This window comes from Schistocerca americana, chromosome 3, assembly GCF_021461395.2.
Source record: "Schistocerca americana isolate TAMUIC-IGC-003095 chromosome 3, iqSchAmer2.1, whole genome shotgun sequence".
Lineage (NCBI taxonomy): Eukaryota > Metazoa > Arthropoda > Insecta > Orthoptera > Acrididae > Schistocerca > Schistocerca americana.
In genome coordinates, this window is record NC_060121.1 from 487,327,875 (window position 1) to 487,472,053 (window position 144,179).

Genomic DNA, 144,179 nt, shown 5'->3' on the forward strand with positions numbered 1-144,179 from the left:
GAGTCATGTACTTTGTCCTTACATGAGCTGCAGACTTTCATAAACTTCTGTTGCAATTCACATGTTACTCCGTAGAACGTTCAATGGTGAGATTTTACTCAATGCTGTCGGTGGATGAATGTTGCTGTTATACCTGCTGAGCCAAATTTATTCTAATTATGCTCACTACTAACTCTTTACGAAAATTGCAGGTCTGCATACCGCTTCAGCATACTCTCGATCAGGCAGCTCGTAAATCCTCTTTCACACGAGCGGTTTTCTAGTCATAACCGACTACATGCTATGAGAGTGCGTCACGTGTTTGAATGTGTATCAGCTGCTAACCAAGTCGCGAGGGGGCAGTGACGTCATCAGTCAGATGATTGTGCCGAGTGTCGCATTCTAGAATCTTGCGTATGCTGTAGACGGCGCATACGTACAAATAAGGGACAGTGACGTCATTTGCTAACATCGGAAGCTAACCTATTCTCTCCGAGCTCACACGTTAATAGCGACGGCTTTTTCGTCTTATAATTATTTGAGTTTTTCCATTGTTTCCGTGACAGATTACAAACGTTGCTTGAGGACAAAGTATTTTTTCATGCTATTGTTCTCCCACAATACGATTTATCTGAAAGCAAAAGGGTAGTTACGTTTGACAATATGCGTAAATAAGACCGTCACCAGTTAAAGGATTTTTAACTAAAATTGTTCCAACACTGAAAACGTCTGACCTATTTATGAGAAAAATTATTCTCAATGTTATTTGTCTCTTAGAAAGAAAACAAGATATAGAGGATACAGTAAAAATCTATTATTCAGGTGAATCTTGTGCATTTTATTTTACATGTTTCTAAGAATACAGTTCCATTAACTCATACATAGATATTTGAAGTGCATGAATATCTGCTATTATTTCACTTCTCATTACAGTAGAAAATTTACTGTACGAGTTTTGTCAAGAACACCCACTATCAGATTTCTTATACCGGTTAGTAATCCTTATTGTCATTGCTTGTTGCTGCATTCTGTCGCCGTATTTTTTTCGTAAAAAGTGTACTCATTCATAGCCTACCATTCACCATTCAGGAGCCACATTGCACAACAGATATCTCTCTCTCACAGTTGTTGCGTTGAAATGTGAAAGAAAACGACAGGAGACACTCCGTACAGGAACAAAACGCCATGTGCGCTGCAGTAGCCTCACTTTCCACGACTGTTCCATTGAGACAAGAACTTACAGGATGGATCATTCGACGCACCCTGTAACCTCTCCTCCTAGTACTGCTGTGCCTAATCCCTGAGCAGGAAACGCTCATCATACGTTACTTCTATACAATTTTTAAATATCCTATAAAGAGTGTTTACAATAGACATAACTAGAAACGACAATGTGTTGTTTTAATTAATACTGAATCCTCTTATAACATTCGAGAAACAGGAAATGAAATATATCTTGCGTGTATGTTTTTAGTATTGAGTTTTATTGCCACAACATTCCTACTATGCCAAATGTACACAGTAACTCTAACTTTGATTTGCTCATACGAGTCAGCTCCGTTTGGATCGTTGCAGAGCCTCACTAACTCATTAAAACATACCGAATGCAGGTTCAGGATATTCGGAAACTCCCGTTACTAAATTCTAGAACTTATAGAGGGGAGTTAGAAGATAATATTTTGCACAGGAACGTACCGTACCCAGCCGGCCGCAGTTTCCGCGCTGTTCTAGGCTCTTTAGTCTGGAACAGCGCGACCGTTAAGGTCGCAGGTTCGAATCCTGCCTCGGGCATGGGTGTGTGTAATGTCATTAGGTTAGTTAGGTTTAAGTAGTTCTAAGTTCTAGGGGACTGATGACCTCATATGTTAAGTCCCATAGTGCTCAGAGCCATTTGAACCATTTTGTACAGTACCCGTGCTACAACCATTTGAAAACATATTGTAAAGCGACCACTTTTGAAAGTGATTGATTAGACGTGACCCAGTTAATAGCGTGTTTTACAGTTCCACTCGTTAATAGCCAAAGTAGCCGTTGATGGGTTCTCTTCAACGTGACGCAGTACAACCTTTTCCAACTCAGGAGTGCGGCGTCTCCCTGGAACACGACAAGCACGCCTGCTGTCGGTGAACATACCCTTTTTCGAAGCCGTTTCGTAATTGTGGCGAAAGGTGTGTGCGATGGAGCCGCAGCCGCACGATGTTGAGAACGATCTTGATACAGGCGACGAACAGCTCTTCCGTTATCGTGAGCATCACTATTCAAAAGGATCATGTCGATATAATCTGCAAATGGGTATTCAGCCGTGTTGCTGTAACACTCACAGGCACGTGAATGGAGTTCGAACCAAGTGAGGGAGATAGGACCAACATCAAACGACATCAGACCATCTGACGTAACGACCATCCCCCCCCCCCCTCCCCAAACCCAACATTACACTTTGCATACATTGCACACATACCTCTCAAACATATTTTCAAACGGCGATAGCCACCCGCGAAAACGGTACGTTTCCGGACATTGGTTCCTATTCAAAATATTACGCACTCACTCCCCTCTACAATACCTAGAAATCTGTAACGGGAATTTCTGAACACCCTGTATACTGCTTCTGTCAAAAGCTTTTCAAAGATTTTATCGCTGAAGGAGATCGTTTTATATCGACACTGTGAGTAACAGAACACTGTATAACAAATGAACGGCGTCATGCAGAAGTAGAATGACTGCATCTTAACAATAAAAAATTCAATTTTGTACAAATCTCCTCGCTTGTCTGTCCTATGCAAGTGACCTCTCGTCCAGTATTTTCTAGTAGCGTTAATAATATATCTCCTACAATTATTTCTGCGGCTAGTCGTACTAATAATGCTACTGGATGAATAACTTTTCTAGTTATTTAAATTAATACCAATGATAGGCATTGATATAAGGATTACAATGCAAATAAGTTGTTCACTTTTATTTACAGTTACAAATAAATATTATTTGTACACAATTACAATTACAAAGTATTACAAATAAGTTGTAAGTGTTAATTAATGGTACCGTCGTAGCTATAATTCGCTCTCTCCATAACTGTTGCAACCTACATCCACTTCAGCCTGCGTACTCTATTCGAGCCTTTGTCTCCTTCTAGAGTTTTTACCACTCACACTTCCCTATACTACACATTTTAGGACGTGTTTTATCAACCGCCCCTTCTTTAAGTCTGGTTGTGATAGAATTTTTTCTCTTATTCGGTTCAGTATCTGTTCTTTACTTATTTGATTTACCCATTTAATTTTCAGCAATCTTCTGTAGCACCAACTTTCAAATTCTTCAATTCTTTTCTGGTTCAAACTGTTACCTTACAAGGCCATAGTGCACACTAATACCTTCAGAGAAAATGATAAGAAAATTTTCTTTCCATAAATTCTGTTCTTTCTCCTGCCAATCTGCATTTTATGTCTCCTCTATTTCGGCCAGCATCAGTTGCGTGGCTGCTCAAACAGCAGAGCGCGTCTACTAATTTCACTGCCCCATTTTCTAGTCTAGTTCTCTCAATATCGGCTGATTTAGTTCTACACTGAATTAGTCTTATTTCAGTACTATTGACATTCATCTTAAAACCTCTTTCAAGGCGCTATCAGTTACGTTCAACTGCTCTTCCAAGTCGTTTACGTCTCTGACAGAATTATCATTCCATCGGCAAAACTCAAAGTTCATTACTTCTTCTTTCTGAACTTCTCATCCACAGCTAGTGCTATGTGCAGAATTTATAACACCACAAAAATTAGAACGCTTTCCTGCCAACAATGCAGCACTGTTGAGGTTCCGGTTTACATCAACGTCGTTGGACTTTCCTGTTCACCTATTTTCAACAGTCGACAACGATGGTTTGACAGATGGAACAGAAGCACGAAGTAGGGAAAGATGGAATAAAACTGGTGTCATTTTCGAAGGAATCTTTACGGCACTCGCATATGTCGATCTATGGCAAGCACGATAAAGCTAAGCGAGGATGGTAGGACGGCGGTTTTAACGCCGTTCGTCCCATGTAATTTCATTGCCTCAACCACTGCATTATCCAGCACTTTTTAAAAAAATCTCGAAATGCTTCACCGATTAATTATGAGTGCTATAGAGCTGGACTTCAACCATTAGCAAGTAGGTAGGCTTTTCCATGAAGACAGCATACACTGATGAGCCAAAACATTATGATCACGGCCCACCGCGAAATTGGATGCCGTCTGGTGGCGTTGGCGGCAGGCAACGCGGTAGCAAATGTTTGCAAGCGTAGCTCACAAGGTCGGGAGATCACCCTGGGGAAGATATGGGCTGCAAACAAGGAAATCCACTGGGATAAGCTACTTTGACAAATGACAAATTATTCTTACGTAGAACCCGAGAACGACTACCCCGTAAACGGCGGAGCTGGTCGAATAAACACGTGCTAGTGTCGTGAGCATCTACGGAAAGAGGTAGGAGAACAGTGAGACAACCATTACGAAATAATGCTTGGATGTCCACAACTCGTGGCAGAATGTGGGGTTCGGAAGCATGTCTGCTCTGGAAAGTAGGATAGGCGGTGATCCAAGGCATCTCTTCCGAAAGAGCGCCATGCTGCTGCACGCACAAGTGTTTCGAAGCACACCGTTCATCGCAAATTGTTGAACATGCAACTCTTAGGTAGACCACCGCTACGTGTTCACAAGTTGACCCAACGACGTCATCAGTTACGATTGCAAAAAAAAAAAATGGTTCAAATGGCTCTGAGCACTATGGGACTTAACATCTATGGTCATCAGTCCCCTAGAACTTATAACTACTTAAACCTAACTAACCTAAGGACATCACACAACACCCAGTCATCACGAGGGAGAGAAAATCCCTGACTCCGCCGGGAATCGAACACGGGAACCCGGGCGCGGGAAGCGAGAACGCTACCGCACGACCACGAGCTGTTACGATTGCAGTTGGCACCGGAAGATCGGGATTCGACCGTCGATCAGTGCAAACATGTTGGCTCTTCGGATGAATCACATTTTAGCTACACTAGGTCGATGGTCGTCTCCACAAACGCCGTCGTCGAGGTGAACGGCGGTTAGAAGCGAGCAGTGTAATTGTCTTTGTCTCGGACCCAGAACGGTGTTACAGTGGTTTGAAGTGCATTATATGAACTCACGTTGTTGTGTCGGCCGCCAAATTTGCCTGATGTCAATCGTATCGAAACCACTTGGGTTACTATCGGGCGTCATCACCGCGTACGCAAATCAGCAGTCCGTTATTTACACGAATTACATGACCTGTAGGTAGACTTCTAATGCTACGTATCTCCACAAACCTACTAACTAACGGTCAGATCCCTGATAAGCGCGGGTCAGAGTGGCCGAGCGGTTCTAGGCGCTACTGTCTGGAACCGCGTGACCGCTGCGGTGGCAGGTTCGAGTCCTGCCTCGGGCATGAATGTGTGTGATGTCCTTAGGTTAGTTAGGTTTAAGTAGTTCTAAGTTCTAGGGGACTGATGACCTCAGAAGTTAAGTCCCATAGTGCTCAGAACCATTTGAACCATTTTGAACCTGATAAGCGGAATCAGTATTCGTTCCAAAGACGGACAAAACAGCTACTAAGCAGATTGTCATAACGTTTTGTCTCATCAGTGTATTTTACTGTCTCTGAACTTGGTTCTATGGATGAAAATAGTGTTCCAGAAAGGTGAATCAATTTCCAAGGCGCCGATGAACAGAGTACCACTATTTGATGAAAGAGATGTGAGGGACCTCCCAAGCGGTACATGCACACAGCCGCGTTGCGACGTCGCGCTGCAACTCCTCTCGTCTCGTCGGAGCGACCTGCTCCCTTTCCGACGCTTACGAAGTTTCGTTTTTGATTTCCTAGAGGGGTTCCTCAATTCCTTGCCGACATCCAGGAGTATTCGCCGAGAGTCTGTATGGCTACAGAGCACTGTTCGATGACACAGCGTAGCCTGTGCCTCTACCCACGCAGCTCTCTGACAGCCGCTTCTTACTCTCGAAATCCATCACTTCCTAATGGGAAACGGCTATTAGGGTACATTGAACTGATATATCTTAACATGACAGTAATACAGTTTTCCATATTTATTAATCTGTGACTTGGAGGTTTGTGTTAAACATTAAAATTGTTCGTTTAAATGATGCTCTGGAATCAACACTGTTATATGTTGTTTGTAAAGTGGGTGCTTCTTCTAGAATTGAGAACAACTGTGCAAGTTGAAATGACAAGTTTAATGTCACAATTTTTATCACAAAAAATACACGTTTTTACACAGTTTTCAATTTACAACATGAAAACAGCGCAATGGATAACGCATCTCGCCAACATTAAAAAGGGAAATAATCCTATACACAACACTATTAAATATTAACTCTCTGAAAGAACATTAATCCTAAGCACAATAGTATGAAACTTTAATTGGAAGTTTCTTTACAAAATTGCTCGTACACATACGTTATGGTGCTGGTCAGTACTACAAAAATCTTCCGATTCTGATTCAAAGCTCGGTACTATTTAGGATGACAATCAAATCGACGGTGGATGGTTAGTTATGTGACAAATTTGAGCGCAAGATTACCCAAGGCCGCTCGAGTTTAGAGTGGACGTAAGCTGGTGAACCAACAAAGTTTACGCCTCTGCACGCGGTGTTTACCTTAAGCTGCGACGAGCTGCCGACTGCAAGGCCGCTCTGTACCAGTGAAATTCCTACCGAACCAATCAGGCCTGCTGTACTTTTCAGCAGAAACTTTCCCCTTTGTTTCTCGTTATGCGAGTAAACGTACTCAGCCCTAGACTTAATATGTGGCGATATACACTTGCATGGCTGTAGCAGCGTGCATATTATAGTGCCCTCTAAGTTTTTGCAAGAACAATTAACTAATTGTTCGAGCTGAATGTTGTTACAGCTAATCTCTAGCTGGATTTCAGCCGCTGTGAATGCAGTGTCTACACAAATTTCTTCTCTGCGTCGTACAGAGCTATAAGCACTCTGTTCTGCACTTGATGCCAGTTCAGAGAAGAGTCCCCCTAAATTTCTGTCTTGTCCTACTCATGGGAGAACTTCCTCCCCCACTTGGGTTCATTCGTTCTTCACGTCACGGCCTTTTTCGACCAATAGAAGCATTCCTCTAATTATGTGGAAACTCTCTCTACCAATCGCAATGTCCCTTCTATCGAACTGCGTCAAAACTTCAGTATTTTTCTCCTTCCTAGTGTGTTTCCTTCAATCGGACGTTTTGTGCCCATTCTAGTCTAAAGTACATTGACCTTTCTGTGTGTTGCACTTGCTGGACACGTGATCGAAATGCATTACTAGTTCTTGTTTGTATCCCGTTAGAATTCCGAAACGCAGCTTTATAAAGCTTTTTCTCTGTTCCTTGTGCCAATGTGCTGCTACACACGGTCCTCCCTCCTGAATTACCTAGTTGGGATCGTTGACCTTCCTTCTGCCACCCCTTTAAGTGGTTTCCGTCGTAACCCCTGCAGTGCACCTTCGCTACGCCATTGTCCACCTGGCTTTTCCAACTAAAAACGACTCACGTTGACTGTTCCACCTTCCCCTCCAAGACATGCATTATATAGGAATGGTGTGTTAATTATCGTCGATTGACTGTCATCCCTTTTGGTATTACATGCTGATAGGCAAATGTTCTCATAACTGCTGAATTACGTTAGGTGTTATATTCACCTTTTCGGTGCATATAAAGCTCTCATGTAAGGTGGAAATCTGACCATTTATTCTACCACCTTACTGGTTTTGTCTGTATGATATTGCAAAAGACGAAAATTTTTCATTTGGCGCTGTATTGTTAGTCTCTGTCCGAGGCAGAAAAGTACAAGCAATGAAACTAAAACATAGTAACTCAAATATGAACAGGAAGTTGCAATCGGCCTGTGCTGCTGTTTTTTAGGTGAAGGAAACAAGCCTCCTATAAGATATTCAAACTTGGTCACTGTTTGTAATACAAAACAAGATAGAATTTATTTGGATTGACTTAAAAGATGCTGCTCTTCGGCACAAATTAGTAATTGCACAGAATTGTCTTGAAATTACTTACAGTGCATGGACAAAAATATGGAAACACCACAAGCACAACACATTACCATAGCTAATACCATGAAGGAACCCCATTGGCATATCCCGCCATCTCACACTGGATAAACACAGGTCCTGTATGGTTTTCAAGGGAATCATATACCATTATTTCTGCAAAACAAGAGCATGTTCAAGTAACGTGATGGAGGCGGATAGCGGTCGTCCAGCATTTTCTCGAATTAGATCACGAAGGCTCAGGGGAAATGCGACAGTTCAACATAGCTCACACGAACACAGTCCTGGATGATGCGAGCTGTGTAAACAGGAGTTCTGTCGTCTTGGAACACAGCATCACCACTGGGGAACAAACATTGCCCCATGGGATGGACTTGAACAGCCAGGCTGGTCACATAATCATGGTTGCCTTGAAGAGTAACCATGTGGCCCATGCAATACCACGGTATGGTCTCCCAAATCATTTATGTCTTGGAATGTAAACTTGGCCATAAGTTATAAACGGTGAGAAACGAGACTCATCCGACAAAATGCCTTGCTTCCATTGCTCCGTAGTTCACAAGAGTATCTCAACGTAGCAGCAGCTGTAGGGCCGTCGGTCTGCCTTTCTCTGTACGTTGATGACTTCTGCATTTCGAATTGCTCAACTACTGGAGTTGCTGAGAGGCGTCTACAGGGAGCCATTCACGAGGTTCAGTCATGGGCTGCAGCCCACGACTTCCGTTTTCAGCCGCGAAGTCGTGTGTCATGTACTTCTGTCGGCGTCGTACTGTTCATCCGGGACCTGAACTTTACCGTAATGACTCACAGTACTGGAGATGTATCGAGTCTTCGGACTGGTTCCTGATGCCCAGTTGACTTGGATATCTGACCTTCACCAGCTTAAATGGGAGTGCTGGCAGCACTTCAGTGCTCTCTGCTGTCTGAGCAACACCAACTGGTGTGCTGATCACGCTATGCAGCTGCAGCTCTGCGAAGCCCTTGTTCATTCCCACCTCGACTAAGGGAGTCTGGTTAACGGTTCAGCGGCGCCCTCAGCGTTGCGTCTACTCGACCCAGTGCACCACTGTCGCCTAGCAACGGGAGCTTTTAGAACGAGTCCAGCGACCAGTGTCCTGGTGGGGGCCTGAGTCCCTCCATTGCGGACGCGACGTGCGCAACTACTCGCCATTTATGTTTCACACATTCATAGTTCTCCAGAGCATCCTAATTACCGTCTCCTTTTCCCACCCAGAGCAGTTGACTTCCCGCATCGGCTGTCCAGGTCAAAAAAATGGTTCAAAGGGCTCTGAGCACTATGGGACTTAACATCTATGGTCATCAGTCCCCTAGAACTTAGAACTACTTAAACCTAACTAACCTAAGGACAGCACACAACACCCAGCCATCACGAGGCAGAGAAAATCCCCGACCCCGCCGGGAATCGAACCCGGGAAACCGGGCGTGGGAAGCGAGAACGCTACCGCACGACCACGAGATGCGGGCAAGTCCAGGTCAAGGCTCAATATTGCGGTTCACGTGCAATCCCTTCTCTCCGAACTGAAGTCCTTCCTTTTAGCACCTCTACTTGAGGCCCATTCACGTACACCTCCGTGGCGTACACCTCGGCCGAAGCTTTGTCTGGACCTTTTGCATAGCAGTAAGGATTCTGTTAACCCCGTCACTCTCCGCTGTCACTTCCTCTCGAGTCTTTACGTGTTCCCGGGCTCTAAGGTTTTTTACACGAACTGTTCGATTTTTGATGGTAAGGTTGGCTTTGCGTATGTCCACAGAGGCCACATTGAACAGAATTCCGTGCCCTCTGGCTGCATTGTATTCACTGCAGAGCTTGTTACCATAGCTCGTGCTCTTCAGTACATCCATTCCTGATGTGGTGGGTCGTTTCTTCTCTGTTCTGAGCCCCTGAGCAGCTTACAAACTATTGACCAGTGCTACCCTCGACATCTTCTGGTAGCGAATATCCGGGAGTCTATCTCTGCCCTGGAACGGTCCAGTCGTTCAGTGGTGTTTGTGTGGACCCCAGGACACGTCCAAATTCCAGGCAACGAATTTACTGACAGACTGGCCAAACGGGCTAAGCGCAAACTGCTCCTGGAGATGGGCATCTCTGAAACTGACAGGTGTTCTGTCTTACGCCGCAAAGTTTTCGGCTTCGGGAGACGGAGTGACATAATACACTCCTGGAAATGGTAAAAAGAACACATTGACACCGGTGTGTCAGACCCACCATACTTGCTCCGGACACTGCGAGAGGGCTGTACAAGCAATGATCACACGCACGGCACAGCGGACACACCAGGAACCGCGGTGTTGGCCGTCGAATGGCGCTAGCTGCGCAGCATTTGTGCACCGCCGCCGTCAGTGTCAGCCAGTTTGCCGTGGCATACGGAGCTCCATCGCAGTCTTTTACACTGGTAGATTGCCGCGACAGCGTGGACGTGAACCGTATGTGCAGTTGACGGACTTTGAGCGAGGGCGTATAGTGGGCATGCGGGAGGCCGGGTGGACGTACCGCCGAATTGCTCAACACGTGGGGCGTGAGGTCTCCACAGTACATCGATGTTGTCGCCAGTGGTCGGCGGAAGGTGCACGTGCCCGTCGACCTGGGACCGGACCGCAGCGACGCACGGATGCATGCCAAGACCGTAGGATCCTACGCAGTGCCGTAGGGGACCGCACCGCCACTTCCCAGCAAATTAGGGACACTGTTGCTCCTGGGGTATCGGCGAGGACCATTCGCAACCGTCTCCATGAAGCTGGGCTACGGTCCCGCACACCGTTAGGACGTCTTCCGCTCACGCCCCAACATCGTGCAGCCCGCCTCCAGTGGTGTCGCGACAGGCGTGAATGGAGGGACGAATGGAGACCTGTCGTCTTCAGCGATGAGAGTTGCTTCTGCCTTGGTGCCAATGATGGTCGTATGCGTGTTTGGCGCCGTGCAGGTGAGCGCCACAATCAGGACTGCATACGACCGAGGCACACAGGGCCAACACCCGGCATCATGGTGTGGGGAGCGATCTCCTACACTGGCCGTACACCACTGGTGATCGTCGAGGGGACACTGAATAGTGCACGGTACATCCAAACCGTCATCGAACCCATCGTTCTACCATTCCTAGACCGGCAAGAGAACTTGCTGTTCCAACAGGACAATGCACGTCCGCATGTATCCCGTGCCACCCAACGTGCTCTAGAAGGTGTAAGTCAACTACCCTGGCCAGCAAGATCTCCGGATCTGTCCCCCATTGAGCATGTTTGGGACTGGATGAAGCGTCGTCTCACGCGGTCTGCACGTCCAGCACGAACGCTGGTCCAACTGAGGCGCCAGGTGGAAATGGCATGGCAAGCCGTTCCACAGGACTACATCCAGCATCTCTACGATCGTCTCCATGGGAGAATAGCAGCCAGCATTGCTGCGAAAGGTGGATATACACTGTACTAGTGCCGACATTGCGCATGCTCTGTTGCCTGTGTCTATGTGCCTGTGGTTCTGCCAGTGTGATCATGTGATGTATCTGACCCCAGGAACGTGTCAATAAAGTTTCCCCTTCCCGGGACAATGAATTCACGGTGTTCTTATTTCAATTTCCAGGAGTGTAGTATACACAATAAACTGCGTTTCATTAAGAAGACAGCAAATGTGTGGAAGTCTTGCCTGCAGGCTTCTCGCAGGGAATCAGTTCTCCTTTGTCGTCTCCGCATTGGCCATACGTGGCTCACACATAGTTCCCTCCTCCATCATGAGGACCCACCCCACTGTCGCTGTGGCTTCCAAACGACAGTCGTCCACCTCTTGCTGAACTGCCCACTTTTAGCCGCTCTTCGAAGGACTTTTAACTTTCCCAGCACCCTACCTTCGGTGTTGGGTAACAGTGTCCCAACAACAGCTTTAGTTTTACGTTTTATTTGTGAGGGTGGGTTAAATCATTTGATCTGAGTTTTAGCGCATGTCCTTTGTCCCTCTGTGTCCTCCGCCCTAGGGCATTTAGGGTGCATGTTTTAATGTGTTGCAGAGTGGCTGGATTTTCCTTTCTTATTCTCATGGTCAACCAGCCATGGTCATCTGCTTTTTTGTTTTTAATCTCCCTGTTTCTTGCATCTCTCTGTGGTTTTCTTGTCCTGATTTGTCCATTGTAGTGTGTGTTGTCCTTCTGTCGTTCTTCTGGTTCGTTCTTTCTCCTGTTATTGTGCCGTAGGTCTTCTTTGTTTTCGTCTTTTCATTGGGTAATTGTTCTACTGGGAACAAGGGACCAATGACCTCGCAGTTTGGTCTCCCGGGATAAGGAGAACCCTCTACTAAGCCAACGACCTTCTAGAGGGCGGATGAGCTGGTAGAGCAAGGGCACCCTCTTGTCCTTGGAGTGAGAAATCACTCCTAAAGACGGAAGAATCACCAAGGGTGGTCAACGGCATAGGATGCTGAAGGCAACGGGAAACCACAGCATTAAAGATCCAATGGATATCCCCAGGAAAACTCATCATGGCAGGGTTCAATGTCAAATTATCCGGAGTTTCAACTCCCCCACTCGGATCTCCGGGGGGGAGAGCCCTGAACAATGCCACAAGTAAATACAAAAATTATGCAACAATAGCAACTTGGAATGTAAGATCATTATACCAACCAGGCAAAGTAAATAATGTTATACAAGAAATGAAACGCCTAAAAATTAACATTTTGGGTGTAAGTGAAACAAGATGGCCTGACTCAGGAGAAATGACCATTGACAACATGAAAGTATATTACTCGGGAAATTCTGATAGCCAGCACAGGAATGGGGTAGGAATAATTTTAGATGAGTATGCTAGTAAATCTGTCAAAAGCATTTTACCAATCTCAGATAGAGTAATCAGTCTACATTTACAAACGAAACAAACAAATATTAATTTAATCCAAATCTATGCTCCAACAGCCGACAAAGACCAAGAAGAAATAGGAAAATTTTATGAAGAATTAACACAAGCAATAGGAACCTCAAAAAGCAGAGACATTATTATCATCATGGGAGATTTTAATGCCAAAATAGGTGAAGGAAGTGAAGGTGATCTTATTGGACCTTTTGGTTTAGGAACAAGAAATGAAAGAGGAGATTTGCTGTCACAATTTTGCCAGGAAAACAATCTGTCTATTACAAACACATTTTTTAAACTCCCTAAACGAAGACTTTATACTTGGAAATCACCAAGAGACTGTAATGAAGAAGTTTGCAGAAATCAAATTGATTTCATACTTATAAACAAGAGGTACAAAAATTCTATTCATGGTGTGAAAACATATCCAGGACCTGATATATTTTCTGATCATAACCTTTTAGTAGCAAAGTTCCGTGTGAAACTGAAAGCCATACAAAAGAAACAAAAGAAGGACTATATAAATACAACTATTCTAAGAGACCCCTTGACTAAACAAAAGACTTCTGAAGAGATTAATAAGGAATTAGTTAGGATAAAGAATAATCAAACAGAAGACATTGATGGCAAATGGGAACTTATAAAAGACACATTAAATAATGCATGTAAAAACACAATGGCGACCAAACACGACAACATGAAAAAGAAGTGGATGACAGAGAAGATATTACAATTGATGGAACAAAGAAGAATACTTAAAAATAGAGATGAAAGTGACTATAAAAGATTACATGCAGAAATACGAAAAGAAACACGGCGAGCAAAAGAAGAATGGTACAAGGAACAATGCTCTGAAATTGAGAGTTATGAAACAAGACATGATAGTTTCAACTTACACAAAAAAGTTAAAGATTTAGCTGGACTTAATAAAAAGAAAAGTACAAGTTTATTGTTAGATAAAAATGACAAAATAATTCCTGATGTTAAAGGTAAACTGGACAGGTGGACAGAATATGTCAAAGAACTATTTGAAGATACAAGAAAAGATCAAAAATTTTATGATAACATGATCGGAGAACGAGGACCAAGCATATCGAAAGAAGAAATATTACATGTTATCAACAAATCAAAGACAGGAAAAGCCCCTGGACCGGATAAGATACCAAATGACATCCTGAAACTCATAGGAATAGACCATATAGATATATTTGTACAATTGTTTAATGGTATTTATAATTTGGGAATTATTCCTAGGGATTGGTTGACATCTACCTTTGTTACATTACCCAAAAAGGCTAATGCCAAAACTTGTAATGATCACCGTACAATAAGCTTAATGAGTCACACCTTAAAGATATTTCTAAAAGTTATACACCAACGAATATACAAAAAAGTAGAAGAAGATATAAGTGAAACACAATTCGGTTTTAGAAGTTCCCTCGGTACAAGAGAAGCATTGTTTGCTTTTAACATATTAGCGCAACGATGTATGGAGGTTAACCAGCCACTATATGTGTGCTTCCTGGATTATAATAAAGCATTTGACAAAGTTCGTCATGATCATCTCATAGAATTGTTAGAAAAGAAAACACTTGATAAGAAAGACATCCGCATTATATATAACCTCTACTACAATCAAACCGCAACCGTGAAGGTAGAAAATGAGTTATCGAATGATATAGAAATAAAGAGGGGTGTGAGACAAGGTTGCATTCTCTCACCCTTATTGTTTAATATGTATTCAGAAGACATAATCCAGGCAGCTCTATCAGATGAAACAGCTGGCATTAAAGTGAATGGGCTAAACATTAACAATGTTAGGTTTGCTGATGACACTGCACTACTAGCTGGAAACCTCAAAGATCTACAATTACTTCTTGACAAAGTCGCAGAAAAAAGTGAAGAATTTGGCTTGACTCTTAACGTAAGCAAGACTAAGTTCATGGTGATATCTAAAACACACCAACAAGAAAATCTTACAATCAATAGGGAAAGAGTTGATCAAGTACATAAATTTAAATATCTCGGAACAATTGTAAATGAGGTGATTGAAAGCTCAGAAGAAATTAAATCGAGAATAGGACAGGCCAGAAGTATCTTTAATAAGATGAAAAATGCATTCTGTTCGAGAGACATTTGTTTAAACACAAAAATGAGGTTGCTAAGATGCTATGTATTCTCAAAATTATTATACGGAATGGAAGCGTGGACATTGAAAAAGAAGGACATGAACAGTTTAGAAGCTTTTGAAATGTGGGCATATAGAAGAATACTTAGAATTAGTTGGGTGTCGAGGATTACTAATCAAGATGTCCTAAGAAGAATGGGAAAGGAAAAAGAATTAATTAAAACTATTAAAATAAGGAAGCTACAATATTTAGGCCATGTTATTAGGGGAGTAAATTACAAAATATTGCAAATAATACTAGAAGGGAAAATTTGTGGGAAGAGAACGAGGGGTAGAAGACGGACATCCTGGATTGACAATTTAAAAAATTGGTACAACTGTTCAACGTCAGAACTCCTTAGATCAGCCAAATCAAGACCAGAAATTGCCATGATGACAGCCAACCTTCTTAGAGGAGACGGCACATGAAGAAGAAGAAACCAACCAACCAACCAACCGCAGTACAAGTTTTATGGCTTCCACACAACGTTTTCCATTATGGGCTTTTGTGTAACGTATGAGTGGTTTCAGAATTACAGCTCGCCCTGCAATTCCCAACTGTCGTCCGCGTTGTAAGTTAGCGAGTGATGATTTTCTAGCTTCCCCGTATCCTGTATAGATCTTCACCGAACATAGAACAGTTCGACTGCGTTGGTCACCACCCGAGCACCAACAATTTGCCCACATTCTAATTGGCATTGTTCCAACGCGATGCACTCGCAACTACACAGAATAATACGTCCTGCTTATTGAGGACATGTCACAAGTTGCCGTTCGTGGCCAAACACCACAGCGCAACCTGCAGGCTTCACTAACATCTGCATTTATGTTCAAGCATGCATATCCCACAATATTTCCTCAGTTTTTGGACAAGCCCTCTATCACGGTTTTTAAGTTGGTATTCGTACAAGTAGTGTCAGATACGTAATGCAACACATTTGTTTCTCGACCAATTTCGGAAAAAGAAAATCAGAATTTTTGTGGAACACCGCAGAATATTCCCCCTTTAGAACCCAACAGTTTCATGAAGTTCCATCAGGTGACGGCACTATACAGACCCTTCGAAATCGCTTCTGTAACGGAAGTGAGTTCTAAGCAGAGAGCTGTCGTCGAGTTTCTTCTGCGAAAAACCAGAGCGTGACAGATGTTCAGAGGCCCTTGCAGAATGTCTACGGAGGCCTGGCAGTGAACAGAAGCACGGTGAGTCATTGGGCGAGGCACCTGTCATATTCGCAACGAGGTCGCGCATGCCCGTCAGATCTCACGCGTCCGACCGTCCCACACAGTTGTGACTCCTGTAATGTTGAAACGTGCGGAACATCTCTTTCGAGACGGATCACAGTCAGACATCTCGCTGCACAACTGAACGTCTCTGCTGCTAGTGCTGACACACTCGTCCACCGTTTGGGCTACTCAAATACCATAAAGAGGATCTGTTTCACCCAATGGGCAGTGATGAATGATAAGGAGGATATTGATGCAGCAAGACGTTGGCTCGGATATCGACCAGTATAGTCGGCATACAAGCTCCCACAGTAAGACGGCGTAAAGCCTTTGCATTGAACGGAGATTATGTTGAATAAAAAGGTTTTGTAGCCACAAGAGTGGGGAATAATATGGTATGGCGGAATCCTTCATCAAAAGATCTCGTATCAGACAGAATGTGTTGCATTACTTATAACGCTCCTCGTAATATAAACGGTGTGGCTACAAGACATGGGAATGGTAGTCCTGTTTCAAGATGTGCCGTCGGAATGTTGCAGATAGATGCTGCGTCAGTCGCAAGTGTAGACACGATATCAGAGCAGCGTGCTGCAGCCAAGTGTGTGTCAAACATGGCAAGACGTCGTGACTTAACCGACTTTGTTATGCTAGGACCAGTGCGCCTTGTACCGACTGACATCGCATCTTCAAAGATTTAATTCCATTCATCGTAATCGATACGGAAGGACTGCATTCGTGATTCATGATTTAAATAATAAAACACGGCGTCAGATACGTATATTTTCATGCAAAGAGTAGTCACGGGAATGTATGCTTATTATCAAGTGCAAATATTTATATTGGTATTTTTATGCGATATTTGCTTGTGCGTTGTTGTGCTTGTCTCACCTTACTAGAGATTAAGCAAGAATTCGATTTTTCTCGGTCGCCAAGTCTAGGGTGGACCTTCAGTATCGCAGAGCAATGTAAACGACTACTCTGATTGACTGCAGTTATTAGATCCATATGGCCTGCAACGCGGACATCCAGACTCGATTATCCTAGTTGACACCTTTTTTTCTATCATCCATCTGTTCACTCATGGCAGTAGTGCACTTATTGTGAACAGTACGGTTTCAATTCAAAACTGGCTCTAAGCACTATGGGACTAATGACTTCAGATGTGGTCATTAGTCCCCTAGACTTAGAACTACTTAAACCTACCTAACCTAAGGACATCCCACACATCCATGCCCGAGGCAGGATTGGAACCTGCGACCGTAGCAGCAGAGCAGTTCTTGACTGAAGCACCTAGAACCGCTCGGCCACAGCGGCCGGAACGGTTTCAATTGTTGTGGATTCATCAGAGATCTGAGGATCTTAATAAAAAGGACCACACACATGATACATCGTTCAGCTGTTGAAACATCGCTACATAAAGAGCACAAACACGGGCAGTAAACGAGCGTCAGAGAAACAGGTTGACTGCATTAGACGTGGACTTTTTGAGACGAAGTTTTGACATATCCAAGCTGGACCATGTACCATATGGTAAAGATTTCGATGAATTGATAACACGCCATAAAGACGAAATGTCGAAAATGGCGTGGACATTTAGAAAGGATGGACAATAGCCGATGGTACTGAAACCCCAGCAGTAAGAAGAAAGCTTGGGGGTCGAAATACCGGGGGCGCGATGGATGCCAGGGAACTATAAGAAGTGGCATGATCGGAGGGAATGGAATAGTGGAATAGAGAAGCGGTGCCAGCCGTAGAATACTCGCGATATGATTATGAGAATTGTGGTAATAAATCTAAAAAAAAAAAAAATACCGTATCCAATGATGCTGCGGAAATATTCATAACATTCCCAGAGTAAATCAGCCACTGACCTGAAAGATATATTCCTACTATGAAGTAAGTTCGGCAGCTGTGAAGTACTTTATCTTGATGGATACATGGTACATTTATTACCCCAAAACCGCGGCAGCAACCAAGCACCATGCTTCAGGAAGGGTTAAAAATGGTTCAAATTGCTCTGAGCACTATGCGACTTAACTTCTGAGGTCATCAGTCGCCTAGAACTTAGAACTAATTAAACCTAACTAACCTAAGGACATCACACACATCCATGCCCGAGGCAGGATTCGTACCTGCGACCGTAGTGGTCGCTCGGTTCCAGACTGTAACGGCTAGAACCGCACGGCCACTCCGGCCGGCAGGAAGGGTTATTTTACTGCACCTCGTCTGCGTTAGTATCCTAGAAAACTGCTTCAGCGGAGTTCAAAAGCCCTAATAGCGGAAAAATTTCGAAGCATGCGGCATAGTTAAACGCCTGGCCTCCTTTCAACCAATAGTAATGAGATTCATGGGAATTTTTCATCACATGGTGTATGGGAATAAATATAATGGCTTGCCTGCACTTATCATCGTCGCTTTGCCCCATTCGAAATAACAGCTACGTCCTTTGAAGCAGCGTCGAGCGTTTATTTGCGCAACGAGTTTTCGGCGCCGTCGCCTTTAACACGGCAGTAGACGGAGCAGCAAGAGGATATTGGCGAAAAGGAGCAGAGAAAAGAACCAGAAAAAAGGAGGCTAAAAAGGGCGGAAGGAGAGTAAATGGTACAGGAATGAACGAAGGGCAGCGGAGGGCAGAGTACGATCCGCTTGCCCTTTTTATTAAACATATTACGAGTGCGAGCACGCCTTGTAGAACCAAGGTTCGCTGCTAAATCGCTCCCATGTTAACACACTCGGGAGGAAAGAGAATTTATACGGCTGGTTGTACCAACTGTCTTCCATCATTAAACTGTGAATCTTTAAAGATGTACTTTGAGGTTACAACATCAATTTCTCTCTTCTTCTTATCCTCGTATTTAGCTTCTATCCTTGCTTCCATTCACGCCTTGTAAGGTATACATGTGAAGGGTTTCAGTGTTAGTGATCCAAGCCTACTTGGAAGGCAGATGCATCAGTGTGAGATAGGAAAGCCCGATTGGGAAATACCTAATTGAAAACCTGTAACAAAAAATAGAATAAATCGAATCTATCTCGTTGTGCAAATGACTATAAGAAATGCATATTTTTCTAATCCATTTATTTTGACGGAACTTGAAACTTGAACATCATAGAACATAGACGTTTGCAGGTGGATTAGAAAAAACACGACAGCGGCGTGAGGCAATTCGGGCACGACAGCGGCATGAGGCAATACGGGGAAATGTTCTTCCACCATAAAGTAGTGTGGGCAGTTGAGGAAGATAACATCTTAAAAAGCTGACCGAAAAATACTGCGAACTGGGACGCTATAATGGTACGGCAGACGCTCCCAAACAACTCTAAAAAACGGGAACAATTTTTTTTCCCCTTTTGTATTTAAGCGGTGGTGAAATCGCGCCAGAGGGAAGAAAAGGCCTTGTAATTGGTGGACAGGCGGCGACGGAGAAACACACTAAAAAGTGGATTGGAGGAAGTGTTAATATGGAGCTGGAGGGGGAATGAGGAGAGATCTTATAAAGTTTATGCTGTTGATGGAGATTGGCGACAGGGCAGGAGACTGAACAGAAGTTCGAAGAGGCGCAGGTATGCTAGGAAGAGCGTCGTCTATCAAGGCAGAGTGGACATTCGAGTGAGGAACGAGGAACAAACAGGTTGGAAGAGCTGAGAAGAACAGTAGGATTTAATTTTTAGGAATCGGCCGATGGAAGTGTAAAGAGTCAGACCGGTGGCACTGAGAAGAACAGTAAAAGTTAGGTGTTATGATTTGGTGAAGAACAGGGAGAGTATCACGCATATGGGAGATAAATTGTAGGACTGCTTATCAATCAGGCCGAGGAAGTGGAGGTCAGCAGAACACACATCCGACGGCAGTGTCGAAGAGACACCACGTTATCTACGGCTCGATGGTAAACGACGCGAGCCACGATCCATTAGTTCGCTGGAGAAGGGGAGGCACTGTAATGGTCGATTCGAGCTGCCCCAGTAGTAACATTATTTCATTCACTAGTGGTTCAGTGTACTGCAATCACTGTTTACCTACCACAGATAGTCGCGTACCTCTGAATGATCGATCGTGGCAAACCTGGCCAACTCACAACTGTTGTCTATTGCTTAAAAATGAGACGTTTTTAGTGGAATAAATTATATATACTGTGACTGACTGATTTCGTAGCTATTAAATTTTCCGTCATAGTAAAGAGTTACAACAAGAGTTAAAGACACCGCAGTCAGGATACATTGCTTGGGGCCCCTCACACTAGATCGCGTTATACAAAATCCATTGCGTAACTTTATTAATCGTCATCCGCTATACGGGTCGGATCTGTCATACCCGGCTGTGAAAACCGCTCTAAGGTGGATGTCACTCTTTTAATGGGTAGGGTCTAGCATTGTCACTTCTTTCACTCTGGCAGTGAATATTGACGTATGTTAGTTCAGTACTTAGCCATATCTGTAACTTTTCCTTTAGGAGTGGTCGGTTTCCTGACCGATTAAAGTACTCGGTAGTGAAGCCACTTTATAAAAAGGGAGACAGGGATAATGTTGACAATTATAGACCTATTTCTATGCCATCGGTGTTTGCTAAAGTTATCGAGAGGGTTGTATATACAAGGTTACTGCAGCATTTAAATTCACATAATTTGCTGTCAAATGTACAGTTTGGTTTTAGAAATGGCTTAACAACTGAAAATGCTATAGTCTCTTTTCTCTGTGAGGTTTTGGACGGATTAAATAAAAGGTTGCGAACGTTAGGTGTTTTCTTTGATTTAACGAAGACTTTTGACTGTGTTGACCACAAAATATTACTGCAGAAGTTGGAACATTATGGAGTAAGGGGAGTAGCTTACAATTAGTTCGCCTCCTACTTTAAGAACAGAAAGCAGAAGGTAATCCTCCGCAATATTGAGAGTGGTAATGATGTTCAGTCCCAATGGGGCACTGTTAAATGGGGCGTTCCCCAAGGGTCGGTGCTGGGGCCACTGCTGTTCCTTATTTATGTAAATGATATGCCTTCTAGTATTACAGGTGATTCAAAAATATTTCTGTTTGCTGATGACACCACCTTGGTAGTGAAGGATCTTGTGTGTAATATTGAAACATTATCAAATAATGTAGTTCATGATATAAGTTTGTGGCTTGTGGAAAATAATTTGATGCTAAATCACAGTAAGACTCAGTTTTTACAGTTTCTAACCCACAATTCAACAAGAACTGACATTTTAATCAGACAGAATGGGCATGTTATAAGCGAGACGGAACAGTTCAAGTTCCTAGGCGTACTGATAGATAGTAAGCTGTTGTGGAAAGCCCATGTTCAGGATCTTGTTCAGAAACTAAATGCCGCTTTATTTACCATTAGAACAGTATCTGAAATAAGTGACATTTCAACACGAAAAGTAGTATACTTCGCATATTTTCATACGCTTATGTCATATGGTATTATTTTTTGGGGTGATTCTTCTGATTCAAAAAGGGTATTTTTGGCTCAAAAACGGGCTGTTCGAGCTATGTATGGTGTAAGTTCGAAAACCTCTTGTCGACCCCTATTCAATAGTCTGGGAATTTTGACAGTGCCCTCACAGTATGTATTTTCTTTAGTGTCGTTTGTTGTTAGCAATATTAGCTTATTCCCAAGAGTTAGCAGCTTTCACTCAGTTAATACTAGGCAGAAATCAAATCTGCATGTGGAATGCACTTCCTTGACTCTTGTGCAGAAAGGAGTGCAGTATTCTGCTGCAACCATTTTCAATAAGCTACCACAAGAACTCAAAAATCTTAGCAGTAGCCCAAACACTTTTAAGTCGAAACTGAAGAGTTTCCTCATGGCTCACTCCTTCTATTCTGTCGAGGAGCTCCTGGAAGAGATAAAAAAATTAAGCAAATTCCAGTGTTACATTTTTGATTTTCTTTATTTAAACTAACGACTTGTTTCATTTTATCGCCGGCCGGTGTGGCCGTGCGGTTAAAGGCGCTTCAGTCTGGAACCGCGTGATCGCTACGGTCACACATTCGAATCCTGCCTCGGGCATGGATGTGTGTGATGTCCTTAGGTTAGTTAGGTTTAATTAGTTCTAAGTTCTAGGCGACTGATGACCTCAGAAGTTAAGTCGCATAGTGCTCAGAGCCATTTCATTTTATCTGTTTCTACAATCGTGTTATAATTTCATGTATTGACTCGTTCCATGACCATGGAGACTTCTCCTAAATGTGGTCCCACGGAACAATAAATAAATAAAAAAATAAATAAATAATAAAAAAATGCCAAATGCACCCCGATTCGGAATCAAAGTTCAACTGTAAGGCTCCCTTACTACTTGTTGGGAAAGTCAGTGGAAGAAAAGCAAAGGCACACATTGCCATCTCCATCATGACCATGCCTACTAAAGCACTGTACTCTTCAACGCAGTTTTTGAATTGATGACTGCTTTATTAACTTTTTATTTACCCTTATCTGTTTCTAGCAATGGCTCTTTCCCAATCGGTACTTAGATAAATTCAAGCTACCATCCACACCATGTGTGTATAGCAATGTGATAATCACCCGTGGTCTAGGGGTTGTTCGGTCAGAGGGCTGTTCGCTCACTGTAATAAAAAACTGAGTAAAGGAATCTACGTTCAACTTGACCAGATGTCTTGTGACGTCCATCCAGACCAAATGCAACGAACAACACCGAACACAATGCAAAAACAAGGGTAGCGTCTTTGATTCATAATTAAAACGTCTTCGGTCCCGGGTTCGATTCCCGCCGCTGCTTAAATTTTGATTAATAATCAGCATTGGCGGCCGAAGACTTCCGGCATAAGAAGTCACCCTCATTCGGCCAATGGCCTTGTCAAAGAGGGCAGAGGAGCGGACAGAGGTTCAGAGCACTCTCTTGTCCTAGGGGTGGTAAACTGCCCCTAAAGGCGGAAAAATCAGCAACGATCAACGTCATGAGGATGTACAAGGCAATGGACACCACTGCGTTAATAACACGTAACATGTATCCACAGGACCTGTGGCCTGTAGTTGAAGAAGTGTCATGATGATCTCTCGATTGGAAAAAAGATTCCGGAATAGTCCCCCATTTGGCTGTCCGGGAGGGGACTCCCAAGGGGGAGATTAACATGAGAAAATGATTGAATAATCAGCGGAAGGATAACGTTCTACGAGTCAGGGCGTGAAATGTCAGAAGTTTGAACATGGTAGGGAAACTAGAAAATCTGAAAAGGGAAATGCAATGGCTCAATCTAGATACAGTAGGCGTTAGTAAAGCGGAAAGAAGACAAGGATTTACTGTCAGATGAGTACAGGACAATACCACAGCAGCAGAAGTAGGATTCGTTATGTATAGGAACGCATGGCAGAGAATGTGTTACTGTGAACAGTTCAGTGACTGGGTTGTTCTTATCAGAATCGACAGGAAACCAATGCCGATAACGATAGTTCGGGTATACACGCCGACGTCGTAAGCTAAAGACGTAGAGCTAGTGAAAGTGTACGAGGATATTGAAAGGGTAATATAGCATGTAAAGGCGGATGAAAATTTAATAGTCATTTGGGACTGGACTGTAGTGGTAGGGGAAGGAGTAGAAGAAAAGGATACAAGAGAATTTGGGCTTGGGCCTAGAAACGAGAGAGGAGAAAAACTAATTGAGTTCTGTAACAAGTGTCAGCTAGTAATAGCGAATACCCTGTTCAGGAATCACAAAAGGAGGAGGTATACTTGGAAAAGGCTGGGTGATGCGGGAAGATTTCAATTAGATTACATCACGATCAGATAGAGATTCCGAAATCAGATACTGGATTGCAAGATGTACCCAGGAGCAGATATAGACTCAGATCACAATATAGTAGTGATGAAGAGTAGGCTGAAGTTTAAGACATTAATCAGGAAGAATCAATACGGAAAGAAGTGGGATACGGAAGTACTAAGGAATGACGAGATACGCTTGATGTTCTCTAAGGCTATAGATACAGAAATAAGAAATAGCTCAGTTGACAGTACAGTTGAAGAGGAATGGACGTCTCTAAAAAGAGCCACCACAGAAGTTGAGTAGGAAAACATAGGTACAAAGAAGGTAACTGGGAAGAAACCATGGGTAACAGAAGAAATACTTCAGATGATTGATGAAAGGAGGAAGCACAAAAATTTTCCCTGAAACTCTGGAATGCAGAAATACAAGTTGTTGAAGAATGAAATAAACAGGACGTGCAGAGAAGCTAAGACGAAAGGGCTACTTGGAAAACGTGAAGAAATCGAAAAGAAAAGACTGTCGGAAAGACTGACTTAACATATGGGAAAGTAAAAAAAGCCTTCGGTGAAATTAAGAGCAAGTGTGGATACATAAAGAGTGCATTGGGAAGTCCACTGTTAAATGCAGAGGAGAGAGCGGATAGGTGGAAAGAATAGGAGGAAGATTTGTCTCATGTGATACAAGAAGAAGCAGGAGTCGATTTAGAAGAGATAGGGGATCCAGTGTTAGAATCAGGATTCAAAAGAGCTTTTGAGGACTAAAGGTCAAATAAGACAGAAGGGATGGATAACACTCAATCAGAATTTCTAAAATCATTGGGGGAAGTGGCAACAAAACAACTATTCACGTTGGTGTGTAGAATGTACGAGTCTGGTGACAAACCATCAAACTTTAGGAAAAGCATCATCCACACAATTTCGAAGACGGCAAGAGCTGACAAGTGTGGGAATTATCGCGCAATCAGCTTAACAGCTCACGCATCCAAGTTGCTTACAAGAATGATGTACAGAAGACTGGAAAAGAAATTTGAGGACGCGCTAGACGAAGATCCTTTTGGCGTTAGGAAAGGTAAAGGCACGAGAGAGACAATTCTGAAGTTGCGGTTATTAATGGAAGCAAGACTAAAGAATACTCAAGACACGTTCATAGGATCTGTCGACCTGGAAAAAGCGTTTGACAATATAAAATGGTGCAAGACGTTCGAAATTTTGAAAAATCCAGGAGTAAGCTGTAGGAAGAGATGGGTCATATACAATACATACAACAGCCATGAGGGAATAATAAGAGTGGACGACGAAACACGAATTGCACTTACTAAAAAGGTTGTAAGACAAGGGCGTAGCCTTTCGTCCCTACTCTTCAATCTGTACATCGAGGAAGCAATGATGGAAATAAAAGAAAGGATCTGGAGTGGAAGTAAAATTCAATGTGAAAAGATATGAATGATACGATTCGCTGATCAAATTGCTATCCTGAGTGAAAGTGAAGAAGACATACATGATCTGCTGAATGGAATGAGCAGTCTAATGAGTACACAGTATGGATTCAGAGTAAATAGAAGAAAGGCGAAGGTAATGAGGATTAGTAGAAATGAGAATAGCGAGAAACTTAACATCAGGATTGATGGTCACGAAGTCAATGAAGTTAAGGAATTATGCTACCTAGGCAGTAAAATAACCAATGACGGACGGAGCAAGGAGGACATCAAAATCAGACTCGCTATGGCAAAAAAGGCATTTCTGGCCAAGAGAAGTCTACTAATATCAAATATCGGCATTAATTTGAGGGAGAAATTCCTGAGAATGTACGTCTGGAGGTCTGGAGTACAGCATTGTATGGTTGTGAAGCATTGGCTGTGGGAAAACCGGAACAGAATCAAAGCATTCTAGATGTGGTGCTACAGACAAATGTTGAAAATTAGTTGGACTGATAAGGTAAGGAATGACGATGACAGAGATTGGAATACATCCAGCAAATAATTGGGAACGTTGGTTGCAACTGCTACTCTGAGGTGAAGAGGTTAGCACAGGAGAAGAATTCGTGGCGGCCCTCATCAAACCAGCCAGAAGACTGATGCCCAAAAAAAGGAATTAGCAATGTGTAATAGTTGGTTGTCGAATTTCTAAACATTTATTTATGGATTCTATTTGTTAGTTTAACGTTGTTAGGATTTTTTGCTAAATGTTCTTGGACAAGAAGACTCATAAATAAAAAAAATTGTGTTGAGGACCTCAACAAAATTCTTATCGGAAATACATAAATGACAAGGAATTTTATATACGATACAAACGATATGTTATACACAACGTTCTAAGGAAATCACATTCATTCACTACTGCTTACTTGCAAAACATTACTGACTACATCAAAACTGTGAGGTACCTCTTTTAAATGGAAACACTATCGCCTCATACCGATCAACTGGATTTCGTGACATCGCAAAATGCACTTTGGGCTGTTGTTAATGACTATCTGCCTGTAGAGGGTACTTTTTCATTTCTTTAATTCATCCGAGGATAAGCAGCAGCTCTGGATTATTTACGTCTCACACAGCCTACGTTAGACTACAGACTGCGATAAAATATATAATCAACTCAAATTATAACCCGGAATTCTTATCCGATAGGTGCCTGCTTTTACGTGCCCTTTATTATATTAGCTTTCGTCGATTGTAGTAACTGCTTGCTCGGCAGTCTGTCATCCAGAGACGCTGTAAACGTTGATTATCCAGATGACGGTTGTGACTTTCCTATTAGTTCAGTGTAGTAGTTTTAGCATCAACAGAGTTTGCCTAAAGATAACAATTTGCATACATCGATGATATCTGACTAGCTCATAGAGCAAAATCGTGTTGACAGCTTAGACGTGGAGCTACATCCTCAAATTTTAGTGTGCGTGTTCTTATCACCCTGTATAGAGTATCATTATTAAGTGTGTCATCTACGCTCTTCGACGTAAGACAACGTACTTGAACAGTACCATTGCAGGGCTTTTCCGGCTGGCGTCACAAGATATGGGTCGTAGAAACTTTAGCATACTAACAGACAAGATACGTCGCATGAAACTGAATTTGAAAATTTTAATCTACATGTGAAGTGTCATGTATAGGTCAAATGAGTTCATGTCTGAATCCGACAACAACTTTCGTTTACAACCCTCTACTTTCTTTCGCTAGCCACTGTCATGTAAATTAGTCTTGCAAATATTAGCCTAGGACTTCTGCTATAACTTATTATTATTTGCTGTGCGTATTTGAACTAAAGTAGACTCTTTCATTTTCAGCAGGTACGGGTGACGCTGATAATGGGTGAAAGAATGTTTACTTGATGATGGCTTGATGGCTGTCCTAACCCCTTGAAATGCTGGTACCCTTCTGCGACATACTTAAACTTCTGTTTTGGTAAGTGCCCAGAGAATTTGCTTTGTCCCTAAATTGCAAATGAAGTTCATATGAACAATGAGACGAATACAACGGAATAAGATATTTTATGTGTAATTACGAATTCACTAGTTCATTTTCTTCATTGAGACCTTAGGTTCTTAGATACATGCTTATAATAGCAGTTTCAACACTGAAACAGATTTTGCTTTGAAATGTGATTGCGTTAATCTTCTAGTCGCACCAAGGACAGCAAGAAGTCTCAGCAGAAGAACATAAAATTACAGCAGCAAATAATTATCTCAGGCTATGAAGGTTTACTTTCACATTTCCTCGCTTGCGTAATTTACTTTTGTGTCGGTAACTGCAAGAAGACTACTGCTATTATTATGTGATAAAAAAGGGCTTTTTCTCGAGTAGCAGACATATCAATCGTTTAACAGGGATGGAGCAAATCTTCTCCGTGGATTTTTCATCCATGCGCTCGTAACTTGGACGTGACGGACTTCAAGGCCACCACTCCACATACAGTTTTAAAAAGGGCTATTAGAGAATTTTATCGGTATATTGCGAGAACTTGGTGGCTTCTCTGACAGTTCAAGGAAAGTGTGCATTTCTGGTCTTCCGTTATCGACCCAGATTTTGCCTACCAAGTCACATCTCGGCGTATTATGAAGAACTGTAGGCGGTCAGGAAAGCACAGGATAGCGTTAGACTTCTTAGTGGAGAAAAATTTCTTGTCTGCACGCTCTCTTAGTGCTCTGCAGGCTGCTAAACACATTTTACCAGGAAACGCGTCGTCTGGTCGGTCGAGTCTCGTTTGTTCAAAAAAATGGCTCTGAGCACTACGGGACTCAACTGCTGAGGTCATTAGTCCCCTAGAACTTAGAACTAGTTAAACCTAACTAACATAAGGACATCACAAACATCCATGCCCGAGGCAGGATTCGAACCTGCGACCGTAGCGGTCTTGCGGTTCCAGACTGCAGCGCCTTTAACCGCACGGCCACTTCGGCCGGCAGTCTCGTTTGTTGGTACACAGCTCAATAGTCTTATTTGCGGTCGCCATCATCGAGGTTAAACATTGACCGAAACTAGCTCCAAGCCGCCTACGCAAACCGCAGGTGGCATTATTATTCCATGGGGAACATTCGACTGGTCTTCCATGAGACCTTTGGTCGTAACTGAAGGCTGTAAACACTGAACATTACGGAGGAGCCCTCCCCCCCCCCCCCCCCCATATCTTCACCCTTAATGTCTTCCCCGACAGCGATTGTATCACCCAGCAGGATACTTGTCTCTGCCACGGAGCAGAAATCATACTACAGTGGTTTGAGGAACATGACAGAGAGCACAAGATGATTTCGTGGCCTTCAGATTAGCTTGAAGTGAATAGGGTAAATCACGCCTAGGACGCTACCGAACACCAGCTCCGCGCCTGCAAACCAATGACAATTAAATTACGGAAATTGCGTCACGTCTGAGTAAGTATGTGGGACCACGTACCTCGGGAAATCTACCTAGCACTTGTAGAAGGCATACTGCGCTGAACTGCTACTTATTTGAGTTTCGAGCGAGGAGCAATACGCTATTACGCAGTTTAGTTGCTCGGAAGTTAAAAATTCCTAATGATTTCCATCCAGTTCTACGAAAAATGTCAGAGATCTGTTAGTTATATTGCAGACTACATACACGGTGGCTTCTTCCTAGGGCACTGTATTTCGAACGATAGCGCAGATTGACCAGCAATTTGCAGTTACGGCAGACACGTGCGGTGATGTCAGCGGTCAAAGATTAATATCGGTAGCGATATCAATGTCGACACATTTCTTACCGGAGACTTTCAGAAAACTCGGAGCCAATGATACCCTGCTCGAATCACGTTGTGATGACTGCTGGAGAGAGAAAACTCGGACGCAACAAACGATGTGCCTCAGATTTTGTTAGGCATACGTGCTTCCTCGGTGTGATAGAGAGAATAAAAAGTGTATGTCTGTGTTGAGAGCTACTAGACCGAGCTGTGTTAAGATGCCGAACGAGTACTCGTAACTGGATCTTCTGTCGCTTGAGGTGGCACGGATGACTGTTTTATGGGAATAGAATCCAGCGTGAAAAGACACAGCATGAAGTAAGCTCCATATCAAAGAGCCAAATCTACCGGATATTAAAATAAAAATTTACAGCAAAGCAATGACGATCTTTCACGAAAATTGGATAGTCCTTAGCTCCAGATATTTGTTACTACATTATTTTAATAAAACAATAATCTAAATCACAAAGCTTCTGTTATTTGCAGTCTCTGAAAGACTTCCGAAGCTATACGAGGATGTAATTACCTTGCTGCAACGCATCAAAGCGTTAAGTTTCACTTAAGGGAGAGCCCAGAGCAAATCTCCATGCCGCATGCAAATGCTCTATGACATTGAACTCGTGATTTAAAAGCGTTTCTACTTCTACGTTTAGAATGTAGCGAGATCGTGAGCACACATAAATTTTCGAATTGGGATCCGTTTTTCTAATTTCATTACTCAGTGGCATTGCTGTACAGAGACAAGGCGTCTACTACTGTTACGATTCTCAGTTAGCGCACCGTTCTACAAATGGTTCAAATGGCTCTGAGCACTATGGGACTTAACATCTTAGGTCATCAGTCCCCCAGAACTTAGAACTAATTATACCTAACTAAACTAAGGACATTACACACATCCATGCCCGAGGCAGGATTCGAACCAGCGACCGTAGCAGTCCCGCGGTTCCAGACTGCAGCGCCAGAACCGCACGGCCACCACGGCCGGCCATCGTTCTACAGCAAGGAAATGGCAAGCGTGCGGAACGTCTGTCTAGTGCCACCTGTTGAGTAACCTACACAAATACACCATTCAGTCACATTACCATCACCACCACCTAAGTTCGACATCAACGCGCAGCAACCATTCACATATGGCAGAGGCCAACACTACCTGTGGAGATTATATAAAACACGTCGATGAGATGGGGGAGAGGGCAAGGGGGGGAGGGGGGGCGCGGTAAACGTGCAGTCGTTGTCGTAACGAGGAAACGGAGTATCCAAAACGGCACAATCATTGGCTTTAGGCCCAAGGGTAAAAGCAGTTCCGAAACGGCTAAGTCTGTAAACAATTCGTGTGCTGCCGTAGCAAAATGGCGTTATCCAACACCGGTGACGAGGCAACTGCATTGTACCCTGGCCCTAGACGAGACAGAGCTGAACGACGGCTGCGAAGATGTGTACGGGCGAATAGACGTCCAACTGCCTACCCAAATGAACTAATGGTCTACTAATAGTGTCACACAAATGACCGTTCAGCGAACGTTGCTGCGTATGGGCCTCCTCAAAAGGGGCGAGGTTCCTGCAACCATGCTGAGTGCAGTTCGTCGGTGACAAAGATCGTAATTTGCAAGTCACTACCACAACTGGGAGTCCACTGCATGGCGATAGGTAGCCTTTTCAGGCGAATCACGTTCTGCTCTCCATGTGACTGATAGTCGTTGGTGTGTACGGCATGAAGCATCTGAAAGGAAACAAAGAGGGAGTGGTATGGTCAGGGGAATATTTTCGTGTCATTACCTGGGTGGTTTCGTTATTGTGAGAGGTACAATGGGTGAATTCAAGTATGTACCTGTTCTTGGGGACCGTGTCCTCCCCTACATGTAGTTTGTTTTTCTTTCGCACGATGGCACCTACCTGCAGGTCAATAAACACTGCTCGCAGTGTATATGCGTGATTCGAAGAGCACCAGATCGATTTTACCGTACTCGCCTGGCCACCAAACACGCAACATATAAATCAAGAACCTATGAGATCACCACGATAGGATTGTTCGCAGCAAGGATCCTCAACCTAGAAACCTAGCGTCCACGGCACTACGGTCGGCAAGGCTCCATATACAGGGTGTTACAAAAAGGTACGGCCAAACTTTCAGGAAACATTCCTCACACAGAAATATAGAAAAGATTTTATGTGGACATGTGTCCGGAAACGCTTAATTTCCGTGTTAGAGCTCATTTTAGTTTCGTCAGTATGTACTGTACTTCCTCGATTCACCGCCAGTTGGCCCAATTGAAGGAAGGTAGTGTTGACTTCGGTGCTTGTGTTGACATGCGACTCATTGCTCTACGGTACTAGCATCTAGCACATCAGTACGTAGCATCAACAGGTTAGTGTTCATCACGAACGAGGTTTTGCAGTCAGTGCGATGTTTACAAATGCGGAGTTGGCAGATGCCCATTTGATGTATGAATTAGCACGGGGCAATAGCCGTGACGCGGTACGTTTGTATCGAGACAGATTTCCAGAACAAAGATGTACCGACAGGAAGACGTTCGAAGCAATTGATCGGTGTCTTAGGGAGCACGGAACATTCCAGCCTACGACTCGTGACTGGGGAAGACCTAGAACGACGAGGACACCTGCAACGGATGAGGCAATTCTTCGTGCAGTTGACGATAAGCCTAATGTCAGCGTCAGAGAAGTTGCTGCTGTACAAGGTAACGTTGACCACGTCACTGTATGGAGATTGCTACGGGAGAACCAGTTGTTTCCTTACCATGTACAGCGTGTGCAGGCACTATCAGCAGCTGATTGGCCTCCACGGGTACACTTCTGCGAATGGTTCATCCAATAATATGTCAATCCGCATTTCAGTGCAAATGTTCTCTTTACGGATGAGGCTTCATTCCAACGTGATCAAATTGTAAATTTTCACAATCAACATGTGTGGGCTGACGAGAATCCGCACGCAGTTGTGCAATCACGTCATCAACACAGATTTTCTGTGAACGATTGGGCTGGCATTGTTGGTGCTGTCTTGATTGGGCCCCATGTTCTTCCACCTACGCTCAATGGAGCACGTTATCATGATTTCATACGGGATACTCTACCTGTGCTGCTAGAACATGTGCCTTTACAAGTACGACACAACATGTGGTTCATGCACGATGGAGCTCCTGCACATTCCAGTCGAAGTGTTCGTACGCTTTTCAACAACAGATTCGGTGACCGATGGATTGGTAGAGGCGGACCAATTCCATGGCCTCCACGCTCTCCTGACCTCAACCCTCTTGACTTTCATTTATGGGGGCATTTGAAAGCTCTTGCCTACGCAACCCCGGTACCAAATGTAGAGACTCTTCGTGTTCGTATTGTGGACGGCTGTGATACAATACGCCATTCTCCAGGGCTGCATCAGCGCATCAGGGATTCCATGCGACGGAGGGTGGATGCATGTATCCTCGCTAACGGAGGACATTTTGAACATTTCCTGTAACAAAGTGTTTGAAGTAACGCTGGTACGTTCTGTTGCTGTGTGTTTCCATTCCATGATTAATGTGATTTGAAGAGAAGCAATAAAATGAGCTCTAACATGGAAAGTAAGCGTTTCCGGACACATGTCCACATAACATATTTTCTTCCTTTGGGTGTGAGGAATGTTTCCTGAAAGTCTGGCCGTACCTTTTTTAACACCCTGTGTATCCCTATTTGTACCTTCCAGAACCTCGTTGATTCTCTTCCTGCTTGGCTTTTGACACGTGGTCACATTACTTGACAGGGCATTGAATATGTTATTAGCGTGCATAGAGCTCTTGATTTTTGTTACACCGACCTAAGTACGGCCTATGGACTTTGTTGTCGCTCCACAAGTCAGAAGCAGCACGAGGAAGGCCTTAAATCTGTTTCTCGTTCCTATCGCCCTGTCAAAGTGAAACACGCCAAGAGAGCTGGTCATGCCGAATGGCAGCCACAATTATTTGCGCTGCCTGGACTTCAAAGGGTCAGGCGCCTTCCCATTGACTCAGATGTGGTAGTGGAAACTGACGCGCAGTGGAATAACGTGATGGAAAGGATGGCCCTGAAAAATGCATCCTGGTTGTTGATTCTTTGAAAAACCGTCTGTAATCTCACTGAAATGGGCCTCATATTTCTACTGAAATAAAAGATAAGTGCAATTTGACTCGAGTTTTTACAAAAATCTCTGTCAAATACATAACATGAATGTTGTGATAAAATGATACGTATTTGAGTGACGGACCAACCAAGACAAATAATGTTTGTGCATACTAAGCAGTCCAAACTAATGATCGTCAAAGATTGCCTGCTATAAGTAATAGCGTAATAGTCGTCATCTTAAAAAGTACTGAAAAATAAACATAGTGGTATTCGCATAGTGATTGCGCCGACCTCGTCACAGGCCAGAGGATCTCACATACAACTACCTTTGTTAACTGGGACCCTTAATTATTCTTAGAATACGTAACCAAAAGCGACAAAGTTCGGGTATCTTACTCAAAACGACGTGCGTACCGAACGACTGGTAAGTCCCATTCCGGGCATCTCTGCTGCAGACTCTCGCCATCAGTGAAGCAGTAGAATGAAGTAGTAGGGACGGCAACTGACGAACTGTCCACTGGACACCGTGTCCTCCTTCACATGTAACCGCGTATCCATCCAGGGTCTCGGAAGGAGCTGAAGGTGTGGAACCCGAGCGTTCTCATGGATTTCGTGAACGAGAGTGCGCTTGGCACTGATCTCTCTGAACTTAACGTAAAGTATCTGTTGACAAGGCTCCGTTGAATTCTGGCCAACAAAACTGCCGGACTCCCTTTTAGGAAAAGTTTTATACGGCAATTAATGGCCTCTGTTTCCAGCACAACAGTCCCTAAAACTTAAGTGCAAAATTCCCAATTGTTTGAGCCAGTCTGAGTTTCTCCCACGTCTGTAATTCTCAGACAGTGGTCTGGTGTCTCCCACTCTCTGGTAAGGTTCTGGCGGAAGCCACCCTGGGTGGACAAGCATCCAGCTAACAGCATGTCGCATCTACAGAAGGAGAAATAAATTCTAAAACGAACTCAACTATTTCTTTTCCCACTAAGAAGACAATCTAAGAATGGGATCCTACTCTCATGCTCTCTAGGTGAGATACTGGAAACAGCAAAATGAATTCTATAGAGCTATGCTCTTATCGAATAGAGTTGGCTTGTAAAAATGACCAGTATTTTGCAGAGCTCTAAATTTTCGTCACTGCTCTATACAAGCGCTTTAATGAGTCTGCTGGTAGAGTCTGGGCTAAAGAACAGCTCCCTCTCATCCCCCCTGATGTCTTAACAGACGTCCTGTCATCCTGTCCCTTCAAATTGTCGATGATTCACACAAGTTCCTGTTTTCTTCACGTTCCTTTCCTCGCTGATTCTGCGGAGAACATCCTCATTCCTTACCTTATCAGTCCACCTAATTTGTAACAATCTCCTGTATCACAACATCTCAACTGCTTCAGTTCTCTTCTGTTTCCTTTTTCCCACAGTCCATGTCTCACTGCCAATCACTGCTGTTCTCCAAAGGTTCATTCGCAGAAATTTGTTCCTCAAATTAAGGGTCTTTGCTCTGTTCGACATAGGTTATTTTGCTGCCCAGGTAGCAGAATGCCTTACCCACAATTATTTCGTGATCGTAAATCCTAATGTTATATTTCCCTCTGTTCTCATTTCTGCTAGTTCTCATTACTTTCGCCTATCTTCTGTTTACTCTCTGTCGATATTCTGTAGTCTGCTTCCTGTCAGCAGATATTGTAATTCTTCTTCAGTTTCCCTGAGGATAGCAATGTCACCAGCGAATCTTATCATTGATATCCTTTCACACTGAATTTTAATTCCACTCTTTTACGTCCGTTGTTTCTTGTTTGACGTATGAAAGGAAAAATAAGACGAAAAACTACATCACTGTCTCACACCATTTTTAACAGGAGCACTTCGTCCTTCGTCATCAACTCTTATTGTTGCGTCTTGGCTCTTGTACATATTGTGTATTACTTCTCTTTCCCCATAGCTCAACCCTACTTTTCTCAGGATTTCGGATACCTTGCACCACTACTTTTGTACTGAGTAAATATATCAGTGGTGATTATAAACAGCCCCAGTGATTCCACTGATTAAGTTGCCAGTTCCCGTTTTAATTCGCCGTCACACTGGTGAATTCTTTCTGTAGCTGCGAGTGTGGATCACATAACGTGCAAGCTGCGGTCGACGGCAGGTGCTTCTTACACTTACAACAGCTCTGCGCAACGATCCCACATGTCAAATATGGAGACGGTACTGGTCTAAAGATAGTCAGTGTACTAGTAAAACGGTTGCAATACCATAGAAATGAACACAAATTGCGATCTGGGCTAACTGCTTTTTATTACATTACGAAAGAATATCAGTGATGAGCTTGAAGATATCTCAGCAACCAAAATGATGTTATACAAAACAAAATTGTGATAAAAAAAAACAGCCAAACAGGAAACTAATTTCTTTCGAGAAATTTATCGTGGCCTTCGACCCTGTCGGAACCATTCTACTTAGTTAGGAGTTTCACTGATGATACTGCTGTCTTCAGAGAGAGGAAAAATCGTGCGATCTGCTAAATGGGATGGATTGAGACGAAATTAATTAAGAATGGCAGAAATGATATTAGCCGTATATTTAACAGTAAACCAGGGGACCATGAACGGGACGAAGAGAACAGACTGTGCTAACTTGCGAGTAAAACAATACATGATTGGCAAAGCAAGGATGACATGACACATGGAGAAGGAAAATCCAAGAGGGTATTCCTGCCCAAAAGTCCACCATTATCGGACATCGGTCTCGATTTGAGGGAGAAATTTCTGAGATAGTACGTTTCAAAGGCAGCATGGTATGGACGCGCATCGTGGATTGTGAGTAAAATGGAAAGTTAAAGCGTTTGAGATGTGATGCTAAGGATGGATGCTGAAAATTCAGTGGACAGATTAGATAGGAAATGTGCACATTCTCTGCAGAATTTTTGAGGGGAGGGTCCTGTGGATAACTCTGAGAAGAAGAAGGCCCTAGATGATGGGACATTTGTTAAGACTTCAGGGAAAAGCTTCCATGTGATCCGAGTCAGCTGTAGAGGGCAAAACTTTAGGAAAGAGGGAGACTGGAATATACCTAACAAATATCGGAAGATGTCGAGTGCAAGTGCAAACGAGAAAGTGATAAAGAGAAGTACAGACTATGTAATACAATCTTAAACGTGGCTGACGTTCAGCAACAGTATTTAAGTTTTAATGAAGGATCAAAGCAGCCAACCGCTTGTGCACAAATTTCATTACATTGTCCTGAGTTCGATACCAGTTAAGGGTATCTTCACCAGAACAAGTTATAGTTACAAAGGTTCACACTGCATGGAGAAAACAACTTCAGCTTATATATTGTCTTATTATCTCTCCATCTAATGTGAACCTTTGTAGCTATAACTTATTCTGATGAAGACACCCGTAGTTGGAATCGAAACTCGGCCAATGCAATAAAATTTGTTCAACTGTTTGCCTATTTTTACCCCTCATGAAGACGTAATAAATAAATTCATTTGGTATGAACAGTCTTTTCTCCTATTGATTCAGTGCACTTTTACCTGTAAAATTCATCTTGTGGTCACCATCACGCTCAATCTGCCACACTTCCTTCTAGTGTTACTGCAGTGAAATTATCCAGACTCAGGATTTTATTTATACATCACGGAACGAAAGGCGAGGTCTGCATGTGGGCTAGAACTGACGCCATCGCGACCACGGATTCCTTTCATCCGTTAGGTTTCCACTCCTACTCTCCGCACTTTTCTTTTACTTTCCCTCTGTTTCCAGTCCCGTGCTTTTCACTACATTTTGCCAACTTCTCTTTTGCCGTAGCGGGAAGTATTTAATCAGGCCGCAGGCAGGACGCCAGCGCCCGTTGTCTGTGGTCCATTCGGTGACGCTCACCGCCTCCTCCCCTCCCCCCCCCCCCCCTCACCCACCCACTACTCCCCACCCCGGTCCCTCCCCCCACCTATCGCACACCTCTTTTCCCGAATCACCGACCAGTTCGCCTATCGTAGCTGCATGTCCCACGCTTCACAGAATCGACACTCCACCGGGCTGTCTCCTGCGGACAATTGAGCACCGTGACGATAGTCTCGGTAAAGAGTCTCCTTTTTCAACGAGGAGACAATGGCAGACAGTTCTGGCAATGAACGATCCACGCCCAGTGGTTTCACTACTTCTTCTGGGAGTATATAATCACTTTAATTTGTCTGAAACGGGTAATTGCCAACTTCTCCCTTGTTGGATGCATGAAATGGAACAGGAAGTTAGAGCTTCAGTTGCCGCCACAGTATAATTTTATAACAGTCCTCTGAATGAACTTTTTTTACTTTTCAGGAGTGATTTAATTTTTCCTTTGTTCCGGTTATTAGCTGCAACATTAATTAAAGTTGCGATAAATACCAAATAGACGAAAAGAATCGGTATGGTTACTGAACGTATGCGTTCCAGTGACAGAATTTCGTTAAAGCCACTGAATAGCATCATGATTTGGCCATTTTTCTATTCATATACACAGAGCATAGTCGAACAGGATATGTAATAAAGAGAGAAGAATATACGAGGTGCGTCTGTTAAAGTGTCAGTCTGGGATATATTTAAACGGAAGAAAATTTAATTGCTGGATAAGTTAATTGCCTGATATTGTGCTTTCCTGGGATTATATTTCATAAATTCAAAAATGTCTTTGAATCACTATTTCTAAAAGCATTAACTTAAAGAGCGTTGAATAGCGACCAACGAATTTTTGTAATGCCTAAAAAAATAAGTTGACGTATCTCAGTTTTCAGAAATATTTTTGTGAATTACTTAGTTTACGAAAATTGACACATCAAAATTGATGGCTTTACGAAGTAACAGGATTTGGCAGCATTTTATATTTATTACTGATTTAGTTCTGTTCATTTCTTGTACTCAGAGGGCTTCGTATCTCAGTCGTTAACAACGGGACCATTATAGGACCACTTTGAGGTCCATCTGTCCCTTTGTCTGTCTGGCGCTCTGATCGTCTGTGCTACTGTTAAGAACCCCCTTTCTCATGAACGTGTAGACGTGGAAAGCCAAATTTATGTCACGTACTAAATTTTATGCTCCTTTGGTGGTGTACAAAACGTAAGCTTTTAAGTCAATGCAATCAAAGATACGGCCATTTATGTCACATATTATTACACTCGCAAAATTACTCATCAAATCCTACAGGATACTTCTCATTCACCTCCGTCCGAACTGGCCTCGGAAGGCTCATCTGGACCGACCGACCGCCGTGTCATCCTCAGACCTTAGGCGTCACTAGCTGCCGATATGGAGGGACATGTGGTCTGCACACCGCTCTCACGGACGTTTGTCTTTACGAGACTGGAGCCGGTACTTCTCAAGCAACTAGCTCCTCAGTTTGCCTCACATGGGCTGAGTGCACCCCACAGCCCGACAGCGCTTAACTTTGGTGATCTGACGGGAACCGGTGTTACCATAGCATCATGGCCGTTCGCTGTGGTTCACGTAGAATCATGAATTTTGCAGGCAGTAAGGCTTCGCAGCACAAGTAAGGGAAAAAAACTGAAAACTGTTAATTTATAATTAAATCACACGAAAAAATATTTATCACTTGTTTTCCTCCTGTCTGTTCGCCCGACAGGTAACACCTCTTTTTCTGAGAAACTGTTGAACGTACCTAGTTCAAATTTATGTCACACATTATGATCTAAGGTTCCTCGCCAGTGCGCAGAACGTAACATTCTAAGTCAACGCAATCAAAAGGTATGACCAAATATGTCACATATTTTGACAGTCGCAAATCCACTCATCAAAACTTGTACCATACTTCTGTTGATCAGCAGCCGTGAAATCTGACGTAAACACACACTACAAGCAAGGAAAAGATTTAAAAATTTTAATTTGTATTTATATAACACGACAAAAATTGTCATTTGTTATTCGACGGTCTGTCTGTATGTTAAGACTTCATTTCCTCAGGAATCAGAAAGCCAGATGTGAGGCTACACAAAAAATTTTAACTCAAAACTTAAAATCAAAACGTTCTCGAAAGTCTAGGAATTCCCTGGAGTCTCGTCGAGATTCTCGATTACCCGGGTGGATGAATTATCTACGTACGCAAGAGCAAGAGTCCAACTCGCACGCGGACTGTTATTTCTTACATCAGCTCTCCAGTCCTGCTGAGAGACTGACACAAGTCGACACAATATTTCGAAGGTCCAAAAGGGTCTCATCGTCAGGTGAGACGCTGCTGTTTGCTGGGTGTTATCTAAGTGATGTCACGCTGCAATCAGCACCGCTTGATGGGCCAGCGAAGAGTACTAGTCGCTTGCACCAAGTGCCACAAATGCTGCGCCCACTGCCAAGTACATCAGCAATAGTAAATCTTGACCTAACAGAAAAACACAGATTTTATGTTAAAACCAGCTAATATTTCGTCAGCCAAAGATAATCTGGGCCCAAGAAATCCCAGTATTTTTCAAACTCACTAAATTCACTGCCACCGCGATGAAATACATTGGCCGGCCGCGGTGGTCTGGGGGTTCTGGCGCTGCAGTCCGGAACCGCGGGACTGCTACGGTCGCAGGTTCGAATCCTGCCTCGGGCATGGTTTTGTTTGATGTCCTTAGGTTAGTTAGGTTTAAGTAGTTCTAAGTTCTAGGGGACTTATGACCTAAGATGTTGAGTCCCTTAGTGCTCAGAGCCATTTGAACCAATTTTTTAAATACATTGGCCAAATTATTCGTGCTGTCGAGGAAGAAAAATTAAAAAATAAAAGAAACAAAAATACGTGGTAATGGAGCACTGCTACGCCGTCTATAGTACTACATACAACTGTGACACAAACCAGTAGCAGATTGCCTACTTAACGATTCCTAGGGGTAACAAAAATTTGATTCTCAGTATTTCATGTGACTATTGATCGAATTTAAAAATTTAAAATATTGTCATAATCCATAAAGGTTCAACAAAGAACTTCATGTGTTAGCGTTAACAAGGCCCTTCCAAAAGTAAGTTAACATGTCGCCCGTCGCAGCAGGAGTGGCTTACTGTCAGAAGTTCTTCCGCGATACGGACGGAAAATACATAACAGTATGCGAGTGAAATGTCGCGGCAACTAGAAACGTGCCTAGCATTCTCATGGGGAATGTGTGGCTTACGACGAGTTACTCGACCATTGTGCAACACTCTTTTTAACTCCCCACATACAGTCATTGTGCTAGCAGGACTTCTGATGACATTTTGGAACTCACGAGTGATTCCTTCTGTTGATTTAACGTGAGTTTATACAACCACTCTCCGCATTGCTCAGTGGTCCTTGTAAGACAGCGTATCACTTCTGCCTGGTCTTGGTGTAGTTGTGGTCGTTCCATTGCATTTTCACTTCACAATCATACCACCAGCAATCGACATGGGCCGTTTATAAGATGTTGAAATATCCTTGATGTATTCGTTACGGAAATGACATCAAATGACTCACCCAAGTTCGTCGTCACTGAGCTCTCCTGACCCACATATCCCGCTGTTACTGTTTCTCCTTTAAATAGGCACGTCTGCCTCTCATGATATCTAGTGGTGAATTCTGCATTACACAGGTGTGTCCGGATACTTTTACTCAACGTGTATCACGCAGCAGTAACACAATAGGCTGAAAGAGGCCTGTTGTGAACGATAACAAAGTTTTAAATTTCTGACGACAGTCCAGGTAGAATAATGGTTTCAACATTTAACAAATAATTTCGACAATATTTTTAATCATGCCTGTGCTCACTCGATCATTGCCTTTTTACGTTTCGGTTTTCAAGGTAAACGCTTCTTTGTGTCATGTGCAATCGTTTCACGGTGATGAGTAAGATGGTATCGCAATCTGTGAACTGACAAATGTCGAAAAACAAAGTTTAATTCGTCACCGGAAGTAACGTTTGCCCGAGACCACTAATACCATATAGAAGTCAATAATTAGAGTATTGGTTCGGACACTACACTGGTTTATGATAGCTGTTGCTCTGTAGTATTGACGCAGAATTTACCTTTTGCTTTAGGTATCATTACAAATGCAGCAACTTTGTATGAAAGAGAACAGATATATATTTTAGCAACGAGATAAAATTGCAATGCCATATTATTATATACCGGATTACTGGTTATCAGCTATTTGATAATTTATTCTTCCAAGCTTAGTCTGACCAGGTTTTCACTAATTTATCGAGATACCTATTAAAAGACGGCAAATCTGTGTGACGTATTCTAAGGAACAAATCACTAACAAATATGTTTGTCTAACTTTCTCGGTTAAAAACTTCTACACCTTTACAAAGGTGAAGGTCCAAAGGTTGAATTTAAGCCCCGTTGATAGTAAATCGTTAGAAACAAAACACAAATTCAGTTCTAAAGTGGGAGGGAAACTGGCGTGATGTCAAAAGAACCAAAAGTAAAATGTCTAAACAGAAGGCGTGCTTTTGTTAGTTAAATGTACCATACTACATGCCTAGAGAAAACATACAGCAAAAACTTATTTCCAAGACTTCACCCTTAAATATCTAGATATCATTGAGTACAATCAGAACAATGGATGTAATAATAGATATCTGATGCCACGTTTTACTCTTAATTTCACTTTTGTTCGTCGCTCTCATTTGCAAACGTTGCAGCGGTGTCTTCAATTCCAAACAGTTGGCATCACAAACTGTCAAGTATTGTCTGTCTGTCCTCACTAAGTATCACTAGAGCCACAATTTATTTGTAATTATGGTTGCAGAGGTCTTTCACAGGATTACCTCTTGAAAACTATAAGACCATCTTCATATCTGTGAACGAAATACCAAACATATTTAAGAGAACAGTTATCCAATAAAAACATAATGGAAATACTCAGATATAAAATAAATATATCTCAAAACAATACGTTGTTCTTGGTCATACCTGAACCCATCTCTCGCGTGGCATGGTATTGTAGCTCGTGGGGAGGGAAATAATTAAAAGAGAGCAGCAAGCTGGGAGCGAGATTATAGCTACGAGCAATTAAGTTTCTAAATAACATTTTTTTTTAGAAATTGCATCCATCCTTCAGAGTTATACAATTATTTGCTTTTGACAAAAGATAAAAGGTTATTTCACAGTCAATATCCCGTTACTCCTCTATCAAACGAATGGTCTCGTATGATGGATCGCCTTTAAAATAAATTTATCTACAGCGCATTTTTTCAGATTAAGATTTTATCTTACGCGTCAAAAGCAATTTAAAACGTTAATTCATTAATGCCCTTTAGTCATTGACAGCCGCACCAAACAGAGTAACGCGTTGCACCATCGGTGCTATCAGGCGAGTTGGAGATTAATCGCTACCTGCCTCAGCTGGAACGCCATCTCACTACTTGTTCAACACCCAGATAGTGGCACTTTCAGCATTATTTTGATGCAACTATCGCTACTATCTTTTACGCGGCTAACCGCCTTTGGTAGCTCGTCGATGTTTCTAAACTATACACAATGTTAGCGTTTTCTGAAACGACTAATTGACCATTGTACATATAGAGGGTCTAACTGGTATAAGTTTAGAGATTTCTATTGATGGCTGAGGACGATGTAATAAACAACATTGTATCAGTATTTACGTCACTTGCAGACTCAAAGTCATATATGTTTAGGTTCGTTAGTGCAGTAAACTCCCGTTTATCCAAAATGATCGGGACGGCGGCCGGATCGGATAACGAAACTTTCCAATAAATCTAAGTCCCCCCCCGTTTCCACGCGTGAAACACCCCGAATAGCGTCAATACCGCGAAATATGATCGTAAAACGAGCGTGCGGTACGTAGAGTGTTATTGATATGGTTGTGCATAAGCCTGCATGTTTTTGACTGAAAAAACTGTGTTGACGTGTTAAAAAGTCGCCAAAATATGATTGAAAAGTCAAAGTTTTTAAATGCTGAATAACAAAGCTCGTTTATTTTGCGTCCTTACATTAAAAACCTGCCTTAATTCGATTTCTATCCACTCTTCAACGTCTTCAAGGCTCGCGTTTTCACAACATCGAGGCTTCTCCAGTAAAGTCACCAAAATTACGTAATTTTCATCTGTTTCTGGCACGTCAGCTTGAGTTTCAGTGTTACCTCCTTCTTCCCATCACTGACGAGCTTCCTTATTATCTAAGAGTTTTTTCCAAGACCTAACGAGAGAAACTGGAGAAATTACAATCCAAGCTTCAGCAATCCAATGAATGACACTTAAGACATCGATTGTTTTAAGAGCTTGCTCGTTCTTCAGCATCAATCGCATCAATTAAATATTCCAGCAGCTTGCGTCTTTCAAGTTTTTTCATCGCCTCAAGAAAACCTTGGTCCATCGTTTGACATAGAGACGTGCTATTTGGTGCGAGAAACATAACTCTAATATCCCCATCCTGTAGGTCATCTGGGTGAGTAGGAGAGTTGCCCAAAGGCAGTAGCGCTTTTCGAGGAAGTCCATTTTCTCCCACGTATTTTTCCACAGCTGGAACAAACTCTGCCTGGAACCACTCTTTGAAGATTGCACTATTCATCCATGCCTTAGACTGATTCGTGTACCACAACTGAAAATGTTTATCAGCTGGTTGCCGTCTAAATGCTCTTTGTTTTTAGAATATGCCAATTAAAGTAAGGCCCATTTTATGATTTAACCTAACCTAACGTAACCTACCAGTGACATTACTGCATGCAAGGCAGTAACTCTTCCTTTTCTTTTTTTATATCCGGATGCCGGTTTTTCTTGTTTAGAGGCAAGTGTTTCTGTTGGCAATATTTTGTAATTCAACCCGGTTTCATCACAGTTATAAAGCTGTTCGCCAATATAACCTCCTTTGTCGACGATTGTGTGCAGTTTCTTCTTAAAATCAGCAATAAGTCATCGCTTTTTGACGAAGTGGAGGACCTGAAACTGGCACACCTTTGGCTCTTATTTGTTCGTGCCACAAAAATAAGGCCTCTTCTAACGGAGGATATGTACCTTTTCTCATTGTTTTTCGAGATTTCACTGCGCTGCCTGACGCTTGGATAGAACTAAATTTTTCAATTTCAGATCGAATTGTCTTCCAACCAGTAATCGTATTCCTACCGACGTTCGAATCCGCACCAACTTTTGCAGGTGGCTCACCAGCATCAATTCTCTGCAAAGCGCGAAGCTTTTGTTCCAACATGATCACATACTGTTTTCGTTTCGCGCCCGAAGTCACGTTCAGCGTTCTCTTACCGACACTCGACTGATTCTTTTTTGCCTTTTGACCACTTTCACCTCTGGATATCTGGTGCATGTAGCGCGAGCACGAAACGTTAAATGGAAAACAGACGCACGACTTGACGACATTCAAGACGCACTAGACGAAGCTTTTGACTTTTGAAACCAGGCAGTGGCAGTCATCGAATGAAAACTTGCGATTTATCTATCCCCACTTCCCTGTCCTACCTAAGCCCACGCGGCAACACAACAGTGCGTTGTACGGTCACGGTTCGTCTGATGTAACGACAACAGGTGGAAGGTGTTTGACGCCGCTCTCGCATTGCCGGATTCGACAGGGTTACGTCACGCTGCATAGAGCAATACTGTATGTACTGTACATCCACGGGATTCCAATAGATGACAATGGCATGAAACCACGCAATACGAACAAGAAACACGCTAAAATTTCAACCAACACGAGCACGAATTGACAACACTCATACTTTTGACACGCGCCATTGCACTGACTAGCAGTAGACTGCCGAAAAACACCAGCGAATGCATGGCTCCAGGCGCAGGCGAAACTTGTCAGTGTCAGTCTAGCTAGCCAACAGCGTAACTGCGCAATGCGTGAGACAGCGACACTGTGAGCCGCGAAAATTGGAAAAATTTGTTCCGATAAAGCGGATTTCGGATAAATGCCAATCGGATAAACGGGATTTTACTGTACCTGGAAGAGCATGAGGCAACAATAAGCCACTAATAACTATTTTCCAATGGGTAGCAGGTCAACTGTTGATGTGTGGTGGCGTGGACCCAAAACGGTCAATCTATACTAACAGGCGTAATAAACTCAGGGGTTCAGTTACGGCCATGTGGAAAACAGCACGTAAGGAAGATCTAGAAATTTTTCTGGGAAGATTGTTCGAAGCGGAGAAACAACAACCAAACGGCTATGTGTGCACGTAATAAGGTACCACATATAAAAATATCTGCACTTAAACCTTTTACACCTTGCATATTAAGAGTCAAAGTACATTATGCGAAAGCAATAACTGATGAGTGAGGCAGGATTGTAACCTATCCTTCACGAAGATATAACTCAGACTTGCAACAGAAGTAAAAGCATTTCTGAGAAAGATAAATAGTTTAATATTTGAAACTTCCTGGCAGATTAAAACTGTGTGCCCGACCGAGACTCGAACTCGGGACCTTTGCCTTTCGCGGGGAAGTGCTCTACCGTCTGCTACCGAAGCACTACTAACGCCCGGTACTCACAGCTTTACTTCTGCCAGTATCTCGTCTCCTACCTTCCAAACTTTACAGAAGCTCTCCTGCGAACCTTGCAGAAGTTTAATATTTAATACAAATCTTTAGAAAGTCATATCTGTAAATATTTTGTCTGGAGTGTTGCCTTATATGGTAGTACAGGGTGGATGTCAAAACGTATGGTCAGGAAGAGAATAGGTTATTAGAGGTGGTGCTGTAGAAAGTTGCTGAAGATTCGAAGGTTAGATCAGATAACTACCGGCTAGGTAAGAAACGGTACAGCTCTTATCAAGACGAAGTTCGGTTTGAGCAACCAAGTAAGTGATAACCTGGTATCGAACCACAAAGCTTCAAAAATGGCTCTGAGCACTATGGGACTCAACATCTTAGGTCATAAGTCCCCTAGAACTTAGAACTACTTAAACCTAGCTAACCTAAGGACATCACACACACCCATGCTCGAGGCAGGATTCGAACCTGCGACCGTAGCAGCCTCGCGGCTCCGGACTACAGCGCCAGAACCGTACGGCCACCGCGGCCGGCCACAAAGGTTCGCCGCTGCCCCTCGAAGATAGCCCCTCGAAAGTATGTTGTGTACATATGAGGCCGGTATGTGCCAGGCAAACAATATTGGTTTAAAACCTCGAGTGAGCCAATTTATTCTCACATCACACTTGTGTAATACGAAGTCGCGCAGCTATAGTTGGGGTCACTAGTCGTTGATAATTCATTGCTACGTATTTTGTTTCCGAATTTCTTATATTAAGACATACTGCTTTTAATTGGTTCTTGCTAAACAGATTTGAAATATACTGGCGGCTCAGTGGTACCATAGTTGATGGGAAGCTTTGTCCACTACTTCCTAAGTGACAAAAATTGGAGACCTTTGTCAATTTTCTACGATTTAAAAATTACAAAGCTTCATATCAAAGTACTTGGAAGATACATTACAATAGAAAACTCCACTTTTACACGTAAATTTTTAAAATCGTTCTCATTTATTTATTCCTTTAATCGGGGAAAAGTAGTTCATTTTACATTCAACTCATCTTATTAGTACATGTACAATTTTAAATTATGTATCACGCCAAGAACAGAAACAAAGGAAGGTAAGGAAGGAAGGAAATTAGTTATGTGACAGAAACAAGAAAAAGACAAAACTCATTGCAGAAAAATCCGACGTCAACGGAAGAAAGCGTGGTAAAATGTCGTTGTATGGATCCACACGTTCGATCCCCGGCCACTCCCCGAATTTTTATCCGTTCCCTTCTTTTATTCTCCTCTGGTATTCTTACTGAATTATAAAGGTGCGCTGGCCGGGGTGGCGGAGCGGTTCTAGGCGCTACAGTCTGCAACCGCCCGACCGCTACGGTCGCAGGTTCGAATCATGCCTCGGGCATGGATGTGTGTGATGCCCTTAGGTTTGTTAGGTTTAAGTAGTTCTAAGTTCTAGTGGACTGATGACCTCAGAACGTAAGTCCCATAGTGCTCAGAGCCATTTGAACCATTATAAAGGTATCGAATTTCGCCGTGATTCAGATTCCACTTTGAACTGTAGGGCTCCCTGTAACTGGCTGGGTAATCATTTCAAAGGTTGGGGGAAGTCATACCCCATGTAATGCGGTCACTCCCAGAAAAAGCATGGTGGTGATCAAACCAACATTCGAGCTGATGACAGATGCATCGTTTCACTTATTTTATAGCCGCTACATTGTAGGACTTGCATAAAAAAGATAACTCCTCTCTCTCCTTCTTCAAGTTCGATTTCGTCAAATGCCAACTTCAATGACCTATAAGTGTGTACGTCCGTTGGTACTTGTCGGTATAGTGCCTGTCACTTATCATGACAACTAACAAGGGAATAATCCAGTTCGACATGTCGAAACCCACTCTGAAATTTTTTTTATACAGGAAGATTACACTGTCAATATTTTTGCTGCTAAGAACTACTGCAAGTATTTGTTTAAAAAAAATGTTGAAGTTACTCATTTTTGTCGCACGAAGAACCGCTTATGACAACGGTTTGTACAGCCCTTCCTGTCTATCGCGGATGGCCATGACATGAGAGCATGTCGTCGCGCAGTTCTTGCATCCGGAGTGATACAAGCGAATGTGAAGCATCTAAACCATAGAAAAATAGTCACTCTTGATTAATGTGTTGAATAAGAGGCAGTTTGTATCGCGAGCAAAACTCTCGCATATGTATTTGTTGTAAAGGTGACCAACAGACGAATATAAATCAAAGCAGTATTTAATGTTTCATTATAGACGACTTCCGTCAGTTGTGACTTTAATTTATTGCAATGAATAAAAATTCCTGCAGTAGAGCTTTTTTGTGATAATGTTTGAATGATGTACATTTTAGTAACAATGGAAGAGTTCCTCGTTTATTCCCCATAGTCGTGACAGTAAAGCGAAGTGTGATTTGAATGACGAAAAGAAATATGCTCCTTGCACCTGGCACACCTGACCATAGAAAAATTAATCCTTTCACGTACATCAAAGTAATTAATAGTGTTATTGCCCGCATCTCGTGGTCGTGCGGTAGCGTTCTCGCTTCCCACGCCCGGGTTCCCGGGTTCGATTCCCGGCGGGGTCAGGGATTTTCTCTGCCTCGTGATGGCTGGGTGTTGTGTGCTGTCCTTAGGTTAGTTAGGTTTAAGTAGTTCTAAGTTCTAGGGGACTGCTGACCATAGATGTTAAGTCCCATAGTGCTCAGAGCCAATAGTGTTATTTAGACACAATTGCAGAGGAGTAGGATGCGCCAGGCCGTTGCTCTGCTTATTGTTCTGCATACTGAACATACTTCAAGCAATTTGTAAATTGTGCCAATAAGAACCGATGATTCATAAATTACTACAATTTAAGAATACTGTTTTCCTGATAAACTTCAATTGAAACAGAACAACCGAAGTTATTTTGTCCAACAATTTCCTTAAAAATACTTTCCTCAGTCGAAAAACATTTTTATATAGAATGCCACATACGTCGTTCTGGGTGGAATCTGATTTATGTCAACAGTCTTTCGGTCGTCCTCTTGAAAGACCAAAATATCGTTATTTTCGGTCCAAGAATGCAACAAAAGCAATGAACTAATTTCTGCAACCGGTTTGAAACCATTTTGAATGAAATGTTAAAAATTATTCTTTCCCATATTTCCAGTATAATAGGTCGATTATGAGATCTGCCTTGTGGTCCCTGCTACAGAAACTGTAATACACTCATCATTATCATTGTCAGTGTTGTATAAGAATGCACCATAGCATTAACTGACAACACAACAGACCGTCATTTTTCGCCTAGAAATGATAAAGTAGAGTTTCCTTGCAGTTCTTTCACGAAACCTGATGGGATTTAGACACAGCATACTCAGGCGTAACAGAAAGCTTCATCTTCATGTCAACTACAAGTTAATGACATATCCTCTACACTTTTACCTGTAGTAAACTTCGTCGTTGTACGACTTCCTACACTGTACGTTTTCTTGAATCAGCTTCATCAGGTCGAAGAAGACTAGGAATCAGAGGATCCAGTCTCGTTGGCATCCATCGGTAACGGTGCATTGCCTCTACCAACTCTAAGTCGTTCATATCTAAAAAAAATCTGTTCTACTGAATTGTTGTTCATATTGTTTATTCAGGTTTAGGGGTGCATGTTTGGTTGTTAATGGGAGGTAACGGAAATTTGTGGTCACATTATTGAGTCAATCTTTCGGGCAGTTTTGCGAGTTTCAATCTTGAGCGTATTTATTACATTGTGTAAGACTTCCTTCCATTTATACAGATCACGGTCAGATTTTACGAAACAAAGTCAGGTTTGCACACAGCTTAACATTAATCATTAAACACATTGAAAATTAAATCAGTTTTAATTCTATTTTTAGCATACGGCCACAAAACCTGCTGTTAAATATTATGGACATGTAATGAGTTGCAGATTTGAACTAACAGTAACAGCGGACAGTTGTTTCACAGAGAAATTATCAAATAAAACTGAAATTCACTTTACAAATAGCCGGCCGGTGTGGCCGAGCGGTTCTAGGCGCTCCAGTCTGGAACCGAGCGACAGCTACGGTTGCAGGTTCTAATCCTGCCTCGGGCATGGATGTGTGTGACGTCCTTAGGTTAGTTGGGTTTAAGTGGTTCTAAGTTCTAGGAGAGTGATGACCTCAGAAGTTAAGTCCCATAGTGCTCAGAGCCATTTGAACCAACCGCTTTACAAATTACTATCGCACTGACTCGTGTTATCTGTTTAGCGATGCGCCTTCAACCGATAATATGCGCCTGCTATGTTGCTCATGCAGAGTCCGCTATAGGTCTGGTAGGTATGTACAATTCTCCAGCTGTCTGACTAACTGCGAATCTGGTGATTTTCAACTTTTTTGCAGTGCATCTTAGTAACTAAGATTTTGATAGAGCCTTTATTCTTCCTGCATAAAATAACTTAGGGTATGTTTAGGCATGTCGGACTGGACCATTCATTTGGAAGCTAGTACTTTCACTCAATAATATAATGATCTAGTCTAGCATTTTGAAAAAGAAATCTGTTTTTACCAGTAATGGCAGAATTGCAGTTCCAGATAATTTCAGAAAATCTGTACCTAAGCCCCACGTCCAGAGCATCTGTTCCGACGAATGATTTCCGCGAGGAACGAATAAAAAAATGTGTCGAGGAGGAAACAGTGCAAAATTTTAATAAACATGTTTCTATGTTGCATTAACATCGCAGTGATCATGACTTACATAGCTGCACAACAACGTTGAATTGCCTCTGGTGAAACTACATAAAAGGTCAAACATTTTTTGCAGGCGGCATCCGTTAATGGTAATGTAGTTCATCAAATGCTGACAAAGAGCGGATACACCACATTTTTCGTATCAACAAGTTGGCATATTAACGAAACCCATAGTAATAATAAAGAAGTATTGACGTAGCTCTTTGTGATACACGTTCATAAAATAAAAAATGTGTTCTGTATCTACCTCCACACTTTGGCAGGCTCGAGCTTTTAGATCGGAAAAGACAAAGCAATGTGCTGTGCCTGTTACCGTCTTGCCTACCACCCGATAAATGGAGATAATATTCTGCTCCATGGACACTACTAGCTCCTCCACGTCTGGCTGTGATTTCAGTTACTGATTAATTGATTACTGAAGGGAATAGCGGGAGACCACAGGCCAGTAAGAATGAGACAGCGCAAGCAAAACTGGATACAATCTTGAATACACGTAGAATTGCGAGGCACTCTCCTTACAGAAAATAGCGGAAATTTCCAGTCCACAAATTTAGAATACACAGGTGATCCGCAAGCTTGCTGTGGACCAAGTCAAAAATAGATGAAAACATACAAAAAGCAGGAGAAATCGTAATAACTAATTCAGTCACTAGAGAGAGTATTGAAGCAGTAAATTAGAGAGGAATCTTCGGGATTCGAATCACTAATGAGTAGTGAGTAGACACGTCTAGCGGACACGCAGAACCGGCCGTTGTGGCCGAGCGGTTCTAGGCGCTTCAGTGTAGAACCGCGCGACTGCTACGGTCACAGGTTCGAATACTGCCTCGGGCATGGATGTGTGTGCTGTCCTTAGGTTAGTTAGGTTTAAGTAGTTCTAAGTTCTAGGGGACTGATGACCTCAGATGTTGTCCCATAGAACTCAGAGCCATTTGAACCATTTGGGCACGCAGATAGTGGCAGCGCAACAGAGAATACCGCTCTAGCACTGTACAGACCGTGAAGCAAGTCGCGTACTTGCAGCTTAGCGACGCATGGAAGCTACAAGCATTCTACCACCTTGTCTTGGCTCAAACGTAACGTAAAACTTTTTTTTTGTGTAAGTCCTATGGGACCAAACTACTGAGGTCATCGGTCCGTAAGCTTACACACTATTTAATCTAACGTAAATTAATTTACGCTAAGGACAACACACACACCCATACCCGAGGGAGGACTCTTAACATCTGACGAGGGGGCCGTGCGAACCGTGGCAAGACGCCTGAGACCACGCGGCTACATGGCGCGGCGAAGTAATAGTGTCTAGATGCTTCCAAAGTGATGGAAAAAACACATGTATCGCGAATATGGTGGCAACTGCCGCACAACTGCTGGTTACGAAGTAAAAACTACGAATAACTGCAACGAACTGAAGCTGAGATGCCGTCTGTCATCAATTTTGTTACCGCGGGTCCCTGCACAATGTGCGCTTCCTCCGTGAGCAAAAGGTACCCGGCAGCCAACTTAACTAAAGCCGGACGTACCGATGGTTGCTCTGTCTGTCTGTTGAGGGTCTGTTCGGTCCGCCCACGCACAGGTTGGTGGTCTTGGGGACGGCACCAACACGCTGACCGTGGGAACGGTCGTGGTCCCACTGCGCATGAATTTGTCCCACTTGGCTTGAATATGTGAATATGAACTGACGGCCATTGTAACTTCCGTAGATTTACGCTATCTTGTGTGTGTGTGTGTTTTTTTTTTTTTTTTTGGTTAGATAATTGCTCCGCCCTCGTCATTCGATGGACCTGTATTAACTCAACTCGTAGGTGGCTTCAGATGGCTTAAGAAAATTACTTGTTCTTCTTTTTCTTCTTCTCCACTTCAAGGATTAGCCACTTTCTCTCATTCCAGCTTCACCGTCGTCTCCAGCGTGTCCTGGCAAGTCCTCGATCTCTTCGTCCCATCGGCAAATAATCCAATGTTGGCTTGTAAAGTCTGGTATTTTCCATTCTGTCTATTATTTAATATTTTATTGTATACTGAATACATAGTTCTTTCTCAATATCTTCATTTCTTGTCCGATGCACCTTCTTACACCCTTTAACACTCAGGAAGAATCTCATTTCCTCCGACTGCATTTTATCAGTTGTTTTTGAGTCAGTACCAAGGCTGCGCTGTCACAAAGCTATGTGAGTAAAGACATTAATTCATTAATTTTTTTTGTTTCTTTCCTATTTTTATTTTCCTGACACAGTTCCTTACACACTTCGCTATTTAATTAAAAAATGGTTCAAATGGCTCTGAGCACTATGGGACTTAACTGCTGAGGTCATCAGTTCCCTAGAACTTAGAACTACTTAAACCCAACTAACCTAAGGACATCACACACACCCATGCCCGAGGCAGGATTCGAACCTGTGACCGTAGCGGTCGCGCGGTTCCAGACTGTAGCGCCTAGAACCGCTTGGCCACTCCGGCCGGCTCTACTTAGTTAGGTTTTTCTAAACGTCCGTGTCATGATAACAATTTACGTCAGAGCCAAGACATTTAAAATTGTGTACTTATTGTAAAATGTTGTTTTCTATTTCAGTCTGTGATATGACTGGCTCCTTTTCTCCAAAAGCAATAATCTTCGTTGCATTAAGTGAGATTTTAAAATTTTAAGATTTACATAGATTATTTAAAAGATATGCCTGCCATTAACTGTGTCTCAGTCACTTGAAACATTAGTTGATCGTCTGCAAATAGAACAGTGTTTTGTGTATGACAAACTTAATATTTATGTACATACTCCTTATTACCAAAATTTGATGTAGTGGATAGCTCTTATTTCTTGGCATTTACCATAATTTCATTCGATATATCCTGTCAAACGATTTCTGGAAAATCTATAACAGTGAGATGTGTTAACAAATTATTTTATTTCCTTTTATCTATTACTTGTCTAATAGTGAAGACATTATCTATGCATGATCCTTCATTTGTATTGTGTTGCTCTTCTCCTAGCATACCAAACGCAGGAAAATCTGCTTGCCTGTTTCATTTGTGTTCTGCCATCGATTCAATAATTTAGAGAACAAAAACGATGGTGATTGCGAGGAATAATTTATTAGTGAGCGTGTACCACAGTTAATTGTAGTACAGAGCCTTATGTAAATATTCTTTCCTGTAAGACAGTGAAGGACTAAAACATTTGGAATGTTTTAGGCGTTGTGTGAAGACATGGTGCAGTGGAACAGAGACTAGGGCAGCAGGAAATATTGCCGAGAGCGGCACTGTGCGAGGATAAATTACGGTCAGGCGGCGAATTCGTGGAACTGTAGCTGCCAAGTTGCTCCAGGACTCCGATAGACATTGTTCGGGTTTACAGCCTCTGGCTGCGTGTGGATGTCAAGGATGGAGGCGCCACAGGGAGGAGGGCGGGGCTGTTTCTACATGTCTTTTGCACAGTGACTTGGAGACAGCCATCGGCCGCTTTTTAAAACGCGAGGGTCACAAAATAATGGGCTGGCATCGTGGTGAGAATTTTCCTGTTTCGGAAGCCCTCAGATGTGAGGCTAGTGCTGTAGACACGAAGGCACGGGATTGGAATATTTGAACATGACTTCATGAGCACGGAGCGAGTGTATTTCTTTTTTAGTGGGAGGGGAGCACTGTATGACTTGATTGTCATCTGAAGGCGAGGAGATGTTTTTGGCTCGAGTCTGTTATGGTGCTGTTAGGGCACAGTTCTTTTACAGTATTTCTGTTGGCAAAACACACTCTCAGCCGGAAGAGAAGGGAAGTCAATTTGAAAAGACTCGATCACCGACCATAGACGAGGGTAATCAAACATTCAGGACTAGGTGGAGAGGGATGAGAGATTCGATTGCGGACTTCAGCCGAAGTAGACGGCAGAGCAGCCAAGCAGATGGAGGGGGGCAGTTAAAAAAAAAAAAAAAAAGTTCAAATTACTCTGAGCACTATGGGACTTAACTTCTGAGGTCATCAGTCCCCTAGAATTTAGAACTACTTATACCTAACTAACCTAAGGACATCACACACAGCCGGCCGGAGTGGCCGTGCGGTTCTGGGCGCTACAGTCTGGAGCCGAGCGACCGCTACGGTCGCAGGTTCGAATCCTGCCTCGGGCATGGATGTGTGTGATGTCATTAGGTTAGTTAGGTTTAATTAACTTTAAGTCTAGGCGACTGATGACCTCAGAAGTTAAGTCGCATAGTGCTCAGAGCCATTTGAACATCACACACATCCATGCTCGAGGCAGGAATCCAAACTGCGACCGTAGCGCCTAGAATCGCTCGGCTACCCCGGCCGGCACGAGGCCTCATCTTCTTTGCAGTCACAGCTAAGTCAACGCCATTCGCCACGGCGTATCAGAACTGACTGTGAGTATTGAGGATGACACCAGCGAGATATGTCAATCCATCCCGCACTTAAGGAACTCGATGCAATTTCTCAGTCTCAGAATCAGAGCACGCATGGCAAGTGCATGATGTTAGTTAGCAGTCACCAAGCTTCCAGTCACTGTTTCTGTCAGGGATTCGTGGGGTGAACGTAAGCTTCCGATCGCGTTTGATTCACTGGGCCTACGTGGGAGGCAGGAGAGCAACGCTGTTGTCCAAAATAGCCATTAATCATTCATCAGTTTCACACAGATAGCGCTATTCATTGTTTCTCCGTTTATTGTAATTCGTTGGACCTATGTGGGAGACAGGAGAGCAACACTGTTATTCAAAGTAACAAGTAACCATTCACTTCTTGTAGTGAAATTGCGTACTCAGTTATGTGAGTGGTTTCGTGATTTCCTGTCAGAGAGGTCACAGTTCGTAGTAATTGACGAAAAGGCATCGAGTAAAACGGAAGTGATTTCTGGCGTTCCCCAAGGTAGTGTTACAGGTCCTATTCTGTTCGACACCTATACAAACGATTTAGGAGACAGTCTGAGCAGCCGTCTTAGTTTGTTTGCAGATGGCATTGTCGTTTATCGACTAGTAAAATCATCAGAAACTCAGAAAGGGTTGCAAAACGGTTTAGAAAACATATCTGTATAGTGCGAAAATTGGTAACTGACCCTAAATAACTAAAAGTGTGAGGTCATTCACAATAGTGCTGAAAGGAATCCGTTAATCTTCGATTACACGATAAATCAGTCAAATCTAAAGGCCGTAAATTCAACTAAATACCCAGGAATTACAATTGCGAACAACTTAAATTGGAAGGAACTCATAGAAAATGTTGTGCGGAAGGCTAACCAGCGACCACGCTTAATTGGCAGGACACTTAGAAAATGTACCAGATAGTGCTTGCACTACGCTCGTAAGTCCTCTTTTAGAATATTGCTGATCAGTGTGATATTTTTACAAGATAGGATTGACGAGTACATCGAGAAAGTCTAAAAAAGACTAGCACATTTTGTATTATCTCGAAATCGGGGAGAAAGTTTCACTGATATGATACAGGATTTGGGGTGGAGATCATGAAAACAAAGGCGTTTCTCGTTCCTGCGAAATCTTCTCACGAAATTTCAATCACCAACTTTCTCCTCCAAATGTGAAAATATTTTGTTGACCCTGACTTACATAGGGAGAAACGATCACCATAATAAAATAAGGGAAATCAGAGCTTCCACGAAATATATAGGTATGTACGAGCTTGGAATAATAGAAAATTAATTCGAAGGTGGTTCGATTAACCCTCTGCCAGGCACTTAAATGTGATTCGCGGAGTATACATGTAGATGTAGATTAGATTCACACCGATAGTGTTATTCATTGTTTCTCTGTTTCTTGTAATGAGGGTAATTATCATTGTGTCATTGGAATAAACTTGTGCATTTACACGAAGATTATTTTTGTTAAAAATTGTCCATACATTTTTTATTATGTAAATCCCCCACTTAAGATTCTACACCAAATGCCTTATAAAAATCACAAAAAATGTTTCAAATGGCTCTGAGCACTATGGGACTTAACATCTGTGGTCATCAGTCCCCTAGAACTTAGAACTACTTAAACCTAACTAACCTAAGGACATCACACACATCCATGCCCGAGGCAGGATTCGAACCTGCGACCGTAGCAGTCGCGTGGTTCCGGACTGAGCGCCTAGAACCGCTAGACCACCGCGGCCGGCATAAAAATCACACTATCCAGCTAAATTTGCGTACATGCAAATTAACAGAAACTCCTCACAATTAATTATGAGGGCAGGAAACATAAAACCACGAAGTGGGATTTCGTAACTTTTAGTATCAAAATTTAAATCAAAGATGTATAGCCCAGTGTGAAGTCGTAATTGTATAAGTAGTCTGTTGTCGGAAACACGGTTTTAATTGCATCGTACTCTCGCTCTTTCTAATGGCACAGAGCTTGACGGCTATAGAGGTTTCGCTACGTGCTCTAAACCTCTCCGAAAAGTCTTTGTCTCATGAGCTTACGCCTGACACTCGCTTTACCTAGAACAGAGAAGGCACAGGCGCGGAGAACGTGTGCAGCAGGTGCGCCGTGCCTAGGCTTACGCCCATCTCACAGTCGTAAAGAAGTCAGCCAGCAGCAGTCCGCCGGAGGCACGTTCGGCACCTGGAACACGCCGCCAGGTCGATCGTCGCGCTACCGACGCGCAGTCGGCCACGAGGTCACAGCCAACAGCGGAGCCGTCACTAACCCTCTGATAACATGGGCGCTTCATTTAACATTACGACACTGCAAATTCCCGTGGTTCAGACTGAGATAAAGCGCCGCGTCCGTCGCCGATGCATTGATGTGATGAATGCAGAGCGCAGCAATGTGTTAACTGTTAAATGCGGCCGGCCGAAGTGGCCAAGCGCTTCTGGGCGCTTCAGTCTGGAACCACGCACCCGCTACGGTCGCAGATTCGAATCCTGCCTCGGGCATGGATGTGTGTGATGTCCTTAGGTTAGTAAGATTTAAGTAGTTCTAAGTTCTAGGGGACTGACGACCTTAGAAGTTAAGTCCCATAGTGCTCAGTGCCATTTGAACCATTTTTGTTAAATGCGACGAACAGTGTGTTGTTTCTTATTCACTGTGCTTAATGTCAGCCATATCATGCATCTTCGATATGCACTCATACTCTTCCATTCGGCAGCTGCTCTGCAAGACCATCAATATTTTACAATGACGTCACTTAGATAGGTCACATAATTTGCAACATTTCAACGTGCACTTGAGAATGGCTATAAAACCAAAATCACGTTAGCGTGAATAAATGAAAAGGAATTAACATTCAAATGGCGTAAATTACTTCCAGAAAGTTCTTCATTACTTTAGTTCCATGAAGGAAAAATCCTGCAAATCTGTTGTGTTCAATAAGTGTGTGTGAAATCTTATGGGATTTAACTGCTAAGGTCATCAGTCCCTATGCTTACACTTAGGAACAAGCACACACACCCGTGCCCGAGGGAGGACTCGAACCTCCGCCGGGACCAGCCGCATAGTCCCTGTCTGCAGCGCCTTAGACCCCTCGGCTAATACCACGCGGCTATTCAGTAAGTCTCAAGAAATATAACTGTTGTGACGTTCTCTGAGTTTGTCGGAAAAACAGCTTCCTAACACCCTAGATATATGTTTTCAAAAATTACACTTTCTATATCGTTACCAGTCACGTGGTGTTACTGAAGTTACTATATGACTTTCTCGTATTTCATTATTTTCGCGTTTGCCTCTGAACTACACCTGTACACGAGTGTTACCTGGAAATAAGTTGTTTAAATAATTCGTATGTTTGATCAGTTACATTCACATAAAAGGGCATTCGAAACTGGGAACCGTTTATATCCTCAACAGCATAATGTTTGCTAACGGCATCGCGAAGACAGATCAGCAGTGAACATTATAGTTACTTACCAATCGATTATGCCTAAAGAAATGAAAATACAATTTACAAACAACGTTATAAAGATAATGAAGATCCTTAGAGAGACTTACAGAGCACATTGCAATAACTATATCACCAAGTAACATGTGGTAAACGAAAGAAACAACTAATGTAGTTCCTTTCTTCAGCACTTTTAGAGAAGGAAAAGCATACAGGAAAACCCCTGCATCTACATGTACCTCCACATTTATATCCTGCAAGTCATCTCACGTTCTTAGTGGAGAGCTTCTGTCACTTCGCCCTATCCTGTTCCAGTCACGAATAGTCCAGGGGAAGAAAGACCGCTGGTAAGCCTCCGTTCGGTCTCGAAATCAGTGTAATTTTTACTTCATGTTCTTTTGGCGAGACATACGCTAGAGGAAGCAATATATTGGCTGATTCTTCTAGGAGCGTACGTTCTCGGGATTTTAGACGTAAGCCGCCCCATGATGATCAGTGCCGGTCTCGTAGGGTCTGTCACTGGTGTTGGATGATCGTCTACGACATGCTTTTGCTGTACTAAACGAGCCAGTGACGAAACGCGCTGTCTTCCACGGATCTTCTCTATTTCTCTATCAATGTTACTTGGTATGGATCACACGCTGACGAGCAATACTCGCAAAGGCCAGACGAGGGTGCTGTAAGCTCCCGTCTTCGTAAGTGGACTGCATTTCATGAGGATTCCCTTACATTATCTGTCTGGCTTCTACATTACCTGCAGTTACTTTTGTATGCTAACCCCACATAAATCACTTTGTACCCCTATTTCCAAATATGTTATGGATGTGACAGACCAGTGACTCTTCGGTATCATATAATCATACAGTAGTGGATCTCTCTGGTTGTTTATGCACAACGTCCAATGGTGCGCGACGGAGGGTACATTTTGTACCACCAGCACTTCGGTCGTGTCCCGTTCCAGTCTCGAACATATGTTTATGTTCATTATCAAGTGCCAATCCCTGATGTATGCTTCGATCCCCTGAAGGTTTTCCTGCATTTCGCGACAAATTCTGGGTTTGCGACTCGTCTATATACATCAGCATCCACCTCAAAGAAATGTATTTTCAGACGTTTTCTACTAGGTAATTTTCACATAAAATGAAAATTGGTAGTATTATAGCATTCCCGTGTGGTAGACCCGAAGTTACCTTAACGTATGAAGATTTTTCTCCGTTAACGCTGTGTTCTGTTTGCTAGGTGCTCATCTAATCACGAGTGATCCGATTCTGTACCCTCGTATTTTGTTCATTAGGTGACAGTGCGTAACTGTATCGAACGCCTACTGTAAGTCAAGGAACATTGTGTCTAAATCTACATCTACATATACATCCAAATCAGTACTGCTCAAACCAGCTGACGGTTTGTGGCGGAAGGTGCTTTTGGTACCACTAATTGACCACCTCCTCCATCCTTCCTTTTCCTGTGCCATTATCGGTAAGCCTCTGTATTAGCTCTAATTTCTCGAACATTCTCGTTGTGGTCATTTCGCGAGACATATGTGGGAGGAAGTAAATAATGTTGAACAAATTTTCCGGGGAAATACTCTCGAAATTTCAATAGTGAAACGCCTCTGTTGCAGCGTCTACCACTGGAATTTGTTGAACATTATTGTAAAGCTCTTGCGACGACTAAAGGATCTCGTGACCACCGCTCTTCGTTGGATTTTCTATCAGTCCTACCTGGTATGGGACCCCGATTGACGAACAGTACTCAAGAAATGCCCGCACAAGGTTGTCGTAAGCTCTGGTTTCTACTGCTGCGTAAGTCTCATGGAAGAATGGAGCATGACGAGCTTCACACGATCGTTGTCAGTGGATTCCATGTTTAGTACCATAGAGGAGATTTTCGGCCTACAGAAATGTCATAATATACGAGCTTAAACGTGTTCCAGAATTCTACAGCACACAGCGATATAGTCCTATTATTATGTGTGTCTGTTCGACGACCTTTCCAGGAGACGGGAATGATCTATCATTTTTCCAATCACTGGGAATGCTTCGCTTGGCCAGCGATGTACAATATCACATATATGAAAATGGTTATCGAGCTTGACGCCTGTAGGAGAACTGGAGCGACAGTTTCAAACGTGACGGTGTTCTTCGCGTCAGTTGACGTCATTGGCCCCATTGCCGACGCACAGGAGAAAGACAGGTCGTGGTACGTACGTCACAGCATGCGGCAGTGCGGGTCTCGCGAGCGCCAGCAACAGCCTTCGGCGGGGAGCGAGTAACTGCTTCAGACGAGTTTAATACTTATCACTGTGCATCTAAATACATACTAGACCCGCCAGGTTAGCCGAGAGCGCTAATACGCTGCTTCATGGAATCGGAAAGGCGCACCGGCCCCGGATCGAATCCGCCCAGCGGATTACCGTCGTCGGTCGGTGTGCTGGCCAGCCTGGATGTGGTTTTTAGGCGATTTTCCACATCCCGCTGAGTGAATACCGGGCCGGTCCCCACGCTCCGCCTCAGTTACACGACTCGCAGACATCTGAACACGCTCGCACTATTCCATTAATTCCACTGGACGCAAACAGCAGGGGTACACTAATTCCATCCCGGGGGGTACAGGGTGGCGGCAGGAAGGGCATCCGGCCACCCCCTTTCCACTAACCTTGCCTAATTCGTTCCTAACAATGCCGACCCTGCACCAGTGAAAGAAAGAAAGATCTAAATACATACTAGCTCTTGATAGCACACGACGAATTTAAGATCTTTAATGGGTACATTTTCAATTACACGTTGAATTTCCGTGGGCCCTGCGCGGAGCCGAGTGTTTGTGAAGTGTGGCGGTCAAGTTCTTTGCGGAGCCAGATTTCTTGTGAGGTCCCTCCGCCGGCGGGCCGGAGCTGCTATAAGCTGTGCGAGTCGCCCTAAGTGCACCCATCACTTCTGCCCTCTCTGATTGTCTACGTTTCCTACAATCGTGTTGATGTAAGGGGAGCACAATGTTAGCTACTACGGTCGCTGTTCTCTCTCTCTCTCTCTCTCTTCCTTTTTTTTTTTTTTTTTTTCTGGCGACGATGTTGGAGACAGTCGTTGAGAGCTAAAGTGCTTTATTCGAAAGAGTTTATGAAACCTCCCCTTAGAAAAATTAACGAATTACTGTGCTGATAACCTCTACGTTATTTGATTTTCAAACAGCTGAGCAAAACTGAACGTACTCAGACATTCACTAAACTGACACAATATTTTTAGCGCAACGTAATCTGACTTTAAATAATCCCTACAAAAGAATGGCCCTGACTAACAATAACCTATACCTTTCATGAATCACTTACCTCACAAAAATCTTCGTTACTCGAACTATTGCAATACAGCGAGCGCCAATACTGCCAGCTAAATAAAATATTCTAACCACTGAAGGCACTAACTACTGATAGGCATAGTTAGCAAATGAAAGATTTTGATAGAGAACAAACAATGTATTTACCTTAATAGTGTTCAAAAGTCATTATATATATATATATATCAGTTCATGACATGCAGTCTTACAAATTTACTGTCTCTGATGGACACACGTCCAGATCGTCCGCGCTCTCAAAACTCCGCCATCTCTTTCCCCACATCCACCACTGCTGGCGGCTCACCTCCACTGCGCAACGCTACGCGCTGTTCACATCCAACAGCCCAACACTACAACAGCAAATATTACAACAATGCCAACCAGCCACTGACTGCACGCAGCACAGCCAGTGATTTTCATACAGAGCGCTACGTGGCGTTACCAATATAAAAACCAAAACAGCCTACTTACAAGTTTACTGAGGCAAGTCGTAGCGAAAGGATCAGAGGACACATTCTCACATACACATTACTCGTGAAGTACAGATGTGCCCGAAATTCACTGCCGTCGCAAGTTAAATACTAGGCATCGCACTGTACTGTTGGAAGTTGTGGTAAATACCACGGGCCGTTAGGCCTAAACGCGTCCCACGCGTGACAGGGATGCATGCAGACATGGGCTGGTACACGGTACCGCGGTTGTGGCGCCGCCTGCCGCAGTGTTAATCTGAGCAAGTGCGCGGCAACTTGAGGAGCGGCAGAATTAATTACCAAGTTCGTAGGCCAACCAAGTCGAGAGCAGCCAGATGAAGATGGAGGAGAGGCAGGAGGAGCAGCAAGTCTAGTGAGGGTAGCGGTGAGAGAGAGGGAGAGTGGCGGAGAGCTGGGAGGCGACAGCAAGAGAGCAGACAGCTGTGTTCGGGGACGTTCCGGCAAAAATTGTCGCCAGCAGGCTGGCGCAAAGGGGAGAGGAAGAGGCACAACTGGGAGCGGAGGCAGCGCATAAATTGCGGCCTCCTCGCCTCGCCGCCCCCGACGTGACGTGACAGCCCTACTGAGGGACTGCGCGCCCCGGGGCCGCCGGTCAGGCGCGCAGACTGCGCGTTGTCGCGAGGAGAGGAGGGGGCGGCAGCGGGGCGACAGGCAGTTTTCTGGAGGCCGCGGGCAGCATTTCTATGCATATGGCGTCTAAGTGCGGCTGTTTCCAAGTCACTAGTGCCGACATGCATTCTTTTCGGTAAGGCTATATCGGCTGATGTTTATCTCTATTTGTTTTATTTGCATCTTCTGGCTGGTCTGATGCGACCAGTTCGACTTCGTCTTCTGTGCCAACCGCTTCATTTCATAGTGGATCTTCCACCCAACGTTTCCAATGATTTGTTCAGTAAATTCCGGACTCAGTCAGAAGTATTGTGAAACTTTATACACAGACTGAAGCGACGTATGAACATTTGTTCCGAGGTGGTCATTATAAACTTGGTCTCCTGCTCACCAGCCAGATGCACTAACCACTACGTGACCCCGACCTACTCAAGTGCACGGACTTCCCACCATGCTTCCCTCCTAAATCCTAATTCCCATTCATGCGTCAGCCCATTTGGTATTCAGAATGGTGCAAATGGCTCTGAGCACTATGGGACTCAACTTCTGAGGTCATCAGTCCCCTATAACATAGAACTACTTAAATCTAACTAACCTAAAGACATCACACACATCCATGCCTGAGGCAGGATTCGAACCTGCGACCGTAGCGGTCCCGCGGTTCTAGACTGTAGCGCCTAGAACCGTACGGCCACTCCGGCCGGCACTTGGTATTCTTCCTAAACTAGAACAGCATTGCTGAGGCTCTCCAGCTGTTTCGGAATACCAGCTCAGCATCGAAGGTACCGGGGGATTCAGGCAAAAAGCCAGGAATAGGTCCATTAATCAAATGAAACTGTATGGTTTCAGAGACTTTTCACATCTCAGACGTCCGTGATACATATATACTACTGGCCATTAAAATTGCTACACCAAGAATAAATGCAGATGATAAACGGGTATTCATTGGACAAATATATTATACGAGAACTGACATGTGATTACATTTTTACGCAATTTGGGTGCATACATCCTGAGAAATCAGTACCATACAACCACCTCTGGCCGTAATAACGGCCTTGATACTCCTGGGCATTCAGTCAAACAGAGCTTGGATGGCGTCCAGACGTACAGCTGCCCATGAAGCTTCAACACGATACCACATTTCATCAACAGTAGTGACTGGAATATTGTGACGAGCCAGTTGCTCGGCCACCATTGACCAGACGTTTTCAGTTGGTGAGAGATCTGGAGAATGTGCTGGCCAGAGCAGCAGTGGAACGTTTTCTGTATCCAGAAAGGTCCGTACAGGACCAGCAACACGCTGTCGTGCATTATCCTGCTGAAATGTAGGGTTTCACAGGGATCGAATGAAGGGTAAAGCCACGGGCCGTAACACATCAGAAATGTAACGTCCACTGTTCAAAGTGCCGTCAATGCGAACAAGAGGTGGCCGAGACGTGCAACCAATGGCACCTCATACCATCACGCCGGGCGATAAACCAGTATGGCGATGACGAATACACGCTTCCAATGTGCGTTCACCGCGATGTCGACAAACACGGATGCGACCATCATGATGCTGTAAACAGAACCTGGATTCATCTGAGAACATGACGTTTTGCCATTCGTGCTGCCAGGTTCGTCATTGAGTACACCATCGCAGGTGCTCCTGTCTGTGATGCAGCGTCAAGGGTAACCGCAGCCATAGTCTCCGAGCTGATAGTCCATGCTGCTGCAAACGTCGTCGAACTGTTAGTGCAGATGGTTGTTGTCTTGAAAACGTCCCCATCTGTTGACTCAGGGATCGAGACGTGGCTGCACGATCCGTTACAGCCATGCGGATAACATACCTGTCATCTCGACTGCTAGTGATACGAGGCCGTTGTGATCCAGCAACGATTCCATATTCTGCTAACAGCGATTGGATCTCGACCAACGCGAACAGCAGTGTCGCAATACGATAAACCGCAATTGCAATAGGCTACAATCCGACCTTTGTCAAAGTCGGAAACCTGATGGTACGCATTTGAACTCATTACACGAGGCATCACAACAATGTTTCGCCAGGAAACGCCGGTCAACTGCTGTTTGTGTATGCGAAATCGGTTGGAAACTTTTCTCATGTCAGCACATTGTAGGTGTCGCCACCGGCGCCAACCTTGTGTGAATGCTCTGAAAAGCTAATCATTTGCATATCACAGCACCTTTTTCCTGTCGGTTAAATTTCGCGTCTGTAGCACGTCATGTTCGTGGTGTAGCAATTTTAATGGCTAGTAGTGTATGTATGTATGCAGACTGTAGAGAATAGGAATTTGGATTGAGGAGGGAGGCGTGCTGGTGTAGTCCGTGCAGTCGTTCAAGGCCACTGTACCAGGGTTGCCACATTATCAGTGCATCTGCGTATCAAGAAGGAAAACTGGGTTCGAATCCCGGTCGTGATAGAAGTATTCATTCCATGCTTCAGTCTGCATCTATACACCACAGGTGGTTTGAAAATGTCTCTGTAACTATTTAGTTACATTCGACTAAGGAAGTTATTCCTACGTGTCTTAACACATGGCCTTTCATCATGTCCCTTCTTCTTGTCAGTGTTATCCATACCTTCATTTCGTTGTCGATTCTGCCGAGAACCTCATCATTCCTTAACTTATCATTATCAGACCACTTAATTACTAGGTTTCCTTTGGCCAGGATCTCCCCCCCCCCCCCCCCCCCGTGCCTTTGTTAGTTTGCTTTTTTATACCTTCGTTGTGTCGTCGGTCATTTGTTCTTTTGCTTCCCTAGTAGCGGATTCCTTCACCTTGTCTACTTCGTGATCCCCTATTTGATGTTAAGTTTACCGCGAAACTCATTTCTGCCACTCCTTATTACATTTGTCTTTCTTTTGTTAACTCTCAACCGATAGTGCGTGCCCATTAAACTGTTCATTCCATTCCCCGTTATCATTGACGATAGTATTTAACGGAATCTTATCATCAATATCAGTTGATCCTCAGCTTTGTCTCAGTGCTAAACCTTTCTCCTGTTTCGGCCATTGCCTATTCGATATATAGATGGAGCTATAGGAGTGACGGACTAAATTCCTATCTTAAAGTGTTTCTAATCCGAGCTCTTCGTTACTGGTCTTTCAGCTTATTTTTTCCTCGTTGTTCTTGTACATATTCTACATTACCCGTCTCTCTGAGTAGCATGGATCTATTTTTCTGAGAATTTGGAATATATTGCACTATTTTACGTTTTCGAACATTGTCTCTAGATAGATAAATACTACGAATATGTCTAGATTTTTGTCAAATCTTGCTTCGATTATAAAGCACAGCATCGGCACTGCTAAGCTCGACTGATCGTGATCTGACAGATTCGCAGTAATGGCTATTTTGCGCAGGAAAGCCGATGTGGGCATCCGTTGATATATCTGTGGATGCCCTTCATAATAATAATGGTGGGATTAATAGTTAACTAGTAATATCAAAATAGCGATTTTTCTGTGTTTGCATAACGTGCAGCCGATAATAGTATTAATCATTTTTCATGAACCGTTTACAAACAGTCTGTCATAATAGCAGTACATTTGTTGTGGCAACTAGTTTCGAATCAGCTGGTTTATTCTTAAGCCTGGCCTACTAAGGCTGCACAGAAAGAAGAAAAGAAAAAAAAACATGAAAGTGGCAATACACGCTTTATCAAATATTCACAGATGAAGATCACCATCAACATGTGCGTAAGTAACATTTCGGAACCAAACTGTGTCAAATAAATTTTGAAAATGAAAGAAATTGATAATTTTCGTATGCAGTCACTATTCTTTGGCACGGAATGCCACTATATTCACTTCTATGCGCAGTGGCTTCGAGGCATGTATGCATTGTTGTGTATGCTTTGTTGACATCTGGAATTACTATTTGCATTTGCATCAAAATCTTGATCCGTCAGCGTATCTTGGCAGCCGTAGACTGATTGTAAGTCTGGGGTCGTTGGTAATCAGGATGTTGGCTTCCTGTAGCCGTCCTTCGTCTTTGTCTTGTTTTCAGAACTTTCTGTTATGTTGACAGCCCACGTCTTTCAGTGTTGATGCCATGATGCTTCGCAAGCGCCAAATCTTAAATCTTCGTATGTAGCACACTGGAAGAAAATAAGTTCAAACTACACATAATAAATGAAGAATTACTTCCATTATTACAATTAGCAGTGCATAAATATATAAAAATGGGACACTACATTCCGACCATAAAAAGCAAAGAAATAGATCTGTCTGTAATACCCAACATTAAAATTGGTGTTGTTTTAGGTGAGTAATTACATCAAAATAGAAATGCTTTTATTAAAGTCTTTAGTCGCAAAATAGAAAACCAGCCGATGGTTTCCTTACGTAGTATCTTACTGAAGATGACACATTTGTCTCGTAACACGTTTCGAGGGAAAGTATATTTGGTAATACACAGATGATGCACACTAACTGACCGTACCAAATTTAAGTTTCAGTAACTGCCATAAAAAAGTAAATGAGCGTTCTGTGAAGTCAGTTTTCTTAGGATTGTGTCGTAGTTCTTTGAGGAAGTATGTTGCTAAAAATATTAAATACCAGTGGAGAAACTAAAATTTGCAGCTCGTAGGCCCTCTGTGCACTTAGCACGCCTCACTGTTCTTCTCCTTACCGCAAAGCTCACCTGCAGAAAAGCGCGCGGTCGCGGTCACGAACGCACTCCACTCAACTTCAAAGCCGCACACTTCCGCTGCGCGCGGCGGGCAGTTCCCAGAAACGCAGCATCCGCCCTTGGCCCAGAGAGAAGGCAAGTTACATTGCCAGTGTATTTCAGGCCGCTGAGAGGCGGGAAAATCCAAAGAATCTGCCACTCTCTGTGTCAAAGCTGACGCCCCCGCTACTTGACACAACTCCTTAACAAATTTTTCATTCACTACCTGAAGAGACACGTGAGGCGGAAATGCACAGGCTTGTGTAGTTCTCGTTGGTAAAAACTCATGTAAATTTAGAGTCCTCTTTGACTTCGTTTCCTCTCTCTCTCTCTCTCAGAGCTCCTCCCTCCCTCCCTCTCTCGCTCTCTCTCTCACTCTCTCTCTCTCTTGCTCAACTTGCACTGAGGTGACAAATGTCATGGGTTAGCGATATGCACCCATATAGATGTAGGGTAGTATCTCTTACACAAGGAATAAAAGGGCAGTGCATTGGCGGCGCTCTAATTTGAACTCAGGTGATCCATGCGAAAAGGTTGCCAACGTGACTATGGCCGCACGACGGGAACTGACAGACTTTCAAAGCGAAATGGTGGTGGTGGTGGTGGTTAATGTTTAACGTCCCGTCGACAACGAGGTCATTAGGGACGGAGCGCAAGCTCGGGTTAGGGAAGGATTGGGAAGGAAAGCGGCCGTGCTCTTTCAAAGGAACCATCCCGGCATTTGCCTGAAACGATTTAGGGAAATCACGGAAAACCTAAATCAGGATGGCTGGAGACGGGATTGAACCGTCCTCCTCCCGAATGCGAGTCCAGTGTGCTAACCACTGCGCCACCTCGCTCGGTAGCGAAATGGTTGGCTGGTTCAAATGGCTCTGAGCACTATGGGACTTAACAGCTGGGGTAATCAGTCCCCTAGAACTTAGAACTACTTAAACCTAACTAACCTAAGGACATCACACACATCCATGCCCGAGGCAGGATTCGAACCTGCGACCGTAGCAGTCGCGCGGTTCCTGACTGCGCGCCCAGAACCGCGAGACCACCGCGCGAAATGGTAGTTGGAGCTGGACACACGGGACATTTCATTTTGGGAATCATTAGGGAATTCAATATTCCGATATCCACAGTGTCCAAGTGTGCAGAGAATACCACATTTCAGGTGTTACATCTCACCACAGACAACGCCGTGCTCGAGTGCCTTTACTTAACGCCCAAGAGCAGCGGCGTTCTCGTACTGTTTTCAAAGGTAACACTCAAGCAACACTACGTAAAATAACCACAGGAATCAACGTGAGACGCTTAACGAACGTATCCGTTAGGACAGTGCGGCGAAATCTGGGGTTAATGGGCTATGGCAGTAGACGATCGACTCGAGTGCGTTCGCCGACAGTACCAAACCACTTGCAGCGCCTCCCCTGGGCCTGTGACCATATCGGTTGGACCTTACACGACTGGAAGACCGTGGCCTGGACAGATGAGTGCCGGTTTCTGTTGATAAGAGCTGATGGTAGGGTTCGAGTGTGACGCACACCCCACGAAGTAGCGAACGCAAGTCATCGGCAAGGCACTGTGTATGCTGGTGGTGGCTCCACAATGGTGTGCGCTGTTTTTACGTGGAATGGAATGGACCCTCTGGTCAGACTCCATCATTGACTGGAAATGGTTCTGTTCGGCTACTTTCCGACTATTTGCAACCATTCGTGGACATCACGTTCCCCAACAATGATGGAATTTTTATGGATGACAATGCGTCATGTCACGGGCCACAATTGTTCGCTAATTGTTTGAAGAAGATTCTATACAGTTTGAGCGAATGATTCGACCACCTAGATCCTCCGACATGAATCCCGTCGATAACATTTTTCTTTTATTTGGATTGTCAGTCTTCTGACTTGTCTAACGCGGCCTCCACGAATTCCTTTCATGTGAAAACCTCTTCATCTCAGAGTAGCATTTGTAACCTACGTCCTCAGTTATTTGCTGGATGTAATCCAATCTCTGTCTTCCTCTACAGTTTTTGCTCTCTACAGTTTCCCTGATGTCTTAACAGATGTCCTATCCTGTCCGTCCGCAGCTCGTGGTTATGCGGTAGCGTTCTCGCTTCCCACGCCCGGGGTTCCCGGGTTCCATTCCCGGCGGGGTCAGGGATTTTCTCTGCCTCGTGATGACAGGGTGTTGTGTGATGTCCTTAGCGTAGTTAGGTTTAAGTAGTTCTAAGTTCTAGGGGACTGATGACCATAGCTGTTAAGCCAGCCAATCCTATCCTGTCCCTTTTGCTTATCAGTGTTCTCCACATATTCTTTTCCCCTCCAGTTCTGCACAGAACCTCCTCATTCCTTGTCTTTCCAGCCCACCTAATTTTCAACGTCCTTCAGTATAGCCACAGCTCAAATGCTTCGATTCCTCCTGTTCCGGTTGTCCCACAGTGCATGTTTCACTACCATACAATGCGGTACTCCAGACATACGTTCTCAGAAATTTCTTCCTCAAATTGAGGACTCTTTTTGCGACTAGAAGACTCTCTTGGCCAGGAATACCCTTTACTCCATTGCTAGTCTGCTTCAGATGTCCTCTTTAAATGTCATCAGCGAGTCGTATCATTTATATCCTTTCATATTGATTTACGTTCCACTCCTGAAACTTTCTTTTATTTCCATCATTGCATCTTCGACGTACAGATTGAACAACAGGGGCGAAAGACTACATCACTGTCTTACACCCTTCTTAAACCGAGCACTTCGTTCTTGGTCGTCCACTCTTATTAGTCCCTCTTGGCTCTTGTACATATTGTGTAGTACCCGTCTCCTCTACAGCTTACTCCCATTTTTCTCAGAATTTCGAACATCTTCCAACACTTTGACATTGCCGAACGCTCTCTCTTTCGACATAACGTATGACTGTGTCATGGTCGTTCGTGGATGTGGTCGTGTTGCAATACGTCGGTCCAACACATCTCACCCTTGCTCAGTGAGATTTATGTCGGGGGAAACTGTAGGTCAGTCCATTCTTCGAATGTCCTCTCATACCATGAGCTCCTCCAGCGGCGCAGTTCGATGTGTTAGCGCTTCATCATACATAAAATGGTTTAGGGCTGAATGCATCCTTGAAAATATGCACGTGGAAAGGTGCATAGTGTAACGGTAGAGTTGGCCGGCAAATGCACCGCGTTCAAAGATCTGGAGATAAGTCTATCTACCCAACATAATCCCTCCACACACTTTAACTCATGGACCACTAAAAAGATCTTGTTTTACAACGTTCCATCGATGCTTAACGTGTTCGCACCTCTCGCCATGTGACCGTATGTCCGGCATCCATTATAAACATACCGAGGACGGCACAAAACAATAGGCAGCACTACCACTGATAATTATACAAGCTAGGAGGAATAACACTAAAATAACTGGACACCAGCTCAGGACCAAAGTCAAAAATAGTTTAGAACCGAAATACAAAATACCCAAAGCTAACACAAATTCGACTCTGCAATTAAATCACTCTGACTTAGCCTACAAAATGCTAGCCCAAGGATAAACTAAACTAGACCAGTAACTAAAATCGAGGCCAAAACTTAGATGTCGAAGAAGGCAAATCGGTTGAGCATTATGGACAGTAAGGTACACCCTCAAGGTCTATTTCACATAGCGTCTTATCCTTCGACAATAAAGCCACACGGAAATTGCATTTTTGTATTTTTTTCATATCTATAGTACGTGAAGTTCAGAACTCCAATATCAATTCGTAAAGCAGATCGAATCACAAAATTTTCGAGGAGATCGACTTTGAAGTTTTCCGACCGTCTTCAACACTTTAAGGTAACTATGATTTTTCGACAAGCAGCGTGGCTCTGGGTAGAATTCCTGCCTGATACGTAGGAGCTTTTTTCTTTATAAAAATGGCTCTGAGCACTATGGAACTCAACATCTGAGGTCATCAGTCCCCTAGAACTTAGAACTACTTAAACCTAACTAACCGAAGGACATCACACATATCCATGCCCGAGGCAGGATTCGAACCTGCGACCGTAGCGGTCGCGCGGTTCCAGACTGAAGCGCCTAGAACCGCTCGACCACACAGGCCGGCCCGTAGGATTTCTGAGTTCGGTTTCTGGACGATACCCATTTTTAAACTGAGGTAAATGTTAATATAATTGCGTAAGCTTCCGATGCCAAAGTCAGTTGACATAAGAGTTTTCTGAGTGTCGTACCTTGTCATAATCTAAACCACTATACTGTTACAGTGGCCTTCTACTGGGTCTACTGATGTGCCTTAGCTGTGAGGAGCCGCTTGTATTTTCTCATGGCCGCTCAATGAGCAGGACGTTACGTCTTAATTTTAAAAGGTCGTAGTTGTGACGGGCCGCTTGAGGCGGACGGAACTGGAACGTTATTATAACAGGTTGTTACGACGGAGGTGGTGGGGCTGTGGTGCTGCCTGTTGCTACTTGCACTGTTTGCTATGATTGGTGTTCATCACCGAATGAGGCGTGGGCTCCAGTTTTCGTCCTGCTCGACGGTGGCAGTTACGCGTCTGTAGCACTGACGTCAGGTACTGTTGGTGCGGCCTGACAGCCAATATGGGGCAAGCTTGTATCCATGCTGTCTAGTTATGTGCATGTTCTACGAGCCTTTTTATCAGCCATAAAATACATAAAGGTGGAAAAAAATCGGCAGTGCTCGAGGTTGGTAATCGGTGGATCACTCGTCGATCTTTTTTCGATCAAATAGTTAAGTCTTTTCTTACGTTCATTTCGAATATTTACGCCGGTGAAACAAAGAAATCAAAAAATATTTGCTAATTTAATACGTATCTGTCATTTTTGAAAGATTGCACGCTTTCATATTTCTAATACATCGCGCACTGACATACAGTTTTTATTGCAGGTAAAAATTCTTAATCTCCGATGTCTTGTAAAGGATTGTTCCTAGAAAACGAAAATCCCTTGCAGACTAAAACTGTGGGCCGGACCGAGACTCGAACTGGGGACTTCTGCCTTTCGCAGTTGCGCACTTACCCGTGAAATGCAGAGTTGCCGAATTCGAATCTCGGTCCGGCACGCTGTTTTAAACTGCCAGGAAGTATCATCTTAGAGGGACTGTAAATAATGCTCAAATGAATAAAAGACACCGGTATTTTCCAGAAGATGGGAAAGAGTGTGCAGGCCTACAAACATTCGCGTACACATTGCAGACTGACTTGGCAGGAGACCCGAAGCCTTTGAAACATCCCCTTAGAAAAATTTGTGAATCACTGTGCTGGTAAACCCCTTACGTTATTTGATTTTCAAACAGCTGATTAAAACTGAACGCACTCATACATTTCTCTCTCTACTTATTCTGATCATCACGAAACTGACCCACAATGTTTTTAGCGCAACGCAATCTGACTTTCAATAATCCCTACAAAAGAATGGCCCTGACTAACAATAACCTTTACCTTTCATGAATCACATACCTTACAAAAACCTTCGTTACTCGAACTACTGCAATACAGCGAGCGCCAATACTGCCAGCTAAATAAAAGATTCTAACTACTGAAGGCACTAACTACTGATAGGCATAGTTAGCAAATGACAGAGTTAGATAGACAACAAACAATGCATTTACTTTAAAAGTGTACAAAAGTCATAATATATATATCGGTTCATGACATCCAGTCTTACAAATTTCGTTTTTCTGACGGACACACGTCCAGATCGTCGCCTCTCAAAATTCTGCCATCTCTCTCTCGCCACACGCACCACTGCTGGGGGCTCACCTCCAACTGCGCAACGCTACACGCTGTTCACATCCAACTGCCCAACACTACAATAGCGAATATTACAACAATGCAAATCAGCCACAGACTGCATACAGCACAGTCAGTGATTTTCATACAGAGTGCTACATGGCTTTACCAACATAAAACCTAAACTGGCTACTCACACCTTTATTTGTGAAGTCTTGTCCAAATTATCAATCGCCAGTCCTTCGGATGAAAATTTCTATCGATTTCCTATCCGTTATTAATATAAACAATCTGCGACTTGGTCAGAGTGGAGTAACATTTGGAGTCGGTATTTTACGAAATCACTACGATATTATTACTAATGCAAAATATGCTGCTGCCAGGAAACTTCATGAGGATAGTTATATGTTCATATGACGACCGAGGGCGCGATAGTACCAGTCGAGGTGTTGGTTCATTCACGTAAGGGTGTAGGGTTGCGTCAGGAGGCCGGCTCTGGAGACGGCGAGTGTAGTCGGCGCATCGAGTTACGCGGAACCCGATATCCGCGCGGCTTATCGGCCGGAACACGGCGTCTGCGGCGCGGCTGAGCGCCGTGTAGCGCACGTGTAGCCGCAGGCCGGTGTCAGCGCGCGGGCCGACCGCCGTCACCTGGCAGCGCGGCGCCGGCCGCTGGCCGACCCACACTGGAAGTACAGCCACTGAGGGCTCGTTGAAGAGCACCACGTAAAATATGGGGGGACGGTTCAGACAAAATACCTGGCCTAGCTAATAAGTGACTTTTTTTTTCTTTTCTGTGTGCAATTTATTTCATTATTTCTTTATTATGAATTTTCAATCCTATCTTATGTTCGTTTTTTTGTTGTCAAGTCATCGTACAACTGTTTCACTAATTAGTACCGAGAATACTACGCACAAGTTGTAGGATATGTATGATTTATTTAATGTACCATGCTTCGGACTACATTGTTCCATTGTCAAGGTCTATACGTACCCACTTCTGAAAAATTACTTTTTGTGTGGTATCGATAGCTACGATGCCACGGCGCAGGTGCAAGTTCGTAAGTTCGCACTACGACAGACATCGACGACAGCGCCCTCTAGCCGGCGGTGTGGAGCTCTACGAGCTCCGCTCCAGCTTCAGTCCATTTCATTCCGAGACGACTACCTAGCAACATTGTTTCTACTTCATTGGGGGCCAGTACTGACTTTCTTACTTCAATGATAGTTTGTCCTACTACTAGTGACTATTAACGTTGATGCCTATCCAGTCACACCTACGGGTTCTTCAGTGTAAAGTTACGTATGTCAATGAGTAATAATTAAATGTACTTTCACGTAAAAAGCTGTGCCGAGAATCTTACCTCACCTGCTCCTCACTTCTTACATTCGGCCCACCCATTCAGTTTACAGGAGCAGACCCACGCGCCGCCTTCCAGGCGGGATACAAAATTTTGTGTAAAGATTTGCGAGCAAAGACTCGACACGTTAATATTTATATTACTTGTACAAAGGAGCGGTCTTCTTTTTTTCGGGGGCAGCTAGGAAATGGCCTGGCCGTTCGCCTATGTCTTTTGTCATTTCACTTCCATCATGTGTGCACCCTGCTTCGTAGCTCTGTATGATTTGAAATGTATTCAGCTAAATCTCAATAAAAATGTATTCGGATACTTTCTTACTATACCAGCCCACGTATTTAGGCAAACTACCAATAGATTATCAATTTAATTTCTCAGCCTTTTGTACGAGAGGCACAACTTATCGACGTGGCACCTACCCGTCATTGCTATGACATTACAAAACTACGATGTCTGTTTTCCACTTATTGTACGACTGAGGAAGAAATTTCTAAAATGTACGTTTGGAGCACTTCACTGCGCGCTAGTGAAACCTGCGCTGTGGAGAAACCGGAGCAGGGAGCAGAAGAGAATAGAAGTACTTGAGATGTGGTGTTACAGATCAGTGTTGAAAGGTGGACTGATAAGGTAGAGAACGAGGAGGTTATGCGCAGAATCGCAGAGGAAAGGAATATGTGGAGAACACTGACAAGGGGAAGGGACAGGATGATAGGACATCTGTTAAGACATCAGGGAATGACTTCCGTGGTACTAGAGGGAGCTGAAGAGGGAAAAATTGTAGAGCAAGGAGAGTATCGCACAAAATCAAATGGCTCTGAGCACTATGGGACTTAACGTCTGAGGTCATCAGTCCCCTAGAACTTACAACTACTTAAACCTAACTAACCTAAGGACATCACACACATCCATGCCCGAGGCAGGATTTGAACCTGCAACCGTAGCGGCCGCGCGGTTCCAGACTGTTGCTCCTAGAAGCGCTAGGACAGAGAGTATCGAACACACCCAGCAAATAGTTGGGGACGTAGTTTGCAAATGCTACTCTGATATGGAGAGGTTAGTACAGGAGAATTCTTGGCGAGCAGCAGCAAACCAGTCAGACGAGTGATAACTCATCAACAACAACAACAAAATGAAGTACTACTGAACCTTTAGTCATTTTGAGAAGAAGTCCGAGAGAGTTAAATAATTACAGAGAGAACACCAGGTCATGACATGGAATTTAAATTTCAAAATTCCGTCAGTCCACATCCTTGGCTGTACTACTCCCAATACCAATCCAGGAAAATTACACCGTGCATTCAATGACAGCTCCGGCAATTTTTTGGTGGACGAAGGTGGAAGCCAACTCAGAACATGTAAATCTATGTTACGCTGTAGAAATACTACACATAGTTTGACATATGCCCCATAGTAACAATACTACGGGGCAATAGAGGCCGCTTTTACATGTGTGTCATTAGTATTACCACAGAGAAAAATAGATACATTTACTTGCGTATTAGCATGTGAAATAACTCGAGATAGTCTCTGGTGTTTCCCTGTTTCGTGGAACATGATGAACAATGTAGTCCTGAAACAGGTTGTGTTAAATAGACCATACAGTTTAGATAACTGGTTTGTAACATTCTCAGTATTGATAAGGAACAATTAGTAGTATTAGACAGTGATATTAGCAGTAACGACCATGTGGATCATGATAAATAATAGATCGTCATAAACTGAAATATAAAATCTCCTGCAATAGACGCTCTTATTACGAGAATAGTCATAATAGTTTATCTCCACGAATATGAAATTTATGTGATTAACTTTTTGTCTCTTTCTGTGGAGTAAGCAGTTCTTTTACACAAGTAGTATTAGTAGTTTATTCATATGTAGATCGCTTTTACAAGAATGACGGACATGTCCTGGTATTACAGTTTAAGAACAACAGAATTAAAGTAGTACACTTGTACAAATATTGAAACATTTGCAGCTGTAGTATGAGAATGTTGGGACAGGTAGTCGGTCGTGTTCTTGTAGCAGAAACCATTCCAGCACTTACAAGAAGTAATTTACGGAAGCCACAGAAAAATTAATGAGGGTAGCTGGATGAAGACTGAAGCCTCCACCTTCCCGAAAACAATGCCACATTGTATAAAGCAAATTTAATGTCTTTCGAGTTATCCTTGGTAACGAACTTTCCAAGCCAGAGTAACATAGCATGCTGCTAAAGGTACCTAAACACCCTGTTGCAACGCATTTTATGAATGGGATGCACTCTTTTGCAGCAGCGTGGCTACGCTACTGTGATGCGGGAATTTCAAAGTGTACCAGGACTACAGACGTAGAAATGCAAAGCGGCAGAAAACTGATTAAACAGCATTCTTGTTTTCGAGGTGACAATTGAAACTACCCTCGGCTTGAAACTATTTCGGTACGCATCTAAGAAATTTGAAGGACTCATAGAACTGCTCACCCAATGCTAGAAGCAAAGGAGATTATCAAACCATTATAAGAAGGTGATGTAGACCCCAGGAGACAGGAACAATCTTAAAAACTACATAAGAATTAGATATGAGTCTTATGTCGGGATACTGCCTCGCCTCCGCCCTATCATCGAGACTATAATGCTAAAAGAACAGAGCGCATCTCCCAGGTGGAGCTCTTCTGCCGATAATGTTTACGTCTTGAAGCAAATGACTGAGAAAATGAGAACGGAACAGTAGCACCAGCACTGTAGTGTTATGCGAGGGCGTGCTGAATAGTAATGCCTGTGATTTTTCATGTCTACATATTTTTTGTCAACTCATTCACCCTGGCGACGAACACATTTCTCCCAACGACAGACCAGTTTGTTGACACCGTCACAGTAGAACTCTGTTGACGGAGCCACAACCTCACCTTTGCCTTTAGTCCTTTATCACAGTCAAAGTGAAGTCTGTTCACGCTTCGAAAAGAGATAAAAATCGGATGGGGCCATACTGGGACTGCATGGAGGATGATCGATGACCGTGAACCCAAGCCGGTGGATTGTTGGAGATGTCGTATCACTCATCTGCAGTGTGATATTGTCATGCTCAAGGAGACGATGCTTCACGTGTGCACGAACTCTTCGAATTCGAAAATCGATTACGACACGCTGTTTCTCATGCACTGAGTTAGTTGCGTTGCACATCACCACGTTGAACGCTAGAGTTCCGAGCCCTCTAGCAGCAGAGGGCTGAAAATATGCAGATATGAGGTTTTACTATGTTAACAGCGTTTGTTTTATTTAAAAAGTTTTCAAATTAAAGATAAGAAGGAATCACATTTCAGCACGCTTTCATACTATGACAAAGTTTATGATACGTGGCTAAGGAACAACAGTGGGATATAAACAGAAGAGGAATTCCCAAGCATGAAACAGAAGTGCTGAACGAACGTCTATGAGAAGACACGAGTAACTGTTAAGAAGAGACCATGAGAACTGATTTCAGAACATTATTAAATACAGGGCTATTACAAATGATTGAAGCGATTTCATAAATTCACTGTAGCTCCATTTATTGACATATGGTCACGACACACTACAGATACGTAGAGAAACTCATAAAGTTTTGTTCGGCTGAAGCCGCACTTCAGGTTTCTGCCGCCAGAGCGCTCGAGAGCGCAGTGAGACAAAATGGCGACAGGAGCCGAGAAAGCGTATGTCGTGCTTGAAATGCACTCACATCAGTCAGTCATAACAGTGCAACGACACTTCAGGACGAAGTCCAACAAAGATCCACAAACTGCTAACTCCATTCGGCGATGGTATGCGCAGTTTAGAGCTTCTGGATGCCTCTGTAAGGGGAAATCAACGGGTCGGCCTGCAGTGAGCGAAGAAACGGTTGAACGCGTGCGCGCAAGTTTCACGCGTAGCCCGCGGAAGTCGACGAATAAAGCAAGCAGGGAGCTAAACGTACCACAGCCGACGGTTTGGAAAATCTTACGGAAAAGGCTAAAGCAGAAGCCTTACCGTTTACAATTGCTACAAGCCCTGACACCCGATGACAAAGTCAAACGCTTTGAATTTTCGGCGCGGTTGCAACAGCTCATGGAAGAGGATGCGTTCATTGCGAAACTTGTTTTCAGTGATGAAGCGACAATTTTTCTTAATGGTTAAGTGAACAGACACAATGTGCGAATCTGGGCGGTAGAGAATCCTCACGCATTCATGCAGCAAATTCGCAATTCACCAAAAGTTAACGTGTTTTGTGCAATCTCACGGTTTAAAGTTTACGGCCCCTTTTTCTTCTGGGAAAAAAACGTTACACGACACGTGTATCTGGACATGCTGGAAAATTGGCTCATGCCACAACTGGAGACCGACAGCGCCGACTTCATCTTTCAACAGGATGGTGCTCCACCGCACTTCCATCATGATGTTCGGCATTTCTTAAACAGGAGATTGGAAAACCGACGGATCGGTCGTGATGGAGATCATGATCAGCAATTCAAGTCATGGCCTCCACGCTCTCCCGACTTAACCCCATGCGATTTCTTTCTGTGGGGTTATGTGAAAGATTCAGTGTTTAAACCTCCTCTACCAAGAAACGTGCCAGAACTGCGATCTCGCATCAACGATGCTCTCGAACTCATTGATGGGGACATGCTGCGCCGAGTGTGGGAGGAACTTGATTATCGGCTTGATGTCTGCCGAATCACTAAAGGGGCACATATCGAACATTTGTGAATGCCTAAAAAAACTTTTTGAGTTTTTGTATGTGTGTGCCAAGCATTGTGAAAATATCTCAAATAATATTGTAAAGCTGTGAAATCATTTGTAATAACCCTGTATTAAGACAGTCCGAGGCTGCCAGCCAGTGTGGCCGAGCGGTTCTAGGCGCTTCAGTCCGGAACCGCATGGCTGCTACAGTCGCAGGTTCGAATCCTGCCTGCGGCATGGATGTGTGTGATGTCCTTAGGTTAGTTAGGTTTAAGTAGTTCTAGTGGACTGATAACCTCAGGTGTTAAGACCCATAGTGCTGAGAGCCATTTGAACCAGTCTGAGGCTGCAGTTTCAGTAGCCGAATGAAGGTATTTCAGTTGGCCATTACATGTTACCACATGCCAGGACTTTCAGATGTTCCTTTCCAACGAGGTCTTGAAAGCGTCTACCATCGTGATAAGCCATCAAGCCAACTTCATAACCTCTAACCCCAAGGGATTTAGGAGAAATAGGGAAGAATCATTATTTACAGTACAGGAAAGTCGCCCTCGTCTGGATACCGGAAACTGACTCTGACTCACACATTAGGCACATGACGAGCAGTCAGGAGCAGAGTTTCCGCTGTATAAAGATGATAATCCGTTTCCGGGTGGCGATCATGTGTTCCTTGTTGATCCAGTATCCTTGTTTTATTCATCATCATTATGAACAACACAATCAAGCTACTGCGATCTGGGTTACATAGATTATAATCCCAAGAATACACACGAAAGAGCTACACAGAAGGAAAGACATTCATACAATGCAGAGAGAATGGTAAGATGGCGTGTTTGCGAATAAGAAAAGAATTTCTGATCTCTCTGCTGACGCCGGCAGCTGGTGGCAGAGCGGTTCCAGGCGCTTCAGTCTGGAACCGCGCGACCGCTACGGTCGCAGGTTCGAATCCTGCCTCGGGCATGGATGTGTGTGATGTCGTTAGGTTAGTTAGGTTTAAGTAGTTCTAAGTTCTAGGGGACTTTTAATATTTCTTAAATTTAAAGAACCTCTCTCACACCGGCCTGATTTAGCTTCACTGATCAGGATAGTAAAAACATGCGTATATTAAGGGAATTTTCATTGACAAAGCAGGCTTATCACATTCACACAGTTCAATACCGTTCTGTCCTGATTAAATTAAGCTTAACTTAAATTCCATAAGGCAGTGAAGCAATTTCGAAGTCTCGGTGCGACGAAAATTGTGAGTCGATCTCCTGGAAACATTTGTAATAATTATCAACTTTCGGTGATCACATGGGGAAGACCAGAGATCTGCTGGTAAGACCGTGTTAGCCTATTTATTTGAAGTAACTGGATATCTTGAGCATTCAAAACGGTAGGTTCGTCCAGTGTAAAACAGACGTTCCCCACTGATCCCGTGCAACATAGCGTAGTAAGCAGACACTGTCAATAATAATAATCCGTTAAATAATACGCGAACACACTTACTTTAGTTTAGTTCATGTATTAAACTCCTTCCCATACAGAATCTCATCAAGATGGCGACTCGCTCAACAATACATACATATATACCTCCTTCTTTTACGACTAATCGGCAAGAAGTTCCTATTCTTTTCATAAGAGAAAACATAGATAGCAGAGAAGCTATTCCATGGAGTAAATGGACGCTCCAAGGAATAATTGGGCTTGAAACTACTTTGCATTGATAATCGGTAAGATAAGAAGAGATATTTCGAGATATGTACTGAGTTACATAATTTCTAAAATTTCTGAAAATATCGTGGAGAGACCGCTGCAAGAGACATTACAGACTGATGACCTCAGATGTTAAGTCCCAGCCACAGCCACTACCACATATTATCGGATATGTAGCTATTCTCAAGGGTCTCTAATATATTACAGACATATCCAGATTAAAACAGGAACTAAAAGGTAGTCGCTGGTTGTTTGTTTGACGGAACAGACAAGAGAACTTACAAACCCGTTAAACACACACATACTTGTGTTACAATTAACATGCTGGTCTACTTCACACACTTTTTGAAAGCAGAGCTGGTTTCACCTTATATACGATAAAATTAAGAACAAATGAATAAAAGTTAAAAATGATAACTATACAGGAAGGAGTGACATCGTAGGAGGAAATGTTTAACTACTTTATCAGATGGATTACCTGGTGCTACGAAAAAGGTAGTTCCCAAAACAGTCACAGTTACTTAAGCGAGTACAGAAGTATGGCAGCTGTACCTCCCGGTTAAATGGTCAGAGATAAACGTGAGATGAAGGATATACCCTGATTAAAACCTTTATTACGAACGAAAGTGACAGGTTACAACATGTAATTGGCAGGAAGGGAAGAAAAATTGATTATTATGTATGTGAGGTACATAGGGAGGTCCTATCTACGTTTATCTTAATAGAGAAACAGCATTTGCAATAATAACATTTTAATGGCAGTTGTTTACACGGAGCCGGCCGAAGTGGCCGTGCGGTTAAAGGCGCTGCAGTCTGGAACCGCAAGACCGCTACGGTCGCAGGTTCGAATCCTGCCTCGGGCATGGATGTTTGTGATGTCCTTAGGTTAGTTAGGTTTAACTAGTTCTAAGTTCTAGGGGACTAATGACCTTAGCAGTTGAGTCCCATAGTGCTCAGAGCCATTTGAACCATTTATTTTGTTTACACGGAATTTTGTAACGAAATATATGCTATGACAAAGAAGAACTATCAATTTTCTTCTTAGTAACTTTAGCAACGAGACGCAGGAGATCTCAGAATACCAGGAGTCTACGAGATAAATGGTTCAAATGGCTCTGAGCACTATGGGACTTAACATCTATGGTCATCAGTCCCCTAGAACTTAGAATTACTTAAACCTAACTAACCTAAGGACATCACACAACACCCAGTTATCACGAGGCAGAGAAAATCCCTGATCCCGCCGAGAATCAAACCCGGGAACCCGGGCGCGGGAAGCGAGAACGCTACCGCACGACCACGAGCTGCGGACTCTACAAGATATTTTGCGAGTGTGGCCAGTCGTTTGTAGGACAAACAGTACGTATTGCGGAACAACGCAGGAAGGAGCATGAGAAGTTTTATCTCCTACGCTATACCGAGTAATCTGTTATACCTGAGCATAGTTCAGAAAACGGACACTGGGTAAAATTTGACGAAACATCCGTCGTGACTCGCGCTAACAGTTGCTGGGATTGTGTAATTAAAGAAGCCATAGAAATAAACATCACCGATAATTCTCTAAACAGAGACGGCGGCCTGCAGCTGAGCACGGCCTGGGATCCAGCGATCGAGCAGTTGAAGCAGGCAAATCGAACGTCGAGTCAACATATGTCCACACATGGCCATGCAGCCAGCGGCAGTGACGTCACAGTCGGCAGCTGGTGTATATGGGGAGCGTACCAACAGTCAACTGGCACTCACACCATTCGACCGAAATTGTAACCATTTGGCACTGCCGGAGAGAGAACTTTTTATTCATTTTTATCGCCGCGAGAATCTCTTGATCTTTTACCGTATCGTTTCATATAACCAAAAAATTTCTCCTTGGGTAATGCCAAAGAAAGCAGAATGATAAAAGGATATCTCATAAGTGATTAAATTTGTATGACTGCGCACCGTTCGTCAAATGTGATTTTTGTGCTACAGATGGAATAAGTTTAAACTGAAATGTACTTTACGATTCTTGTGGACGTAAAGATCTATCTGAACAAACACACACTATTAGCACTTGACTTTCTTCGCGTCGCAGGACGGTAGGGCCCAAGAAAGTACCTGTATTAGTCCGCCAATTTTTAGACGTCTCGACAAGGAAACATTACTTTAGTCTATAGTACTACAGATGGCAGCTGTATGATACCTTAACCACTAACAGAAGCTTAAAATTTAAGAAGGCATTGAATGCAAAGATTAATCAAGGCATGTGTCCATATCATTGATACTCCACATGTATGTTTCGGGAACATTTGTCTCCTGTAGGGTGAGCAAGAGCATAATATTTTGCGAAAATGGTGAGGTAAACTTTATATGTCAATTCTACCCACTCATACAGTAAATAGTTCACTGTGCACTGAAAGTGAAACTTCTAATCTCTTCAAAGCATGTTAATTTCCTTACATTAGGGAGGGAGGTATCAAATTTACATGTTATTTTATCAACTGCGGACTAAATGTAACAATAAATTTCTCCAGGGCGCGTAACGGTGTCATGTCGTGACTAAGCTACCAATATTTCGGCTACTACTGCAAACAGCTTTACGCGATCAAAGTATTTTTATCACATATGATGCGATCACGCACTCTGAATAATCTTATTAAAACGGTCTCCCATTGCCACGCATATGAATCCCAGATTTTCTTACGTTTTGTTGCCTTTGTGCGTCCAAGCAATCTCTCAGCACGCTGTAAGGCTACAGTGACACGGCATTATGTAAAGCTTACCAAGGGTGACACAATATTTTGTTTTCCTTTTAATTATCGGAAAGCCAAAAAGAAGGAGATAACTGAAAGAAAACTGAAATTCCTCTCTAAACAGATCCCTCTGAACGCGGATGTATTACCAGTTTTTAATTATGACACTGAAACAGGGGCTTTTAATGCCACCATTCGAGAGTAGAGGGCATTCAGGGAGCTATGAAGAGATTCCTGTTGAGATTTCCTAGGGGAGACAGATAAGACAAGAAAAGAGAACAAGAGGAAGGTATAATTGCGATTCTGCCGGCCTGTGTGGCCGTGGGGTTCTAGGCGCTTCAGTCTGGAACCGCGTGACCACTACTGTTGCAGGTTCGAATCCTGCCTCGGGCATGGATGTATGTGATGTCTTTAGGTTAGTTGGTTTAAGTAATTCTAAGTTCTAGGGGACTGATGACCACAGATGTTAAGTTCCATAGTGCTCAAAGCCACTTGAACCATTATTGAATTGCGACTCTAATTGGTGTAATAACGACGTGTACACCGGTGAAAGGAATACAGATGGACGAGAGGTTCTGTTTGCTAGATTCTGAAAGGAAAAGCCCGGGAATATGACGTAAACATTAGGATGTTTACGTCATACTCCCCGACTTACTAAACGTGGCGGTGTTTATGGCAAACGCCAGAATATTTCATTACTTCCTAAAGGAAGTTCTTCAAACACAATTGGTCAGTTTTACCTTGTGTAAATAACAAGGCGATAGTCTCATGATCACGGAGCTTTGGACCATCCCTAACACGCCAACTTAGGGAGAGCCTATAGCTGGACTACTACGCTTGGGGTAGTGAGCATGAGGCCTTCGCAAGTGAAAGTCAAACGAATACAGCTGGGGAAGATTTTGTTGTTGTTGATGATGATGAGATGAATGCATCGTACTTTTCTGTTTGGCGACCGATATGTTGAAAATAAATATTTCCGCTCCAGACCTTACAGCTCTTCCAGTCTCCACCCGATGTTCCTCTGCTAGTACACAGCGCTAGAATAGTTTGTTCATACGTGTGCGAAATGGGACAGGACCTCCATCTGTTTGCTCGGACTTCGCTCGTTCTGAGCAAACAGCGCTGCTGCGGATTGCTGTCGATCCGCGAACTGAGTAGATCCACTCAAGCGGAAGGGCGGGTAGGAAGCTGGACTAGTATGGAGGGAGGAATGGAGGGATGGAGGGATGGAGGGCAGACATCACCGACGTGCTGACGCTGTTTCTTCATAGATAGTTTCTCAATACGATTTTTCATATAAATGCTGTAGCTCACATTATGCGTACGACATGATTTCGGCATGAAACTTTTTTTGCGTGTACTTATGGTACTTTGAGGATACTTACTGTCTTGAAAGACGGTAGAATACTGCGCTTTTCATATGAACCGCCTCTGACGATGTCTTACGAGTTGCTGTGTTAGGGATGGTCCAAAGTTCCGTGATCATGAAACTGTCACCTTAATATTTACACAAAGAGATACTGACAAATTGTCTTTTAAAAACTGCCATAAAGAAGTGATGAAATGTTCTTGTGTTTTTCCCTAAATACCGCCATGTTTAGTAACAATGCTCCTCTGTTAAATATTTTTCAAATAATGAACGGTGTGGCAAATTTGTTGTAGCCATCGGAAAGACTCAAGGACACTACAGTTACAGATTCGTTTGTGACTGGATCACCCGGGTAACTTCGTATTCTTATGTCTGCACAATCTGAAACACCATATTTCGGGATATTCATAATTTCTGCTTAAAATGGATTAATTGTTAGAATTGCTGGCATTCCTTCGAAGCAAATATTATACAGTTTCAAAAAATGCTTAAGCAAAGTTAGTATTGAAATGCATCAGGTGCTTCGTAAATAAAGAGGCACTAATGGGAAGTTACATTAATGTTATCATATAATTTTCCCTCATTCTACAAACTGTAACTCTATTGCACACTTGGCGGTGTAACAGTTGGAAATTGGAAATTATTCGTAAGTTCCTATGGGCCAAACTGCTGAGGTCATCGGTCCGTATGTTCACACACTACCTAATGTAACTTAAACTAATTTATGCTACGGACGACACACACACCCATGCGATAGGGAGGACTCGAACCTCCGACAGGGGAAGCCGCACGAACAGTGACAGGTTGCTAAAGATCACGCGGCTACCCCGCGCGGCGCGATGTAACGGCTCAGGGGTTTCATGTAACGACTTCTTCCGTCGTACAAACTAATCCCAAGCTAATTTCACAACGGGAAAAGACTGCATTCAAAGCAATCTCTTTAACGGCGAAGCTGCAGTTAGGAATCACGGGGGGCCTGTAGCTGTAATACTGTTACACAGTCTAGGGAAAGGTGGAATAAATTACCTGCAGAGATGTACTCACTGTAACTGTTCTCCAACAGATCGCTCACCTGCTGATGTGCTGCCCACTTGTCGGACTTCTACTTCAGGTGTCTCGTCGCCTAGTGATAATTTAATTAAACAGAGAGTGACAGCAACGAAGTTACAGACCATATTCAGAGGTAATCACACAATACGAGCTAGCCCTGACACAGACGGCAGGCGGCAACAGTAAAGTGAAGGATATATAAAGCATGTCGGGTAGGGAATGGAGGGGGGGGGGGGGGGCAGTCGCTGACGTGATGCGGAAACGGAGCGATTTATCTGCTTTACTAAAATGGCTCTGAGCACTATGGGACTTAACATCTATGGTCATCAGTCCCCTAGAACTTAGAACTACTTAAACCCAACTAACCTAAAGACAGCACACAACACCCATATCTGCTTTCCAAAAGGGCATAATCATTGGCTTTCGGATAAAGCGTGGAAGAATTTTCTAATCAGCCAACTATGTAATCCGTTCGGATGCCGCTGTTGTTAAAGAGCATCGTGCATGACACAATGGTGCTATCCAAAACCGGCGATGAGCCAACTGTGGTGCAGGACGGGTCACGAATAACAGGGGGGAACCACGGCTGTGAAGATGTGTACGGGCGAATACACGGGCAACTACTGAGCAGCTGACCGTCCAGATGAACCAAGGGGCTACGTACAGTGTATCCTCAACGACCGACGAGCGAACGTTGGTGCGTATGGGGATCCGACCCAGGCACCTGGTTCACGTCCCTATTCTGACTACTGTCAATAGGCGACTACGGCTGACTTTGCACGCCTGTACCGCAACTGGAGCCCACTGATTGGCGACAGGTGGCCTTCTCAGATGAATCACCTTCTACGCTCCATCGGACAGATGGCCGTTGGCTTGCACGTTGTGAGACATCTCAGAGCAAAGGATGCACGCCGGAGGAGGGAGCGTTACGATCTGGGGAAACTTTTCATGGCATTCACTGCATGATCTAGTCGTTCTGGAAGGAAAGCGTCTTGGAACGGTGGTCATTCCTAAAGGCAGACTGCTTTTTCTCGACACGGTGCTATGTACCAGCAGGACAATGGAACGTATCACACAGATTACTGTGTATGTGGTTAGAAGAACGTCAGGATGAGATCAACTTATTTCCGTGGCCACCAAACTCTAGGATTTAAACCCAATGGAGAATCTGTGGGATCGCCTCGATCATTAAATCTTTTCCTAAACGTCTTGCAGCGGTCCGCGCTGAAAAAGTTGGTTATTCGTGCTTGTTAGGTAGTCATGTTAATGTGACTGGACAGTGTAACAGCCTCTTGAGGAGCAAATGGCTTAGGAGTCAGAAGCTACAAATGGCTCCGTGAGTAGTCACGCCAGGAGAATAAAGTCTATTCCTTAGAGTGAGTGCAGGAAATGAACATAACTGAAACACGATAACAAAGGAACCCATCTATGGAGAACGAATGCTACCACAGAAAAGTGGTCGGACGATAATGCTTACCAAGGTAAGACATGCTGATTTGCGACGCCGGTATCTCGCAGTGCAGGTGTCGCAAGCACCGTAATTGCGGGACGCTACTTGACGCATATCTTGACTTATCGCAGATGTCTAATCGCAAGGTTGCCCGCAAAGTGATGGAAAGTAGAACTTGCAACAGACTGGAGGCAACAACCCCACGATGAGTCTTACAATGTAGAAGGGTTCAGAAACCGCGAGAAGATGGGCTGGGGAGAGGCTATACGTGATGTTTGTAACATCGGACATCGATGTTAACAGTTAGTTTCCGGTAGCCATCATAACAGGAGATGGAGGCGGAACCGTTTCCGCAATCTCGGCCTGGCGGGGAGGAACCGTCCTTTAATGCCCAAGATGCGACATCTGTTATGGCGCGGTTTCTAACAACGAGGGATGGAGCTGGTATGCCTCCGCCACCGCGTGGCTTCAACTTAAATCCGAAATAAGAACGCTGCTGGACTTCATCATCTTGGGCGTAATTTGGAAATTTGTGGTAAGGACTGTGAGGCCAAACCGCTCAGATAATCGGTCCATAGGCTCACGAACTACTTAATCTAACTTGAACTAACTTAACGCTAAGGTCAACACACACACACACACACACACACACCCATGGCCGAGGGAGGACTCGAACCTCCGACGGGGACGGGAGCTGCGCGTGGCAAGGAGCCTCAGACCGCACGGCTACCCCGCGCAGCTCATCTTGGGCGTTTCCTATGTTAATTGAAATGGGAATGTAAAAATTAACTCGCCCCTCCAACCGATGGACCTCTACGTAGGCAAGAGATCGGTTGTGTCTGCTGGTCAGCGAAAACCAATTCAATAATATGAAAAGGCTAATTAAGCTTGGTGAGTTGTTAATGCATCAACTGACAGGTCTGAGTTTAGTATCAAAATTATCGTCGTTTCATCAGGAGTTCGAACATGTAAACAAAACTAAAGAAATGATTTCATTCCTCTCTCTACCCCTGTGGTAAGCTCTGTCCTGGACAGCGGCTGTGGCTTCGCCATGTACGATATCTGTACTTACATAAATCACTGACCACTATAGACGACGTACTCGTCTTGAGGGATACAGCAACTCTATAGATATTTAAGATAATTACGTTTTATTGTTCCGTCTCTGTTGCACATTTTTAATTATATTACATTTATCGATCACTCTGGATCATATTCAGATCCAAGCAGTCATCTTGTCTACCCAGACAACTAGTTACATCTGAAAATGACACAGAAACATCACAGTATTTAATCTAATTAAAAATGTGCAACTGAGACATTACAATAAATGAGAAATATCTTATAAATCATTGCGTTACAAGTCAAATGGAAGAAATATACACCACAGGGCTACTGAGAATCCATATTGGCTGAAGCGGGATGAACATCAGGGGCAGTGGAGTGGGAAAGTGTTCTGCGGTATTTCTGGAGACTGTGTGTTTCATCTTTATTTCATTGTACAAATCTTAATGGGTAAAAGATACGCACCAGTTAATACGGGAAGTGCTACTGCTCTCCCTAGAAGATTCACCAACTGATATGCTTAGAGATATGTGGTACTGCCACGATGGGTGCCCGGGTCACAAACAGCTTGCGGCCAGCAAAGACCCCACTCTAGTTTTCCCTGGTCGCTGGATAGGTCGTGAAGGTGTTACCAGTAGGGCCGCATTTTCTCCTTGTCTCAGGCAGCCGAGGTCAAATCAAGCTCGAGAGTTCAGTCGGCTTGGCGTGGCAGTTCCGTACAACAGCACGAACGTCCACCTAAAACTGCAATCGGTTTCATGTTGAAAGCAGCTGAATACTAAGTTCTACACACTGTAATTCGTTCGAATCTACCAATCGGACTTTGAAGAACGAAAAGCCGTTGAATTTATGTCTTTTATGAATTGATACCAACAGCATAGAGAACTATAGTTTTATCTGAAAAAGCGATGTTGATTCCGATATCTTCACAATTAATGAATCAATTGGAAGGACTATGCATTATTTAGCGAGGACAATTTCACAACTGATTTAGGCAAACAGAATTGCAATATCTTACATACTGAGGGACTAACTGCGATGAACAGCTTAGATGAATCAAGCTGTATCATCATACTACGAATAACTCCCTATAGTAAAATACTGTTACCACCATAATGAGTTCTTCCTATTATAATAGAGTGCGCTGTATAATGACATAACTATAGACATGATTTTTTTGAAAATTTATTTGAATTTCCCTCGGCCTGTCACAACGTTGCGCCTTCTTCTGATAGTGAAGATCACGATTTTGGTACTTCCGGAACGATACACATACACGGCGGCTGCCATCATTCTTCTGACTGGTTCGATACTGCTCGCCACGTATTCCTCACCTGTGCCAGCCTCTTCATGTGAAAGTTGCATTTGCACCCTGCATACACAAGATTATTTATTGGGTGTATTCCAGTCTCTGTCTTCCTCTACAATTCTTGCCTTCTACAGCTCCCTCTAGTACCCGCAGATTATTCCCATCTGCGTTAATACACGTCCTGTCCCTTATGCCTTCCATACGTTCCCTTTTCGCTGATTCTGTGGAGAACCGTTCATTCCTTTCTTATCAATACACCTAATGTTCAACATCCTTCTACAGCCTTACATCTCAAAAGCTTCGATTCTCTCTTTTAAGATTTGCCCATTTTCCATCATTCACTACCACACAATGCTACACTCCTGGAAATTGAAATAAGAACACCGTGAATTCATTGTCCCAGGAAGGGGAGACTTTATTGACACATTCCGTGGGTCAGATACATCACATGATCACACTGACAGAACCACAGGCACATAGACACAGGCAACAGAGCATGCACAATGTCGGCACTAGTACAGTGTATATCCACCTTTCGCAGCAATGCAGGCTGCTATTCTCCCATGGAGACGATCGTAGAGATGCTGGATGTAGTCCTGTGGAACGGCTTGCCATGCCATTTCCACCTGGCGCCTCAGTTGGACCAGCGTTCGTGCTGGACGTGCAGACCGCGTGAGACGACGCTTCATCCAGTCCCAAACATGCTCAATGGGGGACAGATCCGGAGATCTTGCTGGCCAGGGTAGTTGACTTACACCTTCTAGAGCACGTTGGGTGGCACGGGATACATGCGGACGTGCATTGTCCTGTTGGAACAGCAAGTTCCCTTGCCGGTCTAGGAATGGTAGAACGATGGGTTCGATGACGGTTTGGATGTACCGTGCACTATTCAGTGTCCCCTCGACGATCACCAGTGGTGTACGGCCAGTGTAGGAGATCACTCCCCACACCATGATGCTGGGTGTTGGCCCTGTGTGCCTCGATCGTATGCAGTCCTGATTGTGGCGCTCACCTGCACGGCGCCAAGCACGCATACGACCATCATTGGCACCAAGGCAGAAGCGACTCTCATCGCTGAAGACGACACGTCTCCATTCGTCCCTCCATTCACGCCTGTCGCGACACCACTGGAGGCGGGCTGCACGATGTTGGGGCGTGAGCGGAAGACGGCCTAACGGTGTGCGGGACCGTAGCCCAGCTTCATGGAGACGGTTGCAAATGGTCCTCGCCGATACCCCAGGAGCAACAGTGTCCCTAATTTGCTGGGAAGTGGCGGTGCGGTCCCCTACGGCACTGCGTAGGATCCTACGGTCTTGGCGTGCATCCGTGCGTCGCTACGGTCCGGTCCCAGGTCGACGGGCACGTGCACCTTCCGCCGACCACTGGCGACAACATCGATGTCCTGTGGAGACCTCACGCCCCACGTGTTGAGCAATTCGGCGGTACGTCCACCCGGCCTCCCGCATGCCCACTATACGCCCTCGCTCAAAGTCCGTCAACTGCACATACGGTTCACGTCCACGCTGTCGCGGCATGCTACCAGTGTTAAAGACTGCGATGGAGCTCCGTATGCCACGGCAAACTGGCTGACACTGACGGCGGCGGTGCACAAATGCTGCGCAGCTAGCGCCATTCGACGGCCAACACCGCGGTTCCTGGTGTGTCCGCTGTGCCGTACGTGTGATCATTGCTTGTACAGCCCTCTCGCAGTGTCCGGAGCAAGTATGGTGGGTCTGACACACCGGTGTCAATGTGTTCTTTTTTCCATTTCCAGGAGTGTATGTACCAAACATACATGTTCAGAAATTTCTTCCTCCGTTTAAGGCGCATGTTTGTTGCTAGCAGGCTTCTCTTAGCCAGGACTGTCTATTTCTATGCCCCTTTTGTATTTACTAGTCTGCTTTTTATGTCGTCCTTTCTCCGTTCCTCATGTGCTTGTTTTGCTTCCTACGACTCTTATTTTCATCTTTCTTTGTTTTACTGATGCCATGTTCTGTTCTCGTTAGACAATTCGTTCCATCCAAGAAGTCCTGTACTTTTTCTTCACTTTCACCGACGTCACTATTCTGTCAGATGAGAAATGACGCTAATGTACAATTGCTCCGTCAGATTTCCCTCAATCACCACTAGCCATGACCTGAAGTTATATGCGATCGTTCCTCACGCTATGTCTCCAGAAATAACGCAGCTGTGCATGTCCACATCACTCCAAGAACGTGTTCCCTACGTAGGTCATTGCCATACTAGCCGACGGCGATCATCCTAGATAATGCACAATCACATTTCATCGCTGAACAGAATACGGGAACATTTATCAATAGTTCATGCTTTCCCGTCACGGCCCCATCGCAAAGCATCCATTTGTGTTATGGTGTTAACGTTTGCCTACGCCTTGGACGGTATCTTCCTTATCTGGTTGGGCTAGCCTCGGACCAATGCAGTCTCTCGACACAGAATATTGTAGGGAGTTCATTACCTGTTCTCGGATGGCAGGCGCAGATATTGTGGCGTTACGATTTGCTTGGTGTACAATACGGCGATCCTCTCTTGTAGTGGTCAGCCTTGTTCGTCTGGAACCTCGATGGTAAGTATGCCTGCCCTCACGTGCCCATGTAGTTCAACATCGGACCACTGTCACAACCGAATGCCCCACAAATATGGATACTACACGTTTTCGACGAGCGGGCAAAATAGAAATCCACCATGAGGCTGCTTTCAATGTCTGTCAGGTGCTGGTAACGCTGACTCATACAAGTAAGCGGCAACTTTGACTTCTTTCCAGTGACCACACAATGTCTGACGCTTACATACTCTAAGATGCCCAGTAACAACACTGAACACCAATAATACTTCTGAGCTCAGGTGGATGTACTGTCACATACAAATGCTACCGTAATCATTAACATAGCAGCGGATAGTGGGTACACGGACGAAGTTACATTGACATCCGACCGTATGATCTGGGTGTTTAAAATTTCTGGCTGGCAGTGTATTTCATCCTAAGTGACTTATATTTCTCCATTCCTGAATTTTCCTGAACATATTACTATTTTCTTCCTCTGTCGATCAACTGATGTATTGTTATCCCCAGTTTCCATCACTGTACCTATATTTGCTGTCCAATCTCTTTGATTGGCCTTTTTGGAGATGCCCATTCGTCAGTATCTCACTGTTCTTCACAATGATTCTTTCGGATGAGTCTCTTAAACTTCGGCACACCCTTCATCAACATCAAATGGTGAACCCAGTCAAAATATGCTTCTTGGTACGCAATACAGTTCAGATTTCGGAATCTCTGTCTGAATACTATGTATTCCAGTTGGAATTTCCGTATCCCTAGGCCTTCGCCAAGTATTTTTCAAAAGTTTGTTGCAGAACTGTCTTTCTCCTCTCTGCTTCCTACTACCAAGCTCGTTTTCTCACGTGCCGCTTTCTTGTATTCTTTGACCCACAACAACAATCACCCATGATCATTAGATTGTCATCTCCTTTTACATACTGCATTAGCCATTCATTAAGCTCATAGAAGTTACTATTACTTTCCCTTCATATAAGTAAATGAGTATATTACTTTCATATTTCGCTTGTCACATCGGCATGATATCTGAAATACTAGTTCTGGAATTGATTTGCTATCGATTGTGATGGGACAATACTGGTCACTGACCTGTTTGCAGTAACTCATTTCCCCTCCTGATTTCCTGTTCACCCTGTCCATAATAAAACATATTCCTGTTATATCATTTTGTGCCGCTACCAATATGACTCCATGGTCGTCTAACCAGAAACCGTTATTTACTTTCCATTTCGCTTCATTTTACACTGTCCACTCACATTAACGTGACGACAGCTCATTTTCAATGTAAGTGTGCCATTACCACTGACAGACGGCAGATCGTAACTCAGACAGTGGAGAGTATACACAGCGTGTGAGGGTGACACGAGAAACAATGCAGTCATTGTTGCAATGCGAAATGGAGCGATTTATCTGACATCCTAAAGGACGTGATCATTGGCTTTTGGGCCAAGGGTGGAAGCACCTCCAAAACGACTAAGTTGTTAGGGAAGCTGAAAACCGGATAAAGAAATGCAAAGGGTTAATGTGACCAACTGTCAAAAGACCGAATAACCATTTTTGCAACACGGGCTGTTGAAAGACGTCGAAGAAGAGAGTCAGTGACGTTCTGGAAGGTACCGACAAGAATGTGGAACAACGCCGACTCCGATGCCGTGACCAGCTGCGTCAGGTTTCTCGGTTGAGGATCCATGGCACGAACAGCCAGATAGAGGTGGTCACACACGTTCTCGACTGCGTTAACATCCGAGGAGTTTGGTGGCCAGGGGAGTACAGGAGAGTGAACTCATCCTGGTGTTCCTTGAATCACGTACGTTCACAGTGAACAGTGTGACATGTTGCATTATCCTACTGGCATATGACTTCGTACTGAGGAAAAATTAACTGCACTCATGTGTGGTTATTATTCCCAAGGATAGACGTATCCTTGCATTATCTACTAAGCCTTCCAGCGGCGACATCACCCAGTGAGTGGCACAAAAAAATTCCCCAATTCATGAAGCTCCCTTCTCCATCTCGCAACTTTTGGTTTCATGAATTTCATACTGTACATTCCAACGGGCATCTGTCCGACAGAGCATAGGACGTGTTTCACTTGAAAAGGCCATTTGGCGCCTCTCAGTGGACGTATGGTTGTGGTACTGAAGTGAAAATTCATCCTTCGTTGCCGATGATTAACAATCAGCGTGGCTACAAGAACCAGGCACCTGCTGTTGAGGCCCATAAGCAGGTACGTTTGCTGTACTGTGAGGAGACCTTGGTTCATCTAGGCGGTCACTGCTCAACAGTTGCAGTCAGTACACAGCTCCACAACCTTTGTTCACTCGTGTCATCTATGTCCCGCAGTGCATCACATTTGCCTCGGCGCCAGTTTTGGGTAGCGCAGTTTTGTCATGGACGCTATATTTGACCCACTGCAGCACCCAAACAGTACACAGCTTTAGCCGTTTCCACCCTTGATCATGCTCTTTTAAAGGTCGGATAAATCGCTCTATTTCCGCGTCACGACAGCTCTGTATGCCCTGTCTCCACGACACTGCTAGTGCTGCCACTTCCCGCCGTGTGTGTGTGTGTGTGTGTGTGTGTGTGTGAGTGTGTGTGTGAGTGAGTGTGTGTGGGGATGAAAGGGGTAGTTATCTAACATTTACATCGAACGCAGGCGGTCGTCACATGAATGTGAGCAGAAAAGATAAGTATTCCGTTATTGCTCTTTGACTCCCTTCTCCTCCACAAATCCTTTTGAATTACCCTCCTCTGTCCTCTGCCCTTTCCCCACTACTTCTCGTGTGCGCCTGCTCCCCCCCCCCCCTCCGAGTCCACTCCCTCCTTTGGCTCCTCCACCCTTTGCTTTTTCCTTTCCTCCCCCCTTTTCTCATATGAAAAGTAATACTTACTCTTACTGTAAATTTTAATGTGATCTGGAAACATTTGAAGCTTCTCCGTACCTTCTGAAAGATTTAATCCCCATAAGAAACTGTAACTCATCTTTATACATAGCATTGTTATTAATTTCAATGTTTTATCCAGATCCTCGAGCATGGCATTCACTCCACCTTGCCTTCTTTAAATGACTCCCATCCCCCATGCAGATCCCCTATGACCTGATTCCTTTCCCCCATCTGCTCCTTTTCCTCGAACAGATATCTGAGTCCTCTACACCTCCCACAGACTTGATCCCCCCCCCATCCCCTTTTGCTCCTCTCCTCACTAACCCCCACCCCCTGCTGCCTCTTCACTGTTGTGTCCCCCCTACATTCAACTTCTACACCCTTCCTTTCCCAAGGCTGCTTCCATCAACTCTCCCTCTATTTATCCCTCCCATCAACTCTGATCCTCATGTCCCCCTCACTACCACTGTCCTTTTCCTGGCTCCCTCTTCCCCCATCCCATCCTGTTTTTTTCCTCTTCCCTGCCTACCCTCTCTTTGACTCCCTTCTCTTCCCCAAGTCCTTTTGAATTACCCTCCTCTGCTTTCCACACTACCTCTCGTGTGCGCCTGCTTCCCCCCCCCCCTCCCCTGAGTCAACTCCTTCCTTTGGCTCCTCCACCCTTTGCTTTTTCCTTTCCTCCCCCCTTTTTCCCTCATCTGTCCAGGTCCCCCCCCCCCCCCCGCCTCCATCTGCCCTATGTTGTAGTGTGTCATCTCCATGCCAACTTTTTAGTGTAGTATTTTAAGTGAGTGTTAAGTGTTGTACATCTGTTCCAAAGTGTAGAAAACAGAAACCATACTGTCGCTAGGAGTGACTTTTTTTTATCTCTTGTGAACAGAAACCACACTGTCGCCGTGATTTTTTAATTGTCTGTCTACTATTGTATCTGTCTGCTTACTGTGTTTTTTAATTATCATCGCCAACTCTTGTGATGCGTGGTATTTGCTGGAATTAAGTAAAACATCGAAGGGAGGACCCACCAATATAATTTTCTTTTCACACAAGCTGTTTATTTAACAATATATAAACTGTGGTTTACTTATAACCGAACCATTTAACCATAACATTTTCTTTACAAAAATGAACAAATGTTCAAAGTTCATTTGACCGTAAACCTTAAGTTGGGTAAGGTTATAATCTTTGCAAAAGAAATCTGAAGTGCTGTATTGCAAAACAGCAAACAATATGACAATGATTACAAGACGGACGGAGCTGCACCCCGCCCGTTATTGGAGGAAACAGTGGTGTTTACTACCACAATGGACACTTCTGCATCACATGAAAACCATATAAGCACCATTGATGGCAAGAGTGGTTCATTTACTCAAAATAGATGAATGAACTTTTAATTTGAAAGCTGTATGTCGAAAGGTTCGGGTTTAAGATGCGCACCTGTGCTTAAAGGTGAAACAGATTAGCAAACAGTATGACAGTCATAAGGCTTACTTCAAAGCAACCAACCTCTTAATTTCAATTGCCTACCAATGTGTGACTGGACCCAAACCCGTCTCTTCTGACAAGTTTATTTTGACTAAAGCCCTAGTGACAGTTGGCTATAAATATTTTCAAAGTTAAACTGATTGTCAGTCATTAAAACCGCTCTGAAGGAACCTCGTAAAACATTACTTGCGAACACTTATTACAATAGAACTCACTCGGCGGAACCACAAGATCCAGCTAAAATACACCAGTAATAACTCGGTCTTTCAAACACAGAAACGAACAGCTTAGTAACACAGGTGGTTCAGATTATAACTAATGACTGAGAAGTGCAATTACAATCAAAGAATTGAACCGGTTAACAACGAAATATAACCACAAGGTCCCTCTTTTGTTTAACAGCAATCTATCCCTTAGCATAACTGTTTCGACTGTATTTATGAACAAGAGCTGATTAATTAGAACATTAATGATCGGGTACAAACCAGTAAGTAAAGGCAATATAATAGCGAGACAAATTTTCAAACGACAACTAGTGTCGTAGTACAATACTACTGCCTATATTTACGACCAAAGAGCCGACTGAGTAAAACTGTGAGGGTCGGGTACAAACCAGAAAATAATAAGGACAGGTAGACAATGAAACGAATCACTAAGAGGATTACATAATTTATTTTAACTTCCACAAATTTCCGCCATTTTAAAATTAAAATTCCCTGTTTTTATCGCCTGCTTTACTTATTATTATCTTCTTATTGTGTCTTTAAAATTCTGTAGGATGAAGAGGGGCGTACTAAACCGATGTCAACCCGCCCCCTTTAGGGGGAATGTTTTATTCCCAAGAATTCAAAATACAGCAGTTGAATTTAGACAATTTTTATTTTCTCTGTATTTCTAAGTCCTCTGAAGCCGCCACATAAACACGTTTATTTCTCAACATTTTTATGTAACTTCATCATAAGCTTCTGAAAGAAGCAGCCAGACTGTCTCCTGTCGCGCATCCGGAAGAAGTCGGAGTTTCCGACTCACATAGCCCTGAACCTCTTTTTTCAGAAAATCACATTCGTCATGAGCGCTATTTTGGTTGCTACACATCTACTCAGTTGTTTGAATTTATGTTTCGCAGCAGAGCTACGACGTTAATTCGACAGGTCTTAGGGAAAAAAAGAAATAATTACCTCAGAATTATTTGAGTGTGAAGGAAATTCTAACGATAATTACTTTGGTCGAAACTGAACACGAGGTAAGACGTTTCGTGCTTTAGTCAGACTAAACACACCGAAGCACATACAGAGAGCACAATTTTAGTCCAACGCCAGTGTGCTCCCTGCCGCCGTTGGATAAGCAGCTGCAGCAGCAAGTCGTATACTCCTAGCTCACTCATTTGTTACATAGTTTAATTCTGAATTTCTTTGCGTATTCTTGGTACTTGCATTGTTTAATTCATAAATTTCGGGCGTATTATAGTATTTGAGAGTTGTAGCATCGCGTTTTAGTACCTGAATAGTGTAAAATCGCTTAGTCTCCTTCCGCCACCGAACAGTGTGTCAGCAGTGCGCAAGTAGCAGCATTACTGCATTTACTAGGCAATCTTGTATTTTAATAACCGTTTAAATTTTGTGTCGATTTCTTTGCGCTCTCTGTAGATTAGTTCAAACGTTCTTTGCACAACAGTTTGTAGCATGGATAGGGACTGCAACTGCTGTGTTCGGATGCAGGCTGAGTTGGCATCCCTTCGCTCCCAGCTTCAGGCAGTGTTGGCTTCGGTCACACAGCTTGAGGCTGTTGCCAATGGGCATCACAGTGGGGGTCCGGATGGGGGTTTGTCGGGGACGGCCAGCTCGTCCCACTCATCCCCCGATCGGACTACGACTGTGGTTGCCCAGGATACTGCCCGCATTGAGGCTGATCCCTCACCTGTGGTAGAGTGGGAGGTCGTCTCAAGGTGTGGCAGGGGGCGAAAGACATTCCGGAGGGCTGAACGGAAGGCCTCTCCAGTTTGTCTGACGAACCGGCTTCAGGCTCTGTCTCAGGCTGATACTGATCTTCGGCCTGACATGGCTGCTTGTCCTGTTCCAGAGGTTGCCCCTCAGTCTGCAAATCTGGGCGGTCGCAGATGGTGGGCTTACTGGTAGTTGGGAGCTCCAACGTCAGGCGCGTAATGGGGCCCCTTAGGGATATGGCGGCAAGAGAGGGGAAGAAAACCAATGTGCACACCGTGTGCATACCGGGGGGAGTCATTCCAAATGTGGAAAGGGTCCTTCCAGATGCCATGGAGGGTACAGGGTGCACCCATCTCCAGGTGGTCGCTCATGTCGGCACCAATGATGTGTGTCGCTATGGATCGGATGAAATCCTCTCTGGCTTCCGGCGGCTATCTGATTTGGTGAAGACTGCCAGTCTGGCTAGTGGGATGAAAGTAGAGCTCACCATCTGCAGCATCGTCGACAGGACTGACTGCGGACCTTTGGTACAGAGCCGAGTGGAGAGTCTGAATCAGAGGCTGAGACGGTTCTGCGACCGTGTGGGCTGCAGATTCCTAGACTTGCGCCATAGGGTGGTGGGGTTTCGGGTTCCGCTGGATAGGTCTAGAGTCCACAACACGCAACAAGTGGCTACACGGGTAGCAGGGGTTGTGTGGCGTGGGCTGGGCGGTTTTTTAGGTTAGATGGCCTTGGGTAAGTACAGAAAGGGCAACAGCCTCAAAGGGTGCGGGGCAAAGTCAGGACATGCGGGGACCAAGCAGCAATCGGTATTGTAATTGTAAACTGTCGAAGCTGCGTTGGTAAAGTACCGGAACTTCAAGCGCTGATAGAAAGCACCGAAGCTGAAATCGTTATAGGTACAGAAAGCTGGCTGAAGCCAGAGATAAATTCTTCCGAAATTTTTACAAAGGTACAGACGGTGTTTAGAAATTATAGATTGCATGCAACCGGTCGTGGAGTGTTCGTCGCTGTTAGTAGTAGTTTATCCTGTAGTGAAGTAGAAGTGGAAAGTTCCTGTGAATTATTATGGGTGGAGGTTACACTCAACAACAGAGCTAGGTTAATAATTAGCTCCTTTTACCGACCTACCGACTCAGCAGCATTAGTGGCAGAACAACTGAGAGAAAATTTGGAATACATTTCACATAAATTTTCTCAGCATATTATAGTCTTAGGTGGAGATTTCAATTTACCAGATATAGACTGGGACACTCAGATGTTTAGGACGGGTGGTAGGGACAGAGCATCGAGTGGCATTATACTGAGTGCACTATCTGAAAATTACCTCGAGCAATTAAACAGAGAACCGACTCGTGGAGGTAACATCTTGGACCTACTGATAACAAACAGACACAAACTTTTCGACTCTGTATGTGCAGAACAGAACGTTGCAGCGTCCCTAAATATGGAAGTTAATAGGAATATAAAAAAGGGAGGAAGGTTTATCTGTTTAGCAAGAGTAATAGAAGGCAGATTTCAGACTACCTAACAGATCAAAACGAAAATTTCTGTTCCGACACTGACAATGTTGAGTGTTTATGGAAAAAGTTCAAGGCAATCGTAAAATGCGTTTTAGACAGGTATGTGCCGAGTAAAACTGTGAGGGACGGGGCCGGCCGAAGTGGCCGTGCGGTTAAAGGCGCTGCAGTCTGGAACCGCAAGACCGCTACGGTCGCAGGTTCGAATCCTGCCTCGGGCATGGATGTTTGTGCTGTCCTTAGGTTAGTTAGGTTTAACTAGTTCTAAGTTCTAGGGGACTAATGACCTCAGCAGTTGAGTCCCATAGTGCTCAGAGCCATTTGAACCATTTGTGAGGGACGGGAAAAACCCACCGTGGTACAACAACAAAGTTAGGAAACTACTGCGAAAGCAAAGAGAGCTTCACTCTAAGTTTAAACGCAGCCAAAACCTCTCAGACAAACAGAAGCTAAACGATGTCAAAGTTAGCGTAAGGAGGGCTATGCGGGAAGCGTTCAGTGAATTCGAAAGTAAAATTCTATGTACCGACCTGACAGAAAATCCTTGGAAGTTCTGGTCTTACGTTAAATAAGTAAGTGGCTCGAAACAGCATATCCAGACCCTCCGAGAGGATGAAGGCATTGAAACAGAGGATGACACGCGTAAAGCTGAAATACTAAACATCTTTTTCCAAAGCTGTTTCACAGAGGAAGACCGCACTGCAGTTCCTTCTCTAAATCCTCGCACAAACGAAAAAATGACTGACATCGAAATAAGTGTCCAAGGAATAGAAAAGCAACTGGAATCACTCAACAGAAGAAAGTCCACTGGATCTGACGGGATACCAATTCGATTCTACACAGAGTACGCGAAAGAACTTGCCCCCCTTCTAACAGCCGTGTACCGCAAGTCTCTAGAGGAACGGAAGGTTCCAAATGATTGGAAAAGAGCACAGGTAGTCCCAGTCTTCAAGAAGGGTCGTCGAGCAGATGCGCAAAACTATAGACCTATATCTCTGACGTCGATCTGTTGTAGAATTTTAGAACATGTTTTTTTTCTCGATTATCATGTCGTTTTTGGAAACCCAGAATCTACTATGTAGGAATCAACATGGATTCCGGAAACAGCGATCGTGTGAGACCCAACTCGCTTTATTTGTTCATGAGACCCAGAAAATATGCTATTTTTCTTGACTTCCGGAAGGCGTTCGGTACAGTTCCGCACTGTCGTCTGATACACAAAGTAAGAGCCTACGGAATATCAGACCAGCTGTGTGACTGGATTGAAGAGATTTTAGCAAACAGAACACAGCATGTTGTTATCAATGGAGAGACGTCTACAGACGTTAAAGTAACCTCTGGCGTGCCACAGGGGAGTGTTATGGGACCATTGCTTTTCACAATATATATAAATGACCTAGTAGATAGTGTCGCAAGTTCCATGCGGCTTTTCGCGGATGTTGCTGTAGTATACAGAGAAGTTGCAGCATTAGAAAATTGTAGCGAAATGCAGGAAGATCTGCAGCGGATAGGGACTTGGTGCAGGGAATGGCAACTGACCCTTAACATAGACAAATGTAATGTATTGCGAATACATAGAAAGAAGGATCCTTTATTGTATGATTATATGATAGCGGAACAAACACTGGTAGCAGTTACTTCTGTAAAATATCTGGGAGTATGCGTGCGGAACGATTTGAAGTGGAATGATCATATAAAATTAATTGTTGGTAAGGCGGGTACCAGGTTGAGATTCATTGGGAGAGTCCTTAGAAAATGTAGTTCATCAACAAAGGAGGTGGTTTACAAAACACTCGTTCGACCCATACTTGAGTATTGCTCATCAGTGTGGGATCCGTACCAGATCGGGTTGACGGAGGAAATAGAGAAGATCCAAAGAAGAGCGGCGCGTTTCGTCACAGGGTTATTTGGTAACCGTGATAGCCTTACGGAGATGTTTAACAAACTCAAGTGGCAGACTCTGCAAGAGAGGCGCTCTGCATCGCGGTGTAGCTTGCTCGCCAGGTTTCGAGAGGGTGCGTTTCTGGATGAGGTATCGAATATATTGCTTCCCCCTACTTATACCTCCCGAGGAGATCACGAATGTAAAATTAGAGAGATTAGAGCGCGCACGGAGGCTTTCAGACAGTCGTTCTTCCTGCGAACCATACGCGACTGGAACAGGAAAGTGAGGTAATGACAGTGGCACGTAAAGTGCCCTCCGCCACACACCGTTGAGTGGCTCGCGGAGTATAAATGTAGATGTAGATGTAGATGAAATATCAACGGAGAGGGGCAAGAAACACGAGAAAGGCATTCCGAGATTCTTCTGGAGGAAAATTCATTATTAATAGTTTGCACTGGTGGCCTCCCGCTACAGAAGGAAGTGAATGCTGGCGCCCGTGTGAAAGCGACGAGTTTCGAGGGCTAATTCAACAGCAGTGGCCTTCGGCAATGCTCTTTGTGCAGGACAGTCGTAATGAACAGAACGGCGAGGTGTGCCGTGCGAGATTAAAGCAGCGGCTGTGGTGTATATTAAACCAGCAGTTGGCTGAAGTTCATTCTGCATTAAACGACAGAAATTGCAGTTATTTACTCTCGCCCCGTACGCCACCGTTCCTAAAGGTTACAGTTACGCCGGTACCGGTAAAAGCTCTCTGTATATTCGCCGCGAGTACGTAACTGCAATATTCCAGTCAACACACAAACTGTAATTAAAACAGCATTCAAATTAAAATTGAATTTGTACGGTTTAGTGCTGAGGAATCTACCTTAAGGAAAACAGTTAATATGAGATGAAGTAATGTACATCAAAATATGCATTAATGACAGGAGAAACGCTGCATTGCAAAGACTGGAGCATGTACGCTCTTAGATCACTAGTTAAGTGAACTCACTTTTTCCTTTGTCATCAGTCTTCTGACTGTTTTGATGCAGCCTGCTACGAATTCCTCTTCTGTGCCAAATTTTTCGTCTCGGAATAGCAATTGGAACCTACGTCCTCAATTATTTGCTGTGTATGTTCCAATCTCTGCCTTACTCTGCTGTTTTCACCTTCCACAGCATCCTCTAATACCATGGAAATTGTTCCCTGATGTCTTTACATATGTCCTACTGTCCCGTACCTTCTTCTGTTAAGTGCTTTCCACATATTCCTTTCCTTGTCGATTCTCCGGAGAACATCATAATTCGTTGTCAGTCCACCTAATCTTCATCATTCTTCTGTAGCACCACATCTCAGACGTTCCGATTCTCTTCCGTTCTTGACTTCTCACGGTCCATGATTCACTACCATACAATGCTGTGCTCCCAGCCGGTATTCTCATAAATTTCTTTCATAAATTGAGGCTTATACTTGATACCAGTAGACTTATTTTGGCCAAGGATGCTGTCTTTACCTGTGCTAGTGTTCTTTTTACGTTCTTCTTGCTTTTTCTGTCAAGGTTTCTTTTTTTTGCTTCCAAGGTAGGTTCGTCTACTTCGTGATCAATTTTGAAAGTTTCTCACGATTCCCATTTTACTGCTTCTTATTGCTTTGGTCTTTTTTCCGTTTAATTCTAAATCCATAATCTGTACTCATTAGACAGTTCATTCGATTCAACAGCTCCTGTAATTATTCTTCAGTTTCACGAATCGTATCATTGATATCCTTTCACCCTGAATTTTAATCCCACTCTTGAACCTTTCTATTATTTACGTAATTGCTTCGATTTATAAATGAACTTCAGTGCCAAAACGCTACATTCCTTTGTTATCCAAGGAATTCGTTCTTGGCCATCAAATCTTATTGTTCCCACCTTGTTCTTGTATGTTCTTCGTATTACCCTTTAATCCTATAGCCTACTCTTCCTCCTCTCAGAATTTCGAAGGTTTTTTTTTATTTTTAGTCATCAGTCTACTGACTGGTTTGATGCGGCCCGCCACGAATTCCTTTCCTGTGCTAACCTCTTCATCTCAGAGTAGCACTTGCAACCTACGTCCTCAATTATTTGCTTGACGTATTCCAATCTCTGTCTTCCTCTACAGTTTTTGCCCTCTACAGCTCCCTCTAGTACCATGGAAGTCATTCCCTCATGACTTAGCAGATGTCCTATCATCCTGTCCCTTCTCCTTATCAGTGTTTTCCACATATTCCATTCCTCTCCGATTCTGCGTAGAACCTCCTCATTCCTTACCTTATCAGTCCACCTAATTTTCAACATTCGTCTATAGCACCACATCTCAAAAGCTACGATTCTCTTCTGTTCTGGTTGTCCCACAGTCCATGTTTCACTACCATACAATGCTGTACTCCAGACGTACATCCTCAGAAATTTCTTCCGCAAATTAAGGCAGGTATTTGATATTAGTAGACTTCTCTTGGCCAGAAATGCCTTTTTTGCCATAGCGAGTCTGCTTTTGATGTCCTCCTTGCTCCGTCCGTCATTGGTTATTTTACTGCCTAGGTAGCATAATTCCTTAACTTCATTGACTTCGTGACCATCAATCCTGATGTTAAGTTTCTCGCTGTTCTCATTTCTACTACTTCTCATTACCTTCGTCTTTCTCCGATTTACTCTCAAACCATACTGTGTACTCATTAGACTGTTCATTCCGTTCAGCAGATCATTTAATTCTTCTTCACTTTCACTCAGGATAGCAATGTCATCAGCGAATCGTATCATTGATATCCTTTCCCCTTGTATTTTAATTCCACTCCTGAACCTTTCTTTTATTTCCATCATTGCTTCCTCGATGTACAGATTGAAGAGTAGGGGCGAAAGGCTACAGCCTTGTCTTACACCCTTCTTAACAAGCGCACGTCGTTCTTGATCGTCCACTCTTATTATTCCCTCTTGGTTGTTGTACATATTGTATATGACCCGTCTCTCACTATAGCTTACCCCTACTTTTTTCAGAATCTCGAACAGCTTGCACCATTTTATATTGTCGAACGCTTTTTCCAGGTCGACAAATCCTATGAAAGTGTCTTGATTTTTCTTTAGCCTTGCTTCCATTATTAGCCGTAACGTCAGAATTGCCTATCTCGTCCCTTTACTTTTCCTAAAGCCAAACTGATCGTCACCTAGCGCATTCTCAATTTTCTCTTCCATTCTTCTGTATATTGTTCTTGTAAGCAGCTTCGATGCATGAGCTGTTAAGCTGATTGTGCGATAATTCTCGCACTTGTCAGCTCTTGCCGTCTTCGGAATTGTGTGGATGATGCTTTTCCGAAAGTCAGATGGTATGTCGCCAGACTCATATATTCTACACACCAACGTGAATAGTCGTTATGTTGCCACTTCCCCCAATGATTTTAGAAATTCTGATGGAATGTTATCTATCCCTTCCGCCTTATTTGACCGCAAGTCCTCCAAAGCTCTTTGAAATTCCGATTCTAATACTGGATCCCCTATCTCTTCTAAATCGACTCCTGTTTCTTCTTCTATCACACCAGACAAATCTTCACCCTCATAGAGGCTTTCAATGTATTCTTTCCACCTATCTGCTCTCTCCTCTGCATTTAACAGTGGAATTCCCGTTGCACTCTTAATGTTACCACCCTTGCTTTTAATGTCACCAAAGGTTATTTTGACTTTCCTGTATGCTGAGTCTGTCCTTCCGACAATCATATCTTTTTCGATGTCTTCACATTTTTCCTGCAGCCATTTCGTCTTCCCTGCACTTCCTATTTACACTCCTGGAAATTGAAATAAGAACACCGTGAATTCATTGTCCCAGGAAGGGGAAACTTTATTGACACATTCCTGGGGTCAGATACATCACATGATCACACTGACAGAACCACAGGCACATAGACACAGGCAACAGAGCATGCACAATGTCGGCACTAGTACAGTGTATATCCACCTTTCGCAGCAATGCAGGCTGCTATTCTCCCATGGAGACGATCGTAGAGATGCTGGATGTAGTCCTGTGGAACGGCTTGCCATGCCATTTCCACCTGGCGCCTCAGTTGGACCAGCGTTCGTGCTGGACGTGCAGACCGCATGAGACGACGCTTCATTCAGTCCCAAACATGCTCAATGGGGGACAGATCCGGAGATCTTGCTGGCCAGGGTAGTTGACTTACACCTTCTAGAGCACGTTGGGTGGCACGGGATACAAGCGGACGTGCATTGTCCTGTTGGAACAGCAAGTTCCCTTGCCGGTCTAGGAATGGTAGAACGATGGGTTCGATGACGGTTTGGATGTACCGTGCACTATTCAGTGTCCCCTCGACGATCACCAGTGGTGTACGGCCAGTGTAGGAGATCGCTCCCCACACCATGATGCCGGGTGTTGGCCCTGTGTGCCTCGGTCGTATGCAGTCCTGATTGTGGCGCTCACCTGCACGGCGCCAAACACGCATACGACCATCATTGGCACCAAGGCAGAAGCGACTCTCATCGCTGAAGACGACACGTCTCCATTCGTCCCTTCATTCACGCCTGTCGCGACACCACTGGAGGCGGGCTGCACGATGTTGGGGCGTGAGCGGAAGACGGCCTAACGGTGTGCGGGACCGTAGCCCAGCTTCATGGAGACGGTTGCGAATGGTCCTCGCCGATACCCCAGGAGCAACAGTGTCCCTAATTTGCTGGGAAGTGGTGGTGCGGTCCCCTACGGCACTGCGTAGGATCCTACGGTCTTGGCCTGCATCCTTGCGTCGCTGCGGTCCGGTCCCAGATCGACGGGCACGTGCACCTTCCGCCGACCACTGGCGACAACATCGATGTACTGTGGAGACCTCACGCCCCACGTGTTGAGCAATTCGGCGGTACGTCCACCCGGCCTACCGCATGCCCACTATACGCCCTCGCTCAAAGTCCGTCAACTGCACATACGGTTCACGTCCACGCTGTCGCGGCATGCTACCAGTGTTAAAGACTGCGATGGAGCTCCGTATGCCACGGCAAACTGGCTGACACTGACGGCGGCGGTGCACAAATGCCGCGCAGCTGGCGCCATTCGACGGCCAACACCGCGGTTCCTGGTGTGTCCGCTGTGCCGTGCGTGTGATCATTGCTTGTACAGCCCTCTCGCAGTGTCCGGAGCAAGTATGGTGGGTCTGACACACCAATGTCAATGTGTTCTTTTTTCCATTTCCAGGAGTGTATTTCATTCCTCAGTCACTTGTATTTCTGTATTCCTGATTTTCCCGAAACATGTTTGTACTTCCTCCTTTCATCAAGCAACTGAAGTATTTCTTCTGTTACCCATGGTTTCTTCGCAGCTACCTTCTTTGTACCTATGTTTTCCTTCCCAACTTCTGTGATGGCTCTTTTTAGAGGTGTCCATTCTTCTTCAACTGTACTGCCTACTGCGCTGTTCCTTATTGCTGTATCTATAGCGTTAGAGAACTTCAAACGTATCTCGTCATTCCTTAGTACTTCCGTATCCCACTTCTTAGCGTACTGATTCTTCCTGACTAATGTCTCGAACTTCAGCCTACTCTTCATCACTACTATATTGTGGTCTGAGTCTATATCTGGTCCTGGGTACGCCTTACAATCCAGTATCTGATTTCGGAATCTCTGTCTGACTATGATGTAATCTAATTGAAGTCTTCCCGTATCTCCCGGCCTTTTCCAAGTATACCTCCTCCTCTTGTGATTCTTGGACAGGGTATTCGCTATTACTAGCAGAAACTTGTTACAGAACTCATTTACTCTTTCTCCTCTTTCATTCCTTGTCCCGATCCCATATTCTCCTGTAACCTTTTCTTCTACTCCTTCCCTAAAACTGCATTCCAGTCGCCCATGACTATTAGATTTTCGTCCCCCTTTACATACTGCATTACCCTTTCAATATCCTCATACACTTTCTCCATCTGTTCATCTTCAGCTTGCGACGTCGGCGTGTATACCTGAACTATCGTTGTCGGTGCTGGTCTGCTGTCGATATTGATTAGAACAACCCGGTCACTGAACTGTTCACAGTAACACACCCTCTGCCCTACCTTCCTATTCATAACGAGTCCTACACTTGTTATACCATTTTCTGCTGCTGTTGATATTACCCGATACTCATCTCACCAGAAATCCTTGTCTTCCTTCCACTTCACTTCATTGACCCCTACTATATCTAGATTGAGCTTTTGCCTTTCCCTTTTCAGATTTTCCAGTTTCCCTACCACGTTCAAGCTTCTGACATTCCACGCCCCGACTCGTAGAACATTATCCTGTCGTTGATTATTCAATCTTTTTCTCATGGTAACCTCCCCCTTGGCAGTCCCCTCCCGGAGATCCGAATGGGGGACTATTCCGGAATCTTTTGCCAATGGAGAGATCATCATAACACTTCTTCAAATACAGGCCACATGTCCTGTGGATACACGTTATGTGTCTTTAATGCAGTTATTTCCATTGCCTTCTGCATCCTCATGTCGTTGATCATTGCTGATTCTTCCGCCTTTAGGGGCAATTTCCCACCCCTAGGACAAGAGAGTGCCCTGAACCTCTATCCGCTCCTCCGCCCTCTTTGACAAGGCCGTTGGCAGAATGAGGCTGACTTCTTATGCCGGAAGTCTTCGGCCGCCAAAGCTGATTACTTATCAAAATTTAGGCAGTGGCGGGGATCGAACCCGGGACCGAAGACGTTTTGAATATGAATCAAAGACGCAACCCCTAGACCACGGGTACCCATGAAGGTTTATCCTTCCTAAAACCAAAATAATCGATATCTAACAATTCCTCAGACTTTTTTTCCATTTTCCTGAGATTATTCTTGTCAGCAGCTTGGATGCATAGGCAGTTAAGCTAACTGCGCGATAGTCTTGTACTTATTGGTCCCTGCTATCTTCGGAATTGAGTGGAGGGTGTTTCCTCGAAAGTCTGATGGTATATCGCCAGTCTCACATATTCGACACACCAATATGAATAGTCGTTTTGTTGCCACTGCCTGCAATAATTTTAGGAATTCCGATGGTATGTTGTCTATCCCTTCTGCCTTATTGGAACACAAATCTTTAATACTAGATCACCCATGTCTTCGTTATCATTTTCTTCTTCTGTCTCGTCATCAGACAAGTCTTCCCTCTGATAGAGGCCTACAGTGTACTCTTTCTGCATACCTGCGTTCTCCTTTGCGGTTAACACTAGTTTTGTCATTGCATTCTTAATGTTACCACTCTTAATTTTAATATCACGGAAGGTTGTTCTGACTTTTCAGTGTCCTGAGTGTGACGACGAACATTTCTTTTTACATTTCTTCACATTTTTCCTGCAACTTTTTGGCCTTGTCTTCCCTGCACTTCCTATGTATTTCATTCCAAAGGTATTTCTATTTTATTATTGTTTTCTTTTCCTGACCATTTGTGTATTTCCTTCTTTCGTCGATCACTTTATTTTTTCTGTTACCCATGGTTTCTTCGAAGGCTCTTTCCTCGTACCTGTTTTGCCTGTCCAGTATCTGTGATCGCCCTTTTCATAGCTATCCACACCTCTTCAATGGAAATGCCGCTACACTGGTATTCCTTACCGGAGAATATACACCCTCTTATTATTCTCCTAAAATTCAGTCTACTTTTCGTTATTACGGAATTGTGATCTGAGTCTAAGTCCTTTCAGAATGCGAACGACGATATGACTTGTAAATCGCTTAGATTTAGGAGTAGTGGAACAGGTGAGAATGATAGTTGCAAGCCAGCGACGGAAAATAAATACTATTCACTCGCTTGGTACCGCTGTACACAAACAGCAGTATGTAGAAAGAAGTAAATAACGCTCTCTGAATAAAGAAAAGAAAACAGAAACATAATTGTTTTAGGCCGTGCAAATTACTATAGGAGACTGTATGCCAGAATGCTATGCGGGGAGAGGGAGAGAGAGGAGAGAGAGAGAGACAGAGAGAGAGAGAGAGAGAGAGAGAGAGAGGGAGGGAGTGAGGGAAGGAGGCGTGGAGGGGATAAGATTGGCTTACTTTGGCCAGCAAGGATAGGGAATGGGGGAGGGGAGATTCAGCCACCACCGATGTTTTCAGTGCTAATAATGCCTATGAACTGTTGCTGCTGACAACAATGAGTGAACTGTATCGCCTCTTCGCCACTGAAGTGCCGGTACCGTACTATCTGGAGGAAAATATTTATCACCGTCCAGCGATGTGCACGACAAGGCACACTAAATCGGGTGTGGGGGCGTCCCTGAATATTTCAAGACTGGTTCGCCCACTGAAATAACCATTATAGTAGCTGTTAATTATCGCTTATGTTAGCGTTTCGTTATGTATGCAAAAGGTGTCGCGGACATTGTTACAACTAATGAACAGTTAAATGTCTACAGCTATTCAGTAACTCCGATGACCAACGACGCGTTGTTACATGTATTTTTCGAGATATCCATAGGTAACCATTTTGACTGATCAAGAGCTCTTGGAATTTGTACGGATATCTCGTCTGATAGCGTCCCAGAAACTCACGACGCCTGAGGCCAGCTGATCTGCAGGACCATGCAGGCACCCAGTGGTCTGTGTAGTCTTGCTCCTAAGACTGTGGATATAACGTCCAGAGAGTTGTTACCTAAGGTGCCCAGTTGAATACCGTGTTCCTTGCCTTTAGTGAAAATGACCTTACAAAGCAGGAAAAAGAATTCTGAGTTCTGCATACCTGTCACAGAGGGAACTCTTATGTTAATCTTAATTAAACAAATCGGTATACATATATATTACTGTTATTATTTGCTTCTATTGCCTTATAGGACCACTTGAGTCAATTATTTCCTGGTCCTCTTCTTCAGTAAGCGCATGTTTGGTTCATTCTTAATTGCCCAGTATCTTTTCATTCGTTCTGATCTTTCCTGTCTTTCCTCATCTGTAAATATCCTTTTCAGTGTGTGTCGTTTGTCTCCTTTTGGATTAAATCTTATTTTCTTTTCTTTCAGTTTCTTGAGATTTTTGTCTTGTTTTGCTGATCATCCAAGTTTGTGTCTAGTTCTCCTATATCCTCTTTAACTTCCTTGATCCCTTCTGCTTGTTGCCTCAGATTCCACAGTTCCTGCATAATTTTTCTTGCTAATCTGGTTTCTGGTGTCCTCATTATGTGGCCTAAGAAAGAAATCATCTTTTTACATATATCATCTGTGATTGGCTCCAGTTCCCGTACACTACTTCATTTAGAACTATACGTCATTGTCCTTCGTTCCAGTATTATTTATTTATGCATGTTCTAGCTTTTCTTCTCTCTACTTTTAGTATTTTGTCAACTCTGTTTCTCTGAGTGACTTAAAAAAGAGTCTCGCTTGCGTATGTTACCTCTGGCTGAACCACCGTTTTCTAATGTTTTAATTTTGTTTGAATTGATAGACATTTGTTATTGTATGTGTTGTGTGCTATAATCTCTCGAAGACATTCAATTGCTTCACTATTTTCATTTTTCTGCTGTCTACTGTTACATGGTCTGTTACTAGCAAGTCTGTTACCATCACCTCGGTCTTTTCGAAAGGTATCTGGAGTTCATCTTCTTGCGCTTTATTTTGCAGGCTAACTATTTGATTTCTAGCTTCTTGTACATTACTAGCTAGTAATGCCAAGTCATCTGCGAATCCAAAACAATTTAGGTTCATATCATCTTTCTTGTTTCCTATTGTTATGTTTTTAGGATTCTCTTTGTACCATTCTCTCATCAAGTATTCAAGAGCACATTTGAAGAGCAGTGGTGACAGACCATCTCTTTGTCTTAACCCTGTTTTAATCGTAAATTGCTCAGACAGTTATCCTCTGAATTTTACTTTGCACTTGTTGTTTGTCAGGGTTAATTTTATCATTTGTATTAATTTGGGATAAAGTCAAAAATTTCTTAATATGTCCAGCATGGAAGATCTGTGGATGCAATCGTAAGCTTTTTTGATGTCTAGAAAGTTTATGAATAGTTGCTTCTGTCTCCTTTTGTAGGCATCCATTGTTAATTTTAATGTGATGATCTGTTCTGGAGCGCTTCTCCAGGGTCTAAATTCTCTTTGATATTCTCCTACCTCCTTTTCAAATTGATCTTTACAGCGATTGTAGAGAGTTCTTGACAGTATTTTATATGTGCAATCCAATAGGGAAATCCCTCTGTAGTTGTCCAGATTTGATTTTTCTCCTTTTTTGTGTAATGGGTTAATGATAGCTGTAGTCCAATGTTCTGGTAGCTCTTCTCCGACCCAGATTTTAACAATCCATTGATGTAATGATATCCTCACGGGTTCTGCTGTATATTTCCAGAGTTCTGCAAATGTTTGATCTCCTCCACTTGCTTTGTGAGAAATTAGTGGATACAGTAAAAGCTATTAAATATCCAGTTAGGTCAGAAGTGGAATGATCACATACAGCCAGCTGTACAGAAAAAAATGTCAGACTAAGATTCTTATGTAAGCGTAATGCATTCATGAAAGAACTGGCTTCCAAAACAGTCGCTCGACCAACTCTAGATTGTTGTTCTTCAATTTGGGACGAATTTTATGTTTTATTATTGCAGTGGTACTCAACCTGTGGTGTAACCAACTACTGAGGTTTAAAATGTGATCTCTTGGGAGGTAAAAACAAAAGGATTTAACTGTATGTCAATCACTAAACTAAATTACTTTTAAAAGATCGTTTCCATTGTTACTGTATCTTAATACAGTATTATGATTACTTAAGTTACCAATAAGTACAATATTTTTCCAAATACTTGTATTAACGCATGACGTAATGTGGGGAACGCTATAGCTTGTGAAATGAATGTATGAAGAACATTTTCCGCATTGTCCACCAAATACACGCATACTTTGCATTTTGCACCATGCATCGATCATAGCAAAATTGACACATATATCTCATGAAATAACCTTTTTGAGTTGCAGACGGTTCTTGCATTATACCAAAAATTTCTTCGTTATTCACTTTTTAACTATAAACAAAGTAACTGACAGCACAATACAACAGTAAATAAATACTGAGTACTACAGTGCTGTAAACCCTGTACTGTATTATTATTATTAATGGCAGTGGTCAAAAAAGAGGCATTTGCACCTGTAGTTGTAGTACAGAAGTAAGTTGACCAGCAATCAGGTGATGCACAAACAGTAGGCGTCAGTATAGTGCACACATTTTATTTTTGTAGTTTTAACTCGGGTGCAGTGAGTGAATGAAGCAAGTGCTGATACAGAGACGAATGGTGCAGAGGAATCTTATTTTGTAACAAGTGTCTACTCTCAACTTCGATAGTTAGCTTTATCTTCTGGGAACGGGTCGTAGATCGCACTGTCGATGGACCGAAAATTGCTTCATTGTTCAATAAAATATTGCTATTAGAAATGAACGGTACCCACTCTCTGACACTTTCGTTCGTAGTTTCATCAAACACTAACGACAACTAAGTACCAATCAAGTTACATCATTCTAAAAGTGAAATTGTTCAAAGACAATTGTTTTCATTCTAAAGTTTACTTAGGTGCTATGTTGATATTGGTTGTGAGGGTGGGGGGAGGGGAGAGAGGATGTAACAGCTAACACCATCTGACTGCTCTCTGGGGAAATAGTCACAAAAAGGTTGGGAGCATTGCATTAATGGAAGAAATACAGGACATCCAACGCAGAGTGTCCTGTATGGCCAAGGGATCGTTTAAAACGCGTGAGAGTGTTGTAGACGCTGCAAGGAAAGCATTTCGTATTGCAGAGTAGCACACCGCAGAAATTACGAAGGCGTAGGTTCCACGCTGAGTCGGGCACGATTCGTTCTCCTATGCACATCTCGTGAAACAACAGCGAAAAGAAAATCAGATGTGTTAGAGCTCACACGGGGGCCCAGTGATAGTCGTAATTCCCTTATAACCAGCCGCGAATGGAGCAAGGGAGAGGGGACACGATGTATCAGAAGTACCCTCTGCCATACACAATAAGGTGACTTCCGAAGTACAGGTGTAGAGGTACATAATCAGATGTAGACCTGTATGACTGTGGCGAGTTTATGGTTAAGGAGTGGAGAGCTGCGTTTATTCGACTGTCACGGTTGAGCTGAACTTCCCATATTCAAATTTCGTAACAACAGTAGAATGTGGGTCGGAGTTCTGGCGCATCTTCTTCCTAGCAGTGAGGGCGAAACTGCACAATATGAAGTCAGCTGAAATAGACTCTCGTGACAAGGACGCTAGTGCATTCTGAAACACAGACCCGTGTAAGTAGCCGGCCATTAACTGGGACTGCCCATAACAGTTTACTGTCTGGCGTCCGTTGTAGAATACTCCAGGTCTTAAAAAGTTTCGATAATTTAAAAGGAAATTCTATGGCTTGAAGATACACAATAACAAGACCTCCAAGCAGTTTTAATCGCTTTAAATTTCTTAGGGCTTAATACTTGACGAGTAAACCGAATTAATACAGCCACAAAGACACATACAAGACATCACCACGACGTGAAACACCCTGACTACACAGATAAACGGAACAAATTATACCAACTATTCAACCCACACCCAGTGTCTAAATGTTACATTTAACAATCTGGATCGCTACATCGCAAAAGTACTGCCTATACCGGATAGCGCTCCTTACTAGTAACTTAGTACTGGGCAGCTGTAGGTGTTTGGCACTAGGCTTGATATTAATAACAACTTAAACGGGTAGTGATCTGCCTAGCCTAAGGCGGAAAACCACCAATATGCACTAGGGCAGACGGAACTAAAGCCACTAGAACTTTATTATGCGAGTACCAACAGCTGTTAAACTTCATAACGAATAGAAGTAAAGTTGAAACGTCCCCTTAGAAAAATTAATGAATTACTGTGCTGATAAACCTCTTACATTCCCTACAAAACAATGGCCCTGACTAACATTAACCTATACCTTTCACAAATCGCTTACCTCACAAAAATCTTCGTTACAGCAATACAGCGAGCGCCACTACTGCCAGCTAAATAAAAGATTCAAACTACTGAAGGCACTAACTACTGATAGGCATAGTTAGCAAATGAAAGATTTTGATAGAGAACAAACGATGTATTTACCTTAATAGTGTTCAGAAGTCATAATATATATAGCAGTTGATGACATCCAGTCTTACAAATATACTGTCTCTGATGGACACATATCCAGATCATCCGCTCTCAAAACTCCGCCATTTCTCTCCCCACATCCAGCACTGTAGACGGCTCACCTCCAACTGCGCAACGCTACGCGCTGTTCACATCCAACTGCCCAACACTACAATAGCATATACTCCAACAATGCAAACCGACCACAGCCTTCACACAGCACAGTCAGTGATTTTCATATAAAGCGCTACGTGGCGTTACCAACATAAAAACCTAAACAGCCTACTTACAAACTGAACCGCAAGACAACTGTAATTGATGATTACTTTATTACCACAAGTGATTTCGCCTCATTAAAACAACATCCACGGTTGTGTTTGGTACTCACGTGACAGCCTTCCGCTTTGCAGCCACCACTGGTGCGTCACCGCACTATTCGCCCCGATGTCCTTTTTTGATTATTTTGTCGACATTCCCATTTGAGGGCGCCGTGGTGCACTAGCGCGGCACTCTTTTCACCTGAGGATGCTGTTTTAATGCAGCGATATCGGCTGTGACAAAGAAATTACTCATTATTGTTATCTTCCGGCTCATTTTGCTTCCATTCATTATACAACACTACGAAAGGTGTGACTGTTTAGTAATCAGGTTAACCAATCATTCTAGATCACGAGGAAATTGTTTACCCCAACCTCAGGCAATTTAGCATAGATAAATGCTTCATACCAATGACTTTGCATAGTAATAAATCATACACAAACTTAAATGTAGCGCCTGTGGTCGGCGAGAATTACACACTTAATCGCAGTCACTTTAGTCCGACCGATTAGGGAAATGCTACGCAGAACATTATTGTTCTAATTGTAACATCGTTCGCAATAAGTAACAGAAAGATACTGGCACACACAAAAAACAACTAACAGTTAAATAAGCAATTTCCCAAATCAGCTGCCCAACGCACAAACCACATCAGCACGACGTCCACAGACTGAGCGAACCGGACAAGAATAGTGAATCTGAGCGAGTATAAACCACCCATCCAAAGCATCGAGTCGTATCTCAGTTGAACAATGTAATAATGACAGTGGTAGCCTACACTGGTAACAACGAAGGTAAAGTACCAGCAATCTAAAACGAGACCTACGAGTCAATTTCGTTACTCGTTTCATTCATCAACAGAGTAATTGCAAGGCCCAATTATCCACCTTGTTCCACAACTACAGGAATCCAACAACCCTTGCAACATTCGAACTTAGAGACGTACTGGTCCAACGAAGCCTCCTCTGGCGTTCTTTACCACTAAACTGTCGTTGTCCTGCAGTAGCTGCACGCCCTACGACAACATACGACGAAGACACTCTTCCACGCCGGTTGATCGCCCCTCTTCAGCCCGAAGCGCTCACCTTGCAACACGGGTGGTTGCCGCACGAGAGAAACAGCGCCGCACTCCATAAAAATAGCGATTCAAATTACCGGACGGATGAACATCAAGGAGATGATGTAACAGTAGGTTAGGATATAGTTGGCTAATGAGAGTTGTTAGCAGTATCAGGGTCGTGTTTCATCTCATTTTTACATCACCATCACGAGCAAATCTCCAGTATCTACCTAAACAGTGCTTGATGGCGAGCGAGATTGGCCGTCTCGTATTGTCATCGACTTAGGCCATAGTCTTACCAATGTTTAGCATGACTGGTTTGTCGAAGCAACTTTCTGTCGTGCTTCGACTGACCAGTGGGGCTACATGTGCTCTTTGACGAGCTGTAAGCGAAGATACATATGTGAGGCTGTTTGTTCCGTACATCGTAGCGAGTTGTTGAATAGATGACTGATTTGCCGCATTGTGGCTTGTGTACCTGCTGTTACAGTTAGCTATAGCCAACGATGAACACTGTCGAAATATCTTTCCTGGCAGCTTTTGACAATAATGTCGTCCCAAAATCTCCCTTGGTAGGGCTACACAGGGAAAGTCCAGTTTCTGTAAGTCTCAATGGTGTGGATCATGCATTGTCTGCGTGCGATCTGGACGCGATCAGTACACCATTATTATGCGTCTTTCCCAACCTCTAATTCACTCATAAGCAAACATCCAGTTAAAATTTAGTGACATCCCCTTAACACACCTACCTATTTGGTTCAGTGGGGCAAAAGCAACTCTCTTTCTCCATTACAATAGCTGTATCTAGACACACAGCTCGTGGCCAATATACTCTGTCATGAGCCATACATTACGTATTGTGGGCACTCTCTCCGCTATAATCATGAGGATAAAATCAGAGAGATTAGAGCCCACACAGAACCATACCGACAATCCTTCTTTCCACGAACAATACGAGACTGGAATAGAAGGGAGAACAGATAGAGGTACGCTATGTACCCTCCGCCACACACCGTCAGGTGGCTTGCGGAGTATGGATGTAGATGTAGATGTAGAAAACCTGAATCAACTATGAATGTTCATAATAGATTCTTTTCTTTACAGAAGACATATGGGAGCATTGGAAATCAATTTTACAGTGACGTTACGTATTACTGAATATTTCTTCAATAATAGGATCCTAGGAGACTCCGCACTGCCAGCACAGTTCGATTTTCTCTACATTTAAACGTGTAATCAGTTAAAACTGCACCGTGCTTTCTCTGGAGTCGTAAGTTATCACACCATCTCTATTTGTTGAAGGCCACGAATGACTAACCAGCCGACGAAATTTCGGGACGTATCGTTAAAAGTCACCTTCTTCGTGGTTCTATCAGGTCTCGCAGCTATGACTAAAACTGTAATTAACGGTTAATTATCAGCCATTATTATATCAATGCAGAGTAAGACGAACCGTTATGCAAATTTGTAAGTTATTAAATACAATGCGACTTGATTCCATTACCGAGATTTTTTAACACGAATATCAAATATTACCACTTCACATTTTACAAATACCAACACAAATATAATGAAAGTCTCTCTGTTTTGCCATGTCTCCCCAAAACATGTTCCCTTAAATAAATCACACGTTTTGAAAAATGGTACTCCTGTACTGATACCGTGATACACTTGTACTATGAACTCAGAACTCACGATTGTACTGTATTATTCCTCGCTTATAGTTAAATATGGTTTAGTGAAAGGTGTTGTACACATTCTGAGTCCATCCTGACTGACTGAAGGTAGTGCTGGCGTTAATTGCTATATTGCCTTAGTCCCACCCTACCTCCTTATACAGGACGCCCCAGTAAGAATGGTCACTATTCAGGAATGTGACAGGAACGATCATTCAGAGCAAGAAAAGTCTAGTAGAACACATACATTAAGAACTATGAGCACTCTTTCATATTCGCTACTATGAAAAAAATTTATTATACGTAAGCTCTTTGCTTTCCATATTTTGGGAGGAGGTAGTATAAACCAAAAGAAGAAAAAATTATCAAGCAAACATGGGCTCTAAAATGCATACCTTAAGAGCTATGAGCACTGATTCAGTAGAGGAGATGTGTTTCACAGAATCGAAGGCGAGGAAGTGCACATAGCTCTTAAGATATGCGTTTTAAAGGCATGCTTAATGGAACTTTTTGCTTGTTTTTGTCCATGCTACCAACTCTCAAAATGTGGAAAGCAAAGAGCTTGCAACAGAAGAGATTTGTCTCACAGTATATAAGCCCTAATTTTCCCTCTTTTTTTCGAAGATGAAGAAGTAGGTACGCATTTTAGCGCCCATGTTTACGAAACATTTTTGCTACGAATGATCGTTTCTGTCATATCTCTGATTATTAACCATTCCTCCTAGGACACCTTGTATGTCTCACCACTTTCGACTAAATTTATAACAGGACATAAACAGACTATTTTAGACCGCCACATTTTCCAAAATTTCACTACTCCTGGGACATTTTGTATATCTTAGCATTTTCGATTAAATTTATATCAGGACCGAAAAAGTTCATCTTATAAACCCACGAATTCAAATAGGTCATATTAGACATGTTAAGATTGTAAGACCAAGGTATGTATTCAGTGAACTTGACATTTTATTGACTGTTTTGAGACTATTTTATAAGAGACATCATATTTACGCCAATGACTGTAACACTTTCTTTATTTCATGATTACAATTTTGGCCTTAGGCCATCATCAAGTGAAGATGTTATGTCTATTAGGCCATGTCAACCTAAAATGAGCTGACACATATATATGTCGTTGTCATTACTATTAAATACATTGGTGACGCTGTTACATAGTGCGATCACACATATCCATATGTCATAAAACAACATAGTCTGTAGACACTCATGTTCGTTAGGCCATCATTAGTCACGTATGCACTAAACTGCAGCGGCAGATTACTGTTTACAGGCTACTGTGATGACAACGACATATAAATGTGTCAGCTCATTTTAGGTTGACATGGCCTAATAGCGATAACATCTACACTTGATAATGGCCTAAGGCCGAAATTGCAGTCGTGAAACAAAGAAAGTCCTACAGTCACAGGCGTAAATGTGATGTTTTTTATAAAGTTCTACATGACTGTGAATCCCAGGTATAAAAAGTTAGTTTATTTTGAGACTGTATCTTACTTTGTACTGATACGCAAGTGCCTAAAGATGAAGTACAAAACAGTTTCGAAATGGATATGAAGCAGAAATTAGAAGACACAGTCGTTTACTTGGCTTGTTTTTTTATCGTGTTTAATTTAGAGGAATGTATTTTACTTGTATGCTGTTGAAGGATTTCAGATAAACACAGTAAATTGCAACCGAGAGCACGAATGCAGCTGATAAGGTCGCCGACACACATACAGAAATTCCACTGCAAAGAGGAGTGGCGCCACGGTAAATTCTCCACGCTTAACCGTGACTCCGTCGCTCTCCACTAATTACTGTCGGCTGTCCGCGAAACAAGTGCCGTAATGAAGGGTCGGTCACGTGATGTACATTGGCCGGTCGTCGGTCCACAGCGGGTGTAACGAAGCGCCATCGCGCTCGGGTGCAGTAAGCGAATGAACAGGACAACGCGAATGGCGAGCAGACATTGGGCACTGATTTTCCAAAAAACTTCTCTGCCATTTTGGTTCTAATTTTACTGACTTAGAAGTCTTTTTCGCGAACTTTTAGCCATAGAACGAATATTTGTCTTATACTTACGTTTTGCTGTTCCCATTAACTACGTATTATCTGATGACCTTGATGGACATTCCGTTCAGCAAAGGAACCTTTGTGTTTTTGATACGTATTAGTAAGTGCTAATAAACAACTGAAATGCATCAAGGCCAGTTCCAAACTATTGCTTCACTAGGATTATCGTTAATTATTCATCAGTTTTGTGATAGCCTTTTCCCTTTTCTCCCGATTAATTCAAAATTTGATATCGAAATGATTGTATAGATCGGACTACGCGTAATGTAAATCTGATTAACTCTGAGTATTTAATTTACATATCTTACTGACTAACTTACTCCGCCCGAACAGGCCATGAAAGCCATTAGGTGGGGGGAGGGGGAGACGCTTAATCATAGTGAAGGCAGCTTACCTAGGGGAGTAAATCCAAGGGGAAAATCCTAGTTCTCCAGGTTGAGGGTGCAGTGGGGTCTGGCATACCGTTCAGGCAAAAATAGGATTCACCCGCTTCCCTACACAATAAGAAACCCTGATGGATCAGAAGGAATCGACTCTACTTGAGAACAAGGACTATGATTTGTGAAACATGGAACGACCAGGGGTCAGCAGGAAAATACTGCAAGTACTGAAAATGGATATCCTGGTTATGACGGAATGAAAAAGAAAGGATGAGGACAAGACGTTATTGAAAACTATATTCTCTTTTGGAGGGGACTGGAACAAACAAAATAAAAATTAGGGGTAGCAATTTTTATAAAAAGTAAATGAAAACAAAGAATAATTAACTGGAGGTAGATGAAAGAGTAATCAGTGTAACAAAAAAAATCACGCAATAAAACTAGAATTAATTGCCGTGTATGGTCCTAGACCAGAAACACTTCCTCGATAACCTACAAGAAGTGATTGACGTATGTCCCAATAGGCGTGAATATTTCTAATAATGCGGGACTTAATGGACGAATCGGAAAAGGATTAAATGACGATGTTGTAAGACAATGGAAAGAGGATACAGAGAAGGATAATGGAAACAGTTTGATTAACTTCTGTAAACTTCAGATGTATGCTATTATGAATGTCAAATCCAGCTCGATGGAGCACATAAGCAGACCTGGGCCAATCCGTCAAAAATCCTAAAATCAGTTATTGACTCTTCAATAGTGACAAGTCGGCGTGTGATTAAGGTACGCCGGCCGGGGTGCCGAGCGGTTCTAGGCGCTACAGTCTGGAGCCGTTCGACCGCTACGGTCGCAGGTTCGAATCCTGCCTCGGGAATGGATGTGTGTGATGTCCTTAGGTTAGTTAGGTTTAAGTAGTTCTAAGTTCTAGGGGACTGAGGAGCTTAGAAGTTAAGTCGCATAGTGCTCAGAGCCATTTGAACCATTTGTTTTTATTAAGGTACAGGAAGTAAGAGTAAAAAGGGGAATAGAGTGTGACACCTATCATTTTATAGCTGTCACGGAGTTATTGGAGGTGGTATACGGAATGAAGAAAGTATATCAGATATGGTTAAGCTCTAGAAGTGAACAGGGTTAGAATAGGTACAAAGTATGTAAAGAGAGAGCTCAGAAATTACGAAGAAAGTGTAACGTAGAAACATATGAAAATGTATGGGGGGATATAGAGCATTCGTTTTGATTCAGGAGATCGGCAGGTGCGTGGAGGATGATAATGAATGGCTAGCAATACCATACCCACATTACAAACTATATTTATTGGCCTGTGGAAAAATACGTTGAAGAACTGATGGTGGAAAAATGAAGAGAAAACGTAATAGAATCCTGTAACAGCAGCAGTGTGTTAGGTAATAAAGAATCTATACTAGAGGGAGACGTAAACGAGATTTTGAAAAACGCAAGAAATAGAAAGGCGAGTGGTCCAGCAGGAGCTGCGGTGCTATTGTGGAAATATTGGCCCCCTAAAATAGAGAGATTTATGTGTGGATTGATCAGTCAGATTGTGTAGGGAGAGTAAATAGGAAGATTGTGTTGTGTATCATACGTATCTGCTATCTATCACTAAAGTAAACAAGAGGCACTAAAACAATTATAGGGGAATTAGAGATACGGCATCCATCAGCAGACCTTTTAGCGCCATACTGAGTAACAGGCCGGAGATAGAAATTGAGGGAAACAAGCTAGAGGAACAGAGAGGTTTTACGGTTGGACGAGCCTGTATGAATTATATTTTCATCTTTGGACAAATAAGCATAAGCTGCGCGGAGTGGCTGCGAGGTTTGAGGCGCCATGTCTCACATTGCGCCGCCCATCAACCCGGAGGCTCTTCCTCGGGCATTGGGGAGTGTGCGTGTGTGTTGTTCTTAGCATAAGTTAGTATATGTTAGTATAAGTAGTGTGTAAGTCTAGGGACTGATGACCTCAGCAGTTTGGACCCTTAGAATTCACAGACATTTTTTAAATAAGCGTAAAGGCATATTCTAAGGATCAGGAAGTATACTTAACATTTATGAATTTAGAAACAGCGTATGATCCTGTACCCATCAACGTATTATGGGATGCGATGGAATATACTGGTATAGAACCACAGCACATATTCAGAATTTGAATATTCAGCACTCGTGCGCAGTAGTTAAAGCAGGGAGGAAGCTGAGTGAGTCATTAAAACATCCATAGGACCTAGACAGGGCTGCAGCATGTCACCGACCCTGTTTAAAACATCTGTGCAGTGTATATTGGAACGGTGGATTCGTGCGAGTGTATGGGAATTCCTTTCCTTCAAGGTTCTATCTGCCTGCTTGTTATCACTTACCGATGATCAAGTACTGATAGCACAAAGTAAGGAGGATGTCAAGTTTACGATAAAAAAGTTGCCCCGCGGGTAGCCGCGCGGTCTAAGGGGTCCTTGCCACGGTTCGTGCGGCTCCCCCGTCGGAGGTTCGAGTCCTCCCTAAGGAATGGCTGTGTGTGTTGTCCTTATCGTAAGTTAAAGCTAGATTAAGTAGTGTGTAAACCTAGGGACCCATGACCTCAGCAGTTTGGTCCCATAGGAACTTACCACAAATTTCCAAAATAAAAAAGTCAATGGAAGCATTTGAGATGGGCTTAAAATAAATATTAGTAGAACATAATATGAAGTAGTGGGTGGAGATGGAAGTGATGGGTACTGCCACAGGACCTATTAAAGCAGTATCTGGGGTCGATTATCCATTTCTCGGGAAGCTGTGAAGGAGATGTGGAACGCAGCATCCAACAGGAAAGAGGGGCAATTAAGATGCAAAACGGAGTTCTGTGGAACAAGGAAATATCAAAAGAAACAAAGAAGAGAATTCTGCAAATGTAGTTGAAAGTATACTAAAATACAGGGAGGGAGAATGGAAGGTGGGGAAGCAGGACCAGGCAGCAGAGATGGATTGCATAAGGAAGACAGCCATGATATCCAAAGTAGAAGAAGAAGAAATGAGGAAATTAGAGGAATAATGGGTATTGGAAAGTCAGTTATGCAAAGAATTGAGAGCAGTGCTCTTCAATGGTATGGCCAAGTAGGGCGAATGGGGTAAGGACGATGGCCAAAAACAATCCTGGAATGGTCACCGGCGGCAGGGAGGAAGCGCGCACGACCAAGAATACATGGTAAGGGGGAGTAATTGGAATGATGAGGAATAGATACCTGAAAGATTTCCTGAATCACTTAAGAAATGTACATCATCTATGTTATCTACAAGATTTCCATTCAGTACATCCGACTGAGATCGTGGAATGTTTATAGCGCACATGTGGAAGTTTGAAACTCTCAACTTCCAGAGCAATGTAGTTGTTATTCATTAAAATTGTATTAGTAATATGAAATTTTTTGTAAGAATGAATTCTATTGGTTAGACGATTTCTGTAATGGATGACATGCCCGATTCGATAGAAAGTTCGTGTGACGGATGACATGTGGTAGGGCGTCAGCCGTCACTCAGAACAATATCGAATAAAGGAGCTGTTTCGATGAATCCTCTGCCAGGCACTTAAGCGTGATTTTCAGAGTATCCATGTAGATGTAGATATTTTGGCACAATGTCATCAGAAGAATTAGTGAATGATGACCGAAAATGGTGCCGAAAGCCACAAAATGTACGGCGTGATTCCATCTTCTATGTACACGCATATCCATAGCTTACAAGTTACCTTATAGTGTGTGACAGAGGTTACTTTACGTCCCACTGCCACTAACTCCCCTAACTTGTCGTGAACAGTCCACGAGAAGAACGTCCCTTGGGGAGCCCCCGCTTGACATCTAATTTCCGCAATTTTACCTTATTGCTCCTTTCACGATATAAATGTAGGAGGAAGCCATATATTGGTTTACTTTTAGGATAATATGTTTTTGGAATCTTAACAATACGACAAAAATATGGAAGCAGCGTGAGAAATGCATGTTCCAACATAAATTCGGATTCTTGACAAGCCTACAGATTTCGCTGTTGCATTTGAAGAGGACCGTAACATGTGCATTGTCCTCAATATATTGCAAAGGGTCGGCCGCGGTGTGAACCTGTTTCGAGAGTGTATTACGACGGAGCTAAGTGAATTCGAACGTGAGGAAAAGATTGGTGTTCGTGTGGTGAGTGCTTCCGTAACAAACGTAGCCGAAGTGTTTGCTGTTTCAAGAGGAACCGGATTGAAGATTCGTACCGCGTACAGAGAAAGCGGAAAAACATCTTCCGCTAAGACACGATGGGGATGAAAGCGTGTGTTGAGTGACCGTGACAGATGGACATAGATGCAAAAAAGGAAGACAATTGCAAACGTCACTGCAGAATTGGATGTCGCTCGCGCGAACCCTGTCAGCGTCAAAACAAACATGAAGGGAGCTCCTTGAAGCAGGGAGCTGCAGGATGAGTTGGATTTCCAAGACCACTCGACAATGGTGTGATTGCCGTAACAGGAAATTATGGTGCCGAAACTATAAAATCTGGACTAGGGAAGAACGGAAGAAAGTAATTTGGTGGAATGTCTTGTTGTACACTATTTCGAACTTCTGGTCGAGTTTGCGTCTCAAGAGGGAAATTTGGAGGGGTTCGGTGATGATATGGGCAGGCGTATCGTGTTACTCTATGTGCCTCTGGTTTCTCTGCAATTTCGCGTTACTGCTGTAAGTAGGCTGTTTAGGTTCTTATATTGGTAACGCCACCGCCACCTAGCGCTCTGTATGAAAATCACTGGCTGTGCTGTGTGCAGTCTGTGGCTGGTTTGCATTGTTGTTGGCTATTGTAGCGTTGGGTAGTTGGCTGTTAACAGCGCGTAGCGTTGCGCAGTTGGAGGTGAGCCGCCAGCAGTGGTGGATGTGGGAAGTGAGGACGCGGAGTTTTGAGAGCGGATGATCTGGACAGAGACAATAAATTTGTAAGACTGGATATCATGAACTGATATATATGTATTATGACTTTTGAACACTATTAAGATAAATACATTGTTTGTTCTCTATCAAAATCTTTCATTTGCTAACTATGCCTATGAGTAGTTAGGGCCTTCAGTAGTTTGAATCTTTTATTTAGCTGGCAGTAGTGGCACTCGCCGTATTTCAGTAGCTTGAGTAACTAAGATTTTTGTGAGGTAAGTGATTTGTGAAAGGTATAGGTTAATGTTAGTCAGGGCCATTCTTTTGTAGGGATTATTGAAAGTCAGATTCCGTTGCGCTAAAATTATTGTGTCAGTTTAAGCACAGTCATGTATAATTTTTCTAAGGGGACGTTTCACTGCTAATGACGGTTTGGACCTGCCTGGCTGATCAGTTCTATCCCATGGTGCAATGTTCACTCCCCAATGGTAATATTGTGTTCCACGTCGACAGGGACCCTAGGTCTCAACAGTCGAGGACTAGTTTTGTGAACATAGGATGAGTTGTCGCATCTCGACTGGCCATCATATCTCAATATTGTTGAGCCTTTGTGTCCTACTTTGCAGAGAAAGGTAGGTGCCACTATTTTGCAGGAGCCATGGTATATGATTCCCTTGAAAACCATGCAGGACCTAAATTAATTTCTGTATATCCATCCTTTTGACTTAAGGTTTGAGAGACTTCGACCGTTCGCTTATGTACTAAAATGGAACACCAGCCGCCGTACTTTCGATGTTAATTATGATGTATCTAGCAATCTCATTGACACAGTACAGTATCTCCACGCCTTAACTATTGGTGTGGGAGTGAACTCCAACCGTATAGACGATCATTTTAATGGCCAACATCTATGAACTGGTTTTCTTGGACTACTGTAACAGCGATGTTGTGTCTGCAACCATTGGTAGCTGATCGTTGCAGACATAACATCGCTGTTATAGTAGTCTGCGGGAACCAGTTCATAGAAGTCGGCCACTGAATGGATCGTGTATACAGTTGGAGTTCACCCCCAAAGATAGAATTAAGGCTTGAAGGTGTTGTACTGAGTCACCAAAGCCGGTATCCACATAATAAATACCATGGAAAGGACTGCTGCAGGTGTTGCATCACATATAGTAATTTCATCCATTCCGAGACGACTCGAAAACGTTTTAAATGCCAGCGGGTTTCCTACACAGTATTATTGTGGCAATGTGTTGTATCTTTGATGTTTCCATATCTTTGTCCAGCTCCTGTATATGATTCTGTTAACAGGATGCAGGGTCGAATACTACTTGCTGAAATGTTGTGGCTTTCAGCAGCGTATCTGAGCTGTGTGGCAAAACAAACGTTGCAGAGTGGCTGGAGAGTGCCATGCGGTGGAGATGGTTTGCAGTCGTGCGACAGTGAGACCATTACGTGCACGATCGTCGTTTGACTCGGCACTCGTGTGATTGCAGCGCCCGCCGTTCCACACGTGCGGCAATCTGGCAGCAGTACAAACAAGCTTGTCGCTGCGGAACAGTTATGGCGCCCTCCAAGTCCACCAGTTTGTTTGCAGTGTTCTCACAGTCAGCGATGGGCTGTTGTGGCACGCTAACAATCTGAAGGCACGTATGCGTCTGTTCGTCTGCTCCACAGCTAGTGACTTATCATACGCAAGATCAGACATACCACATGTGCTTACTGCGGGACCACATTAACATTTGCCTTAAGAATCTATGGGACCGTTTATCCTACGAACTACTGACCGACAGCGAAGATGTCCACATCAGATCTTCATGTCCTAAATTCATTAACTTTTTCCAAGTTTGATTCTGTAGCTGCCGTTGAGCTCTGGCGCATCTATTCAAAATTATAAATCATTTTGTAGTTCTGTTACCTTTACGCATTTACTATTTGTTAGTCAAGTTTTGAAAGCCACAGATTAACATTGTGTTTGACATCAATACGGGCAGCTTCCCTTCATTTCAGATATAGAGTTGTTCCAGCTACTTCCAAAAAGTGATTTTGAGAAGAAATCACTGAACAAAACCCATAATTGTTTTGCAATAAACACTTTTCTCCAGAACTTAAGGACGGGATAGATAAAGTTGTTGTTGTTGTTGTTGTGGTCTTCAGTCCTGAGACTGGTTTGATGCAGCTCTCCATGCTACTCTATCCTGTGCAAGCTTTTTCATCTCCCAGTACCTACTGCAACCTACTTCCTTCTGAATCTTCTTAGTGTATCCATCTCTTGGTCTCCCTCTACGATTTTTACCCTCCACGCTGCCCTCCAATACTAAATTGGCGATCCCTTGATGCCTCAGAACATGTCCTACCAACCGATCCCTTCTTCTGGTCAAGTTGTGCCACAAACTTCTCTTCTCCCCAATCCTATTCAATACTTCCTCATTAGTTATGTGATCTACCCATCTAATCTTCAGCTTTCTTCTGTAGCACCACATTTCGAAAGCTTCTCTTCTTGTCCAAACTATTTATCGTACATGTTTCACTTCCATACATGGCTACACTCCATACGAATACTTTCAGAAATGACTTCCTGACACTTAAATCAATACTGGATGTTAACAAATTTCTCTTCTTCAGAAACGCTTTCCTTGCCATTGCCAGCCTACATTTTATATCCTCTCTACTTCGACCATCATCAGTTATTTTGCTCCCCAAATAGCAAAACTCCTTTACTACTTTAAGTGCCTCATTTCCTAATCTAATTCCCTCAGCATCACCCGACTTAATTAGACTGCATTCCATTATCCTTGTTTTGCTTTTGTTGATGTTCGTCTTATATCCTCCTTTCAAGACACTGTCCATTCCATTCAACTGCTCTTCCAAGTCCTTTGCTGTCTCTGACAGAATTACAATGTCATCGGCAAACCTCAAAGTTTTTATTTCTTCTCCATGAATTTTAACACCTACTCCGAATTTTTCTTTTGTTTCCTTTACTGCTTGCTCAATATACAGATTGAACAACATCGGGGAGAGGCTACAACCCTGTCTTACTCTCTTCCCAACCACTGCTTCCCTTTCATGTCCCTCGACTCTTATAACTGCCATCTGGTTTCTGTACAAATTGTAAATAGCCTTTCGCTCCATGTATTTTACCCCTGCCACCTTTAGAAGTAGATAAAGTAACACAAGATATTAATTATTCAATGGAAATATTTGGAAGTGCAGGATCATGCTGCCAGAAGTCCCCACAATCTCCGGATAAGGGCGGACGTCACATGGCAGAAGATCATCGTCACTACAGCGCCAAATGGTTCTGACACCGCAAAACGAGTCAGTTGAAAGAGCAGGAAAAACAGTGTGTGTGTCTCAGTGAGCAGTTACAAAGCACTGTGTTGATGTTCGTCATTATATCACTGCCTGGAGACAGTAGCTGGATGACTTCACACGGGAAAGAAACGTGCAGAAGCTGGAAGACGGCGGAAGAGTAGCGAGTGTAGCCCAAGAATTTTTTCATTGCTCACAGCACTGTTGTACGCGCACGGCGAACGTTCCGAACCATAGGCGCCGCTGCGCGAAGAAGAGTAGGTGGCCGCCCACGGTCAACTGCAGCAGCAGATGATCGCTGCACTGTGCAGCGGGCAAGAAGGTATGCCATGTCAAACAGTTGTTGCCATTGCAAACACGTTTAACTGGACTGCACCCTCCACTGTGGCACGGAGAGTGCAGGGGGTGGTCACTTTGCCAGACGACCTATACGCTGTGTTCCATTGACACCTGTACATCGAGGACCCCGTCTGCGATGGTGCCAAGAGCTTAGTGGCCACGTCAACGTGCAGTGGGGATGAGGGTGGGTTCAGTGTGAGTAGTTATTCTGGACTCTCCTTCATATGCACCCAGGGACATTATCGAACTTGATCGTTTTAGTGATACAGATACTATAGTGTGTGGAGGGATAATGGTGCGTGGGTGTACTGTCCTCTAAATCATTGAACACCGTACACTCCCCTTCTTGTGAAACTCTACTCCTTCCTCATAAGCGCCTGTTCACGACGAATTCGGGCTTTACTTAATTTTCATGGATGACAATTCGCCACCGCATCTCATAACGTGGGAGGAGAAGCTCTTGGAGCAAGAGGATAGTCAACAAGTAGACTGGTCTGTCTCTTCGCACGATTTAAATTTCTTCGATCCGTGTTGGACACCTTTTGGAGACATTTCGGAACACGTCCACATGCGCTAACGACCATCCAGCAGTTTTTAACCGCACTGGTGGGGGGATGGAATGCCCTAACATAAGAACTGGTTACCAATGTAGCACACTGCAGAGCATGCATTGCCGTCCATGATGATGGTGGTCACACACGCAATTAATAACCGTGTCCCGCCTTTTCTAATGTTCAGGAGACCACCACAAATCGCGGTGACTTCAGTATAATTGCTGTCTCTGAATAAAAGTGTCATTTCTGTTCGTCTCATTACGTATTTATTTCTATTACCTTCTTTACTAAACTGCAACAGGTTTTACTGTGTAGGGTCCAAGTCTGAGCTATGCTACTTGGTAGTAAAACATAACGGGAAAGTTACTTTCGTTCTTGAGTACTGCATACCAGTGTACTGTAGTGTAGAGACAATATGCACTCTCCATTTACATTAATGTGGGCAGTCGTCAAATGCCTGAAGAACCACCGTTTGGACAGCGAACTGCTGCGAGACATGGACGAAGAGAGTCCGTGAGGTTCTGGAAGGTACCGACAAGGATTTGGAGACATACCGACTCCAGTGCCGTGGCCAGATGCTCTGGGTCTCTCGGTCGAGGATCCTTGACGTGAACAGATTCTCGATTGGGTTTAGGTCCGGACAGTTTGGTGGTCAGAGAAGTATAATAAACTCATCCTGGTGCTGTTCGAATCAAGCACATACACTGCGAGCTGTGCGACACGTTGCATTGACCTGCTGGTAGACGTCGTCGTGCCAAGGATAAACAAGATGCATATATGGGTGGACGTAGTGCCCGTGGATAGATGTGTTCCTCCGTTGCACAAAAAAAAAAAAAAGAAAAAACCGTGATGCATCGAGAAAGGCCACAGGTCGCCACGCAGTGGACGTCCAATTGCAGTCAGCATGGGTGCATGAACCAGGCGCCTGCTGCGGAAGCCCATACACAACAACGTTCATTGAGGAAACACTGTTGGTAGCACTTTCGTTCATGTGAGCGGTCATCTGGTCAACAGTTGCACGTCCACGTCTGTTCGCCCATGTACATGTCAGCAGGCATCGTTCACACTTGTCGTCTTGCACCACAGTTAGCTCGGCGCCGGTTTTGGATAGCGCCATTTTGCCATGCACAGTGTACTTTATCTGTGGCAACACGTGAACAGGTTACAAAGTTAGCCGTCTCGAAAGTGCTTCCATTCTTGGTTCGGAAGCCAGTGATTACGCCCTACTGGATGCCATATAATCCTTTCGTATCCGGAATACAACGACTGCGCTTTTTTCCGCACCCCGCATCCGCTTTATAGTCCCTCCGTTACTAGTGTTACCACCTGCTGTCTGTGAGCAGCTATTGCACCATTATGTCCAGCGTAGGTGGCGGTGAAGGTGACTGGACCGTGTATATCGTCATTCATATGATGTGTAAAATAGGTACATGACTTATTAACATAACTTGAGATGTACCTTTTGATACTGTCAACTTTACTGACTTACAAGCATCAAAACAACAGTCAAAACTGGTTGATAGTGAGCCATTAACTGAAGCATGCTACTCAGTTGAGCCAATTACTAGGTTGTGAAATGTTGAAATGTGTGTGAAATCTTATGGGACGTAACTGCTAAGGTCATCAGTCCTTGAGCTTACATCCTACTTAACCTGAATTATCCTAAGGACAAACACATACACCCATGCCCGAGGGAGGACTCGAACCTCCACCGGAGACAGCCTTACTTGGTTCGTGCGAGAAAAAAAAAAGAAGGCAGAGTTTTGCCTTGAAGATGACAGAGTTTGTACCTGTTGTAGCATAGGCGCTTGTCGATGACGTCACCCGGCAGCATTCACGTATGTTATATGAACGCAGTATGTGAGAAATCAGTCCCCTAGAACTACTTAAACCTAACTAATGATAATGTCGTCAGCATTCCGCTGGGGTCTCACAGGTCTCGATGCATGACGTATAAAGTTAGTCTGCGTTTGTGATAACATTCGACTGTGTCGTTTCCATTTTCGTGGACATTAATGTTTTACGTTAGGTGGATCGTATCTGTTATTTTAATATTTCCAAATCCTCCATGAAACCGAATCAGTAAAAATATGCTATAACTGACTTATTGCTAACTTAACCGTGAAAGCTTCGAAATGGGACACATTTCGCCTCCGCTGGAGGCCCGCCCCTGGGGGGCGTATGTTTTCACTGTGGCCGGCAGTCAGCTGAGCTCTCTAGGTGTATGCAGCGGCGGCCGGCTTATCTGCGGCCGTAAACGCCTGCACGAGGCGGCCTGAGGAGCGACGTGTGCAGCGATAAGGCCGGCCGGCCTCGTGTACGGCCGGCGGGCCACACACCGCGCCGCGCCGCGCCGGAAGGCCCTCTGAGAGCGGCAGCGGAAGCGCGGGGCCGCGCGGCGCACGCAGCCTGCCCGCCATTCATAAAACACTGCGCTGCGGCTGCTTTACTGCGGGGCCCACTTCCGTAAAAAAAAAGTGAACTCCAGCTTTGCACTTCCGTAGTTGCATGCTCTGGTGGTGAATCTTCCACACACACGTTTCTCCTCTCTCTGTTTACTGTTTTAGTCACTAGCCCTTCAGTGTTTTGTTCCCCTCCCGATACTGTGTTATTTGTTCCATCTAGAAATATCCATTAAACGCAACAGAATATATAATGAATTTTTAGTCTGGTCATTTTCTGTTGCTACTTTCTCCGTTGTATTCTGTCGCTGTTTCTTGTTGCCGTAGATATGGGCCAATTACTCTGTAAGTAGGCTGTTTAGGTTCTTATGTTGGTAACGCCATGTAGCGCTCTATATGAAAATCACTGACTGTGCTGTGTGCAGTCTGTGGCTGGTTTGCTTTGTTGGAATTTGCTATTGTAGTGTACTGTTCAGCCAACTGCCCAACAGAGCAACTTGGCTCTTAAATCACTGTACATCTTTGACGATATGTTCTTCATGTAAGTACTATTTGTTTTACACTCGTTTACATTAATATACACTTTTATTAGATAAGATATTTAATCTTACATATTCATTTTAGGTAATTACTTTCTGACGAAGTCACCCTTAGAGGTTACAAAACCCGGTCAATGTATACAGAAAATCTATGCAACCGGTTGGCAGACTTTTACATATTTATTAAATTTGTGTATACGGTTGCTGCAAACGTCAGCCATGTTCAAAGCTGTACCTTTTTGTGAGTTTTGAACATATTACAAAGCTGCGCGTATAGCTTTGACTTCGGTAGAGGAACTAGAACTCTCACGGTGAAATAAAATCTGCTCTCTGTAACCTGTGCTCGGACATAACACTCTCTTCGGAAACCGACCGTAAGTTTTTGTAAACATTTGTCGGAGAAACAGTTGGTCGGAGCGGAAGGGAGCAAGTGCCGGCGCCGCTCGCTGGCAGCCCAGTGGGCGGACCATAAAGTGCACGTGCGCTACAGTGGCTCGGCGACGCCGATGTTTACGCTGCACTGCTGTGCCGGCTGGGCACTCATAACCTCGAAACGCCGGCGCAGATAACAAATGAAAACACGGCGAGGCGAGCGGCGCCGCGTGGCGTGGGAGTGACAGCCGATAGTGACCCGCGGGTGCTGGCGCGGCGCGGCGCGGCGAAGCGAGGTGCGTGTCTGTCCAGCGATCTGTGCACCAACTACCGCTGGCGCCAGCTGCCGGGCGGCGGGCAACGACCTCCATTATCGGCACGCTGCACTGGGCTACAGACACACACAAATAATAAATGTCCCAGAGAGAGTGGCGTTATGTGCTATAAGGGAGCTCGTCTCTCCGTTTCGCTACATCCAAAATGGGTAAGATCTCGAATAACACTGATCTGCTTGTACCTGTGATTTTTTTGAAGTCATAATTCTGCATTTACTGCCTTTTGCTATATACAAAAAGGAAAAAATTTCGAATGGCACTAATCTGTTTGCACCTGTATGTGTATGCCATCAGTCTGCATGTACTAAATTCAAATCATACCATGCCGTTTGTAGGCCTTTATGGCCAAAACGGTAAGGGAGGGTACGCACGTGCTTGATTGTTGGTGATATCGTAAACCTAAACATGTAAACATAAACATCACTGACGAATTAGGTCTTAACCCTATCCCGACTGCCAGACTGCTTCCTACACGGCAATATGAGTAGCGCTCTACAGGGGTTGGACAAAAATATGGAAACACCGCGAGAACTGCATGCTGTAGCATAAATGCAGATGCTAGCCAAGTTTGCAGCTTGCGCTGTTTTATTGGAGCACGAACGGCACCTGTGCAATATCCTCAACACGTTGCAGTTGTCAGTTGTGGCGAAAATAGTGTTACGTGCAGTGGTGGGTGCATTATGTCGGTGTACAGTGATTTCGAACGGATGCACGTTGTTCGTAGTAGTATGGTGTGTGCTTTCGTATCCAACGTAACGGAACTGTTTGGTGTTTCAGTAAGCAACAAAAAAAGTGGTTCAAATGGCTCTGAGCACTATGGGACTCAACATCTGAGGTCATTAGTCCCCTAGAACTTAGAATTACTTAAACCTAACTAACCTAAGGTCATCACATACATCCTTGCCCGAGGCAGGATTCGAACCTGCAACCTAGCGGTCGCGCTGTTCCAGACTGAAGCACCTAGAACCGCTCGGCCACACCGGCCGGCCTCAGGAGGCAACATATCGAAGACTCACGCTACACACAGGAAAAGCTAGCATCCGCTAAGTCATAGGGCTGACGAAAATATGTGACGAGTGATCGGCACTGGAAAGGATTGCGATGAAAAATAAGAGGACAATAGCTGGAGAAGTCACTGGAGAATTGACTGTCACACTCGTGAACCCTGTCAGTGATAAAACAGCGCAAGGAGAGCTCCTTAAGAAGTGAACTGAAGGGTGAGCTGGATTTTCAGAACCATCCATCAGCGATTCAGACGTTCGCAACAAGGAAATTTGATGCCAAGACATAAAACCTGGGCCATGGAACAGTGGAAGAAAGTAATTTTGTCTTATTGCGCATTGTTTTCGACTTCTGGCCAAGACTACGTCCCAAGAGCGACACATGGCGGGGGGTGCGGTGAAGATTCGGGTAGCCATATCGTCATATTCCATGAGTCAAATGGGTACTCCGCAAGATTGCACTTCTGCCAAGGATTACATGGCCATTTTGGCAGATCAGGTTCATCCCATGGTACAGTGTTTGCTCCCCAATATTCGTGTTCCACGCCGACAGGGCCACTGTGCACACATATCGCATGGCCTAGGACTGGTTTTGAGAGATTGAGGATGAACGTCGTGTCACCCGTGGCCACTACAGCCACAGCCTTGGTGTCTTCCCTGGGTAGAAGGGTGCGTGATCGCAATTCACCATCATCGTTACCTGGTCCTGACACTATTTTGCAGGAAGAACGGCTTAAGATTCCCTTGAAAGCAGTTCAGGACCTTTACTTATCCATTCAGAGAGGACTGGGAGCTGTTTTTCTTGCTAATGGGTCTACTAGACTGTATTAGACATTTCATTGTATTATCGCTGTTTACATATTTTTTAGCACCCGTTGTATGCTCGTGGGATATGTGACAGGCACGTCGCCAATGCCTCCAGGCGTCACTCGAATGGGTGAATCCTGATGATGCCACTGCTTCTTTAATCGAGCCTCACAAGGCTGAATGAATCCCGTTCATTACCTTCGTCCATCGGCAAATACGGCACCGAACGCAGCGATACTTATCGTTCGCTTGTTGAGGCAGTCCTTGTTGGTGATACCTTGATTAATGCAGAAGATTGTAACATATCATTTCATAGCCACGCCTGTACATTCTTACTGTGACTGTGCCAAGGTCGGTATCCCTGAGAGGGGAAATTTCTCCAGTCTTACGACATAGACCCGTCTTTCCCTAAGGGGAACAGGAGGCCTTCTACAGGTATAGTGGTTTCCCTAAGATGGCCAGTGTTAGTAAATGCCTGTTGCTGAGAAACCTCTGAAAGTCGTAGAAGTAAGCAGCGCCTAACTGAAGCCTTGTAACTCAGCTCACCGTTGGAAGGCCTAAATCTAAGTAGTTTCGCCCAGAACTTTGCAACTCTGGTATTGAAGTAGCCGGTCGGACATGATGCAGTACAGTTATTAGTTAACAATTCGAAAGGAAACACAACGAAACATCCATGTACCGGTTAAGCCGTTTGTATTAACACGTAAACATTACGTGTTTACCTTACCCTAAAACAGAAAAGAAACCAGCGTATTGTACGTACAGAATAGCACTGATGGAATACACCAGCGGCTTGATGTGGAAGCCACCAACGTTGTTACAGACGTTGTACCTACGAAGTACGTTCTGGTACACTCTCTCCACCCCACTGGGTGTCTCTTAAATTTATAGTGCAGCGATCAGAACGCGTGCCACCAGGTCTTCCTCGAGTACTTACAGAAGTCTCATAAATTAAACGTCGATTACGACCCCATAGACGTTAAATGACATTAAGTGACCGTCTGACGCAGTACACGTCGTCCTGTATGTGGTACTACATACCATGACAAGCAACTCCGAGACTTTTGCCTTTCCCTCAGCAGACGTGGACATCGTTACACATCTGAACTGAAATCTTCGTAAAGCAGAACCCATATGTTTTAAGACGTGGGTTCCTATTCAAAGCACTCATTCTCCTATAGAAGATCTAGAAATCTGTAACGGTATAAATTTTCATATGTCGGTTCAGGCTGATTACTCGTATACATTATTGATTTTTCGCAACTGGAAAGGTCTCTGGAACCATATACAGTAGTTTCATTTCGTTTAATTATTGGTGTTAGAGTATCTCGCGGACCGAAGCCAGTCTGGGCATTCTTGTTTAGACCGCTCGTACATGCTCAGAAACACGGAGAACTAAACCCGGTCAGCCGACAGAATTTCCCGACCTAATCCGCGTAGCAGAACGTCGCATAAACTGTGTAGCGCGCCGCGCACAGCCAAGAGAGCTGAGTAATATGGTCGCTGCCGCGAGTGTGACATCGCACGACACCTCAAGCTCCGAGGTACGAACTGAAGGAACTCTTCAACATATCAACTTCTTAGGCTTAAGAGAATATCTTTATTTATCAACGAACAATATCGTGGAGTGTTTTTAGTTCTTCATAAACCACTCTGGAATAAATGAAATAGAAAGCAAAAATGTCAGTATCATAGCATTATTAATGCTATAGAGTCCTTGGACTACCACTTCTCGTGCCCTAAACAAACGGTCACTTCGTCATCTTCATCTGTGTAACTTATTGCTCGCTAGATTTTGGGTAAACTTTTTCAAGCAGTAACAGCTCCTTCAAATTTAATTTCCTTTCGTTCCGTAACTCAAGCAGGAGCGAAGCCCTTGTAGGATTACTTCTTTGTCCGTCCGTCCGTTTGTATGTCTGTCAGAACGACTGTTAAAAACCATTCTTCTCAGGAACGGGTAAACATACGAGCGCTGTTCAGAAAGTAAGGTGCCGTCAGTCGCGAAATAGAAACCACAGTAAAAATCAAAAATCTGTTAGAAGCAACAGCTAGCTGCACCTTCCAGCTACTTCTCTACAAAGTCGTCGCTACGCCTCAGACGCTAGTCGTAGCGTTGGACCAACTTTCCAATACACTCGTCATAGAAGGCAGCCGTCTATGCTCTTCGCCAGTTCTCTAAGCAGGTCCACAGTTTGTGGTTTCTGCCAAAAAGTTGTCTTCATAGCGAGTGCTTCATGTGAGCAGAGATGAAAATGAGACAGCCACTTTCAGACTGTATGGTTTGTGACGACTTTCCACCGAAAACTGTGCGGGAGTCACTATTTCTCTAGGTATCTTAATGTGCTCACTGTGCCCTCAGAACTGTAAAGAGCAGCGTGACGCGGTCGATAGCCGCACTAGAGACACTGCCCAACACATCTGTGCAAAGCTTCGTCGGGTTTTCGCTGTGGTTTCCTGTTCGCGCCTGGTCGGACCTTACTATCTGAATAACATTCGCATCAAACTGACATTTATGCCGCATACTAAAGTCTATAGTCCCTTTGCGAAATGAGAAATGGAAGCCTCCATTTCAATGCAAGCCGAAAACAAGGCGTTGGTGTCACATATTTTGATACGCGCAAACTCACTCATCCAAGTCTAGAGGCTACTTTCGGTGCGCCTAGAATTGCGAAATTTGGCAAGAAGCAATTTGTCACAGTACAAGTAAAGGAAAAAATCTGAGAAGTATTAACCTATAATTATATCGCAAGATTTTTTTTTTGTCATTTGTTATCTGACTTAAACATTAAAACATTCCCGATAGTCTTGGAATTTCCGGGACCTGTATCTTTCCGGTATCAATGTTGGTAACAAGTAACAATAGATGAGATTCTCGCTTCCTCGGATGGATGAATTGTCAGTATACATAATGTAGTTTGTTTGGAACCCTAAAAGCGCGAGTCATACTCGCACTTAGCCAGTTCTTTCTCCCTAACGCTATTACAGTTTTAGCCCTTTTCGTCAGACCTCTTTCTGCTATTAACTTCGATGCGGTTTCCCCTGATATCGTGTTCTTCCTTTTCCTTTTCTCCTTAGTAATTTTTGAGAGACGAAAGGTGTTTACTTGTATTTGCGATTTTTATGTGGGTCTCTTTTGAAACTTCCCTCCTTTTGCCTTAATTGAAAGTTGTGGAAAAAGTAATCGGATTAGAACTCTTATTTTATAAAAGACACGACTATCACTGTGATCGGTGAAATGGTCTGCCATTTCTTTAGTCATCAAGATTTTCAAATGGACACTAGTAACTAATGATATAGTGGAGAAAAAGTGTGTCACGAAATTTTAACCCTGGTGGATAGCTGAGACTAGCAGGAACCAAAATTACTAATATTGTGTAGGTTGACAACGCACAATTTTTAAACTACAGGAACTTAGTGCCACGCGCTCCGATTGGTCGTGGGATTGTCCTGTTGCCGGATTCTCTGGACAACGCATGACCGCGAATGCTTTGCATGCCGGATATCGCGATGAATCCAAGGCGGCCCACACGCTCGGTGGTAGGGCGCCAGCCTTCCACTGGGGGAGAATCCGCCGGGATTCCGACACATTGATTGTAGTTTCATGATAAGGCATACCGGGAACAAACACGTCAACAGCTGTTAGTTCACGTACAGGAAGTCTTTTACAAATTGTGTCGACGCTGAAAAGGTCCTTTTTAGTATCTAGGTCACTGTTTACTTAAAGCAGGTGCCGAACTGGCGATCCTCTGACGTGACACAAGCTTGGAAACGTCGAACGGTGTTTCGCCGAACTTTTTCTAAGATTCTTGGCGTTGCCCTGATGTGACTGGCGACATGATGAATGCGATGCACTAATTCCTCTTCGTTTCTAGGTGGTTCACGTCTGGGTGGGTGAACTAGAATCTCGAAGAACTCCACTGGGAAAAGTCCGGTGGCATGAGGTCTGGTGATGGCGGGGCCATGTCCTACGAGCACCTCTGCCAGTTACCCAGCAGTCGAATAGTTTATTTAAATATCCGCCCACAATACGACTGTTATGTGCGGGCGCCCCGCCCCATTATGCGGCAGTCCCATGCATAGCCGCATGTCCAGGGAACATCTTCTAGCAGGCTGTGAGGCGTAGCGCCTTATAAGGATCCTGCCTTGGAGGCGGTTAAGTGGGAGATGTGTCTCAGAGCTGGATAGTGACAGATGGTGACGCGAGACTGGACGCACACGTAGTTTATGTATCAGCCAATGGAGGACAATATTGGATAGGGGGACTGTGATTTTAGTTTCGATTGTGCCCACTAGAGTGCACTAAAGTAATAGAATGTTTTTCATAAACTGTTTTAGTACTTTCATAAAGTGTTATTATGTCTTTTTGTGTATGTAAGATTTTATAAATGTGTTTTAGCAGTATGAATGATGCGTGAGTATGGATGAAGGTTAATATGAAGATAATTCGAGTTATGTAGTAGGATTTAGTGTGGGAACGTTTCGATGAAGCATGGATATGGACAAAGGGGATTTTTGTGGAATATATTTGTAAAGTACGTTTATGGTAAATAGAAAGTTAATTCAGGTATAAATAACAGCCGGCCGTGGTGGCCGTGCGGTTCTAGGCGCTGCAGTCCGGAACCGTGGGACTGCTACCGTCGCAAGTTCGAATCCTACCTCGGGCATGGATGTGTGTGATGTCCTTAGGTTAGTTAAGTTTAAGTAGTTCTAAGTTCTAGGGAACTGATGACCTAAGATGTTAAGTCCCATAGTGCTCAGAGCCATTTTAACCATTTATAAATAACAATGGTAAATAACTTTATGCGTAAACAAAACTTCAGCATATTAGATAATTACGTCGGTAAAAAGTGCAGTCGTTAGGTTTACTATTTTGCGATTGGTTATTGATGAAAAGCGCGGATTGACGCGGGAGAATGTTGTTTTGCTATTGGCTGTCCAGTAAACTGACCAATGGGAAAGTAATATTCTTCGCTCGTCTTTCTCTGCTGGAAAAGAAGACTTAGAGTATTCTGGAAGGAGTGGGAGCCTAGCCATGAAACAGTTCGGACGTGAGTAGTAGTAGTTCCGATGGAAACGATAAGTTGCTGGATCTAGCAGTGTTTCATACATCAAAAGTGTGGTAAAGTGACGGCATAATTATCCTGATGGGCGTGTAGAAATTTCGGAATTTTTAAATAAATTTTGTGACGAGAAAAGACATATATTCCGCGTGGCGTATGGAGCAGGTCGGTGGCTAAGAACTGTGACTGCATTTGGTACCGACAGACTTAATATTTGGCGAGCATTATCAATAAAAAACAATCAGTATTTTTGTAGCTATTACGTTTTCGAGAAATTCAACACCATAAACTTGCTAACGTGAGTGAAAGGGATTGTGAGTGACTGTTTTAAGACCTAAGTTTCAGAATATATTAATTGAGGACAAAATTTCCAACCTTTCATTTCTTATGTAAACTTTCTCCCGAAACGTAAATTAGTGACTTAAATTGCAGCCTGGTTCACGTCGAAGTACAGTAGGTTTCACTCGGCTTTCCTACTGATGATCTGCTGAGACAATGTTCACAGGTAGGTGCAGGTCCGGACGGAAAGAACCGCGCCGCCGCAGCTGGGTACAGTTTCTAGCAAAAAGTGAAGGTAATTTGCCCCTGTAAGTCAAGGAGGTAGACGGACCGACCCAATCAGAATGTCACCCACACAATGCCTCCCCAAAGACGACCGAAAATCGTTCCTGGTGTCCGTGGACGTACGTGATGTGAGGATTTCCCCTTGCCCATTAATGAACGTTCCGAGTGTTGTAAAGGCCATCGGGGTGGAAGGCGACTCGTCGGAAACAACAGAATGGCGGGGAAGTCGGGATCTCGTGCAACACGTCGCAGAAACCACCGGCAAAACCCTAGCCTGTGTTCTTAATCCGAAACAGGATTTAGGTTTAGGACAGGGTGGAAACTAAACATTTGGTGGCCGTCATCTCTTAAAACCGTCCAGACTAACCGGTGAGTGACCCACATATCGTGTCCATCCGCTCGAGCACTTGTCGTAGATGCTTCCTCGATGCGCTCGACAACAGTCTCTCCAAATGCAACGTCTCGTCGTGTTCAAGGTCTTCCAGCATCACCATGATATCCCGCCAACGAGGCTGTTTCGCCAAGGCGTCGGTGAAGTGCTTGGTGGCATCTTGCTGAGTACCGTTCCTCATACAACCGTCGACCTTCATGCGCATTACCGTCGGCTAGTACATGTTGTTGTTGTTGTTGTTGTGTTGCTGTCCATAAACAAAAACGGTATCTCGTTCTTCAAACGAATACTGTGCCGCCATGACAAATCGCAGGTGACGTGTGTATGTTCCTAAGCGAACCTTACGTGTGAATGCCTCTGCTTAAGGTTCCATCTCTAGTTGCACAAATAACTGTCAGTGACTTTGTAGGCATTTTCAGAATGTCTTTCGCAGCAGGAAATGAAAGATTAGGCAGATAATTGCCTAGGGTTAGGATTGTAAACCATATTCAATCAATGAAGTACGTCAGGCAAAAAGGACCGTAAAACCTTGTGAGTATCCTTCCACCACGTTCTACATATGAGACCCCTTTACAATTCATACACCATAACCTTGTTTCAGTCTTACACAAATTATATTCTACAATAAGTGTCACCAGGTTTCCCATAATCTATTAGCATGTCTTGGCCGCCATCTAAAGACCTTAATACATTCTAATAAATAATAATATGTACTAAAATACTTTCCCTATTTGTTTGTGATCCCATAGTCAATGCTTAAGTAATAAATTTTCTAGACTGTATCTATGCATATTAGTCTGGTGCGAAGTTCAGCATTATTTTTCGTATTGGTGCACTAAATCATTTACAATCAGCCAAGTATGTGTTGGCTTTGAGACAAACTCGAAGCACAAACGGGTAGGTACGTGCGTAGGTGATCTGGTGCACTTTGTCTTCGCTGCGCAGCAGTTGTGCATGTGGCTTTAGCGAAAAAGCCACAATTTCAAACCATCGATGACTGACCAATAACAGACCTAGCACTGCTGAGTACATGTCTAGATCTGATTGCCGGCCGGTGTGGCTGAGCGGTTCGAGGCGCTACAGTCCGGAACCGCGCGACCGCTACGGTCGCAGGTTCGAATCTTGCCTCGGGCATGGATGTGTGTGATGTCCTTAGGTTAGTTCGGTTTAAGTAGTTGTAAGTTCTAGGGGACTGATGACCTCAGAAGTTAAGTCCCATAGTGCTCAGAACCATTTGAACCATTTTTTAGATCTGATTACCAGCTAGACATGTAATCATAACTGACACGTTCTTGGACGGAGTCTTAGAATGAAGGCTCTTGCAGAAGTCTAAACCAGAGGTTTCTTCTCCCACAGATCAGCATATTCACACTCCACATATCTTGAAGTCAATTGACCAGCTTGTGTTTTCTTTCTGGTATTACCTGTGAAAACGAGTCATTAAGTTCGAAGAAAGAATTCTTTCATAAAATGCTCCTACATTGGAATTTCAAGTCGCCAGTATCTCATCATAATATTACTACCATATAGAAAGGAGCATAGGCAGTAAGGTCATAACGTTATAATCCTAGCCTTCCCAGGCTAGGCTTTTAAACCATCTGTCAGCTCGGTGCACATACTTTCGTCCAGTTTAGAGAGCTTACTTCTCGTGTAGACACATATTACCACCGGTCACAAGTATTATTATACTTATTAGGTACTTTATTACTTTTGTTCACTATCAAAAAATGAATGCGCTCGTATTTCGGATAAATGGGTTACTCTATTTACTCCTAGCGTCTGTCAGAGTCTTGCAACATTTGATTCCCCTACAGGTACGCCAGTAAAGCCCAGTTTATACAATGGTGCCTCTTCACTGAAGAATAGATTGTTGCAATATACCGATTAATTTTAAACTCAAATTTCCATGACACTAACGAAAACTTCTGAAAAGATAAAAGTCTTCTATTAGCTTTACACACTAGTTCAAAAATAAGAAAAATAAAATCATCTTGTTTCCGTCTAAACCATTTGATATTCTTTTAGCTCCTGATGACATTATTCAATCTCCAATTTCGCGCTCATTGACTTCCTGTTAAACTACTGTCATTACCTCGTCTCTCTTTTTCTGAAAATAATTTCGGAGTGTACACACGCCAATAACCAACATAATAAAATTTGGAGACTTGCTGTGTGATACTTTCAAATTGTGACGAGATAAATGTGAAAGTTCCAAAGTGAAGTAATCATTAGGAGAGAGGACCAATAGTAGGAAAAAGAAAAAAAAAATTCGATGGGCGTAAATGATTTCAAGACTACGGCCATGAACGTCGAAGATGTAGGGACCCATTCTTATCTGCGTATCACTTTCACAATTTTTCGTCGCAAGAGATGCGTTGATTTTAGGTAGTCATAATTGTGCGCAAGTGTGTAAGGAAAGCTAAAAGACCAATGAACGCTGTTGCGTTTACAGTCTGAAGTATAACTAAAACTCTCGGTGCTGAACTCGGCTAAAAAAGAGAAACAAAGGAAAGCATTTCACTTGAGTTGTTTCCGAGCTATTGCAGAGCATAGAATGCACCTTGTCACGCACACTGCCGATAGCTGTTGCCCAGGCAACGAGCGCTGCTACATTGCGTGCGACGCGGAATGTAGCTGAACCAGTTGACGTGAAAATAACAGGCAATGGATGCAGCAGTGGCGCTGCTGATTGCGAAACCAGCTGCGCCGCAGTCGGTGGTAATTGCTAGGATGTTGGTAACGGACCAAACTGTTGAGGAAAGCGTGCTAGCCGTAACAAAATGGCGAATCCTGACAGCGATACGACAGCAGTATTTGAAATTGTCCATGCAGCTACGGTTAAGTGTTTGTTATTTACATATAAAATGGTTGAAATGGCTCTGAGCACTATGGGACTTAACTGCTGAGGTCATCAGTCCCCTAGAACTTAGAACTACTTAAACCTAACTAACCTAAGGACATCACACACATCCATGCCCGAA